General features: G+C 44.5%; 2 protein-coding genes across 3 annotated transcripts in view; both read left to right on the top strand.

Annotated features, from left to right (window-relative positions):
* The first annotated feature begins 7,126 nt into the window (after window positions 1-7,126).
* LOC139559908 (collagen alpha-1(III) chain-like) lies at window positions 7,127-93,606 on the top strand. The gene is made up of 9 exons (XM_071376355.1): window positions 7,127-7,529; window positions 55,599-55,766; window positions 58,719-58,776; window positions 59,321-59,408; window positions 59,534-59,925; window positions 60,110-60,259; window positions 60,353-60,520; window positions 72,484-72,615; window positions 82,871-93,606. Exons 2-9 carry the CDS (start codon window positions 55,651-55,653, stop codon window positions 83,456-83,458), a joined length of 1,692 nt encoding a protein of 563 aa, XP_071232456.1. The 5' UTR covers window positions 7,127-7,529; window positions 55,599-55,650; the 3' UTR covers window positions 83,459-93,606.
* A 23,516-nt stretch (window positions 93,607-117,122) lies between these two features.
* The window catches only part of LOC139560285 (zinc finger protein 704-like), an 81,613-nt gene continuing 76,839 nt past the window's right edge, over window positions 117,123-121,896 (top strand). The window contains exons 1-2 of one of the 2 annotated variants that reach the window (XM_071376922.1): window positions 117,123-117,682; window positions 120,426-120,658. In XM_071376922.1, coding sequence (XP_071233023.1) covers window positions 117,389-117,682; window positions 120,426-120,658 — 527 coding nt within the window. In that variant the 5' untranslated portion in view covers window positions 117,123-117,388. The remainder of the gene's footprint in view (window positions 117,683-120,425; window positions 120,659-121,896) is intronic. The other variant, XM_071376923.1, reaches the window with a different exon arrangement.

The following is a 121,896-nucleotide window of genomic DNA, read 5'->3' as shown; positions in this document are numbered from 1 at the left end:
ACTGAGAGAGGGAACATTTCACTTCTCATTTCATCACACACTCATTCCCTCAAATCATTAAAAGCTCTCTCTCTCTCTCTCTCTCTCTCTCTCTCTCTCTCTCTCTCTCTCTCTCTCTCTCTCTCTCTCTCTCTCTCTCTCTCTCTCTCTCTCTCTCTCTCTCTCTCTCTCTCTCTCTCTCTCTCTCTCTCTCTCTCTCTCTCTCTCTCTCTCTCTCTCTCTCTCTCTCTCTCTCTCTCTCTCTCTCTCTCTCTCTCTCTCTCTCTCTCTCTCTCTCTCTCTCTCTCTCTCTCTCTCTCTCTCTCTCTCTCTCTCTTCTCTCTCTATTCATGCTGTTTAACATTGCCAAAGCAAGTGAGGTAGGTCATATACAAAAGTCAAATAAACAATAAAAATGAACAGTAAACATTACACATACAGAAGTTTCAAAACAATAAAGACATTACAAATGTCATATTATATATATGCAGTGTTGTAACAATGTACAAATGGTTAAAGCACACAAGTTAAAATAAATAAACATAAATATGGGTTGTATCTCTCTCTCTCTCTCTCTCTCTCTCACCATCCCTTCGTCACTTGGCCCAGTAGCCTGCCGGTCTCTACAACTAATATATATGGTTGGTATTTTGGGGGCAGTGGGTGTTTTGTCAGAATACTGAACAATACCAACGATGGTCTATAAACATACATTACGATCCAGAACTCTGCTCATGTGCTTTTGTAGTGTAACAATAACCCACTGTTTCTTAGAACACGTTTAGTTAACAGCAAGGATGTGAAGCGTGTGATTCTTTAAAAAGTGTTTCTTTAAAAGCAGGCCTGTTGTGTGTGTGTGGTACTGGCTGCTGAGCCCAGCCTAGCATGGATAACGTCAGTGGCTGAGCTCTATTAGGACATTAAAGGGGCAGTGTAGTTAAAAACGAGATTTCCTGTTGTTTTTTTCATGATATTTCCATACCATGAGGTCAAAATAACACTGAAATTGTGAAAATGAGGATAATGCCCTTTTTGAATAAGAGCTGTTTGAAAGAAAAGCCTGGAATTTCAGCCTATTCAGGTGGGATGGAACTTTTGGCCCACATCAGGACATGTGATCTGATTATAATAGACCAATAACTGTTCATCTGTGTGTGGGTGTGGGCTCTACACCATCCTATCAGCCAATCTGGCTTTACGACAACTAATAGAGCTTCTCTTTCTACTATTCCTTTCAACATCTCACTGTGGGATTTATCGGAATCTCTAAGTAGCTCGAAGGACCAATCATACTCGTCTGTCAGACAGACAGGTCGAGTGGTGAATGATGAAGCCCCTCCCCTCATACTAAAGAGCCACTCACCTGCCCTCTGATCATTCTCCTTCTCTTCCTCACAGAAGAGTTCTACTCAGCTCTCCTCAGCAACGTCATCTGTTTTCCTGTTTACCTGTTCACATCACAGATGTGCTGTTGAGGTTACGACGCCGAGCGCAGGGTTATCAGCTCTTGTCTGTGTTGGGTGACTAGTTTTTGCTTTGGGTAAGAATTTGCTTCACACTTTTCTTGATTCGTCTCCTGTTGTAGCTAGCTGCAGAGACTTTCCTATCTTAGCTGCGCGGCTTAGCTAACCTGGCTAGTTCGCCGCAAGGCAAGCTATCCTACTGACTACTTTTTCTACCTGGAAGGTTAGAATTACTAGTTCGCTCTCCCGTTTAGTTCAACCCTATACAGGCTTGACTAGACTGACCGGCCCCTGGTCATGCATCCATTGTGGGTTTTTGTTGTTAACACCCTCCACCAGAGAGTGCACAGAGCATCCCAAAGTGGTTTGTCTCCCATTCTTAACTCGTGGGCTAACATCATGGATGACTACCCGAGGACCTTCACTCACTTTTCCAGGGCTTGGCCCCGGAGAAGGGGGAAAGGGAAGGGGACCTCGTCATCAACGAGGACGATGCGAGGGTATGAACGACCTCATCCAGGCAGCGGAGAAGGAAGATGACAAGGAAGTGCAAGCCGCTCGGCCCTCTTCCGCCCTTAGCGGGGCATCAATGGCAGATCGCAGATATTCGCTCATTGATGTCTGCAAACAGGCAGAAAAAACATACAGGCAAACAACTCCTCCCAGCTGTTCCAGCTTGCGTGGCGGAAGCCAAACGCAATTGGGATAAACCTTTGACTGGCAAGGTCCAAACCAAACTTTTTGCCAACACGAATTCCAAGGACACGGAAGACCTCGACAAGCCACCGGGGGTCGAGCTGTTACTGGCCAACCACCTCAACATCAAAGCCTTGTCATGGCAGGGAGAGGGCAATTCACTGGCACCAGGGCTTTCCACTTGAAGCCCCCAGCGACACAGCAGGCATCGAAATCACAGAGCCCTAACAGGGGCTGACAGTGGGGAAAACGGTCCTTCGCTGCAGCCGCATCGAGGTCACGCCCGTTTGATCCCCCTGCAAGGAAGAAGGGGTGCCCGACCTAGGGGCACGCCCACTGCGGCAGGGAGGGGCAGTCAACAGTTCACCACGTGTTCTGGCCTGCCTCCTCTTGGGTAGAGCACAGACCCCCCCCCCCCCCATCCCACCACTGTCGGGGAGAGGCTCCAAAAAACCTTCCCTTTGTGTAGCAACCCACTTTCATGCGTTCACTCTTATGGAAGACAGAGGGAATCCACTCTACCCTCGAGAGTCACGGCTCTCCCCGCAGTTCTAGTTCAAGCAGCCGGACGGGCAGGAAGACTAATTGTCAGTCACCATGAAGCAATGGCCCCATGTTCCAGTGTGTCAACACTGCCCTTTTCAATAAAAAAGCCTCTGCTGTATCCAGGCCTCATGCCAAGGACTGAGAGCAAAAATACAATTAAAAGGAGACTCGCTCCATCACCACCAGACGGCGCTATAGTTGTCTATCGACTCACCAGCAGAGTAGGGAACAGGCGCACATCCACAGTATCGAAGGGGTACAGACTGAAGATCGCTCTAAAATCACCCGTTTTAAACAGAATTTTGGAATCAGTAGCAACTGGCAACTTGGCATGCGTACTAGAGCAGGAAATCTCCTCTCTGTTAAGCAAAGGGCCTATCAGGCTGATACCAGCGGCAAAGAGCCACCTCAGCTTCTACTCCCGGTACTTCCTGGTTCCCGAAAAAAGGGGGAAAGGTTCGCTCCATTCTGGCCCTATTGGTCCTCACAGCTTTCTGACGAAGTTCACGTTCATATGCTTACGTTCAACGTGCTGTCTCGCTCTACTCGTCAAGGCCACTGGTTCGCCTCAGTCAACCTGCAAGATGCTTATTTTCACATAAACATCCTGCCAGCACACAGGAGGTTTCTGAGGTTTGCTTTTCAAGGCACAGCCTACGAAACAACGGGCTGAGAGTCTCTGCCCACATAGACAATTACCTGCTTTGCTCTCCACCCCAGGAGCAAGCGGTAGGAGACACAACTTCCCTTGTAACCCACCTCTCCGAGCTAGGGTTTAATCTCAATCAGAAAAAGAGCTGTTTGGTGCCGACACAGAAAACAGAATACCAAGGTGTAATGCTGGATTTTCTCTCTCTAATCAAGCAAGCACTTTTGGGAAGACTGCATCGCGCCGTTCTAGCAGTGCCTCTCCCTGGTCCACAGGGCACGCTCGGTCAATTTCAAGACGTGCCTCCAAGTGCGGGGGTTGATGGCGTCCACCATCTCAGTACCTCTCGGCCTACTGAGGATGAGAGGCTTCCAGCACTGGATTTTTTGCACCACGTCTGTGTACACGGCATCCCCTTAATTGCCAGATAGAGGTGACTTCCGCTTTCAATCGGGTCTCCGTCGCTGGAAGATCCCCTCGATCTTTATTTCTGGCTCTAGGGAGAGTGGCACCAAGGAAAGTGGTGACGACAGATGCGCCTCTCGCGGGCTGGGGCGCAGTTCGCGAGGGAGATGCAGTAAACGGAGCGTGGGACCCCACAACTCTGCATTTCTCACATAAATTGCGTTAAACTGCTGACAGTGTTTCTTCCACTAAAACACGTTCTACCCTCCATTCGGAATTGTCACAGCTTGATCAGAATGGACGATACGACTGTAGTGGGGCGTACATCAACCGCCGGGGTGGCACTCGCTTCCTGCTCTTACACCGACTATCTGTCGGGATTATTCTGTGGAGCAGAGAAAACCTCCTGATCCAGGGCCTGTTGAATGTAGGAGCTGACTTATCGTTCAGAGGGAATCGCCATCTAGGGGACAGGAGACTCCTTCCCCAGGTGATGGAACAGATCTGGGAGAGATCAGGTCATTGCAAGAAAACGTGGACTGCCCGTTGATCTTCATGCTAGCAGGAGAAGCACCACTGAGGGTTGAGTCCCTGGCACACCCTTGGCATTTACGATTTTCCTTCCCTCAGCCTCATACTCTCCACTCTGGCCTCATCTTGGTAGCCCGTCCATGGCAAGGCAAGCTCTGGATATTGGAGATCATTCTTGCAAAATTATGTGTAATTCTTAAAGGAATCCGGCCAGAGTTAGGACATCAAAGAGTTGACATTTTTATTCACCTGCAACCTGCATTCATATTGATTGCCAGGGTTGGTAACAGTGTGAGGAGACTACCTAAGCCATTTAAACTGGAGCAACCGTTTCAGTAAGGGGTGCAAAAAATCTAACTAAATGATTGGATTAGTTTAGAAAAATTCATGTTATTTACCTTTGTGTAGCATAAAATTAATCAATCAATCACTCACTCAATGTACATGCAAAAATACAGATATTAAAAACAATGAATTTGTTAGCATAACTTGAAACAATAGAGTTGGTGACATCTCATTTAGTTTTGAGTCAGTGCCACAAACATTTGAAGTAATAATGACTTTTCATTGACTTACTTCAACTTACTAGAAGTATTTGAGTTAAAAATGGCTTGGGGTTTACAGTGTACTGTCCTCAGTGTCAGAGCTTCTGAGGGTTGATATTGAGACTGCTTGGCTTCAGAGAGCATGTGCGATACGGGAGTTGGACACATCCCACCGTGAGATGTCGAAACAGATAAGTGAAAGACAACTTAAGGTTACTGGTGTAACCCCAGTTCTCTAACACCACAGAGTGTGAGGAAGTTTGGCATGCTTGCGAATGATCAGAGGGTAGGTGAGTCACTCTTTAGTATGATGGGGAGGGCCTCCCTCATTCGCCACTCGACCTGTCTGTCTCCTTCAAAGCTACTTTGCGATTCTGGTGAATTCCGCTGTGAGATGTCTCACTCATAATGTCAGAGAACCGGGGTTACGGCTCTATCCGCTGACACCTTCTTGTAGCCACAGTATACTTGTGTGTGTGTGTGTGTGTGTGTGTGTGTGACTGGCCCTATAGGCCCTGGGGGACTGTTGCTCCCACATCCCCACAGACACTAACAAAAAGTGACAGGTCAGTCAGGACCATGGTGCTCTGAGGAGACCTGCATTGTAGCAGAAACCCAAGAGTCTGGTTCACAGCCAAAAACAACACAGAGAGCTCTGAAAAGCAGAATGGGATGCGGCTTTTCTCTCCTTGAGACTCTCTCTTTCTCTTTCTTTCTCTCTCTCACACACACACACACACACACACACACACACACACACACACACACACACACACACACACACACACACACACACACACACACACACACACACACACACACACACACACACACACACACACACACACACACACACACACACACACACACACACACACACACACACACACATACTCATACATGCATGCACAGATCACTGACAACCAGTTCATCACGTGACTGTGAGGCCATTCAAGCTTCAGGAGCAGCATATATTTTCACCCATGTGTTAACAGTCTTCATCCATCAGGGTTTTTCCAACTGTCCTCTACATCACTGCTTTGCCAATCAACAGCTATATTCAGCTATATTGTGTGCATGTTTGTCCTTGTTGATGCATGCTTCAATTAGATTTTTTATTTTATTTCACCTTTATTTAACCAGGCTAGTTGAGAACAAGTTCTCATTTACAACTGCGACCTGGCCAAGATACAGCAAAGCAGTGCGACACCAACAACAACAGAGTTACACAATGAATGAACTGAGCCTTCAGATGAATTATTAGTTTTCCATATAGGACAGCATGGAATACTCTTTCCCTCCTCTCTTATGTTAGATATCTGGGTTAACAGAGACAGGCATACGCTCTCTCTCTTCCTCTCTGTCCCTTCATCGCCATCTCTACCGCTCTCTCTCTCTATCTCTCTCTTCATCTCTGTCTCTACCGCTCTCTCTATCTATCTCTCTCTTCCTCTCTGTCCCTTCATCTCTGTCTCTACCGCTCTCTCTATCTATCTCTCTCCTACTCTCTGTCCCTTCATCTCTGTCTCTACCGCTCTCTCTCTCTATCTCTCTCTTCATCTCTGTCTCTACCGCTCTCTCTATCTATCTCTCTCTTCCTCTCTGTCCCTTCATCTCTGTCTCTACCGCTCTCTCTATCTATCTCTCTCCTACTCTCTGTCCCTTCATCTCTATCTCTACCGCTCTCTCTATCTATCTCTCTCCTACTCTCTGTCCCTTCATCTCTGTCTCTACCGCTCTCTCTATCTATCTCTCTCGTCCTCTCTGTCTCTACCGCTCTCTCTATCTCTCTCTCTCGTCCTCTCTGTCCCTTCATCTCTGTCTCTACCGCTCTCTCTATCTATCTCTCTCTTCCTCTCTGTCCCTTCATCTCCATCTCTACCACTCTTTCTATCTATCTTTCTCTCTCTTTCTCTCACTGCACATCCCCCATAAAGGCCAAGTATAAAGGGAAACTACCAGTAACTTGCTGTGGGCTGCAAGCAATGTGAATGGTTTCCTTATATAGACCTACGCTCATAAATGTTTCACAGCATGCACTTTTATGTATTATGTAGCCCAGGCAGCAGTGCCTCTCTTATGGTTATTTCTCCAATGTTTTACAATTATAATATTCTAGACTTGATGAGGAATAAATACCGAGGCTATTATGATGAGTATATTAATAATTTATGCCATCATCTCGCAAGAAACACGTGTCCCCACATCCTCAAAATTATTTATTTAGATCTCTTTTTGTTATTTCTTAGGCTGTCCGTTGGTGGGCGCTAAGTGGAGGAGGCCGTTGGTTGCGAATGGGTAGGACGCCTGCCTCCTGCCTCCATCACATGGTCCCGCTTAACCGAGAAACCTCGAGCACAGATGGAGCAGGACGGGAAACTGAGAGACAGACGAGCCCCTCTGGTAGCGGCGGGAAGCATCCTCTGAAATAGAAACATAAGCTGCCCCTTCTGCAGCAGAAACGGAAAAACGGACGCAAGAAAAAAAGCAACAACAAAACCGAGAGTTTTGCACAGTGTCGTGCTGCTTTCGCGTTTAATATCACGGAAGAGTCGGGGAAGGTTGTGAGTGAGTGAGTGAGTGAGGGGGTGGATCTTTGCAGAGAATGAAATCCAAGGCGCTTGTTGTCCCAAGTGAATTCATTTGAAGAGCTTGCAGAGACACAGAGCGACCGGGATGCCGCGCAACATCGCTCCTATTCATCCGCGAGGTTAAGTGAGTATAATCGTTGGGGGGAATATACTTTTACCGGTTGACACCGCTTTCATTTGTGGGTTACTTTTGATCAACATTGTCTGCGTTCCGTCAGTGATGTGACGGGCCACTATGAGAGCGGCCAGAGTATTCTAGGCGATTCCACCTGTCTGATCAATGATTCATACTCAGTAAAGTGCTCGAGCCAATCGGTCAGTGATGTGAGAAACTTGTTTCTTTCCATTGGGAATTGCGCGCGTCCCCTGATTATGGTCGAAATGTAATGTGTTAACACTTAATTCATTCATACACCGTGCACAATAATTCTGATTTAGAGGTCAGGCCAGTGCACTTTGAAGTTCTGAACATGTGTCGTAGGGCTACTTAACATTTCAAACCAGGAAGATTAATTATAATTGATGAATGAATAGATGCCCCGGTTAGTGGAGCGCCCATCAGTTCTGAACCATTAATGGTCTGAAAGACAGCAGGGGAGAGAGGTGCAGATCAAGATGTTATTATTTAATGGTCTGAAAGACAGCAGGGGAGAGAGGTGCAGATCAAGATGTTATTATTTAATGGTCTGAAAGACAGCAGGGTAGAGAGGTGCAGATCAAGATGTTATTATTTAATGGTCTGAAAGACAGCAGGGTAGAGAGGTGCAGATCAAGATGTTATTATTTAATGGTCTGAAAGACAGCAGGGTAGAGAGGTGCAGATCAAGATGTTATTATTTAATGGTCTGAAAGACAGCAGGGTAGAGAGGTGCAGATCAAGATGTTATTATTTAATGGTCTGAAAGACAGCAGGGTAGAGAGGTGCAGATCAAGATGTTATTATTTAATGGTCTGAAAGACAGCAGGGTAGAGAGGTGCAGATCAAGATGTTATTATTTAATGGTCTGAAAGACAGCAGGGGAGAGAGGTGCAGATCAAGATGTTATTATTTAATGGTCTGAAAGACAGCAGGGTAGAGAGGTGCAGATCAAGATGTTATTATTTAATGGTCTGAAAGACAGCAGGGTAGAGAGGTGCAGATCAAGATGTTATTATTTAATGGTCTGAAAGACAGCAGGGGAGAGAGGTGCAGATCAAGATGTTATTATTTAATGGTCTGAAAGACAGCAGGGTAGAGAGGTGCAGACCAAGATGTTTATTGTTTGAGTCATGACCTCATCATCCTGTCCATGCGTGATGTAGCCTATCTGTTCTAGATGTAGATGTCGAAGAGATGGTGCTGTGTTTATTAGACTGGCTGGAAGAGGGTGTGAAGGGACTGGGTCTCCCTTTTAAAACATAATGGACAAATTATGCATATTTACAGTCATCAACTGGAGAGAATTAATGATTCCCAGCTATTCTCAGAGTAATGTTGAGTGTGCGCGCGCGTGTGTGTGTGTGTGTGTGTGTGTGTGTGTGTGTGTGTGTGTGTGTGTGTGTGTGTGTGTGTGTGTGTGTGTGTGTGTGTGTGTGTGTGTGTGTGTGTGTGTGTGTGTGTGTGTGTGTGTGTGTGTGTGTGTGTGTGTGTGTGTGTGAGCGAGCGAGCGAGCGAGGGATGCACAGCGGGTTCCACGGTGCATATCGATGAATGGATTCCTCTTACTATGCAGCACTGGTTCCCAGCTTGTCAAGTGTGTGTGTGTGCGCGCTTCACCTCATTACACTCGTTGTGTTGATTGAAGCAGGAGAGTCAACCCAGAGAGCTGTGCTCCTGTTTCTCTCATTATGAAGTGATGCATCACTTGTACACTGACAATCACACCAGGAGAAAGATGGATCAGGCATTGTCACCTGTGCACTCTGTTTCCAGTCTTTCCTGTGGAGTTTTCACTAAGACTTTAGTTGAAGCAGCTACTTTTGAAGGGTTGTGGTATGAATATGAATAATGCCATATGGATGTAGCATTATTAGGGACATAATAAGGATTTGATATTGTGAATATTATCTACGTCATCACATAGAATGGGCCCCTCATCCCGTATTACTCTATTATACTGTTGCATGATGCTCTGTTAGTGCATTAGTGATATGAATATCAAATCAAATCAAATGTTATTGGTCACATGCACACGGTTAGCAGATGTTAATGCGAGTGTAGTGAAATGCTTGTGCTTCTAGTTCCGACAGTGCAGTAATATCTAACAAGTAGTCTAACAACTACTACCTTATACACACAAGTGTAAAGGAATGATTAAGAATATGTGCATATAAATACATGGATGAGCGATGGCCGAATGGCATAGGCAAGGTGCAGTAGATGGTATAGAGTACAGTATATACATATGAGATGAGTATGTAAACATTATATAAAGTTGCATTGTTTAAAATGGCTAGAGATTTGAGTCAGTATGTTGGCAGCAGCCACTCAATGTTCGTGATGGATGTTTAACAGTCTGATGGCCTTGAGATAGAAATATGGCAATTGACAAATGCAACAGAACACTACATAAAAGGGCCCTTCAAGTAAAGTATTTTTATGTACAGGCGAGCCACAATTCAGTTGTACTATGAAGCTAACAGAGCTATACTCAGCAAAATTACCAATACCAACTGAAACAAATGCAGTCTTCTTTCCAGACAGGAGGTTGTTTGATACCCTAGTGACATTGGTCCCTTGACTTGGATTACACTATTGGGGGGGGGGGGGGGTCAAATAATTAGTTCCCTTGTCTGATGCATGAGGAGTCACAGAGACACTTAGACTTTATTTCAAAGTCCTAATTTGGTCTTAAATCCTGCATACAACACAGGTTCTATCCCCAGGCTATTATCTCCACCCACGTAATGACACGCACACATGCACCGACACACACACACACACACACACACACACACACACACACACACACACACACACACACACACACACACACACACACACACACACACACACACACACACACACACACACACACACACACACACACACACACACACACACACACACACACACACACACACACACACACACACACACACACACTAAAATGTACTGATCTACTGCGTAGTTACACTGTAGCATTTCTAAGAACTGACAAACCTCTCTTGGTTCCATAGCATGTCTCTCCAGAGCCCTTCTCCAGGTATGATATCTTAAAGATTAAGCCTTTCTCTTCTGCAGGCAGAACAAGAGTCCCCTCTACGGGGTGACAGAACAGTCAGCCAGCCCCCACTGGGCCTGGGGACAATTTCAGAGACCGCAGAACATCTCTCTGTCTCTCTTTTTTTAGATTGGATTGGCACCCTGGCAAATTAAAGTGTGTGTGTGTGTGTGACAGGGCTCCACACTAGTGACACAAACTTTTTCAGTTGGTTCAGTTGGCACCAGCCCATGATTTGTTTGCACATTTGTAATCATTTTATCAAGTCATTCACAGTGCTTTATTAGGAGGTGTAACTGAAATGGTATTCAATAGATAAGTTGTTTCATCTAACATGTCCATGCAGGAATGGATGATTCAAGATATTTTGATGGGCAACGTAATCCAGTGATCGTCATAAACTTTGGCCAGACATTAGTGTCACGAACGTCGTAATCCTCCTCGTCTGAGGAGGAGTAAGGATCGGACCAAAGCGCAGCGTGGTTTGATGAATACATGCTTGATTTATTTAACGAAGACAAAAACAACTAAACAAACTTACAAAAACAACAAAACGAACGTGACGCTATATAACGAAAGTGCAGACACAGGCAACCAACGTATAGACATAGACAATAACCCACAATACAAAACAGGCTATCTAAATATGGTTCCCAATCAGAGACAACGCAAAACACCTGCCTCTGATTGAGAACCATATCAGGCCAAACACAGAAATAGACAAACCAGACATACAACATAGAATGCCCACACAGATCACACCCTGACCAACCAAAACATAAAACATACAAAGCAAACTATGGTCAGGGTGTGACAATTAGGCTATTGTTTTTATATTTTACTGTTCAAATAGGGCTCCAGAATTTTCAGAATTTGCTTTTGTTCAATAGAGATTAATTTGTCAATTTATTTGGGAAAGATTCACTACCTGAGTAAGTGGAAACTCTAAACACAGCTACCATCGCTAACTCAAAACATAGTACCCACTGCTGGTAGCCATGTACACTATTAATCTAATAGTAAATTCAATGTCCCATAGAAACTTTGCAGTTGTAGCCTAGGCTACTACCCATTGAAGCCTGCACTCACAATGGCTGATGCAAATTTTGCATGCTTCGTATCTCAAAGCCAAGAGTAGTTGTTTCCAAAGCTACTTTTTCCCCGCAATTGGATTTTGAAATATTACAGCCTACAATCAGATGTAGAAATAATAAACCCGGAGGGGAAGAGTGAGTGGCTCGCTCATCACAGCAGTAGGACCCAGCGAAACAGGCACAGGTCAGGGCGTGAGTTGGGGTGGGCATTCTATGTTTTTGTTCTATGTTTTCTATTTCTATGTGTTTGGCCGGGTGTGGTTCTCAATCAGAGGCAGCTGTCTATCGTTGTCTCTGATTGAGAACCATACTTAGGTAGCCTTTTCCCGCCTGTGTTTTGTGGGTAGTTGTTTTCTGTTTTTGTGTCTGCACCACACAGAACTGTTTCGCTTTCATTCTCCTGTTTGCTGTTTTTGTTCAATTTGTTTTTTTTGATTAAATTATGAACACTTTAAACGCTGCACCTTGGTCCACTCTTTCTTCAGCCCACGAGAATCGTGACTCACAGGGACAGGGCAACAACGTTAATAATGCGAATCATGAGGCTAATGCACATTACTGTTTCACAAAATCATGGTTTTAGTAGGCAAAAATAAAAAAAACTATTGTTCGGAGTGAGGTGAGCATGTAGAATGTGTTGCTCACACCGATGTGACCAATTAAAATGTAACTCACAGATCCAAGGCAAAGGGTCGCAAAATGCGACTAAAAGTGACCAGTTTCAGGAAACTAGGCATATGTTACGCGTCACTACTTCACAGGAGAGGCATTTGTAAACATTTTTTTTTTTAATCAAAATGCGCTTTTTGGCAGAAATGCCTTCTGGAACATGTGAACTTTCATGTGCCTTAATAACAAACTTGTAAATACAAATACAATTGTTAAATTACTAGTCTAGTTGGTTTAGCCATGGAAAAAGTCAGGAACCTTCCCGCTAGCCATGATTGGCTAAGATAATAGATGGGCTGGACATGACAAGAGATGAGTTTGGATTGGTCTGCCATGTAGCCCACTTCTGTCTATAACATGAGCTGCTCAGTATGTGTAGATAATCCTTTCTAATGTGGCTTTTTTGAAATATGCTCTCAACTTCCTGGAGGACCGAGTTTTGAAATCAGTGGAATGCCCGGTGGAAGCAGAGTATGATAGCTAAGGAGATGGAGAAAATTCTGCCGCTTGATTGCAAATATGTGGAGGGAGTCAAAAAAGAGAACGCACAGAAGGCTGCTTTATAAAATATCTGTCTCGGGATTACATCTTCAAATTAAGGTCAACCGTGGCATCTGTAACAGATAGGGGAAGCGTTCATCCATGTATTCGGGTAAGAGAGTCTAGCTAGCTACATTTTCAGATATTACACATTTCTAATTTTGTCAGAAAGTCGTTTTCATTGCAAGTTAACGCATACTTTTAGCTAGCTAGCTAACGTTAACTGTCTGTCTCGCTAGCTAGCTAATGTTAAGTGTATGATCTGTTTAAGAATGTTATTCATATCTCAGAGCCATTTGCATTGCTAGTTATAGCTTAATGTTAGCTAACATCCGTCTTTCGGATGGGACGTTAAACGGGTGTCCTGACTCTCTGAGGTCATTAAAGATCCCATGGCACTTATCGTAAGAGTAGGGGTGTTAACCCCGGTGTCCTGGCTAAATTCCCAATCTGGCCCTCAACCATCACGGTCACCTAATAATCCCCAGTTTACAATTGGCTCATTCATCCCCCTCCTCTCCCCTGTAACTATTCCCCAGGTCGTTGCTGCAAATGAGAACGTGTTCTCAGTCAACTTACCTGGTAAAATAACGGTAAAATAAATAAATAAAATAAAAAACATAAATGGCTTGAACCTAGTTGGTTAGTTTCAGCTACCAGCAGATTCATGCAGGGTAGTAATTTAGGAGTTGGGATTATGTTTAGTGCTTGCTAGCTAGCTACATGTCTGAACAAAAGAAGAAAAAAAACATTTCACTGAACCATTTTTATTTAACTAGGCAAGTCAGTTCAGAAGAAATTCTTATTTAACTCCCTGAGTTAACTGCCTTGTTCAGGGGCAGAAGGACAAATGTTTACCTTTACAGCTCAGGGATATGATCTAGCGACCATTTGGTTACTGGCCCAATGCTCTAACCACTTGGCTACCTGCTGCCCCATTTAGACCTTCTGTATCCTGTGCATGTGACAAATAAACTTTGATTGTATTTAATGTGTGAAGAACAACATGACCTGCACCAAAGTCAAATTAGGATATAACGTGACAGTGTCCAAGTTCTAAAATTCTCCAGTAGAAAGCCCTGTTTTATTTCGTCACACTCACAACCGTACACTATTTTCTGCTTGCCATTAACTTGTAAATAATGATCTTGTTGTGAGTTTATTTTCCTGTAATAATGAATACAAATTAGCTAAAGTTAAGACGTTGTCAGCTATATGATATGGCCATTATTTGTACTGGCTAGCCTGCTAACTTAATGTAAGCTAGCTAGCTAACAAGCTAAAAAAAAACGAACCAAAACAGTGTTTATTGGTGTTAAAATACACCAGTTATGTTGTTTTGGATCTCCTGATGTCATGCAGCCTGTTGTTTTTGTGTTTATACTTTTTCATAATGACAACAACAAGTTTGATGCCGGACGACAATAGAATGTTCATGATGCCATTGCAACAACTGTCTACAGACATAGTATAAACCAGCCTTTAGTTTTGAAATTTTTGGTTGTTTAGTACCCTACCGTATTCACTCTGTTTAGCACATGGCCTCACATGTGAATCCTTAAAGAGATGGGTGGGGCTAAGGCTTAAGAGGGTGTGAACGATGCTGAATGGGTGTAGACAAAGAAGAGCTCTCCAGTAGATGTTCCAAAACATTCAAGGGCCATTTTCTCAAAAATGGGGTTCCAAGTTTATCAACTTTCAAAGCAGAATTACTTTCCCATTGTTCCTCAACTGTAGTGTATGATATACCATTTTCTAGCTCTGAGACTCTACTTTAAAAAAACAAACACAATTCCACATTTTGCTATATAAGACCGAATGGAGCCGGTCGGTCACAAATGATTGGAGTCTGGAGCCCTGGACTGTGGTGCGTGTGTATGTGTGTGTGTGTCTGTCTGTCTATTTGCACATGCATGCATGTGTGTGTGTGTGTGTGTGTGTGTGTGTGTGTGTGTCTGTGTGTCTGTGTCTGTGTCTGTCTGTGTCTGTGTCTGTGTCTGTGTCTGTGTGCTTGTGCGTGGATGGAGGGTCGGTGGGCGTAGAGTGGCCAGTTACCCAGACAAATTAGCCCTGGCCTGGGCAGAGAGACCAGGACCTCAGCCTGCCACCCATCATTAGTACCACAGATCCATGACTGGGAGGTTCAGGGCACCAAAACCCACTGACTGTATAAATCCTCTTAAATGATTCATTCTGTGCACAGGGCAAGACAAGGTTCACAGGCCGAGAGGAGTAGGAGAGGAAAGGAAGAGAGGAAAGAGGGAAGAGGATGTATTAGGGCAGAAGCGATGATAGGGGGAGATGATATGATGAGATAAGAGGGGAGGAGAAGAAGGATGGAGAGTAGGGGAGATGACAGTTTGACTTATCCCCTGGGGCTATATACCATAGCAAAAGTAAGATTAAGGGTTTGCAAATAAACTTTTAACTCCTGGAGACACATCTCGAAAGAAGCAACCGAAACACCGTTTGACAATGTAACGTCTCCCTTCTACTGTATCCCCATCTATGTAACAGGACAGTGGGTGACACAGAGTGCGATTCGCATCAGTTGTCACCTATAACCTTAGCGGTAGGTCACGTGCACACTCTGTCTTTTCATGCATTTATCATCATTATCACATGCTCTGGAGAAGATAAGAGCATGGTGCACTTAGGGGTGTTCCTCTGCTGCTTATCACATGATATGATAGCGTGTGCAACTAGGAGAACTAATCCATAACACTGTATTGATTCATGTCCAACATGGGAGACTCAGATCCTGACACTGGCATGGTAATGTCAGCCTCTTTATGATAGTGTAGTTGAGTAAAAGAGGAGTGTAGTTGAGTGATAGTGTAGTTGAGTAAAAGATTTCTATCTATAAAGCACGTCTTTATAGATAGAAATGGAAATGTGATGGTTTTCTATTCGACACGATAGACCTCCTAGTTGTGTCCATTCTTTCATGACATTTCTATACGCGGTGACTATTAGCCAAAAAAAGGCGAAACAGACTAGCATCCATGCTTGTGCACGTCGCGCCTCATTGAACATTATCATCGACTACCATTCATTCTGAGAGAGTGACACACATTTCAGCAGGCAAGTAACTTTACTGTACAAAATGTAAAGAGTATTTAGTCGTTTACGACAGTGCTAATTATCATGAAGGGTAAAAGGTTGAATTATTAGGTGTTAGTAAATTGTGTGGAAGGGAATATCCCTTTAATGGTTTATTTTGTGACACCCATAATCTGGATTGAATCAGTGTTTTAATCTGTTGAGATTGGGTTAATTTGGTAATAGGTTCAGAGATCCAGAGAGGGACATATTTACAGGTCTGGTGTCAGTCCCATGGCAGTCATAGGATTAAAAAAGCTTTCATTATGTGATTCAATGCTGTATGGAAACAGTCTGACTTTGTTTGTGCATGTATATGGGGTGGCAGGTAGCCTAGTGGTTAGAGCGTTGGGCCAGTAACAGAAAGATTGCTAGATTGAATCCCCGAGCTGAAAAGGTACAAATCTGTCGTTCTTCCCCTGAACACGGCAGTTAACCCACTGTTCCTGGGCTGTCATTGTAAATATGAATTTGTTCTTAACTGACTTGCCTAGTTAAATAAATATGGTTATGGTTCTTTTAAATTGTATCATAATGTGTAAATACGAGGACACACACTTGTGGGATCAACGTTGTTTCCACGTCATCTAAATGAAATGATGTTGGGGCACAGACATGATGTTGGGGCACAGTGGAGTTTGGAGTGAGACTGTTTGAGGTTGTGGACAGGTGTCTTTTATACTGATAACAAGTGGAGGACAGAGGAGCCTCTTAAAGAAGAAGTTACAAGTCTGTGAGAGCCAGAAATCTTGCTTGTTTGTAGGTGACCAAATACTTATTTTCCACCATAATTTGCAAATATATTCATAAAAAATCCTACAATGTGATTTTCTGGATTTTTTTTCTCATTTTGTCTGTCATAGTTGAAGTGTACCTATGATGAAAATTACAGGCCTCTCTCATCCTTTTAAGTGGGAGAACTTGCACAATTGGTGGCTGACTAAATACTTTTTTGCCCCACTGTATACTTAAAGACTGCAAATCAAGGAATTTAAAGTACACTTTTAATAAGTGTATTGAAGGTTGATGAGAGTATATTTATAGCATACTTAAGATATACTAGAAAAGTACATCTCGTGTTTGAAGTACTGTATATTATGTATTTTTTTGTATATTTAAGTATACTTTAGCATGCTTCGGATTTTTGTGCTGGACGATAACTTTTCAGGTTTTAACATTGAAAGTCGAAGTAACGCCAACACATTCTGAATACGGGAGATGTGGGAGACGAGGTTGTTTATTTTGCTTCATAGCTTCTTTTCAATTTCCATTTCGCTTTATCTCATTCCACTTTTGTGGTTGTGCTTGCGTGCATGTGTGTGTGTATGTGTGTGTGTGTGATGCCGAGGGTATTTCTTTTCTTTACTGACGTGTGTGCTCCTTGTAGCGAGTACCTGTCTATCTGGGTCTTGATCAATTCAAGAGCAGCAACTCTGAGAAACAGCTATTTCTGGAGCCAGGGTGTGAAATGCAGAGTAAAGAGGTGACATAACCAGAGTTGTGATTTAGCAGCATGGAAACACGACAGGAAATCAGATTCAGTTGGACTCTTGTAGAGTTGATCCTCTGCAAATTTGCGTCCAATGAGGACGAGTGTTATTACCAGCAGTCAGAGTTGTAAAAAAAACTCCAGAGTTGATGTCTGTGCCCCACGGAAATCCAATGAACATAATACAAAAATCCCCTTAAAAATCTGTCTGTTTAAGATAGAGATGTGTTTTTTTTGCGTGGACTGCGTCTCAATCCACCGCATCCACCAATGGCGGCATTCCGCATCTGTGGTTAAAAGTGCCCGAGCTTCAGCGGTGTTTGTCAGACCATGAGACGTCCCGAAAGTCGGTCTTCTCACGAAAATGTCTGCAGCATTCAAACGGGTTTGCAAACTAATATGACCACTCTATGGAAAGAAGAGACTCTCTGAAACACAATGGTGTTCCCAGTTTTGCTTTAGGACCCCCACAAGTGTCACAGGACTCGTTTGAAGTCGGTACCGCCAACTTCTGTCTGTAGCGTCCGGACAGTTTGGTCTACACACTAATATGACCCCTCTGTGGAAAAGTGAGACTCTCATGAACACGTACATGTTATTTTTCTCTATGGCCACAAGAGACCTTCCTAATATTGATTTTCACCCCTCCATTTTGCCCTTCACAGCCTCAATTCGACGTGGCATGGACTCTACAAGGTGTCGAAAGTGTTCCACAGTGATGCGGGCCCATGTTGACTCCAATGCTTATCCACAGTTGTGTCAAGTTGGCTGGATGTCCTTTGGGTGGTGGACCATTCTTGACACACACAGGAAACTGTTTACGCAGCAGCGTTACAGTTCTTGACACACTTAAACCGGTGTGTCTGGCACCTACTACCATACCCCTATCAAAGGCACTTAAATCTTTTGTCTTGCCCATTCACCCTCTGAATGGCACACATACACAATCCATGTCTCAATTGTCTGAAGGCTTAAAAATCCTTCTTTAACCTGTCTCCTCCCCTTCATCTACACTGATTGAAGTGGTTTTAACAAGTGACATCAATAAGGGATCATAGCTTTCACCTGGATCCACCTGGTCAGTCTACAGTATGTCATGGAAATACATATTTATTTTTGGGCTATGTTTTTCAATGTATGAGTCTGTTATGCAATGCTTTTCCATGGGCTAATAGCAGTAAGGCCAAATTCAATGTTTCATCAAATAATTTGTTCTAAATATTGTTTAGAATCCTGAAGGAGTCCTAAAATTGTAAATCAAATAGTCGCACCAAGGATCATTTAGCTATCTCAAAACAATTCCATATGTTGGCTTAGACTCTTAAGGATTAAGGACTGTGTAGTGATCCTGGATGTAGTCAGATGTACTGTGCATTTCTCACTCTCAGAATGAAAGTGAATCAGTCTTGCAGTGGGTTCCATAAGCGCCAGCTGCCAGCCAATCAGCTGACTATTAACCCTCATTTGGCCGACTACTTTTTTTACTTAAAGAGCGACTGCCGATAAAAAGCAAAGAATCCCTTTGAAAGCGGCCAATGTGGCACATATCCTGAGGCTGCATTCATTGTAGCTGGGGATTTTAACAAGGCTAATCTGAAAACAAGACTCCCTAAATTCTATCAGCATATCGATTGCGCAACCAGGGCTGGTAAAACCCTGGATCATTGTTATTCTAACTTCCGCAACGCATATAAGGACCTCCCCCGCCCTCCTTTCGGAAAAGCTGACCACGACTCCATTTTGTTGCTTCCAGCCTACAGACAGAAACTAAAACAAGAAGCTCCCGCACTCAGGTCTGTTCAACGCTGGTCCGACCAATCTGATTCCACGTTTCAAGACTGCTTCGATCACGTGGATTGGGATATGTTCCGCATTGCGTCCAACAACAACATTGACGAATACGCTGATTCGGTGAGCGAGTTCATTAGAAAGTGCATCGGCGATGTCGTACCCACAGCAACTATTAAAACATTCCCAAACCAGAAACCGTGGATTAATGGCAGCATTCGAGCGAAACTGAAAGCGCGAACCACTGCTTTTAACCAGGGCAAGGTGACCGGAAACATGACTGAATACAAACAGTGTAGCTATTCCCTCCGCAAGGCAATCAAACAAGCTAAGCGTCAGTATAGAGACAAAGTAGAGTTGCAATTCAACGGCTCAGACACAAGAGGTATGTGGCAGGGTCTACAGTCAATCACGGATTACAAAAAGAAAACCAGCCCCATCACGGACCAGGATGTCTTGCTCCCAGACAGACTAAATAACTTCTTTGCTCGCTTTGAGGACAATACAGTGCCACTGACACGGCCCGCTACCAAAACCTGCGGACTCTCCTTCACTGCAGCCGACGTGAGTAAAACATTTAAATGTGTTAACCCTCGCAAGGCTGCAGGCCCATACGGCATCCCCAGCCGCGTCCTCAGAGCATGCGCAGACCAGCTGGCTGGTGTGTTTACGGACATATTCAATCAATCCTTATCCCAGTCTGCTGTTCCCACATGCTTCAAGAGGGCCACCATTGTTCCTGTTCCCAAGAAAGCTAAGGTAACTGAGCTAAACGACTACCGCCCCGTAGCACTCACTTCCGTCATCATGAAGTGCTTTGAGAGACTAGTCAAGGACCATATCACCTCCACCCTACCTGACACCCTAGACCCACTCCAATTTGCTTACCGCCCCAATAGGTACACAGACGACGCAATCGCAACCACACTGCACACTGCCCTAACCCATCTGGACAAGAGGAATACCTACAGTGGGGCAAAACAGTATTTAGTCAGCCACCAATTGTGCAAGTTCTCCCACTTAAAAAGATGAGAGAGGCCTGTAATTTTCATCATAGGTACACTTCAACTATGACAGACAAAATGAGAAAAAAAATCCAGAAAATCACATTGTAGGATTTTTTATGAATTTATTTGCAAAATATGGTGGAAAATAAGTATTTGGTCAATAACAAAAGTTTATCTCAATACTTTGTTATATACCCTTTGTTGGCAATGACAGAGGTCAAACGTTTTCTGTAAGTCTTCACAAGGTTTTCACACACTGTTGCTGGTATTTTGGCCCATTCCTCCATGCAGATCTCCTCTAGAGCAGTGATGTTTTGGGGCTGTTGCTGGGCAACACGGACTTTCAACTCCCTCCAAAGATTTTCTATGGGGTTGAGATCTGGAGACTGGCTAGGCCACTCCAGGACCTTGAAATGCTTCTTACGAAGCCACTCCTTCGTTTCCCGGGCGGTGTGTTTGGGATCATTGTCATGCTGAAAGACCCAGCCACATTTCATCTTCAATGCCCTTGCTGATGGAAGGAGGTTTTCACTCAAAATCTCACGATACATGGCCCCATTCATTCTGTCCTTTACACGGATCAGTCGTCCTGGTCCCTTTGCAGAAAAACAGCCCCAAAGCATGATGTTTCCACCCCCATGCTTCACAGTAGGTATGGTGTTCTTTGGATGCAACTCAGCATTCTTTGTCCTCGAGTTGAGTTTTTACCAAAAAGTTATATTTTGGTTTCATCTGACCATATGACATTCTCCCAATCTTCTTCTGGATCATCCAAATGCTCTCTAGCAAACTTCAGACGGGCCTGGACATGTACTGGCTTAACCAGGGGGACACGTCTGGCACTGCAGGATTTGAGTCCCTGGCGGCGTAGTGTGTTACTGATGGTAGGCTTTGTTACTTTGGTCCCAGCTCTCTGCAGGTCATTCACTAGGTCCCCCCGTGTGGTTCTGGGATTTTTGCTCACCGTTCTTGTGATCATTTTGACCCCACGGGGTGAGATCTTGCGTGGAGCCCCAGATCGAGGGAGATTATCAGTGGTCTTGTATGTCTTCCATTTCCTAATAATTGCTCCCACAGTTGATTTCTTCAAACCAAGCTGCTTACCTATTTCAGATTCAGTCTTCCCAGCCTGGTGCAGGTCTACAATTTTGTTTCTGGTGTCCTTTGACAGCTCTTTGGTCTTGGTCATAGTGGAGTTTGGAGTGTGACTGTTTGAGGTTGTGGACAGGTGTCTTTTATACTGATAACAAGTTCAAACAGGTGCCATTAATACAGGTAACGAGTGGAGGACAGAGGAGCCTCTTAAAGAAGAAGTTACAGGTCTGAGAGCCAGAAATCTTGCTTGTTTGTAGGTGACCAAATACTTATTTTCCACCATAATTTGCAAATAAATTCATTAAAAATCCTACAATGTGATTTTCTGGATTTTTTTTTCTCATTTTGTCTGTCATAGTTGAAGTGTACCTCTGATGAAAATTACAGGCCTCTCTCGTCTTTTTAAGTGGGAGAACTTGCACAATTGGTGGCTGACTAAATACTTTTTTGCCCCACTGTATGTGAGAATGCTGTTCATCGACTACAGCTCAGCATTTAACACCATAGTACCCTCCAAACTCGTCATCAAGCTCGAGACCCTGGGTACTGGACTTCCTGACGGGCCGCCCCCAGGTGGTGAGGGTAAGTAACAACATCTCCACCCCGCTGATCCTCAACACTGGGGCCCCACAAGGGTGCGTTCTGAGCCTTCTCCTGTACTCCCTGTTCACCCATGACTGCGTGGCCATGCACGCCTCCAACTCAATCATCAAGTTTGCAGACGACACTACAGTGGTAGGCTTGATTACCAACAATGACGAGACGGCCTACAGGGAGGAGGTTAGGGCCCTCGGAGTGTGGTGTCAGGAAAATAACCTCACACTCAACGTCAACAAAACAAAGGAGATGATTGTGGACTTCAGGAAAAAGCAGAGGGAGCACCCCCCTATCCACATCGACGGGACAGTAGTGGAGAGGGTAGTAAGTTTTAAGGGTAGTAAGTTCCTCGGCGTACACATCACGGACAAACTGAATTGGTCCACCCACACAGATAGCGTGGTGAAGAAGGCGCAGCAGTGCCTCTTCAACCTCAGGAGGCTGAAGAAATTCGGCTTGTCACCAAAAGCACTCACAAACTTCTACAGATGCACAATCGAGAGCATTCTGTCGGGCTGTATCACCGCCTGGTACGGCAACTGCTCCGCCCACAACCGTAAGGCTCTCCAGAGGGTAGTGAGGTCTGCACAACGCATCACCGGGGGCAAACTACCTTCCCTCCAGGACACCTACACCATCCGATGTCACAGGAAGGCCATAAAGATCATCAAGGACAACAACCACCCGAGACACTGCCTGTTCACCCCACTATCATCCAGAAGGCGAGGTCAGTACAGGTGCATCAAAGCAGGGACCGAAAGACTGAAAAACAGCTTCTATCTCAAGGCCATCAGACTGTTAAACAGCCAGCACTAACATCGAGTGGCTGCTGCCAACATACTGACTCAACTCCAGCTCACTTTAATAATGGAAATTGATGGAAATGGATCAAACATGTATCACTAGCCACTTCAAACAATGCCACTTAATATAATGTATGTGTATATACTGTATTCTATATCATCTACTGCATCTTGCCATCTTTATGTCACTAGCCACTTTAAACTATGCACTTTTATGTTTACATACCCTACATTACTCATCTCATATGTATATACTGTACTCGATACCATCTACTGCATCTTGCCTATGCCGTTCTGTACCATCACTCATTCATATATCTTTATGTACATATTCTTTATCCCTTTACACTTGTGTGTATAAGGTAGTAGTTGTGGAATTGTTAGGTTAGATTACTCGTTGGTTATTACTGCATTGTCGGAACTAGAAGCACAAGCATTTCGCTACACTCGCATTAGCATCTGCTTAACCATGTGTATGTGACAAATACAATTTGATTTGATTTGATTTGATATGCGTCAGAAACAGTTATTCTAATGTCAAAATTGACTTCAACTTGTAAATAGGATCATTTTGATCATAAAGTCAGTCCCATCTAAAATGGAGTTGGGAACATCCGTGCGTCACAACGGGTAAATGAAGGTTGGGTTTTAATTTGACGACGTACCTTTGCCCACTAACAGGGCACGAACAGCTGCGGTGATTTCTCTCTATACGATGGCATAGCCATAGACAGTGAGACAGATCTACGCAGCAGCCCAACTTTGTTTATATAAGACAACAAGTCATACATTTTTTTACTTGAGAAATACTGAACCAAACACATTAATTAGATGTAAAATTGCGCCGCTAAAAAAACTTTGGACCAAAAGAATGTTAAATTTACTGTAATTACATATTTCTCGAGTTATCTTAGAATTATTCTGGGGATTTTGAGGAAGTGAAATTGGCTTCCGCGTCTACAGTGTCTCATAGGGGACAAACATCATTAACCAAACGTGGAATCGGTCAGGAAACACACCTCCAAGACTGAAATCTAGTTTTTCTAATGAGCAACAGAAAACACACGTGACAATCGGTGTGTTCAGTGGCTCTGTAAACAAATTGGGGTGCATCAGATTTTTTGTTGGCTACTTTTTATATTATGCTGGCTACTTACATTTTTGAGCTAAAACACGGCTCACGTGTCTGTCTCTCACTGTCTGTCTCTGGTGTCTCTGATCACATAATAAGAAATTGGATCCTTGGAGAAAATTGATTGAGAGCCTTAACTGTTGTTTCTTCAACACATTTGTTGAAATGGGTAGTATATTGTCCTTTCCTCCCTGGTGTGGTGATGTTGTGTTGGGTCAAGTAGGTGTGTCAGAAACCTGGATGAAGTGTGTATAGTATGGAGGGATGGAAAAGTACCCAATTGTCATACTTGGGTAAAAGTAAAGATACATTCATAGAAAATGACTCAAGCAAAAGTTAACATTACCCAGTAAAACATTACTTGAGTAAAAGCGTCTAAACGTTTTTGGCTTTAAATGTACCTAAGTATCAAAAGTAAATGTAATTGCTAAATATACTTAAGTATCAAAAGTAAAAGTATAAATAATTTCAAATTCCTTATATTAAGCAAACCAGACAGCACGATTTTTTATTTTTTTTATTTTTTATTTATTTATGGATAACCAGGGGCACACTCCAACACTCAGGCATAATTTACAAACAAAGCATGTGTGTTTACTAGTGAGTCCGCCAGATCAGAGGCAGTAGGGATGACCAAGGATGTTCTCTTGATAAGTGTGTGAATTGGACCATTTTCCTGTCCTGCTAAGCAATCAAGATGTAACAAGTACCTTTGGGTGTCAGGGGAAATGTATGGAGTAAAAAGTACATTCTTTTATTTAGGAACATAGTGAAGAAAAAGTAAAAGTTGTCAAAAATATAAATAGTAAAGTACAGATACCTTAAAAAGCTACTTAAGTAGTACTTTAAAGGATTTTTACTTAAGTACTTTACACCACTGATAGTATATAGGGATGGGCTGAGACTATTTTGGTCTCTTTTGGAGTAATTCATGCAGTTATTTATTTATGCATTCACCTCCACATGAAAGAAAGACTGGGTCCCAGGCGGTGTTCTCATAGCAAAGAGAGACGGAGAACACAAGCACACCTCTTCCTCTTTCTCCTCTCTTCCTCTCGCCTCTCTCTCTCTTTCACTGCCATCTTCGATGCCTTGCTTGTCTACTTTCTCCCTCTCTTCCTCTCGCCTCTCTCTCTCTCTTTCACTGCCATCTCCGATGCCTTGCTTGTCTACTTTCTCCCTCTCTTCCTCTCGCCTCTCTCTCTCTTTCACTGCCATCTTCGATGCCTTGCTTGTCTACTCTCTGTCTCTCTCGTCCTTTCACTTATCTCCTGTCGTTCTCTCTTTCCCCATCACTCTTAATTATTCCCTATTACTCCACTGTCGCTCGCCCCACTCTCTCTCCCTCTCTCTCTCTTTTACTGCCATCTCCGATGCCTTGCTTGTCTACTTTCTCCCTCTCTTCCTCTCGCCTCTCCCTCTCTTTCACTGCCATCTCCGATGCCTTGCTTGTCTACTTTCTCTCTCCTCCTTTCACTTATCTCCTGTCGTTTTCTCTTTCCATCACTCTTAATTATTCCCTATTGCCCCACTCTCTCGCCCGCTCTCCTTCCCCCCCCCCTCTCTTTCCCTCTCTGATGTGCTAGTTCCTGTGTAATCCGAGGCTGTGTATGTGTGTGTGTGTGTATTTAGTGAAAGTATCTGCTGTGTGCCCTCCATACATCCGTCTGATCGATAGAGCCAGAGTGTAGGAGTCCACGTGGTCATGGAATCTCTGATAACACAATGTCAGGCCAAATCACACTACCCTACAATGATCAATCTGGCCTACAGTGAAAACAAATACTTTAGTTTGCCCTGACCTTCACCAACATAGACAGAAGTTCATTTGCATGCATTTGTGGCTTACATCATGTATGTGATATGCAATCCTTGTGCCATGATCTCGTCAAGCTCCTCAATGTCAGGGGCTATGTCAATAGTCTATGACCAGGCATAACAAGGCCTAACAGCTTATTACCTTTGTCTAATAAGTTTGCAGGTGTAAAGCACAATGCCTTGAGCGCTTGTGTGTGTTTGTGTGTGTGTGTGTGAGTGTTTGTGCATGAGCCAGTATATATACTCCTATGAGAAACACCCACAAGGCATTCTCGACTCCATCTGTCTTGCTGTTTTTACTTACTGTGGAGGAGAGAAAGAGAGAGAGAGAGCAGCTCTGTGTGCAGAATAGAAAAAGGGTGGATAATAATGGCATCCTCCCCTGAACGTTAAGACTGTTGATGAGTTGGCCTAGCTTTGCCCTTCCTGCACCAGGGCAGAGCGTAATGCGCTCTCTGGTGTATGTGCAAGACGTAGGCCTGAAACCACAGTGACGCCTGCTCCAGAGACTCTCACACACACCTGAGATGTTGGGTTGCTTATCAGAGCATCAGAGATTGCCTGCACCCTGCAACTGCAGTGGGAGTGACTCACCCCAAAAACACAGGGTCGGAGGTCTGTTACAGAACCACTCCACTCCAATCACACACAACCACTTGGAGGGAGCAGGGCTTACATGAAACACATACACATGAACACACACGAATATGAACAGAAACATCTTGAATTTATACTGTAAATGACTGACCCATAGAGTGGATGCCATTGTCCGATTGAGTAGCAGCCCAATCCAGTGGAGCCCCAGAGGAATGGTCTAAATCACACGGACACACACGGCCCGTCCTGCAGATCGAAACGGAAGCAACCCAAGTAGCACGTACTTGATACCCAGCTAACACATGTTCTCAGAACGTTGAGAACACGTTCCATAAAAACCACGAGAAAACGTTAGTGACGTTCAAAGAATGTTGTAAGAATGTTATTTACAACCAAATACGTTCCTTTCTCAGCATCAATAAAACTCTCTCTATCCTCTGTCTTGTTAAGTGTGTTCAGGTGTGTTGGCCACACCTGAGTGCTTGTTTGCTTTGCGCTGGGGTCTGTTTGAATAGACTAAAATGAACATCTTTGTATTAAAAACTTTGAGTTAAAAAAACATAGGACACTAACTTCATCCTGGTGGTGCAGTGGACTAATTCCATGGATAGAAAGCAATACATTATAGGTTCAAATCTCACTGATCATAGGTTCAAATCTCACCGATCATAGGTTCAAATCTCACTGATCATAGGTTCAAATCTCACTGATCATAGGTTCAAATCTCCCTGATCATAGGTTCAAATCTCACTGATCATAGGTTCAAATCTCACTGATCATAGGTTCAAATCTCACTGATCATAGGTTCAAATCTCCCTGATCATAGGTTCAAATCTCACTGATCATAGTTTCAAATCTCCCTGATCATAGGTTCAAATCTCCCTGATCATAGGTTCAAATCTCACTGATCATAGGTTCAAATCTCCCTGATCATAGGTTCAAATCTCACTGATCATAGGTTCAAATCTCACTGATCATAGGTTCAAATCTCACTGATCATAGGTTCAAATCTCCCTGATCATAGGTTCAAATCTCACTGATCATAGGTTCAAATCTCACCGATCATAGGTTCAAATCTCACTGATGCCATTATAAAATAAGAAATGTGTTTGCATGATTAATGCCTAACCAAATTAATTTCCCTGTGTCCTGTCTGTGCTTAGAGTTTGAAACAGTACACTTACGTTAGCAGTGTTATTGTTCTCAGTAATTATCTTCAAATAACCTATAATTTCCGTTCTCAGAACGTTTATGAAACCTCCCAGGAAAACATTCAGGATCCTCCCTGCAACCTACACATTTATAGTTGAAGTTGGAAGTTTACATACACTTAGGTTGGAGTCATTAAAAGTCGTTTTTAAACCACTCCACACATTTCTTGTTAACAAACTATACTTTTGGCAAGTCGGTTAGGACATCTACTTTGTGCATGACACAAATAATTTTTCCAACAATTGTTTACAGACAGGTTATTTCACTTATAATTCACTGTATCACAATTCCAGTGGGTCAGAAGTTTACATACACTAAGTTGACTGTGCCTTTAAACAGCTTGTAAAATTCCTGAAAATTATCTCATGGCTTTAGAATCTTCTGATAGGCTAATTGACATAATTTGAGTCAATTGGAGGTGTACCTGTGGATGTATTTCAAGGCCTACCTTCAAACTCAGTGCCTCTTTGCTTGACATCATGGGGAAATCCAAAGAAATCAGCCAAGACCTCAGAAAAAAATTGTAGACCTCCAAAAGTCTACAATTTCATCCTTGGGAGCAATTTCCAAATGCCTGAAGGTACCACGTTCATCTGTATAAACAATAGTACGCAAGTATAAACACCATGGGACCACGCAGCCATCATACCGCTCAGGAAGGAGACGCATTCTGTCTCCTAGAGATGAACGTACTTTGGTGCGAAAACTGCAAATCAATGCCAGAACAGCAGCAAAGGACGTTGTGAAGATGCTGGAGGAAACAGGTACAAAAGTATCTATATCCACAGTAAAATGAGTCCTATATCGACATAACCTGAAATGCCGCTCAGCAAGGAAGAAGCCACTGCTCCAAAACCGCCATAAAAAAAGCCAGACTACGGTTTGCAACTGCACATGGGGATAAAGATCGTACTTTTTGGAGAATTTTCCTCTGGTCTGATGAAACAAAAATAGAACTGTTTGGCCATAATGACCATCGTTATGTTTGGATGAAAAGGGGGATGCTTGCAAGCTGAGAACACCATCCCAGGCATGAAGCATGGGGGTGGCAGCGTCATGTTGTGGGGGTGCTTTGCTGCAGGAGGGACTGGTGCACTTCACAAAATAGATGGCATCATGAGGGAGGAAAATTATGTGGATATATTGAAGCAACATCTCAAGACATCAGTCAGGAAGTTAAAGCTTGGTCGCAAATGGGTCTTCCAAATGGACAATGACCCAAAGCATACTTCCAAAGTTGTTGCAAATGGCTTAAGGACAACAAAGTCAAGGAATTGGAGTGGCCATCACAAAGCCCTGACCTCAATCCTATAGAAAATGTGTGGGCAGAGCTGAAAAAGCGTGTGCAAGCAAGGAGGCCTGCAAACCTGACTCAGTTACTCCAGCTCTGTCAGGAGGAATGGGCCACAATTCACCCAACTTATTTTGGGAAGCTTGTGGAAGGCTACCCAAAATGTTATACCCAAGTTAAACAATTTAAAGGCAATGCTACCAAATACTAATTGAGTGTATGTAAACTTCTGACCCACTGTTTATGTGATGAAAGAAATAAAAGCTGAAATAAATCATTCTCTCTGCTATTATTCTGACATAAACACATTCTTAAAATAAAGTGGTGATCCTAACTGACCTAAGACAGGGAATTCTTACTAGGATTAAATGTCAGGAATTGTGAAAAAGGTGTATGTAAACTTCTGACTTCAACTGTATGTTCCCAGAACAGGCAAAATTCTCAGAACATTTAAAAAACGTTCCGTACTTACTGGTCAGGACAAGTATGGCTTCGTTACCGGAACCAATGGGAAACCGAAAACAATCGTTCCCGCAACTTCCACGGAACAAAATGTGCTAGCTGGGAAGTGTTGCATCTGTAAGTGTGAAATGGAAGTATGTGTGTGTGTGTGTGTGTGTGTGTCTGGGGGAAAGGCTGATATGGAAAGAGATGTTCTTGTGCTTGAGCAGTAAATAGAAGTGGAGGGGTTTCTGTTCCAATCTCCTACGATAGCAGGAGCTCTCCTTAGGGAAATATGGTCACCGTTACAATCATGTCTCTTCTGGACATGTGTGTCTGTGTGTGTATGTGTTCTGTATGTGTGTTGTGTCTGTGTTAACTTACTCTATATGGCAGTGGGTGTGTCAGGGGTGATGGTGATAGACTCTAAAGGCACCAATCTTTAGTGCAGGACACGTTGCTTTGGTGCGGCAGGTATCCTAGTGGTTAGAGCGTTGGACTTGTAACCGGAAGGTTGCAAGATCGAATCCCTGAGCTGACAAGGTAATAATCTGCCGTGCTGCCCCTGAACAAGGCAGTTAACCCACTGTTCCTAGGCCGTCATTAAAAATAAGAATTTGTTCTTAACTGACTTGCCTAGTTAAATAAAGGTAAAAAAAAATAAAAAATCACACAGGAAGTGTCTCAGAGGTGCAGAACAGTAGCCCTGTGGATGACAGGACTGTGTGTGACTCACCTGTGGTCCGATCGGAGGGGGGCAGGCAATTCAACACTAGGTCAGGGTCAGAGGCCTTTAGACCCACACCCACACCTTGGACCATGACAGCAGATATGTGGTCTTAGTACAAGCACCATGAGACAGAGCCTTGCTGTTGCTTGGAGGTGAAGGCAGGACATAATGGCATTATGATATAAATGTTGGTGATGCTCTCTCACATACAGTGATCACTTACTACAGGTACATTTGTATATGGCCCATAAGACCAACTGTGTGTCAGATATTCAAATAAATATACCATCAAAGGATCAGCAGAACCAAAGTAGAGCTTTGCTCCCAATGACAGAAGGCGATGGACAAGATGGAGGAAGCTATACGTGCATCCTCTCCTCTCCGGTGCCCCTCTCCTGTTCTCCTTCATGCCTCCTCTCCTCCTCTCCTTCCCTCCACGTATAGTCACGTGCCAGCAGCTCTCTCTTGTTCTTAGAGGCCCATACACACTCACTCACTCTCTCACTCTCTCACTCACTCAGTCACTCAGTCACTCAGTCACTCAGTCACTCAGTCACTCAGTCACACACACACACACACACACACACACACACACACACACACACACACACACACACACACACACACACACACACACACACACACACACACACACACACACACACACACACACACACACACACACAGCTCTTAGAGATCCTGTGAGTGCAGCAGGCACAGGCAGCCATGATGAATTATTGAGTCATCTGGCTTTAAGCAGAAATAGACATCTCCCTGCATAAGTGTGAAAACATCACTCACCACCTGAGACCTGGGGTATGGCACTGCCATGTGTGTGTGTGTGTGCGTGCGTGTGTGCGTGCATACATGCATACTTGCATGCATACTTGCATTGTATACCACATGACTGTGTTTGTCATTGTGTCCTATAATTTATCCCAAAATCCTTTCAGAACACCTGACTCGGTCAACTTGCCCATAGTGAAAGCTGACAGGCAAGATCATGTGGACCTGCAGGATTTATCACCCAGTTCATATTAGTGATACATGAGGTTCCCCCAACAAGGAAAACCACCCCATTGACTTTGCACGAGAAAGCTGGATATAACAGAAATACAGAAAACTGACTAACAAGGTCAAACCTGACAGCTGATTGCTTGGAGCAGCTCCACATTTTGATATAGAGAGGAATTAATGCCTGTTCCTTTCACAACATGCTCATTCAGGGGACATTGTTTACATTTTACAGTGCAACTTTTAAAAAAAAAAGTCATTCATTCTGGTGCAGTGTGTGCCGTTCATCATTATTCAATTGTGTGTGATTGGGATTGGGCAGTGTCAGTAAAATAGAGTACAGTGCTCTGTGTTATTGGGATTGGGTCAATGTTAGTACAGTACAGTGCGTTACTCTGTGTGTTACTGGGTCAGTATTATAATGTACAGTAGAGCGCTGTGTGTGTGTGATTGGCATTAGCTCATCCAGCCGTTGAATGAGTCTGCAGCAGGACAGCGCAGGGCAGAGTAGGGCTGAAGGCAAGCTCTCAGCTGTACGGGACACACACAGAGATTAACCAGAAATCCCACTGATCGCAGCCTACGCCCTGCCCCCTCACACACACCAGGGCAGGAGGCACTGACCACTAGTCTATCACAGACTGTGGTTAAAATGCTTTGGTCGAACCAAGCTGTCAGAAGAGATGAGAAGGAATGAGGAGGCTAGTGTGTGCGTGTGAATGACAAGCTTTAAATAAGAGTTTAAATCTGAGTCAGGTTAGAGCAACATGTTAAATACTGTGTGTTGTATATTGTGTGTGATGGTGAAATCCTGGATTTTGGCATTGCGGTGTGTGTTTGGCTGTGTGTGAGACCTAGTTGAAGGTTGGTAGTTGGCTAGTTGAAGTAGACAGAGGCATCAGATGAGACACTGTGAGGTGTGATTCTATAATGTATGTAACAGAGGAAGCCGAGGGGTTGAATGGGGCCTGGGTCACCTTTGCCTGCTCCTCATTGTCCCTTTCCTGTGTCCTCTCCGTGAGTTAAAGCTCTTTATCAGACGATAAGCAGTCAAATCATCATTAATCTGCTCACAGCCCACCCAGCATTAGCTAGCTTTGGAGGGGAAGAGAGAAACCTGGATTGCTCTGAAATCCTGTTTGGATGTTTCAGTACATTGCAGCCGGAGTATTGCTGAGCCTCTCTTTGTCTCCCCAATTGGGATGGCTTTTCAAATGCACAGGAATGAATTATGCATTTAAAGCGGGGCTGAACTTCCTGATTTGGCTTTGTTTTTTAGCTTGTTTATTAAGAAACGCTAGCGGCCACGACTGAAGCCAAAACGAGAGTTGTCTTGGGGGTGTGGTTTGATGTGGGTGTTTCTTGGGTGTGTCTTTGCCATTCAATCACAACAAACAAGGTTAGTGGTGAGAATACAGCGAGGCAAACTTAAACTAAGCTAGCTTTGTTATTGAGAGAACAATGTTTTGAAGTTCAGGACTTCTCCTTTCATGACTGACTCGCCTCAAGATGGTCAGCTAATTCAGATCTATGTGTAGGCTAAAGCCTGCCCTGACCTTGTGGCCAAGCTGAGCAGCTAACTAGCATAACTTGGTGATAGCTGCATCTGGCTAATGGCTTGCCTATCTAGCTGATATTTCTCTGCGAAATCACAGTTAGGCAAAGACAGCAATATCCAGTGTCTGGAATGTGTTTCATGAAACACTCATTCTTCAACACCTTGCTACAAAAGTAACTTGCACCTTACATGCTGACCACCCCGCTCATGTCGCATGCTCGAGCATTGCAAAATAAATGTACACATACATGTTATTCAATCATTGCACCCACACTGCTCACACACGTCAAGAGCATCTGCGTAGCCAGTCGCTAAAATAGAATTTGGTTCTGTTTGTGACCCTTGAAGTGTCCCGCCTCTCCCATGTCCCTCATTGGTTTTTAGGAGTATATACCCACGGTGGGGGGATTGAAAGAGGAACTGAGGTCCACACTCCAGTCCAGTTGGTGGTGGTAATGCACCTTAAAGTTGGTTGCCACCCGCCATATAAAGTTCAAAGTAGAAGAAGAAGCCTGAAGGAGGAGAGATTACTAGAAACTAAGTTGGTTTACACTTTTATCTTATAACCCTTTTGTCTATTAACCCAATGTTTATATCCCAGGAGAAATTAGCTAGCCGCAGCAAGCTAGCTAGCTAAATTGCCATAAATGTTTAATGGTTTCGACCTGTCCCCAAATGAATATAGTTGGTTCAGAGTTCGTTTTGATATTTCAACCTGCGTGTCCTGATCGCGTCTGGTCTGGGTGGACAAAATCAACATGTGCGCAAAGGCGCACGCGGACCCACGCGCGTGAGCGATCTGATCAGCATGTTAGTTTCAAAGCGTCATAATGTCATGTCAAGACATGTTACCGTGGAAAGGGTACTAATCTGCAAGTTGAGTGCCTGGTCTTCAGTCAGCTGTCCGACAACACAATATTCTATAGCTAACAGTAGCAGTGTGTGGGTAGAATCACTGGGGAAGCCAGAAAAAAGACACATTACAACCTATGTGTTGTGATAATTGCGTTGTTTGCTCTATAACTCATTAATTCATACCCACCGTGATAGGCAGAGACGACAGGAAGACAACAGTCGCACAGTGTCCGAATACATTTTCAGACCGCCAGTGGCGTGTCCAGAACATTTTGAATGGTGTGACCACAGTGGGGCGCAGACCCAGTTTGGGGGACCATAACATTTTGAACCTTAATCGATGCAAGCTGGATTTTTTCAATATACAGTATATATCCCGCATCAGCACTGCCTGGCTGAGGAGCTGTGCGCCCCGTGATTGAAGTGAAGATACATTTTTAGAAGTGCTGTGAACACGCATAAAAGTTGGTCTAATTTACTCAAAATTCTACTAATGTGAGCCTTTGTCCTTGTGATTCTTGGCTAGTTACATTGTCTTGTTCACAAGCTAGGTTGTTTTTCAATGTTTGAGCATGCTTCAGCAAAGACACATCGGCTACTAGTCAGATTCTCTTCTCTCACAGGCAGGCACACTGTAATTGACGACTCCAGCGAGTGCCATCATCATACTCTTTTTGACCAGACAGCATTTTTTATTTAACCTTTAATTAACTAGGCAAGTCAGTTAACCTCTCTGGGATCGCGGGACGCTTGCGTCCCAACAGCCTGTTAAAATGTAGAGCGCCAGATTCAAAAAAAGAAAATCTATAAAATCAAACTTTATAATTACACATATAAGATACCAAATTAAAGCTACACTCGTTGTGAATCCAGCCAACATGTCAGATTTCAAAAAGGCTTTTCGGCGAAAGCATAAGATGCTATTATCTGATGATAGCACAATGTCAACAAAGAGAGTAGCATATTTCAACCATGCCGGCGCTACTCAAAACGCAGAAATAAAATATAAAACATGCATTACCTTTGACGAGATTCTTTTGTTGGCACTCCAATATGTCCCATAAACATCACAAATGGTCCTTTAGTTCGATTAATTCCGTCCATATATATCCAAATTGTCCATTTATTTGGCGCCGTTGTACCAGGAAAAACAGCCTTCAATTTGCGCAAAATCACGACAAAATATCTAAAAAATTACCTCTAAACTTTGCCAAAACATTTCAAAGTACTTTTGTAATACAACTTAAGGTATTTGTAAACGTTAATAATCGATCAAATTGAAGACGGGTCAATCTGTTTTCAATACAGGATATCAACAAACTCACGGTACTTTTCAAGTCTTGCTCAACTCTCAAACATAAACACACGACGTCACTCCACTTCCGGGTCAATATCTTCCTCATTTTACTAATGAAAAACCTTAACCTTTTTCCATACAATGGCGACATCCAGTGGAAGCAGTAGAAACTGCGTGGAGAGTGATTAGAATTCTGGTTTGCCCATGAATACCCATTGAACATACAGGAACTTAACAATAAAAAAGTTAGTCCTCAGGGTTTTGACTGCTATATAAGTTCTGTTATACTTACAGATATGATTCAAACAGTTTTAGAAACTTCAGAGTGTTTTCTATCCAAATCTACTAATAATATGCATATCTTATATTCTGGGGATGAGTAGCACGAAGTTGAAATTGCGCATGCTATTTTTCCCTAAGTGAAAACTCTGCACCCTATCCTCAAGAAGTTTAAGAACAAATTCTCATTTTCAATGACAGCCTACCACAAGGCAAAAGGCCTCCTGCGGGGACGGGGGCTGGGATTAAAAATAAAACTATAGGACTAAACACACGTCACAACAAGAGAGGCGCCACAACACGACATAAAGAGAGACCTAAGACAACAACATAGCAACACATGACAACACAGCATGGTAGCAACACAACATGACAACAATATGGTAGCAACACAACATGGTAGCAGCACAAAACATGGTACAAACATTATTGGGCACAGACAACAGCACAAAGGGCAAGAAGGTAGAGACAACAATACATCACACAAAGCAGCTACACCTGTCAGTAAGAGTGTGCATGATTGAGTCTTTGAATGAAGAGATGGAGATATACTGTCCAGTTTGAGTGTTTTTTTGCAGCTCGTTCCAGTCGCTAGCTGCAGTAAACTGAAAAGAGGAGCGACCCAGGGATGTGTGTGCTTTGGAGACCTTTAACAGAATGTGACTAGCAGAACGGGTGTTGTATGTGGAGGATGAGGGCTGCTGTAGGTATCTCAGATGGGGGGAGTGAGGCCTAAGAGGGTTTTATAAATAAGCATGAACCAGTGGGTCTTGCGACGGGTATACAGAGATGACCTGTTTACAGAGGTGTATTGAGTGCAGTGATATGTCTTATAAGGAGCATTTGTGGCCAATCTGATGGCCGAATGTTAAAGAACATCTAGACAGTCAAGAGCACCCTTACCTGCCGATCTATAAATTACGTCTCCGTAATCTAGCATGGGTAGGATGGTCATCTGAATCAGGGTTAGTTTGGCAGCTGGGGTGAAAGAGGAGTGATTACGATAGAGGAAACCAAGTCTTAACCTTAGCCTGTAGCTTTGATATGTGCTGAGAGAAGGACAGTGTACCTTCTAGCCATACTCCCAAGTATTTGTATGAGGTGACTACCTCAAGCTCTAAACCCTCAGAGGTAGTAATCGCAGCGGTGGGGAGAGGGGCATTCTTCTTACCACATGACCTTTGTTTTGGAGGTTAAGGTTAAGGGCAGATACATCTTGTTGGACGCTAAGAAAGCTTTGTTGTAAAGCATTTAACACAAAATCCGGGGAGGGGCCAGTTGAGTATAAGACTGTATCATGTGCATAAACATGTATGAGAGAGCTTCCTACTGCATGAGCTATGTTGTTGATGTAAATTGAGAAGAGTATAGGGCCTAGGATCGAGTCTTGGCGTTGTCCCTTGGTGACAGGCAGTGGCTGAGACAGCAGATGTTCTGACTTTATACACTGCACTCCTTGAGGTAGTTAGCAATCCAGGCCAAAGAACCCTCAGAGACACCAATAATCCTTTGCCGGCCCACAAGAATGGAATGTTCTACCATATCAAAAGCTTTGGCCAAGTCTAATAAAAATAGAAGCACAAATTTGCTTAGAATCAAGGGCAATGGTGACATCATTTAGGACCTTTAACCTCTCTAGGGTAGGTGGGACGTTAGCGTCTCATCAACAGCCAGTGAAACTGCAGGGCGCCATATTCAAAACAACAGAAATCCCATTATTTAAATTCCTCAAACATACAAGTATTTTACACCATTTTAAAGCTACACTTGTTGTAAATCCAGCCAAAGTGTCCGATTTCAAAAAAGTTTTACGATGAAAGCACACCAAATGATTATGTTAGGTATGAGCCAAGTCACAGAAAAAGACAGCCATGTTTCCAGCTAAAGAGAGCATTAACAAAAAGCAGAAATAGAGATAAAATTAATCACTAACCTTTGATCATCTTCATCAGATGACACTTATAGGACTTCATGTTACACAATAGATGTATTTTATGTTCGGTAAAGTTCATATTTATATCCAAAAATATGAGTTTAGGCAAGATGCTACTGTATCACTTGACAAAAAGCCTGAGAAAATGCATAGCGCCAGATTAAAATTAATGACTATGAAAATTACTATAAAATCAAACTTTCATTAAATCACACATGAAAGATATCAAATTAAAGCTACACTGGTTGTGAATCCAGCCGACATGTCAGAATTCAAATAGGCTTTTCAGCGAAAGCATACGATGCTATTATCTGAGCATAGCACCATTGTAAACAAAAGAGAGAAAACATTTCAACCCTGCAGGAGCGACACAAAACGCAGAGCCATGACTACATGGAACTCTATTCCACATCAAGTAACCGATGCAAGCAGTAAAATTTGATTTAAAAAACAGATAAAAAAACACCTTATGGAACAGCGGGGACTGTGAAGCAACACAAACATAGGCACAGACACATGCATACACACACACACACACACACGATAACATACGCACTCTACACACACACACAGATGGATTTAGTTCTGTAGACATGTGGTAGTGGTGATGTAGGGGCCTGAGGATGTGAATGTATTGTAATGTTTTTAAAATTGTATAAACTGCCTTCATTTTGCTGGATGGACCCCAGGAACAGCTAATGGGGATCCATAATAAATACAATACACATACTGAGACAGGGGGGGCGCTGTTTCGCTCACTCAAATGCTTTCTCTGGTCATATACATTCAGCCACTTGTGAATGGAAGGACAATTCTGAAACAGAGAGACGAAAGATACATTATTTTCTAATTGTTTTTATTTTTGGGGAAGCCTGGCTTCCCTTGGCATCCATCAATACACACCACTTTTTATTTTTGGGGAAGCCTGGCTTCCCTTGGCATCCATCAATACACACCACTGCTAGCTAACTGGCTACTTTTGTATTGTCTCGTCTCTCCTTATGTCCACTGAACGTTCCCAGGTGAGAAACCCTAGAACTACTAATACCCTTACAGGTGTAGGATACATGTGGACATTGCACAAACATGGCTCAGTTTGAGTGTAGATACATGTATCAGCTAAACATGTTTTTTCTTCTGTAAGTATCACGTGCTTATGAAGACAGCATGCCTACACTTTACCTAGAACATCAAAATAGGTGGTGAGTACAACTTCAGCTTTCTAAGCAGAACTAGAATGGGATTATAGTTCTATGGTCTATTTGGCCAAACCGAAGGATTTGGCTGTCCAAACACACACTGACATCCACAGGTCTCTGGGTGATGGGTGTCTGTCTGGGTGTATTCACGTCTCCAGTGGGTGACGAAGTCCCTTCCATCTATATAAAGTATCACAGGTTATGGCAAGGTGCAGTCAGGTGGCAGGAGAGGTGGAGTGCATGACTCTCTGTCGTGGATATGAGAGAGTGTGCCTCAACCCATGGGGTCCAGCAGGCAGAGATCAATAACTAAAGCCAGATACAGGAGGATTGCAGTACCGACCAATTCAACGTGTCCTCCAGGAGAGAAGAACGCATTTGCTGGACTTGTGTAGATATTCTAAACAAAGTGTTTTGGTAACTTTCAAGTGTAAACCATCCATAATACTGTCGAAGCAGTGTTCTACTAATATAACAATGTGCAAATATTACACTTGCCTTTCATCTTCTGTCGCCATTCACAGCCGATACAGATACTGTACAGCATTTTGTCCGGTGCATGCCGGGGCTACCTTGCCAAACATGTCAGTCGTCATTCCTTCCTGTATGGTGTCCCATATGAAACAGTTCCCTGACATGTCCCACCCACCCATTGATAGCACCATTTGATAATAAGAAAAGACAATAAAAAGTAATAGATGTGTCTTGTATAATTTTAGTGCTGAGTACAATGTCTCTCCCAATTCAGACAGTCGCCCTCCTGTCCTCCATCTGTAGGAAATAAGTAGAGTTGTTGAGTGACACGTATTGAAAGGCTGGTATTACCTTGTCTGTATATTCTGTTTATTGTCTGTCTGTACATTCTGTTTATTGTGGCAGCACCATTTCACAGAGTCAAATTCCTGTACATGCAAATGCATTTGGCGAATATTACTAAACACTTGTGATGCACTGTCTTATTAGTAATCACCTTTTGCCCCTTCTGAGGTGTTTTCCAGTGCCAATAGATCAGCTCCAGGCCCCTCTCGTCCAAATGCCTGCCCCGTATTGACCCTAAACGCCAATGGGCTACCGTTTAACTGTTGTTATCAAGGTAGCTAGCTAGCTAACGTGAGCTATGCACATCTTCCTAAGACATGCTACATCACATTACACGTTAACTTGATGTATTTAGCTAGCTGGAGTATCATTCCCCTTCCGTCTGTGGTATCATAGCTAGCCTGGTTCACTTGCGTTATCAAATAACGTTGTATAACCAAAAGTAGCTACTAGCTAGCTAGTACCAGCTATCTACTTAGCTACTCATCAACACCAGTCACATGTTTGATTGTTGACAACCAGCAGAAGTGGTAGTGTCTCATGTAATCCATTCCTGGCCATCTGGTAATATTGTTGAAATGCATTGGAGGTTTTTACCAACTTTATGGAAGCCCATTTCCCCTCCTATTTGAGGAGCGAAATGGCAGCTGGGGGTGGACCGCACCATGTTGTCTCTGGATTCATATGCAGACTGGACAACATGTCCACATGGCAGCTGGGGGTGGACCGCACCATGTTGTCTCTGGATTCATATGCAGACTGGACAACATGTCCACATGGCAGCTGGGGGTGGACCGCACCATGTTGTCTCTGGATTCATATGCAGACTGGACAACATGTCCACATGGCAGCTGGGGGCGGACCGCGCCATGTTGTCTCTGGATTCATATGCAGACTGGACAACATGTCCACATGGCACCTGGGGGCGGACCGCACCATGTTGTCTCTGGATTCATATGCAGACTGGACAACATGTCCACATGGCAGCTGGGGGTGGACCGCACCATGTTGTCTCTGGATTCATATGCAGACTGGACAACATGTCCACACGGCAGCTGGGGGCGGACCGCACCATGTTGTCTCTGGATTCATATGCAGACTGGACAACATGTCCACATGGCAGCTGGGGGTGGACCGCGCCATGTTGTCTCTGGATTCATATGCAGACTGGACAACATGTCCACATGGCAGCTGGGGGCGGACCGCACCATGTTGTCTCTGGATTCATATGCAGACTGGACAACATGTCCACATGGCAGCTGGGGGTGGACCGCGCCATGTTGTCTCTGGATTCATATGCAGACTGGACAACATGTCCACATGGCAGCTGGGGGTGGACCGCGCCATGTTGTCTCTGGATTCACATGCAGACTGGACAACATGTCCACATGGCAGCTGGGGGTGGACCGCGCCATGTTGTCTCTGGATTCGTATGCAGACTGGACAACATGTCCACACGGCAGCTGGGGGTGGACCGCACCATGTTGTCTCTGGATTCATATGCAGACTGGACAACATGTCCACATGGCAGCTGGGGGCGGACCGCGCCATGTTGTCTCTGGATTCATATGCAGACTGGACAACATGTCCACACGGCAGCTGGGGGTGGACCGCGCCATGTTGTCTCTGGATTCATATGCAGACTGGACAACATGTTCACATGGCAGCTGGGGGTGGACCGCACCATGTTGTCTCTGGATTCATATGCAGACTGGACAACATGTCCACATGGCAGCTGGGGGTGGACCGCACCATGTTGTCTCTGGATTCATATGCAGACTGGACAACATGTCCACATGGCAGCTGGGGGTGGACCGCACCATGTTGTCTCTGGATTCATATGCAGACTGGACAACATGTCCACATGGCAGCTGGGGGTGGACCGCGCCATGTTGTCTCTGGATTCATATGCAGACTGGACAACATGTCCACATGGCACCTGGGGGCGGACCGCACCATGTTGTCTCTGGATTCATATGCAGACTGGACAACATGTCCACATGGCAGCTGGGGGTGGACCGCACCATGTTGTCTCTGGATTCATATGCAGACTGGACAACATGTCCACACGGCAGCTGGGGGCGGACCGCACCATGTTGTCTCTGGATTCATATGCAGACTGGACAACATGTCCACATGGCAGCTGGGGGTGGACCGCACCATGTTGTCTCTGGATTCATATGCAGACTGGACAACATGTCCACATGGCAGCTGGGGGCGGACCGCGCCATGTTGTCTCTGGATTCATATGCAGACTGGACAACATGTCCACATGGCAGCTGGGGGTGGACCGCGCCATGTTGTCTCTGGATTCACATGCAGACTGGACAACATGTCCACATGGCAGCTGGGGGTGGACCGCGCCATGTTGTCTCTGGATTCGTATGCAGACTGGACAACATGTCCACACGGCAGCTGGGGGTGGACCGCACCATGTTGTCTCTGGATTCATATGCAGACTGGACAACATGTCCACATGGCAGCTGGGGGCGGACCGCGCCATGTTGTCTCTGGATTCATATGCAGACTGGACAACATGTCCACACGGCAGCTGGGGGTGGACCGCGCCATGTTGTCTCTGGATTCACATGCAGACTGGACAACATGTCCACACGGCAGCTGGGGGCGGACCGCACCATGTTGTCTCTGGATTCATATGCAGACTGGACAACATGTTCACATGGCAGCTGGGGGTGGACCGCACCATGTTGTCTCTGGATTCATATGCAGACTGGACAACATGTCCACATGGCAGCTGGGGGTGGACCGCGCCATGTTGTCTCTGGATTCACATGCAGACTGGACAACATGTCCACACGGCAGCTGGGGGTGGACCGCGCCATGTTGTCTCTGGATTCACATGCAGACTGGACAACATGTCCACATGGCAGCTGGGGGCGGACTGCGCCATGTTGTCTCTGGATTCACATGCAGACTGGACAACATGTCCACACGGCAGCTGGGGGTGGACCGCGCCATGTTGTCTCTGGATTCACATGCAGACTGGACAACATGTCCACACGGCAGCTGGGGGTGGACCGGGCCATGTTGTCTCTGGATTCATATGCAGACTGGACAACATGTCCACACGGCAGCTGGGGGTGGACCGCGCCATGTTGTCTCTGGATTCATATGCAGACTGGACAACATGTCCACATGGCAGCTGGGGGTGGACCGCGCCATGTTGTCTCTGGATTCATATGCAGACTGGACAACATGTCCACACGGCAGCTGGGGGTGGACCGCACCATGTTGTCTCTGGATTCATATGCAGACTGGACAACATGTCCACATGGCAGCTGGGGGCAGACCGCGCCATGTTGTCTCTGGATTCATATGCAGACTGGACAACATGTCCACACGGCAGCTGGGGGTGGACCGCGCCATGTTGTCTCTGGATTCATATGCAGACTGGACAACATGTCCACATGGCAGCTGGTGGTGGACCGCGCCATGTTGTCTCTGGATTCATATGCAGACTGGACAACATGTCCACATGGCAGCTGGGGGTGGACCGCACCATGTTGTCTCTGGATTCATATGCAGACTGGACAACATGTCCACATGGCAGCTGGGGGTGGACCGCGCCATGTTGTCTCTGGATTCATATGCAGACTGGACAACATGTCCACATGGCAGCTGGGGGTGGACCGCGTCATGTTGTCTCTGGATTCATATGCAGACTGGACAACATGTCCACATGGCAGCGGGGGGCGGACCGCGTCATGTTGTCTCTGGATTCATATGCAGACTGGACAACATGTCCACACGGCAGCTGGGGTCGGACCGCACCATGTTGTCTCTGGATTCATATGCAGACTGGACAACATGTCCACATGGCAGCTGGGGGCGGACCGCGCCATGTTGTCTCTGGATTCATATGCAGACTGGACAACATGTCCACATGGCAGCTGGGGGCGGACCGCGCCATGTTGTCTCTGGATTCATATGCAGACTGGACAACATGTCCACATGGCAGCTGGGGGCGGACCGCGCCATGTTGTCTCTGGATTCATATGCAGACTGGACAACATGTCCACATGGCAGCTGGGGGCGGACCGCGCCATGTTGTCTCTGGATTCATATGCAGACTGGACAACATGTCCACACGGCAGCTGGGGGTGGACCGCGCCATGTTGTCTCTGGATTCATATGCAGACTGGACAACATGTCCACATGGCAGCTTGGGGTGGACCGCGCCATGTTGTCTCTGGATTCATATGCAGACTGGACAACATGTCCACATGGCAGCTGGGGGTGGACCGCGCCATGTTGTCTCTGGATTCATATGCAGACTGGACAACATGTCCACATGGCAGCTGGGGGTGGACCGCGCCATGTTGTCTCTGGATTCATATGCAGACTGGACAACATGTCCACATGGCAGCTGGGGGTGGACCGCGCCATGTTGTCTCTGGATTCATATGCAGACTGGACAACATGTCCACATGGCAGCTGGGGGCGGACCGCGCCATGTTGTCTCTGGATTCACATGCAGACTGGACAACATGTCCACATGGCAGCTGGGGGTGGACCGCGTCATGTTGTCTCTGGATTCATATGCAGACTGGACAACATGTCCACATGGCAGCTGGGGGCGGACCGCGTCATGTTGTCTCTGGATTCATATGCAGACTGGACAACATGTCCACATGGCAGCTGGGGGCGGACCGCGCCATGTTGTCTCTGGATTCATATGCAGACTGGACAACATGTCCACATGGCAGCGGGGGGCGGACCGCACCATGTTGTCTCTGGATTCATATGCAGACTGGACAACATGTCCACATGGCAGCTGGGGGCGGACCGCGCCATGTTGTCTCTGGATTCATATGCAGACTGGACAACATGTCCACATGGCAGCTGGGGGCGGACCGCGCCATGTTGTCTCTGGATTCATATGCAGACTGGACAACATGTCCACATGGCAGCTGGGGGCGGACCGCGCCATGTTGTCTCTGGATTTATATGCAGACTGGACAACATGTCCACACGGCAGCTGGGGGTGGACCGCGCCATGTTGTCTCTGGATTCATATGCAGACTGGACAACATGTCCACACGGCAGCTGGGGGTGGACCGCGCCATGTTGTCTCTGGATTCATATGCAGACTGGACAACATGTCCACATGGCAGCTGGGGGTGGACCGCGCCATGTTGTCTCTGGATTCATATGCAGACTGGACAACATGCCCACATGGCAGCTGGGGGTGGACCGCGCCATGTTGTCTCTGGATTCATATGCAGACTGGACAACATGTCCACATGGCAGCTGGGGGTGGACCGCGCCATGTTGTCTCTGGATTCATATGCAGACTGGACAACATGTCCACATGGCAGCTGGGGGCGGACCGCGCCATGTTGTCTCTGGATTCATATGCAGACTGGACAACATGTCCACATGGCAGCTGGGGGCGGACCGCGTCATGTTGTCTCTGGATTCATATGCAGACTGGACAACATGTCCACATGGCAGCTGGGGGCGGACCGCGCCATGTTGTCTCTGGATTCATATGCAGACTGGACAACATGTCCACATGGCAGCGGGGGGCGGACCGCACCATGTTGTCTCTGGATTCATATGCAGACTGGACAACATGTCCACATGGCAGCTGGGGGCGGACCGCACCATGTTGTCTCTGGATTCATATGCAGACTGGACAACATGTCCACATGGCAGCTGGGGGCGGACCGCGCCATGTTGTCTCTGGATTCATATGCAGACTGGACAACATGTTCACATGGCAGCTGGGGGTGGACCGCACCATGTTGTCTCTGGATTCATATGCAGACTGGACAACATGTCCACATGGCAGCTGGGGGTGGACCGCACCATGTTGTCTCTGGATTCATATGCAGACTGGACAACATGTCCACATGGCAGCTGGGGGTGGACCGCACCATGTTGTCTCTGGATTCATATGCAGACTGGACAACATGTCCACATGGCAGCTGGGGGCGGACCGCACCATGTTGTCTCTGGATTCACATGCAGACTGGACAACATGTTCACATGGCAGCTGGGGGTGGACCGCGCCATGTTGTCTCTGGATTCACATGCAGACTGGACAACATGTCCACATGGCAGCTGGGGGTGGACCGCGTCATTGTTGTCTCTGGATTCATATGCAGACTGGACAACATGTCCACATGGCAGCTGGGGGTGGACCGCACCATGTTGTCTCTGGATTCACATGCAGACTGGACAACATGTCCACACGGCAGCTGGGGGTGGACCGCGCCATGTTGTCTCTGGATTCATATGCAGACTGGACAACATGCCCACACGGCAGCTGGGGGTGGACCGCGCCATGTTGTCTCTGGATTCATATGCAGACTGGACAACATGTCCACATGGCAGCTGGGGGTGGACCGCGCCATGTTGTCTCTGGATTCATATGCAGACTGGACAACATGTCCACACGGCAGCTGGGGGTGGACCGCGCCATGTTGTCTCTGGATTCATATGCAGACTGGACAACATGTCCACACGGCAGCTGGGGGCGGACCGCGCCATGTTGTCTCTGGATTCATATGCAGACTGGACAACATGTCCACATGGCAGCTGGGGGTGGACCGCACCATGTTGTCTCTGGATTCATATGCAGACTGGACAACATGTCCACATGGCAGCTGGGGGTGGACCGCGCCATGTTGTCTCTGGATTCATATGCAGACTGGACAACATGTCCACATGGCAGCTGGGGGCGGACCGCGCCATGTTGTCTCTGGATTCATATGCAGACTGGACAACATGTCCACATGGCAGCTGGGGGTGGACCGCGCCATGTTGTCTCTGGATTCATATGCAGACTGGACAACATGTCCACATGGCAGCTGGGGGCGGACCGCGCCATGTTGTCTCTGGATTCATATGCAGACTGGACAACATGTCCACATGGCAGCTGGGGGTGGACCGCGCCATGTTGTCTCTGGACAGTTGGGCATCATTGACAGAAGTGGGCGTGTAAGTTATCAATTCCCAACCCTCAGAAAACTGTGGCATACCCTTAAATCTTGTCTTTTTTATCATCTCCCAAATCTCTGTTTTGTACGAGACTGACTTTATAACCAAAATGATCCCATTTACACTTTGTAGTAAGTTTCGACACAAGAGGAAATCACAAGAGGAAATCAGTCTGAATAATATTAATACCACAGAGGCCATTTTCTACCAGAGAAGTTGTTTATTGCCTTCAGTTGCTCTTTAAACAATATGCAGAGAGAGAAAGACAGAGACAGAGAGAGAGAGAGAGCTGGGGAGGAATATCTGTGTCTGTTAGGCTCTGTCAAAGGCAGGTGGGGGGCTGGTACTTGAGATGAGCGAACAGAGAGATGTTTCCTGTTCAGCAGAGTAGCAGACAAGCGAGTTTGAAGTCTGTCTGCTAGGCTGGGGATAAGGAGGTTTCAGAAGGTCCAGCTGTTATACATAGTGTTCTGAAAGAGATACACACGCAGGTGGACACAAGAATACACCTACCCATTTGAGTTGACCAGCGGTGTTGCACATTATTTCTAATTACTTTTACTGTAGTATTTGTACTAAGCTGCGATACACAAAAATGTGCTATAGGAGACCCCATAGGAGAACCCTTTGAAGAACCGTGTTTGGTTCCAGGTAACCCTGCCCTTTTGGTTCTAGGTAAAACCCTTTTTTTCCAGGTAAAACCCTTTTGAGTTCCATGTAGAACCCTTTCCACCAAAAAGGGTTCTACCTGGAACCAAAAGGGTTCTCCTATGGAGACAGCTGAAGAACCCTTTCCACCAAAACGGGTTCTACCTGAAACCAAAAGGGTTATCCTATGGAGACAGCTGAATAACCCTTTCCACCAAGAAGGGTTCTACCTGGAACCAAAAGGGTTCTCCTATGGAGACAGCTGAAGAACCCTTTCCACCAAAAAGGGTTCTACCTAGAACCAAAAGGGTTCCCCTACGGAGACAGCTGAAGAACCCTTTCCACCAGAACCAAAAAGGGTTATCCTACGGAGACCGCTGAAGAACCCTTTCCACCAAGAAAGGGTTCTACCTGGAACCAAAAGGGTTCTCCTACGGAGACAGCTGAAGAACCCTTTAGGAACCTTTTTTTCTAAGAGTGTATGAAAACACTAAACTTACTTAAAAAGTAGAAAAGATTTTCTCGTAGACGGTGTGTCAAGGGACCAATTATTGATCATAATGAGACTGACACCTTCACAAAAGGTAGACAACTGTTACGAAGACTCTCTCCCCGACATGGGTTGGAAATGTAGAGTTGCTTGTTGTTTTGATACCACGTGAATTTGTTACTGTATAAAACATCAGTGTGATTTTCAGCTTGTTGATGATCCACTAGCTACACTTTGGGTTTTGCGCTCAGTTCCCAAACTGCTCTGTCTGTTGTTGAAAGTAAACTGCGTGGGCGAGCAGAAAACTTCCTTTACCAGCATCATTAAAATAAGGAGGAACTATTGGACTGAAATGAGCTGAAGGAGAGAGAGGGAGAGAGATTGAGAGAGAGAGCAGGCAAGAGAGCGAAAGATTCCCAATCCCGTGAGACTATCTAAGTCTAAAAATCGAAATGTTTGCATCTGACGCAGACTGGTTAATTAAGCTAAAGCTAAGAGAGGGGCTTGCCTTGCCTTGCCTGAGTCTCTGGGATCTGCATAGTTTAGTATTTCAGCCCTACTCAGCCTCCCATTGGCATTGGACCATCCACACTACTTAAGCAGTGGAAAATGGAGATAAACTGTCAAGTGAATCAACTGTCATATTGTGAAAGGCGATATCTTAGCAGTGGTATATTTGGGATCAGGCCATGATAAGGATTTTAATCTTACACCGCTTCTCTGTGCTAGCCTGGTCATCGATCTGTTTGGGATTTTAGACAAATCGAGTCTATTCACTTCCATCGACCATGGCAGAGGAGGTGGATAAAACACAAACAGATCTGCTACCAGGCTACGGCAGAGGAGGTGGATAAAACACAAACAGATCTGCTACCAGGCTATGGCAGAGGAGGTGGATAAAACACAAACAGATCTTCTACCAGGCTATGGCACAACAAGAAACAAAGAAGGTCATTCAGCAGATGCTTTTATACAAAGTAGTAGTAGTTACTTATTATCTAAATATCCCCTGGTACTGCATAACATTTACATAGTAGATAACTGGGATAAACACATTCATTCACAAGTTGGCTGTAAGCTACGTTCATCGTGATGGTACAGTATATTTATAGCCCCTGTTATTTCCTTCTTTAGTAAAAACACAGCACCCATTTACTGTATCTCCCCTCCCTCCCACCTTAAACTGAACCCGAAGATAACAACAGCTAGGTGACTTCATGGCCGGTGCACGTCAGTGATAGTAGCTACAGTATGTATACTATGCACATATACAAGGGCAGATATACAGTTGCTTAATGGTTGTATATAACGAGTTAGACAGGGTCACAGTGCAACCATGTCCAGAATATTGCAGTGTTAATTAGATGACATTAGGACGTGTGTGTGTCTGTTTAGACTGTGGATTAGAGACGGACATGGCATACCCCCCCACCCCCCTCCTCTTCTCGCTCTGTGTTGTTATGGTGGTGTCTCACGGGGGCAGAGATTGCTGAGGACATAATGTGATTTCTCCTCTGCTGTAATGTGTAATGTGATGCTCTGGGGGCAAGGCCTCTGTTGAACCAAGCCCACTATGCTGTGATGTTTCCTGGCTTCCCCTCTTTCTCTCTCTCTCCCTCCTCTCTATATCCTCCCACTCTCTCTCTCTCTCTCTCTCTCCACCGCTCTCTCACTCTTTAATCCTCCTCTCCCATCTCTCTCTGTCTCTCTCCATCTTGCTCTCTCCCACAATCTATCTTTCCCTCTCTCTCTTTCTCCACACCCATACTCCCTCTCCCCCTTCTCTCCCCCCCCTCCCTCTGCTGTTTCTATGATCTGTCATAGATTATGTTAGAGTCACTGACCAATCTCCAAAAACCTTGATTACAGATTGATTTAGAGGTTGAGCGTTTAAGAATGAACTACAATGCGGTTCTCATTTCAGACTGAAGGGGGTGCTACACAAACACACACGCACACACACACACACGCACACACGCACGCACGCACGCACACACGCACGCACACACACACACACACACACACACACACACACACACACACACACACACACACACACACACACACACACACACACACACACACACACACACACACACACACACACACACACACTGATGATCTATGCTGATGCTCTATGCTGATGCTCGAATAATCACTTAGTGTGATGTGTGCTGATGTGTTGACAGAGTGAGAGCAGTCGAAGAGGACAGGGTAGCCTACACATCTCCACCCTGCCTGTGAAGCTCTGGCAACAATTAGGCAAATTGCGTCGGCGGGCATTTGACCCCTTAATCCAACAGGGAGAGGAAAGGGAAAATAGGCTTTTGGGGAGTTTGCAGAGACCATTAAAGCATAACAAGAGGCTGTGCGGCTGGGCTGGGCTGTGGTAGACAGCGGGCTGGGGTGGTGGAGATGGGGCTGAAACCCTCCCTTCCGTTTCCAGGGGTTAGCACAGAGCTCAACAGAAATATTGATAATCCTGCTCCATGACAAGAATGCGGATGATGTGAAAGGGTTTTTACAGGTACTCACAGGAATCACACGTTAAGATTCAGACCTTTGTGTTCCAAAGTTAATTCCCATTGACCTAAAATAATACAGGTTCACTTTCAAGGTCTGGGCAAAATGGACTGACGAAATCGTTTTGTATGGAGCAGTGACTGCTACACCATTGAAATTTACACCGAGGCTGTCACTCTCCTTGAACTCTCCCTCGCCCCCTGCTGTTTTAAAGTGGTCATTGACCTGGCAACATTACAGCTACATTTAGAACAGGGCTGTCAAACTCATTCCACGGAGGGTCGAGTGTCTGCTGATTTTGGGGTTTTCCTTTCATTTAAGACCTAGACAACCAGGTGAGGGGACTCCTTACTAAGTAGTGACCTTAATTCATCAAGTGCAAGGTTGGAGCAAAAACCCGCAGACACTCGGCCCTCCGGGAAATGAGTTTGACACGTGATTCAGATCATCAGACACGGCTGTGGACATTACAGAATAACACCTGAAAATGTGTTTTCTGTTCAACACTCATCGGTCACTGTCCTGTCGTATAAGAACTACATAGAGAAATCACAATAACTTCCTACAGGACTAAGAGGCAATTCATACAGGTATCATAAGCTCTGTGTGTCATCTTGAGTGGTGTTGTGTTCTAGCTCTGCTCTTGTTTGTCCAAGGAAGTCCTGACTTCTAACTGTGGTTGTTCTGCTATACTGCTTCTCTCTCTCTCTCTCTCTCTCTCTCTCTCTCTCTCTCTCTCTCTCTCTCTCTCTCTCTCTCTCTCAATTCAATTCAATTCAAGGGGCTTTATTAGCATGGGAAACATATGTAAACATTGTCAAAGCAAGTGAAGTAGATAATAAACAAAAGTGAAATAAACAATAAAAGTGAACAGTAAACATTACACTCACAGAAGTTCCAAAAGAGTAAAGGCATCACAAATGTCATATTATGTATATATACAGTGTTGTAACGATGTGCAAATAGTTAAAGTACAAAAGGGAAAATAAATAAACACAAATATGGGTTGTATGGTGTTTGTTCTTCACTGGTTGACCTTATCTTGTGGCAACAGGCCACAAATCCTGCTGCTGTGATTGCACACTGTGGTATTTTACCCAGTAGAAATGGGAGTTTATCGAAATCGGGTTTGTTTTCTAGTTCTTTGTGAATCTGTGTAATCTGAGGGAAATATGTGTCTCTAATATGGTCATACATTTGGCAGGAGGTTAGGAAGTGCAGCTCAGTTTCCACCTCATTTTGTGGGCAGTGTGCACATAGCCTGTCTTCTCTTGAGAGCCAGGTCTGCCTACGGCAGCCTTTCTCAATAGCAAGACTATGCTCACTGTGTCTGTACATAGTCAAAGCTTTCCTTAGGTTTGGGTCAGTCACAGGGGTCAGGTATTCTGACACTGTGTACTCTCTGTTCAGGGTCAAATAGCATTCTAGTTTGCTCAGTTTTTTTGTTAATTATTTCTGATGTGTCAAGTAATTATCTTTTTGTTTTCTCGTGATTTGGTTCGGTCTAATTGTGTTCTCTCTCTCTCACACGTCTCAGTTCTTATCTCTCTGGTTTCACATCTCTCTATCACATCTCTGCTCTCTGCTTTTGCATTTCTGCTGTTCTGAGTTTCCAGAGAAACGCTTCCTCTCAAGGTGTTATCAGCACTAGGTCTGAGTCATAATCTTCATCATTATCATCACCACCATCATCTGCAGTGACAGAAGCATCGTTTGTATCATCTTCACAATTATCCTCTTCCTCCCCTCCTCTTCCACCTAATCATAATCATTGTTAAAGCTAAATATGAAATGTTTAAATATAGTGTGTGCTTAGCATGTGGAAACATTCTGAGGTGCTTTGTGTTGTTCGGATGGACGCAATCGTGGGGAAGCTGAAATGATATCTGTGTTTCTCCATTGAATTTTTGGAGGAGGAGGAAGAGGAGACAGGGGGAAACAGTCTGCCAATGACCTCTCTCTCCCCTCATCTCTCCTCCCTCTCTGCCACCCTGTCTGGCAATTTCCCTGGCTGTCGTGGTCGAATCTCACTCCCTGTCTTCTTCTTCTTCTACATCTCCCTCTTTATCTCCCCCCATATCTCTTTATCCCCCCCCCCCATATCTCCCTATCTCTCTCGACAGCTGTTGTCAGCAGCTTCTCCAGCATTGGGCCTGTCTGTCTATCTGTCTGTGTCTGTCTGTTCCATAGGGGGCTGTCTGTCTGTTCCCATACACAGCAAATATGGGTGCTAATTCATCTGCTGTGGATCACTCCACATCTCTGCATGGTCCTGCAGAAAGAGAGGAAGGAAGAAGGAAGGCAAATAGACGCATATATCCTATTGTGTATTCTGGAATTTCTCTCTCTCAATTCAATTTCAATTGCTTTATTGCTTTATTGGCACGACGTAATACTGTGCATGCTTTGAACATGTACATCTCTCTCCTTCTGTCTCCCTGACCTCGTTTTGCTGACTGCTCTTTTGTTATTCATGTCCCTTGTGTTCAGCTTTCTTCCTAATCCAGTGGATTGGTCACGTCTCTTTCACTGACTGTGTGTGAGCTTGTGTGTGTGTGTGTGTGTGTGTGTGTGTGTGTGTGTGTGTGTGTGTGTGTGTGTGTGTGTGTGTGTGTGTGTGTGTGTGTGTGTGTGTGTGTGTGTGTGTGTGTGTGTGTGTGTGTGTGTGTGTGTGTGTGTGTGTATCAAATCAAATGTTATTGGTCGCATACACGTTTAGCAGATGTTATTGCGGGTGTAGGTAAATACTTGTGTTCCTAGTTCCAACAGTGCAGTAATATCTAACAATACACAACAATACACACACATCTAAAAGTAATAGAATAGAATTAAGAAATATAGAAATATTAGTACGATCAATGTCGGAGTCTGGAGTATAAATATATGTATATATATGTGATGGGATGTATAGACATTAGACAGTATGTGGATAGAATATGTACTGTATGTCTGAAGAATACATTGGATAGAAAAGTATATGTACATCAATAGTTGAATAGGACGGCCTCGACTATAATACAGTTTACACATATGAAATGTGTTAAACATTATGTAAACATGATTCAAATGACCAGTGTTCCATGTCTATGTACATAGGGCAGCAGCCTCTAAGGTGCAGGGATGAGTATCCGGGTGGTAGCCGGCTAGTGACTGAGGGCAGGGTACTGTGTGGAGGTCGCCTAGTGATGGCTGTTTAACAGTCTGATGGTCTTGAGTTAGAAGCTATTTTTCAGTCTCTCGGTCCCAGTTTTGAGGCACCTGTACTGACCTCGCCTTCTGGATGATAGCGGGGTGAACAGGCAGTGGCTCGAGTAGCTGAGGTACTTGATGCTCTTCTTGGCCTTCCTGTGACACTGGGTGCTGTAGATATCCTGGAAGGCAGGTAGTGTTCTCCCAGGGATGCGTTGGGCAGACCGCACCCCCCTCTGGAGAGCCCTGAGGTTGCGGACGGTGCAGTTGCCGTTCCAGGCAGGGACACAGCCGACAGGATGCTGTCAATTGCACGCCTGTAAAAGTCTGTGAGGGTCTTAGGTGACAAGCCACATTTCTTCAACTTCCTGAGGTTGAAGAGGCCCTGTTCCGCCTTCTTCACCACACTGTCTGTGTGGGTGGACCATTTCAGTTTGTCAGTGATGTGTATTCCGAGGAACTTGAAGCTTTTCACCTTCTCCACTGCGGTCCCGTCGATGTGGATAGGGGGGGTGCTCCCTCTGCTGTTTCCTGAAGTCCACGATCAGCTCCTTTGTTTTGTTGACGTTGAGTGAGAGGTTATTTTCCTGGCACCACACTCCCAGAGCCCTGACCTCCTTCCTGTAGGCTGTCTCAACGTTGTTGGTAATCAAGCCTACCACTGTTGTGTCGTCTGGAAACTTCATGATTGAGTTGGAGGTGTGCATGGCCACGCAGTCATGGGTGAACAGGTAGTACAGGAGAGGGCTGAGCACGCACCCTTGTGGGGCCCCTGCGTTGAGGATCAGCGTAGTGGAGGTGTTGTTTCCTACCTTCACCACCTGGGAGTGGCCGGCCAGGAAGTCCAGGACCCAGTTGCACAGGGTGGGGTACAGACCCAGGGCTTAAGGATGAGCTTGGAGGGTACTATGGTAATGAAGGCTGAGCTGTAGTCAATGAACAGCATTCTTAAATAGGTCTTCCTCTTGTCCAGATGGAATAGGGCAGTGTGCAGCGTGATGGCGATTCCATCATCCGTGGATCTATTGATGCGGAATGCAAATTGTAGTGGGTCTAGTGTGCGGGTAAGGTGGAGAGATATGATCCTTAACTAACCTCTCAAAGCACTTCATGATGACAGAAGTGAGTGCTACCGGGGCATGTGTGCATGAGTGTGTGTGTGTGTACTGTGTGTGTTTCTGTATGAACGTGTAGTGCAGTCTAGTGCAGCGTGCGCGTGTGTACTTGTATGTGTGTGTTTGTTTTTTCGTGTGTTTATAGTGTGTGCATCATAAATAACATGGATGAAATCCTACACATGTCTGTGGGATGTGAGCCGGCTTCATGTATCCACTTCGGATTATCGAGAGAGGGAGTGTAGTGTAGATGGGGAATATGTCATTTCAGAAAATATCTTATCTCCTTCAACGACCTCATGCCCAGAAATTATTTTTTACCATTCTAGCTCCATGTAGCGTACAAGCTAGCATGTTTCTCCGTTTTCTCTTTGTGCTACGTACACTTGTGGTAACGAGCCCAAAATAGAAACTTAGATAGATGCTCAAGCACAAGCACACACACCCCTCTGCTCACCTAATGTAGCTCTTTGCATTCCCCGCTCCCCTCTTTGTAACACCTTCCTTTCTGTTTCCGTGCACCACTGTAGATCCAGTATTACTCTCCAACTCTCTTACTCTTTTACATGTTTCCGTGGTGTACACTATCTTATCACACTTTAAAAAACCTGTTATCAAACCCTTTTTGATAAAAAAAAAACTGTTATCAAAAAATAAAATGGTGAAAACAAATTTGACCCTAACGATGGCCAATAGCAGCAATGAGTGTACTTCTGTAAATGACGGATTTCTATGGCAAGACACATCGTTCACCCAAGTTTTGTCTAAATCGGGCCAGTGGTGTCTGAGATATCGCGTGGGTTAGATAGACTCATATACCTGAGCATGTGTGCCAAATTTCAGAGATTAAAAGATAAAAACATGTGCCCATTATAACGCCACCGTGTGGCCGGAATGAATTGTCTTGCAAATGTTGAGTCTTGACAGTGTTTGCAACATGTGTACCAAATTGTGTTTCAATACGAATATCCTTGACTGATTTATATGCATTTATATGCCAGACCACGCCCACGTGAATGTTTATTGGTCAATAGCGGCCATGTAGATTTAGGTACTAGTCTGGACTGTATTGGTTAGTGACATGGTTGTTGAATTTGTTCATTTTCAGTCCCTGTGGCCTTCAACAAGTGAGTTCCTAGGCAAATGTTATCATTATTAAACTCTTTATGACAATACATTACATATCTCCTAAATTCTTATTTTGAGGCATAGCTTCATTCTAATACAGTGGCCAGAACTCATGGTTTACAGGCCACATTAGGTCTACAAGTAGGCCTGTATGTTATTTATCTTTGTGTAGCATAACATTGATAAATCAGTCACTCATGCAAAATTATCGATATTATAAACAATTACAAAGAATTAACCTGCAGTAGCGCATACTGGGAAAAAAGTTCATTTGTTGTCATAACTTCAAAAATAGAGTTGATTTGAAATAGAGTCAGTATCACACCCCTCTGCTCACCTAATGTAGCTCTTTGCATTCCCCCCTCCCCTCTTTGTAACACCTTCCTCTCTGTTTCCGTGCACCACTGTCGATCCAGTATTACTCTCCAACTCTTTTATATGTTTCCGTGGTGTACACTATCTTATCACACTTTAAAAAACCTCCTCATATCAAACCCTGTCAAAAACAAAATGGTGAAAACAAAGTTAACACTAACCATCTTATTTTGTGAATTTTTTTAACTCCTCTGCAGGTTTTCCTGAGCACCCTCCTTCCGTGTGAGTGTGTGTCTGAGTGTGTGTGTTATGGCGTCTGTGATGGACGATTCCTACCGTAAGGTGCTGTTGCTAGGGGCCATCGCTGCAGCGTCAGCCTTTGTGGTCACCATCGTCATCGTGGTGGTTTGTGTGGGCTGCCAAAGGTGAGGTCACAGCCAACACATTTGACACTTTCTCTATCTATCTTTCTCTCTCTCTCTGTCTCAATTCAATTACATTAATATATAATAATATGAATAGATAATTTACAAAAGTGAAATAAATAATAAAACAAATTAAGAGTAAACATTACACTCACAAAAGTTCCAAAAGAATAAAGACATTTCAAATGTCATATTATGTGCAAATAGTTAAAGTACAAAAGGGAAAATAAATAAACATAAATATGGGTTATATTTTCAATGGTGTTTTTTCTTCACTGGTTGCCCTTTTCTTGTTGCTGAGATGTGATGTCACATGTGATGCAACAAATCTTGCTGCTGTGATGTCACACTGTGGTATTTCACCCAATTCTTTGTGGGTCTAGCCAAGCTCGTCTCTGTCTCTGTCTCTGTCTCTGTCTCTGTCTCTGTCTCTGTCTCTGTCTCTGTCTCTCTCAATTCAATTCAATTCAATTCAATTCAAGGGGCTTTATTGGCATGGGAAACATGTGTTAACATTGCCAAAGCAAGTGAGGTAGGTAATATACAAAAGTCAAATAAACAATAAAAATGAACAGTAAACATTACACATACAGAAGTTTCAAAACAATAAAGACATTACAAATGTCATATTATATATATGCAGTGTTGTAACAATGTACAAATGGTTAAAGCACACAAGTTAAAATAAATAAACATAAATATATAATAATATGAATAGATAATTTACAAAAGTGAAATAAATAATAAAACAAATTAAGAGTAAACATTACACTCACAAAAGTTCCAAAAGAATAAAGACATTTCAAATGTCATATTATGTGCAAATAGTTAAAGTACAAAAGGGAAAATAAATTAACATAAATATGGGTTATATTTTCAATGGTGTTTTTTCTTCACTGGTTGCCCTTTTCTTGTTGCTGAGATGTGATGTCACATGTGATGCAACAAATCTTGCTGCTGTGATGTCACACTGTGGTATTTCACCCAATTCTTTGTGGGTCTAGCCAAGCTCTTCTCTGTCTCTGTCTCTGTCTCTGTCTCTGTCTCTGTCTCTGTCTCTGTCTCTGTCTCTGTCTCTGTCTCTGTTTCTGTCTCTGTCTCCTCTGTCTCTCTCTCTCTGTCTCTCTCTCTCTCTCTGTCTCTCTCTCTCTCTCTCTCTCTCTCTCTCTCTCTCTCTCTCTCTCTCTCTCTCTCTCTGTCTCTCTCTCTCTCTCTCTCTCTCTCTCTCTCTCTACTGTCCAAACTTTGGGATATCAGAAAGCCACACCCGACCAAGCCACGCCTTCAGTATTCAAAGAAAACAATCAACTAAGTGAGCCAACTGGCTGGGTACAAAAAAACAAACATTAAAAACAAAAAACAATTATTTAACTAGGTAAGTTGACTGACAACACATTCTCATTTACAGCAACAACCTGGGGAATAATTACAGGGGAGAGGAGGGGGGGTGAATGAGCCAATTGTAAACTGGGAATGATTAGGTGACCGTGATGGTACAGTATGAAGGCCAGAGTGGGATTTAGCCAGGACACCAGGGTAAACACTCTAAACACACTTTAGTGACTACAGAGTCAGGACATCTGTTTAACGTCTCATCCAAAAGATGGCAGCCTACACAGGGCAATGTCCCCAATCACTGCCCTGGGATATTTCTTTTTTAGACCAGAGGAAAGGGTGCCTCCTACTGGCCATCCAACACCACTTCCAGCAGTCCTGGTCTCCCATCGAGGACCAACCCTGCTTAGCTTCAGAAGCAAGCCAGCAGTGGGATGCATGGTGGTATACTGCTGGCCTAGTACAACCCAATGTGTTTTCTGTCATTTATTTACCCTGCACTGGGTTGTTTTTCACCCAGCATTTCTTTAGAGTGACTAACTCATAGATCAGGATTCTCAGTAGACTAAAGCAATAGAACACAGTATGCTCTGGTTCTTACGGAACCCTCAGGGACCAATCAGACTCAACCCTCAGTGGCTTCGTTGCGTTTGATATCCTCTTCAACCGGACATAGAGATACTCTGTAGCTTAAAGTAAAGCTTCATGCAAAGGCATCTGTAAACGGAACCAATAAAGAACAAATAGATTGATGTTGCCACAAACTGTATGAAAAAAAGGCTACTCGTTTCTCTTTAGTTTGGTAAGCCATGGATTGTTCTGGTGCTGAATTCCTGCCTCCAGTGTGTTGTTATGGTGTGACAGTCCTGTGGGATGTGGATGCTTAGACACCTGCTCATGGCTCCCCAGGGGCAGACAGAGCTGCGAGGTGCATAGAGAGATGTGTCCTGGGCTGGAGAGAGAGACAGAGTCCCCGGGGCATCTCAATGGTACTAAGTGGCCTCTGCGTGTGTAGGTGCACAGATGCATCTCTTCTCCTTTATCTTCACTGAACTGAAAAACACAGGCTAGGTGAAAGCAACATGTATGGATGGCCTCCGGGAATCTACTTTCATATGAGTATTGAGATCAGATCGGTGCAGGTGAAGAGCAGTAGATGAGGAGAGGAAGCCACATAAGAGTATTGAGATCAGATCGGTGCAGATGAAGAGCAGTAGATGAGGAGAGGAAGCCACATATGAGTATTGAGATCAGATCGGTGCAGGTGAAGAGCAGTAGATGAGGAGAGGAAGCCACATATGAGTATTTAGATCAGATCGGTGCAGGTGAAGAGCAGTAGATGAGGAGAGGAAGCCACATATGAGTATTGAGATCTGTTTCACCTATAGTCAGCTAAACCTTCACACCTCCTCTCCCACCTCTCTCTCTACTGCTGCCTTCAGCACACCTGCATCACACGGCTCGCCCTATCAACAGTCCCCCGTGGATACAATGTTCCCAAAGGGCCCCTAGTGACGTGTGGAAATGTTAGCAACCATGGAGGAATATTTACTTCTCTCTTGAGTGAAACTCAACAGCGACATGGTTAATAATAACTGCTCCGTCATGTGTCCTCAGGAAAAACAAGACCAAGCATCCTCCGGCCGATGGAGAGAAGGGCTCCTCAGCAGACACGGTGAGTGATTTATATTAAACCCCTTCTTTATCCTCATACATTTTTTAGTCTTTATGTTGTACATTTCAGACCTATCATCCATTGCACCCCATCCACCGTCCCTTTACCGTCATTTGTTATCGGCCCACCCAATAAATTGCCTAGTACTACCTTACACAAGACTTTGAGCGCTCATTCCACCACCTAGCATAAATCTACTATATTATCCCCTCATTTATAGCAGCAGAAATGTGAAACATATCTACACTCTTACAAAAAAAGTGCTGTCTAAACCCTTTTTTGGTTCCATGTAGAACCCTTTCTATAGAGGCCCTTACAAGCATTTCGCTACACCCGCAATAACACCTGCTAAACATGTGTATGTGACCAATACAATTTGATTTGAAGGGTTCTACCTGGAACCAAAAAGGGTTCTACCGGGAACCAAACAGGGTTCTCCTATGGGGTCAGCCGAAGAACCCTTTTGGAAGCCTTTTTTTCTCAGAGTTCAGCAGCACCCGGATACTGTACATCAGCCTGAGCAGTTTATATGCTCTCTGTATAGGGTGCTCTCCGTCAGCCCAAGAACAGCTCCATGAGTAAATCTGACACTAGGCTGCATGAGATCAACCGCTTGCCCCGCAACGGCAACAGTGAGTAACAATACCAACAACCAATAGACTGCCAACAACTAGAAAACAACCGGTACATTGGTGAAATGGAAACCATGTAACAATGACCTGATAATAAAAGTCTCCCTCTTTCTCTCTTTCTCAAGGTGGGGGTAAGAACCGTCCTGCCAGTATGGACCTTCTCCTCCTCCACAGCCATCGCTCCACCTCTGACCTCCGCCCCCCACTTGTCCGCCAGCTCCCCCAGATCCCCACCAGCCCCGAGGGGGAGGGAGACCCAGTGGGGGGAGACATCCAGAAGGGAGGAGAAGAGGGGGTCAGAGACCACACCTACACTGAGGTGGGGATCCGGAACTCGCCCGTCCGTTGCTTAAACGATGGGCTGTACGAGAGTGTAGGGATCAGAGAGGTGGACACGGTGCCCCCAGTTCCCCCACCCACATCAGCCAACACCCCAGCAACACTCACGACCTCACAGAGCCCCAATGGGACCCGCACTGACGATGTCCGCAATGGGAACAGAAACAGGAATGGGAATGTGCGTATTTATGCTATGAAAGCAACGCGTTGACATCGCGTCATCATTGGAGACACTTTATATTGTGACCACCTACCCGTAAAAATGTTAGTTGTTCATTTTGTTATTCTGCTTTTCTTTTGTTGGCCCAATGGAAGGACAAGTACCTTCCAACTTTGTGTGTTTGTGTGTCTGTATACCTCAGGGAAATGCCAGAGGAGCTGTTAATGGGAGTAGCAGAGGAGGAGGGAAGGGGCCCAACGGTGCTAACGGATCGGCCCTGGCCTCCCTCCCCTCCCTGGCCCCCCAGGACCCCGTAACGGCAGAGTATGCCTCCATACGGAAGGTCAAGAAGGTAAACAGTGTTTTTACAACCGCTTTCCAATGGAGTCATGGAACAGCATTATACTGTTTGAATTCGTAGTCTAATGAAATACAATTGATTAAGGTGGACAAGGCAACCAAGAAGGAGAACGGGAACGCAGAGTCAGATGACCAATCAAGTGTCCAATCAAATGTGGGAGAGTCACCCTCTGCCCCGCCCCCTCCACCCCCCCGCAGCCAGGAGTTTCTACAGAAACAGCTGGAACCATTCCACCTGCACGTCTTCCCTAAGGTACACCCCCTGTAGGACACTCATGGACAGAGACTGAGTATATTTGTTGTAATTCTTCACCAGCTTGTGTACACCGCTAACCCCACACTGTAAACGCCGATGCATTTTTTTACTCAAATACTTCTAGTTAGTTGAACTCAAAGTCAATGAAAAGTCATTATTATTATTATTAAGGTTTATGTGGTACTGACTCAAAACTAAACAGGGCAAACGTAAACATGTCGCCCCCCATGAATGATGCAGCGCCAATCGAGATATTACGTGTGAGTAACACATTTCAGTTAAATACTACAAGCTCCCGCCTTGGACCAATCAATAATATTTTGTAAATGCCGGATCTCTATGGCATTCACCCAAGTTTTTGTCAAAATTGGGATAGTGCTGTCTGAGATATTGCATGTGAAGAACATACAAACGAAGACAGATCCACAGTTCATTCCCCGATTTCATTGTGGGGCACAGTAAAATACACAAGAGAGCTATATACAGGGAGTACCAGTATCAAATCAATGTGAAGGAGTATGAGGTATTTGAGGTACAGTTGAAGTCGGAAGTTTACATACACCTCGGCCCAATACATTTAAACTCAGTTCTTCACAATTCCTTGTCTTAGGTCAGTTAGGATCACCACTTTATTTTAAGAATGTGAAATGTCAGAATAATAGTAGAGAGAATAATTTATTTCAGCTTTTATTTCTTTCATCACATTCACAGTGGGTCAGAAGTTTACATACACTCAATTAGTATTCGGTACCATTGCCTTTAAATTGTTTAACTTGAGTCAAACGTTTCGGGTAGCCTTACACAAGCTTCCCACAATAAGTTGGGTCAATTTTGGCCCATTGCTCCTGACAGAGCTGGTGTAACTGAGTCAGGTTTGTAGGCCTCCTTGCTCGAACACGCTTTTTCAGTTCTGCCCACACATTTTCTATAGTATTGAGGTCAGGGCTTTGTGATGGTCATTCCAATACCTTGACTTTGTTGTCCTTAAGCCATTTTGTCAGCCTTAAGTCATTGTCCATTTGGAAGACTCATTTGCGACAAAGCTTTAACTTCCTGATGTCTTGAGATGTTGCTTCAATATATCCACATAATTTTCCTCCCTCATGATGCCATCTGTTTTGTGAAGTGCACCAGTCCCCCCTGCAGCAAAGCACCCCCACAACATGATGCTGCCACCCCCCGTGCTTCACGGTTGGGATGGTGTTCTTCGGTTTGCAAGCGTCCCCCCTTTTCATCCCAACATAACGATGGTCATTATGGCCAAGCAGTTCTATTTTTGCTTCATCAGACCAGAGGACATTTCTCCAAAAAGTACAATCTTTGTCCCCATGTGCAGTTGCAAACCGTAGTCTGGCTTTTTTATGGCAGTTTTGGAGCAGTGGCTTCCTCCTTGCTGAGCGGCCTTTCAGGTTATGTCGATATAGGACTCATTTTACTTTGGATATAGATACTTTTGTACCTGCTTCCTCCAGCATCTTCACAAGGTCCTTTGCTGTTGTTCTGGGATTGATTGGCACTTTTCGCACCAAAGTACGTTCATCTCTAGGAGAAGGAACGCGTCTCCTTCCTGAGCGGTATGACGGCTGCGTGGTCCCATGGTGTTTATACTTGCTTGCTTTTGTTTGTACAGATGAACGTGGTACCTTCAGGCATTTGGAAATTGCTCCCAAGGATGAACCAGACTTGTGGATGTCTACAATTTTCTTTCTGAGGTCTTGGCTGATTTATTTAGATTTTCACATGATGTCAAGCAAAGAGGCACTGAGTTTGAAGGTAGGCCTTGAAATACATCCACAGGTACACCTCCAATTTACTCAAATGATGTCAATTAGCCTATCAGAAGCTTCTAACGCCATGACATCATTTTCGGGAATTATCCAAGCTGTTTAAAGGCACAGCCAACTTAGTGTATGTAAACTTCTGACCCACTGGAATTGTGATACAGTGAATTATAAGTGAAATAATCTGTCTGTAAACAATTGTTGGAAAAATTACTTGTGTCATGCAGTTTATAGTTTGTTAACAAGAAATGTGTGGAGTGGTTGAAAAACAAGTTTTAATGACTCCAACCTAAGTGTATGTAAACTTCCGACATCAACTGCTGATATGTACATGAAGGTAGGGTGTGGCATTAAAGTGATTAGGCATTACGATAGATAATAATAAGAGTTAAAAAAGGCAACAGTAAACATATAGTAACCCACGAATGATGCAGCGCCACCCTTGGGCCAATCAATGTAATTTTGTTAATTGACGGATCTCTGTAGCATGACACATCGTTCACCCAAGTTTCGTCATAATCGGGCCTGTAGTGTCTGAGATATTGCTTGTGACTAAAGTGCGTACAGTTGTTTACTATACCGCCCACCCTGGGGCCAATGAGTGTACTTCTGTAAATGCCAGATTTCTATGGCAAGACACATCATTTACCCAATAATTGTCTATATTGGGCCAGTGGTGTCTGAGATATCGCGTGGGTTAGCTGGACTCATTTACCTGAGCATGTGTGCCAAATTTCAGAGATTAAAAGAGATAAAAGCATGTGCCCATCATAGCGCCACCGTGTGGCCGGAATGAATTGTTTTGCAAATGTTGAGTCTTGACAGCGTTTGCAACATGTGTACCAAATTGTGTTACAATACGAATGTCCTTGACTGGTTTATATGCCAGATCACGCCCGCGTTCATTTTTATTGGTAGATTTAGGTACTAGTCTGGACTGTATTGGTTAGTGACAGGGACATGGTTGTTGAATTTGTTCATTTTCAGTCCCTGTGGCCTTCAACAAGTGAATTCCTAGGCAAATGTTATCATTATTAAACTCTTTATGACAATACATTACATATCTCCTAAATTCTTATTTTGAGGCATAGCTTCATTCTAATACAGTGGCCAGAACTCATGGTTTACAGGCCACATTAGCTCTACAAGTATTTATCTTTGTGTAGCATAACATTGATAAATCAGTCACTAATGCAACATTAGCGATATTATAAACAATTACAAAGAATTAACCTGCAGTAGCGCATACTGGGAAAAAAGTTCATTTGTTGTCATAACTTAAAAAATAGAGTTGATTTGACTTCTCATTTAGTTCTGAGTCAGTATCACATACACATTTTAAGTAATAATGACTTTTCATTGACTTTGTGTTTATTTTACTAGAAGTTTTTGAGTTAAAAATGCCTTTTGGGGTTTACGGTCTACATGCTGTAGGGCAGAAATATTAACCTGTCAGTTCCTTCATTTACCCACCAGAGGGAACTATTCCTTCTGCTCAGTGCTCAGTGTTCAATGTCAGCAGAAGAGTAGATTTGTAACGCTCCGGGTTGAAGTCCCTCCTTAAACACAGGTCTACGATCAGATCACCCTAACCTCAATACTAATCTTAACCATGAAACTGATCTTAGATTAGTGTGTAGGGAGCAATTTGAGCCTGATCTTTATCACTATTTCCAGCCCCATGTGCTCTACTGACCTTACCTGTCCACATGACTAGAATGTCAGATCTTCAAAGACGATGTCTAGGAGAGAAGCAGAATTGATCAGAGTATGACACATATCTTCCTTTTGCAACTTTGCTCTGCTATCATCCTTTAGTTGTTAGAATATGTCCCACAGACATTATTAAATCTCATTGTTGAAAGTATACCATATGTGCCCAGGGTCTGATATCATTTTGTAACCAGATGGAAATAGTGTGTATAGTGTGGGCAGCACTGAAAGAGGGTAATGGAGGGACAATGATAAAGATCAAACCTTCCTGTGTGTTTGGCGGTCCTACCTGTTTTCTCTTACTGTGTGTGTGTGTATTTTGTGCCTGTCTGTCTGTCTGAGTGTGTGTGTGTGTGTGTGTGTGTGTGTGTGTGTGTGTGTGTGTGTGTGTGTGTGTGTGTGTGTGTGTGTGTGTGTGTGTGTGTGTGTGTGTGTGTGTGTGTGTAGGTAAATGTGTGTGTTTATTTAACCTTTATTTAACTAGGCAAGTCAATTATGAACAAATTGTTATTTACAATGACGGCCTACCAAAGGCACAAGGCCTCCTGCGGGGACGAGAGCTGGGATTGAAAATAAAATAAAAATATAGGACAAAACACACATCACGACAAGAGAGACACCACAACACTACATAAAGAGAGACCTAAGACAACAACATGGCAGCAACACATGACAACACAGCATGGTAGCAACACAACTTGACAACAACATGGTAGCAACACAACATTGCAGCAGCACAAAACATGGTACAAACATTATTGGGCACAGACAACAGGACAAGGGCAAGAAGGTAGAGACAACAATACATCACGCGAAGCAGCCACAACTGTCAGTAAGAGTGTCCATGGATGAGTCTTTGAATGAAGAGATGGAGATAAAACTATCCAGTTTGAGTGTTTTTTGCGGATCGTTCCAGTCGCTAGCTGCAGCAAACTGAAAAGAGGAGCGACCCAGGGATGTGTGTGCTTTGGGGACCTTTAACAGAATATGACTGGCAGAACGGGTGTTGTATGTGGAGGATGAGGGCTGCTGTAGGTATCTCAGATAGGGGGGAGTGAGGCCTAAGAGGGTTTTATAAATAAGCATCAACCAGTGGGTCTTGCGACGGGTATACAGAGATGACCAGTTTACAGAGGAGTATAGAGTGCAGTGACGTGTCCTATAAGGAGCATTAGTGGCAAATCTGATGGACGAATGGTAAAGAACATCTAGCCGCTTGAGAGCACCCTTACCTGCCGATCTATCAATTTCGTCTCCGTAATCTAGCATGGGTAGGATGGTCATCTGAATCAGGGTTAGTTTGGCAGCTGCGGTGAAAGAGAAGCGATTACGATAGAGGAAACCAAGTCTAGATTTAACCTTAGCCTGGAGCTTTGATATGTGCTGAGAGAAACAGAAACAGGAAGAAGCCACTGACAGAGATGCTCGCCTCGCTCCGCGTTCTTAGGAAACTATGCAGTAATTCGTTTTTTATGTATTATTTATTACATTCTTAGCCCAGGAAATCTTAAGTATTATTACATACAGCCGGGAAGAACTATTGGATATAAGATCGACGTCAACTTACCAACATTACGACCAGGAATACGACTTTCCTGAAGTGGATCCTTTGTTCGGACCTCCACCCTGGACATCTCAGAGGCTGACCCAAAACAACGTCGTCGCCGCAGGAGAGGCAGACGGAGCGGCCTCCTGGTCAGACTTAGAAGGCGAGCACACCATCCACCCATTCCGAGCATATTACTCGCCAATGTCCAGTCTTTAGACAACAAGGTGGACAAAATTCGGACACGAGTTGCCTTCCAGAGAGACATCCGAGATTGTAACATTCTCTGTTTCAGGGAAACATGGCTCTCTCGGGATATGTTGTCAGAGTCGGTACAGCCACCGGGTTTCTTCATGCGTCGCGCCGACAGAAACAGCCATCTCTCTGGTAAGAAGAAGGGCGGGGGTGTATGCTTCATGATTAATGACTCATGGTGTAATCATAACAACATACAGGAACACAAGTCCTTTTGTTCACCTGACCTAGAATTCCTTACAATCAAATGCCGACCGCATTATAGCCCAAGAGAATTTTCTTTGATTATAGTCACAGCCATGTATATCCCCCCCAAGCTGATACCTCGACGGCCCTGAAAGAACTTCACTGGACTCTATGTAAACTTGAAACCATATGTCCTGAGGCTGCATTTATTGTAGCTGGGGATTTTAACAAAGCTAATTTGAGAACAAGAGTACCTAAATTCTGCCAGCACATTGATTGTTGTACCCTCTTGTGCAAAACAATTGACCACTGCTACTCTAACTTCTGCGATGTATACAAGGCCCTCCCCCGCCCTCCCTTCAGCAAGTCTGACCATGACTCCATCTTGTTGCTCGCCTCCTATAGGCAGAAACTAAAACAGGAAGGCCCGTGTTTAGGTCGAACCAACGCTGGTCTGACCAGCTGGATTCCACGATTCAAGATTGCTTCGATCACGTGGACTAGGATATGTTCTGGCTAGCCTCAGACAATAACGTCGTATACGCTGACTCGGTGCGTGAGTTTATTAGGAAGTGCATTGGAGATGTTGTACCTTCTGTGACTATTAAAACCTTCCCTAACCAGAAACCATGGATTGATGGCAGCATTCGAGCAAAACTGAAAGCGCGAACCACCGCATTTAATAATGGCAAGGCGACTGGAAACATGACCGAATACAAACGGTGTAGTGTCCGTGTAGAGACAAAGTACAGTCGCAATTCGACGGTTCCAACATCAGACGTATGTGGCAGTGTCTACAGACAATAATGGATTCCAAAAAGAAAACCAGAGCCGTCGTGGACATCGACGTCTTGCTCCCAGACAAATTAAACAACTTCTTTGCGCGCTTTGAGGACTATACAAAGACTGTGGGCTCTCCTTCTCCGTGGCCAACGTGAGTAAAATATTTCAACGCGTTAACCCTCGCAAGGCTGCAGGCCCAGACATGTTTCAAGATGGCCAGCATTGTTCCTGTTCCCAAGAAAGCTAAAGTAACTGAACTAAATGACTATCGCCCCGTAGCACTCACTTCTGTAATCATGAAGTGCTTTGAGAGACTAGTCAAGGATCATATCACCTCCACCCTACCTGTTACCCTAGACCCACTACAATTTACTTACCACCCCAATAGTTCCACAGACGATGCAATCGCCATCACACTGCACACTGCCCTATCCCATCTGGACAAGAGGAATACCTATGTAAGAATGCTGTTCATTGACTACAGCTAAGCATTCAACACCATAGTACCTTCCAAACTCATCATTAAGCTTGAGACCCTGGGTCTACACCCCGCCCTATGCAACTGGGTCCTGGACTTTCTGACGGGCCGCCCCCAGGTGGTGAAGGAAGGAAACAACATCTCCACCCCGATGATCCTCAACACTCGGGCCCCACAAGGGTGGGATCTCAGCCCTCTCCTGTACGCCCTGTTCACCCATGACTGCATGGCAATGTACGCCTCAAACTCAATCATCAAGTTTGCAGACAACACTACAGTGGCAGGCTTGATTACCAACAACGATGAGACAGGCTGCAAGGAGGAGGTGAGGGCCCTCGGAATATGGTGTCAGGAAAATAACTTCTAACTCAACGTCAACAAAACAAAAGAGATGATCGTGGACTTCAGGAAACAGCAGAGGGAGCACCCCCCTATCCACATCGACGGAACAGTAGTGGAGAAGGTGGAAAGTTTCAAGTTCCTCGGCGTACACATCGCCGCCTGGTATGGCAACTGCACCGCCCTAAACCACAAGGCTCTCCAGAGGGTAGTGAGGTCTGCACAACGCATCACCGGAGGCAAACTACCTGCCCTCCAGAACACCTACAGCACCCAATGTCACAGGAAGGCCAATAAGATAATCAAGGACAACAACCACCTGAGCCACTGCCTGTTCACCCTGCTATCATTCAGAAGGCGAGGTCAGTACAGGTGCATCAAAGCAGGGACCGAGAGACTGAAAAAAAGCTTCTATCTCAAGGCCATCAGACTGTTAAACAGCCAACACTAACATTGAGAGGCTGCTGCCAACATACAGACTCAAATCACTGGCCACTTTCATAAATGGATTTAATAATTGTATCACTAGTCACTTTAAATAATGCCACTTGAATAATGTTTACATATCCTACATTACTCATCTCTGTCAGATGTGTGCATACTGGAAGTCAGGTGCAGGAGAGCAGAGATTTGGGAACAGGCGCACACTTTATTTAGGCAAAAGTGCAAAATGCGCAAAACAGTCACAAGAATTATGTTTAACAATAAACATCTTTGTGAAACAATTACATGGAAAAAACAAGCCAGTCTGTCACGTCAACAACACAAACAATCTAACACAAAGACATGATGGGGAACAAGGGAATAAATACATGTAGATTGATTGGGGAATGTGGTGTGCAGACATAATTTCTCCTTAACGTCCACTGAGCGTCCAGAGACACCATGTGCAGACTCGTTACAACTTCAGCTTTAAGCACAAAGTGATTTTGTCCGTCTGTGACCAAGAAAAAGTGGTCTTGTAGTTCAATTCTATGAAGATATTTTGTAGTTTCTCATGTTGAGAGCTCTAAAATCCGTCTGAGAATATCACAGCGAGATGAAACTAGTACGAAACCGCTCAAAGTACCCCAAAAAGGGCTCTTACCATCTAAAAGGATGTTATGTTTATGCGTGTGTACTGTAGCCTATATGTGTGTATGTGCTTCATAGCTCGAGTGTGTGTGTTTGCGAGCCTGCGTCCCTGCCCTTCTCCTGCTCTGTGGAGCACATGTTGTGTGCTTGGCCAGCGGAGCGGAGGGGACGATTACGCAAGAGCCTGTATGGCTGCCAAGCCGTGTGTGAGTGAGTGTGTGTGTGTGTGAGTGTGTGCGCTTGCGTGTGTGTTGAGGGAAGAAACAGCAGAACAGGTAGCCGTCCAGCCAGAGGAATAAACAGAACACACACCCAATCCCTCAGATATAAAGATTTCATCACTGGCTCTGGAGAGTGCATCTTCATTTACACAACATAAACTATTGTGCTTTGTAACTATTGAGTTAGATTTTTGTTAGAAAGTCAATTAAACCTGTAACCATCAGATTGTATATACAGCACAATCAACAAACTACTCCTGCACTTCAATTCACTTTAATTGCGTTTGCAGTGGTTCTGTAGTGTAGATATGACGGTGGGGGCAATGGAGGGTCTCTGTGTGTGATAGAGAGCAATACACATCTGGATGTTGGTAGCACTCACTCCTCTCTCACTCAAACCTCTCGATCGACCAAGAGTTAAAAAGATCCACCGACGAAGAAGAGCAGCTCATTTGACGGCAACATCTGATTCTGTTTATGATTTGCTGTCTGATTTCTGGGCAGCTGTGCACTGAGTGGGCTGTCTTTTTACACACACACACACGAACACACACACAAACGTGGGGAGCATCTTTGATCTGGGGGCCGTGTATATGCAACACAACACACGTGATTCTTTAACCATTGAAATTTCCTCAAAAACATTTGACCCTCTATCTGACAGTACTGTTTTGTTCAGTTATATGAAGAAAAAAACAAAAGGACAAGAGACAGCAGTACGGTGGAGGGGAGACGTTCATTGAACCTGTCAGCATAGTGAAGCTGCATACAGATGATTTGCTGTAAATGGGGAGATATTTGACTCCTTATGGCTGGGGGCAGTATTGAGTAGCTTGGATGAATAAGGTGCCCAGAGGTGCCCAGAGTAAACTGCCTGCTACTCAGTTCCAGAAGCTAAGATATGCATATTATTAGTATATTTTGATAGAAAACACTCTGAAGTTTCTAAAACTGTTTGAATGATGTCTGTGAGTATAACAGAACTAATATGGCAGGCAAAAACCTGAGAAGAAATCCAACCAGGAAGTGGGAAATCTGAGGTTGGTCGTTTTTCAACTCATTCCCTATTGAAGATACAGTGGGATATTGGTCATGTTGCACTTCCTACGGCTTCCACTAGATGTCAACAGTCTTTAGAACCTTGTGTGATGCTTCTACTGTGAATTGAGGGCTCATAAGGGCTGTTTGAGCCAGGTGTCTGGCAGAGTGCCATGAGCTCGTGATGCTCGTTCACGTGAGAGCGAGCTCTGTTCCATTGCATTTCTACAGACAAAGGAATTCTCCGGTTGGAACATTATTGAAGATTTATGTTAAAAACATCCTAAAGATTGATTCTATACTTCGTTTGACATGTTTCTACGGACTGTAACAGAACTTTTTGACTTTTTGTCTGCTCCTAGTGTATGCGCGTCATGAATTTTGATTTGTGAACTGAACGCGCTAACAAAAGGAGCTTTTTGGACATATATGATGAACTTTATCGAACAAAACAAACATTTATTGTGGAACTGGAATTCCTGGGAGTGCATTCTGATGAAGATCATCAAAGGTAAGTGAATATTTATAATGTTATTTCTGACTTCTGTTGAATCCAACATGGCGGATATCTTTATGGTTGTTTTGGGCTCTGAGCGCCGTACTCAGATTATTGCATGGTTTGCTTTTTCCGTAGTTTAAAAAAAATCTGACACAGCGGTTGCATTAAGGAGAAGTGTATCTAAAGTACCATGTATAACACTATATGTGTATAACACAAAATTACCGGATGTTTTTGGAACTACTGAACATAACGCGCCAATATATACTGAGATTTTTTTATATAAATATGAACTTTATCGAACAAAACATACATGTATTGTGTAACATGAAGTCCTATGAGTGTCATCTCATGAAGATCATCAAAGGTTAGTGATTAATTCTCTCTATTTCTGATTTTTGTGACTCCTCTCTTTGGCTGGAAAAATGGCTGTGTTTTTCTGTGACTTGGCTCTGACCTAACATTATCGTTTGTGGTGCTTTCGCCGAAAGCCTATTTGAAATCGGACACTGTGACTGGATTAACAAGAAGTCTATCTTTAAAATGGTGTGAAATACTTGTATGTTTGAGGAATTTTAATTATGAGATTTCTGTTGTTTTGAATTTGGCGCCCTGCACTTTCACTGGCTGTTGTCATATTGATCCCAGCCCTAAGAAGTTTTTAATAGCATTACAAAATGTACACTTACAAATGTGTGAACAGAGATGATCTGATTCCAGCAGATAATTTATTCCATATGCACAACCATTTCAACAACCATGTCATTCCTCAAGCAAACATCCTACCACTAGTCTCTTACTAGACTAGTGGTAGGATGGTTGGGTAGACAGTCACAGACAGTCACATGAGATCCACTCACACCCACACACACCTACACACCCACACACCTACACACACACACACGCACACACACACACACACACACACACACACACACACACACACACACACACACACACACACACACACACACACACACACACACACACACACACACACACACACACACACACACTTGCTGTTCAGTGTGGACTGTGTTTACATCAATTTCCCTGGATAAACATTTTCTAGAGAACTCACACACACACACAAACATACAGGTGTCCTGTCACGTATGTCCATGTCCTGTACATGCAGGCCTGACATAACGCCGAGGTGACCTACCAGAGATGATATACTGTGTCTGTGTCTGTGTGTGAGTATGCAGAATGGCTGTCTCATTGAGTTGTTTTGCTGGGATTTATACAGTATATTGGTCAGATTTGTGTATTGCTTACATAACATATGGTTTGTATGTACAGTATTTTTGAGGCTTTGTTATTGAGGCTTACGTGTTTTTTTTGTCGAGCAAAACTTTTTGTGGAAGGTACTACGCCCCTTGCGCAGTCAATGTCGCCGAGATAAGTCGAGTTTCCTTGTAGGCCTATTCGGCGGGGAAACTGTGGAGCCAGCTGTACAGACTATTGCATGTCTTTTATTAAAGAATGTGAAACGATGTTGTCTTTTTTGCAGATTTTCCTTCAATCATGCAGAGCTGTTATTTTTGGGGCCTAAAATACATGTGTTCATATGGGCAGAATATTATCTGTAGGCCCAAAAATATTTTTCTGGTAAAAGACTGACAGTTGGACATTTCAATTAGAAAATACTCTGGAAACATAGTTATTTTAGAGACACAAAGTAACAATAACATTGTTATTATTATTCACATCATTCACATTCAATCAAGTCACAATTATCAGCTTTGATATTGACATCAGTGAGCTTTCTGAATGAGGAGAGACACATTGGTAGGCCTACCAACGGAAAACGACTGAAAATGATTGTGAAACCAATAGGCTACAGCTCGCTTCACAGCTTCCCCGGGAAACTCAACGTATTGTAGCCTCACGTAGATGAAAGAGTAGCAGAGGAAGGAGTTTGCTTCTGCTGCAGTGTTCGCCTTAATATATGACGTGTTGCGGTGGTGCTTCGAGTAGGGATTATGGGCCCTGGCTACCAGGCTGACAGCAGAGCCCTCACCTCTGTTCTCTGTGTGTCCACCAGGAGGCAGTGTTCATGGGAAACGGGGAGCAGTACATCTGGAAGCCCCCGGAGGACAATGACATCGTCACCTTGCACCCAGCGCCTATACCCCCGGGGGAGAACGGACAGGGACACACACCCACAGCCATGGAGGTGAGGGATATGTCTGTGTGTGTATGTATGTGGGTGGTGGAGTGGAGTGGGCGGGATGAGGTAAGTGTGTCATGGGGACATTCGTGTATTGCTTACGTAACATATGGTTTGTATGTACAGTAAATTTGTGTTAACTCAATGGTCAAATTGTGAAAGAGAGGTCCTGTTTACCTAGAGAGCTCCTCTTTGATTGGCTCTACCACCGTAACACAGACCTCCATGCCTTCCTGAGTCAAACTTGGTCCGGGGCCTGGTATCTGGTTACACTGCAGGGTGGGATTACAGCCATGTGGAAGCGCAACATGTGGGTGGACCCTAACCCTAAACTCTGACACGTCAGTCACACTACGGGACAAAGTGACATCCCATTTCTCACGTAGTGCACTACTTCTGGACAGTTTCACTGTTGGCTCGGGTTGCAGACCACCAGGGGACTCTGTATCGGGCGTTTTTCGAGTTATTTCCAGATCATTTATTTTTCCTTTTTTAAAGTTTCCACATACAGTATTTATATAGACCCTATTGACATTGCACATCACCTTGCCTCCGTTACACTGAATGTAACAATGCGACACTGATGCATCCTCTGTGCATACATACAGTATATGATGTTGCAATGAAATAGTTTATACTTCTATAGTTTTCTGATGAGGGAAAAACAGCTTTCTCCTGCTGCACTTTCCTCATGAGGAAACCATATAAGTATGAACAAGCTGTAGTTTAGCTCCCGACTCAGCAAGATGCAGCTCAGTCTCTGGGTATAAAACAGGTTTGAGCCCTTGGCTGTGGCTGTGAGCAGAGCTTAAGGGGTTAAGTCCCTGCTGTTTGGCTCCTCATTTAGAATGCAGAGAGATCAGACTACTACACAGATTTCTCTCCCTCCCTCTATCTCTTTCTCTGTCTTCCTCTCCCGCTCTCTCAACCGCTAATTCTTTCACTCTCTTTGTCTTACTCTTTGTCTCAGAGATGGCAAAAACAATCTCCTCTTTCTCTTCTCTTTCCCCCCTTATTCCCTCTTTCTCTTTAGGATTTTATCTTTCTCTCTTTCTGAGCTCCTAGTGTACTCTGGAGTGTGTCAGTTGCACCCGTCAAAAGGTGTTCCACTCCTCTCCTCCTCCGCCCCTCTCTTCTCGTCCACTCCTTACTTGCCTTTTGTAGGCGCTGGCCTGCTCTCAACCAATCAGATCTCCCAAACCGGGTCTTACCCACTAACGCGCATAATGCACACAAGCCATTCTAAATTCACGACTTATTTTCTGATATCTACAAAATAACAGAAAATAAGATTTTGTTGCCAGGTTTATAATCCCGTCGCACACAGAGAGCAGAAATACGAACGGTACTGTATCTTAGAGTAGACGAGAAGGAGAAGGGGAGAATGAAAAAAATAAAAGATACAGTACAGGCTTCTTATGCTTCTTCAACAGCTGCAGTTTTGAAACCCCCATCGTCTTGTGACTTCCTTCCTCTGCTGCAAACACGCTCACACACAAATACACACACACACAAACACACACACACACACACACATAATGGCTGCACAGATCACACACACAGCGCAGGGCACGGTCTTTGTTTATCAAAAAAGACCCATCACAGATTTGTGGGGGGCAGGGTTTAAGTCTTGCTAGAGATCTGTTCCGGAAGAGAGAGACACAGAGAGGGGGGGGGGGGGGGAGATTGCTGAATCTAATGAAAAGAGGAACTCTTATTGCTTATGTTCTCCTGTATGAGTATGTGTTAGTATCTGCAGAGTATAAAACATATACTTTGTAGATAGATACTCAGTGTCAGGTCCAACCCCATCAGTTACCCCCTACAGACCATTGTGCATTTTTTTTGAAACTATGAAAATCCCTTGGGGTCTGACAGAGATAGTGACAGAGAGCGGCGTGGAGAATGATAGATAAAGAGAGCTATTTGCTCATGAAGCGTTTCTCAGGAGCAGTAGATCAGAGGTGCAGTCTGGGTGTGAACGCGGAAGACAAACGTGACCGTATGCCACAATACTTTGGTGCACCTCTCTATGAACTGTGAAACATAAATGCCATAGAGGTCACAATGTCGCTTCGATGGAATGCCTCTGCAAGATTTTACACATGCCATTTGGTTGCAAGTAGTAAATGTCAAAGACTTGACAGGAGCGAGTGTTCACACGCACATTATTATTTCTTATTGTTGTTGCATTGTCCAGAAGGACCCTGTCAGTAAGTATTTGGTTGGACGTGTATACCATGTGTATCCTGTAGTACTAATAAAACATGGAACTTGGTATGGTCCATTAATACTTGCCATGTGTATCCTGTAGTAAAACATGGAACTTGGTATGGTCCATTAATACTTGCCATGTGTATCCTGTAGTAAAACATGGAACTTGGTATGGTCCATTAATACTTGTCATGTGTATCCTGTAGTACTAGTAAAACATGGAACTTGGTATGATCCATTAATACTTGCCATGTGTATCCTGTAGTAAAACATGGAACTTGATATGGTCCATTAACACGTGCCATGTGTATCCTGTAGTACTAATAAAACATGGAACTTGATATGGTCCATTAACACGTGCCATGTGTATCCTGTAGTACTAATAAAACATGGAACTTGATATGGTTCATTAATACTTGCCATGTGTATCCTGTAGTACTAATAAAACATGGAAGTTGATATGGTCCATTAATACTTGCCATGTGTATCCTGTAGTACTAATAAAACATGGAACTTGATATGGTCCATTAATACTTGCCATGTGTATCCTGTAGTAAAACATGGAACTTGATATGGTTCATTAATACTTGCCATGTGTATCTTGTAGTAAAACATGGAACTTGGTATGGTTCATTAATACTTGCCATGTGTATCCTGTAGTTAAACATGGAACTTGATATGGTCCATTAATACTTGCCATGTGTATCCTGTAGTTAAACATGGAACTTGGTATGGTTCATTAATACTTGCCATGTGTGTCCTGTAGTAAAACATGGAACTTGGTATGGTCCATTAATACTTGCCATGTGTATCCTGTAGTAAAACATGGAACTTGATATGGTTCATTAATACTTGCTATGTGTATCCTGTAGTACTAATAAAACATGGAACTTGGTATGGTTCATTAATACTTGCCATGTGTATCCTGTAGTAAAACATGGAACTTGGTATGGTCCATTAATACTTGCCATGTGTATCCTGTAGTAAAACATGGAACTTGGTATGGTCCATTAATACTTGCCATGTGTATCCTGTAGTAAAACATGGAACTTGGTATGGTCCATTAATACTTGCCATGTGTATCCTGTAGTAAAACATGGAACTTGGTATGGTCCATTAATACTTGTCATGTGTATCCTGTAGTACTAGTAAAACATGGAACTTGGTATGGTCCATTAATACTTGCCATGTGTATCCTGTAGTAAAACATGGAACTTGATATGGTCCATTAACACGTGCCATGTGTATCCTGTAGTACTAATAAAACATGGAACTTGATATGGTCCATTAACACGTGCCATGTGTATCCTGTAGTACTAATAAAACATGGAACTTGATATGGTCCATTAACACGTGCCATGTGTATCCTGTAGTACTAATAAAACATGGAACTTGATATGGTTCATTAATACTTGCCATGTGTATCCTGTAGTACTAATAAAACATGGAACTTGATATGGTCCATTAATACTTGCCATGTGTATCCTGTAGTACTAATAAAACATGGAACTTGATATGGTCCATTAATACTTGCCATGTGTATCCTGTAGTAAAACATGGAACTTGATATGGTTCATTAATACTTGCCATGTGTATCTTGTAGTAAAACATGGAACTTGGTATGGTTCATTAATACTTGCCATGTGTATCCTGTAGTTAAACATGGAACTTGATATGGTCCATTAATACTTGCCATGTGTATCCTGTAGTTAAACATGGAACTTGGTATGGTTCATTAATACTTGCCATGTGTATCCTGTAGTAAAACATGGAACTTGGTATGGTCCATTAATACTTGCCATGTGTATCCTGTAGTAAAACATGGAACTTGATATGGTTCATTAATACTTGCTATGTGTATCCTGTAGTACTAATAAAACATGGAACTTGGTATGGTTCATTAATACTTGCCATGTGTATCCTGTAGTAAAACATGGAACTTGGTATGGTCCATTAATACTTGCCATGTGTATCCTGTAGTAAAACATGGAACTTGGTATGGTCCATTAATACTTGCCATGTGTATCCTGTAGTAAAAAATGGAACTTGATATGGTTCATTAATACTTGCCATGTGTATCCTGTAGTAAAACATGGAACTTGGTATGGTCCATTAATACTTGCCATGTGTATCCTGTAGTAAAACATGGAACTTGGTATGGTCCATTAATACTTGTCATGTGTATCCTGTAGTACTAGTAAAACATGGAACTTGGTATGGTCCATTAATACTTGCCATGTGTATCCTGTAGTAAAACATGGAACTTGATATGGTCCATTAACACGTGCCATGTGTATCCTGTAGTACTAATAAAACATGGAACTTGATATGGTCCATTAACACGTGCCATGTGTATCCTGTAGTACTAATAAAACATGGAACTTGATATGGTCCATTAACACGTGCCATGTGTATCCTGTAGTACTAATAAAACATGGAACTTGATATGGTCCATTAATACTTGCCATGTGTATCCTGTAGTAAAAAATGGAACTTGATATGGTTCATTAATACTTGCCATGTGTATCCTGTAGTAAAACATAGAACTTGGTATGGTCCATTAATACTTGCCATGTGTATCCTGTAGTAAAACATGGAACTTGGTATGGTCCATTAATACTTGTCATGTGTATCCTGTAGTACTAGTAAAACATGGAACTTGGTATGGTCCATTAATACTTGCCATGTGTATCCTGTAGTAAAACATGGAACTTGATATGGTCCATTAACACGTGCCATGTGTATCCTGTAGTACTAATAAAACATGGAACTTGATATGGTCCATTAACACGTGCCATGTGTATCCTGTAGTACTAATAAAACATGGAACTTGATATGGTCCATTAACACGTGCCATGTGTATCCTGTAGTACTAATAAAACATGTAACTTGATATGGTTCATTAATACTTGCCATGTGTATCCTGTAGTACTAATAAAACATGGAACTTGATATGGTTCATTAATACTTGCCATGTGTATCCTGTAGTACTAATAAAACATGGAACTTGATATGGTTCATTAATACTTGCCATGTGTATCCTGTAGTACTAATAAAACATGTAACTTGATATGGTCCATTAATACTTGCCATGTGTATCCTGTAGTACTAATAAAACATGTAACTTGATATGGTCCATTAATACTTGCCATGTGTATCCTGTAGTAAAACATGGAACTTGATATGGTTCATTAATACTTGCCATGTGTATCCTGTAGTAAAACATGGAACTTGGTATGGTTCATTAATACTTGCCATGTGTATCCTGTAGTAAAACATGGAACTTGATATGGTTCATTAATACTTGCCATGTGTATCCTGTAGTAAAACATGGAACTTGGTATGGTCCATTAATACTTGCCATGTGAAAGCATTATTTACACACATGTTCCTTCTTGAATAGCAGATGTGTCATAAATGCATCTAAAAACATGGCTGTTATCCAAGTCCCTGCCACAGACCATTCTATTTTCTCCACTACTTGTTTGGGCTGACTGTGATGAAATGTAACTGGTTTATCCAGTGGTTAGGTAACTCTGCAACACAGCAGGCTGATAACACAGTTTACTCTGCCTGAGCATAAAGGGTCAGGTTACTGCACTGTTTCAACACACACACACACACACACACACACACACACACACACACACACACACACACACACACACACACACACACACACACACACACACACACACACACACACACACACACACACACACACACACACACACAGATTCATGTTTGCTCATACATACACATACTCTTGCATACATGCAGTCTTTGCCTACTGTACGTGCAGGCTGACACAGAGACAGTCTGTACACAATTATACAGTCATGAGGGCAATAAAAACCACTCACTATATCATCAAAGGCCTCACAGGTCTACTGTACTTGACATATGCTACACTGTAAAGGGGTTAGCGAGATTTTGACAGGCAGCTTATGGCAAGTATAATTCTGTATTTCATATTACAGTACACATACTGTAATATAAATATAAATAAAGTAAACAATACCATATCATTGACTTATACTGTAAAAAAGTAAATGCTACTGTAAACAGAATTAATTTATAAATGAATGGATGAATGAATGAATGTATAACATTTGTTTTCAAAGTATTTCTACTTCAATTACAAGGGATTGCCTGCTATGTAAAGTGTTTACAAACTTTACAGCATATTAATGAATATTTGGTGTTTTATACACTATATATACACAAAAGTATCTTTGACACCCCTTCAAATGAGTGGATTCGGCTATTTCAGCCACACCCGCTGCTGACAAGTGTATACAATAGAGCACACAGCAATGTAATGTCCACAGACAAACATTGGCAGTAGAATGGCCTTACTGAAGAGCTCAGTGACTTAACGTGAACCGTCATAGAATGCCACCTTTCCAACAAGTCAGTTTGTCAAATTTCTGCACTGCTAGAGCTGCCCCGGTCATCTTTTAGAGCTTCCCCGGTCAACTGTTAGAGCTGCCCCGGTCAGCTGCCCCGGTCAACTGTTAGAGCTGCCCCGGTCAACTGTTAGAGCTGCCCCAGTCAACTGTTAGAGCTGCCCCGGTCAGCTGCCCCGGTCAACTGTTAGAGCTGCCCCGGTCATCTTTTAGAGCTTCCCCGGTCAACTGTTAGAGCTGCCCCGGTCAGCTGCCCCGGTCAACTGTTAGAGCTGCCCCGGTCAACTGTTAGAGCTGCCCCAGTCAACTGTTAGAGCTTCCCCGGTCAACTGTTAGAGCTGCCCCGGTCAGCTGCCCCGGTCAACTGTTAGAGCTTCCCCGGTCAACTGTTAGAGCTTCCCCGGTCAACTGTAAGTGCTGTTATTGTGAAGTGGAAATGTCTAGGAGCAACAACGGCTCAGCCACGAAGTGGTAGGTCACACAAGCTTACAGAACGGGACCACCAAGTGCTGAAGCGCAAAAAATGGTCTGTCCTCGGTTGCAACACCAAGTTCCAAACTGGCTCTGGAAAAAACATTAGCGCAATAACTGTAAGTCGGGAGTTTCATGAAATGGGTTTCCATGGCCGAGCAGCCGCACACAAGCCTAAGATCACCATGCGCAATGCCAAGCGCCAGCTGGAGTGGTGTAAAGCTCGCTGCCATTGGACTCTGGAGCAGTGGAATTGCGTTCTCTGGAGTGATGAATCACGCTTCACCATCTGGTGGTCCGACAGACAAATCTGGGTTTGGCAGATGCCAGGAGAACGCTATCTGCCCAAATGCAGAGTGCCAACTGTAAAGTTTGGTGGAGGAATAATGGTCTTGGGCTGTTTTTCATTGTTCAGGCCCCTTAATTCCAGTGAACGGAAATCTTAACGCATACAATGACATTCTAGACGATTCTGTGCTTCCAAATTCGTGGCAACAGTTTGGCGAAGGCCTTTTCCTGTTTCAGCATGACAATGCCCCTGTGCACAAAGCGAGGTCCATACAGAAATGGTTTGTCAGGATCGGTGTGGAAGAACTTGACTGGCCTGCACAAAGTGCTGACCACAACCCAATCAAACACCTTTGTGATGAATTTGAACTGCGACTGCGAGCCAGGCCTAATCGCCCAACATCAGTGCCTGACCTCCCTAAAACTCTTGTGGATGAATGGAAGCAAGTCCACACAGCAAAGTTCCAACATCTAGTGGAAAGTCTTCCCAGAAGAGTGGAGGCTGTTATAGCAGCAAAGGGGAGACCAACTCCATATTAATGCCCATGATTTTGGAATGAGATGTTCGACTATCAGGTGTCCACATCCTTTTGGTCATGTAGTGTATAACGTTCACTTCTAGAGGCTTCGAAAACTGGCAGCAAAGGCTTCGAAACTGGCAGCGACTCAACGGCAAAACATACCATAAGGATATGCCAAAATTCTCAGACATTTATGTAATGAACACGAGGGAGACAGAGAGCTGGTTTGAAGCGCAAGGCACAGCAGGTATTTAATGTAAAAGACCACAGGAGGAGGCAGGTAGCTGGGTACAGGGGCAGGTCATACACAGGGGGTCCAAAAAGGCAACAGGACAGGCTGGGATAAGGCTAGTAATGTCATCCGGGAGATCAGGCAATAGGTTAATAACAGGAAATCCGATAGGTTAAGGTACAGACAGGGAATGGGCAAAAGGTGTCGTTAGTGAGGTAGGCAAAAACTATCATACACGGGAGGAGTAAATCACAGGAAAAACAGAGCTCTGCGTAGAAGTGTGTCAAAAACAAACAATACCTCACAATGATGAGGACTGGACTAAATAGTGTGTGATAATGACATACAGGTGTGTGATCAGGTGATCAGAATTCGGGTGATTCAGATCTGGAGAGTGAGCTGCGTTCAGGGGATCTATGTGTTTGAGAGTGTGAGCTGGACAGTGAGCTGCATTCAGGGGATCTACGTGTATGAGAGTGTGAGTTGGAAGCAGATGATACAATTTAAGGTTTAAGGTCAATCTATTTGGTTTCTCCAAAATTCATTACAGTTTAAAATGTTCCATAAGTTCAAATTCAGTCCATCATTAATTTAAAATTCCAAATAATAAACAATTAAAATTTGGCAAAACAAATCAATCAATCCAAAAAACAAAAACAAAACAACCAATCAATCAATCAATCAAAAATAATCAGAAATAATCTGTCAGTCCATTTAGTCATTCAATCTGTCCACAATGTGTCTGTCTTTGTGTTGGGGGAGGGGAAGGGTGGGGTCTGGGTTGGCAATTGCTGAAGGGAATTGGCAGTTGGGGTTGGTCGGTGCTGTGTCCAGGGTTAGTGCTGGTGTTGTGGCTTAGACTGGGAAAGCCTCGGTTTATACTGGTGTTGGGGCCAGGACTGGATGTCATGCTTGGACTGGGACTAGAGGCCAAGGGTTGGTGCTGGGTCTGGTGCTGGAGACTGGGAAAAAAACAGGAACCAGGAGCTGGGGCTGCTGCAGGTGCTGGGTCGGGGTCTGGGTCTGTAGCGGGGAGGAAGGACAATCTGACGAGCAGACACACTGGGAGCCCTAGACCAGAGGTCAATGGTGGTACTTCCATGTTGTCCGCTCGCACCAGGTGAAGGTTTGGTGTTTGGTCCCTCCTCCACCCCTCTTCTGGTGTTCTGGTGCTGTGACTGGGTCTGGTACTGCGTCTGGTGCTGGATCTGCAGAGGGGAAGAAGGACAACCTGAGGAGCAAGCAGACACACCTGGGAGCACAAGATCCGGAGGTCAGGGATGATACTCCCTTGTGGCCTGCTCGCTCCGGGCATAGGTCCAGCGCTTTGGTCCTTCCTCGCGCCTCTGCTGGTGTGTTGATGGATGTTTCCTGGTTCTGGTCTGGTTCTGTGAGAGGGATAAGTATAGAGGGAGGAAGGGGGAAAGGGTGCAAGGGTTAGGTGTGGTGAAGGTTGATGTCCATCGGCCTGGGCTGGTGTTGGAGGAGGAGTGATGCGGCAGCAAGGTTGGACACTGGAGGCTGGACGAGAGAGGGAGAAAACCCGGCCCAGACCCACCTTGCCACGGAGCACTCACAAAGAGTTGGTAGGTGTGTTTAGTGCGAGTGCCACCGTGGGGGCAGCTCTCTGTACGTACCTTGTGATATGGTACTGTACTGTATACTGTGGGGTGGAATAACAGTACCATTCGAAATGCAGCAATTCTTTCCCCGCCCACAACAATATCCCACAATGCCAGACCATAATATACTGTATGCTGCAGTAAAAGGTTTCCAAGTATTTTACTGTTGATTAAACAAGGAATTATCGTATAATTTACAGTTTTCCGTGACAGTGTACCCTGTAAAATACAGGTGTTGAATTGAGCATTGTGTATAATAAAAATACAATTTAGTACAATACATTTTTAGTAGACCAAAATCATTGTGGTCAAATATTGTAATATTTTGTAATCCTCTATTTCCATGTACAGTAAGTGATATTCTCATGTGTTATATCCTTCTCGCCATTGAACAAAAGACTGCATGTATAAGATGTGTGTAACCACAGTTATACTGTATGTGGTTCTGAAAGCACAGTGTTTCAGTGTGTCTTCTCCTTCTCTCTGTCTCTGTCTTGACTTCAGATTTCTGACACCTACTCCACTGTGTGTAAAAGCCAGAAGAAGAAACCTCCCCCAGACAACAACGGAGCCAAGACCCTCCCCCACAACCAGTGCTCTGTGGAGGAGAATGGAGGAGGTGGGGGAGGAGGAGCAGGAGGGAATGGGACGTGGGTCGGTCCCGGGGGAGGGGTGAGGAGTCGTGGCCGGGGGGTCCAGGGTGGTCAGGCCCGATCCCACGAGGAGCCCTGCTACGCGCCAGTTGGCGACAGGTCCTGGCCCGCCTGTGTGGTAGCCAAGTCTGACCCGGCGTACGCCACTATAGACTCCCACCGGAAACGTGCGCAGGCAGGTACCAATATCGGTGTACTGGGGTCAAACGCCACACTGAAGCCCAAGAAGAAGCCTCCTCAGCAGGAAGCACCGTCTCCCGGGGCCCCGGGCCCCCAGGGACCTCCAGCAGGTCCCCCGGCCCCTCTAACCAAGGCCCTGCCTGGGGGGGAGAACTTCTATGAGAGCATCAGTGATGTGAAACAGGGTGCTAACACCGCCAGCACCACCACCATCTTCACCTTCAACGACGGGATGGAGATGTACGTCACTGGCCTGTAGCTGAGAGACACTGGCTCACACACTGTGTGGTTCAGACCTGTTTGGGTTCTTCTGACCCTGTCTACACCTGGTATGAGCTATGAAAGGGACTGTAACAATGTATATAGCAATGAGACCCACTGGTGAAACCAAGCATCGGAAGTCACTTTCATAATACAATGTCTCCAGTGATAGGATTATGGCCACATCCAGTGATAAAAGAAGAAGACAATGTTTGGAGGCATTCACCAGGTTTAGACAAGGTCTCTGACACCAGACCCAACCAGTGGTGGAAATTGACTTTTTGGTTCACTGACTGGGGGATTCCAGATAGGGGTTCCAGTGCCAGTCGTAGCTTTGAAAGGAACCCAGTTTCTGGGGTTCCTCCTCATTTACACCACTGGACCAACAGAACCAGAACTACTGTACGTCTTTGAGATGTATCACAGAGCCAGTCTGGCTAACCCGAGCCTGAATCATTCGAGCCAGACTCCCAACAACATGTCCAACAAGACCAGACTGAGCATCACGTTTTGCACTGGATAACAGTGTCACTATTCACTTTACCTTACCTTACACACCCATTTGTGTGACATTTTACATATATATTTATTTTTGTATAAAGATGGTACCCTTAATAAAGCATGCCCTGTACAGAACACACGACATGATAACACACAATCACAGATACACGTGCAAACACACACACACACACACTGTAGCGCAAACATTGTTGTGCATGAAAACACACATTCTCACAAAGAGGACAGAGGAAAGAAGTGTGGAGACACCAGGGTGGCTTCACTTAGAAGTCCCAACCCCCTGATGACACTATCGGTGGTGTCACTGGTTGCGTCACTCAAAAGACTACTGACTAACTACATTAGGAGTATTTTTCTACGGCAATACAGTGGTAATACAGGCCTAGTTCACACATTTTTTTTAATATTTTTTTGTTAATAATTATTATTAAATACATTTCGATTGATCAGGTAGCACCCCTACTTCCCTCGGCTATGTTTATATCATTCCTTTCTGTTCCTTTTTAAACCTCTGAAATATATATCTTTAAAAAAAATTTTGCTCAACATTAAATGACTTCGCCAATCAGTGCGGATGGAGCAGATTGCTATGGAGCGGGCAAGCTATTTACATGCATCGGACAGACAAGTGTAGTGCACAATATGGACTGAAATTTGGCCGGTGGGGAGTGAAGCGAGAGAGGGTGGAGAAGGATTGGCTTGATGCGCTGGGCATCTTGTTGTTATGATATGCATTATCGGAATTAGGGCCACAGAATTTGACCTACGGAGGAGTGGCTTCTATGAAGGAACTTAGAATGTTTTTGAACTTCAGAGAGTTGGCTTAACATTGGACCAGAACTAGCTAGCTAGCTAGCTAACACGCTAACACGCTTCGTATCTGCAGAGTGGCACCAGAATGAAAAGAAAAACATGTCTGACCTTTTTGTCGTTAATAAATGTGAAAAGTGATAATTATAGTATCCTTAACTATCATTGAAAAGGTTAATCTATTCTTCTCTAATAAAAACATCTCTCTCTAATTTCTGAATCACACTTGTAACATCAGTACTAGACTACTAGACTATACTTCGGAGGGGGAAGGACAGGTTGCCTACACATGCACACACACTGACAAAGATTTTCAGCTGGCAGGAATACGTTTCTGAGTGACATAGTGAGGGCTTTGCGTTTTTTGTGGGACTGGGAAAAAATGCCCGGAACGTAAGATAACATTATTAACCGGTTCCCATGCTTTTAAAATAACAGTTCTGTTCCGGAATAGTATATATTAGTTTCATTTGCGGTTCTGATTCTGTTCCTCTAAATGTTTTGTTATTTTCCAGTTTTTCGGTTCTGTTCTCTGAATCGGTTCCAACCCCTGACGGTAAAATGCTCTAACCTGGAGGAGGCGCTCTTGTCTCGAACCCAACACTTTCCTGTACAACCTTTACTTTTTGGTGTTCAAGGTAGAATTTGCCCCGAGCCACAGATCTACAGCACATACATACAGTACACTGAAGATGTCTTGTAACTGTAAGTGGCTTTGGATGAAAACGTTATGGTAGTAAGGGAGTATACTGTATAGGTCTACATAGAGCAATCACTATAGATCTGAAATACATCTATCAGACTTACATGCAGGGATTTTGAGCAACTTTATTTTAATCTTGTAGATATTAGTCTTGTAGAGTTGTATTGAGCTCATCCGGGTTGATAGGTCAGGGTAAAATGGCCACCGTTGTTCTTGTTGTCAGTGGTGACAGAGTTCAAGCAAAGCAGTGGTCCACCTCAAGTTGCCTCACAATGTTAATTCCATCCAGAACTACTGAGCTTTGACCACAGTGACTGACCACAGAGCAACAACTGACAAACTTATAGGGATAGTTCAACCCCACACCTAAGTCTTCCCTTTTCACATCTCAAAAGTGGTCTAATGTTGAGTTGAATTCATATACCACAAGGTCTGTGGTGTAGAGCCTTCAAGAGAAATTCACAGGACTTATGGTACAGACAGACAGAGAAATCGGACTGCCGATAGGTACTTAGCACAGTCGAAGGCTGCAAGGGCATAACATTTACAACCTTAATCGATGTGCTTGCTCGTGCTCAAACATTTTTGATGGGCTTCATAGTAAAGACACTGTGCACCCGTCATTTGAATGAAAAGGGACATTTACAAACACCATAAGTGTAATGACATTCGGCCTACAAGTGGTGTGTATTCATGGATGCCAAGAGAAGCCAGGCTTCCCTCTGGAATATAAAAATTAATACAATGATTTCTCATTAGTCTATTCGTGTTTAATAATTTTCCGTAAATTCTCAAGAGGCTGAATCTATTTCACCGGAGCGAGGGAAACAGCGCCTCTCTGGGCCATCCCCTGGACACGCCACTAGGAGGCCATTCCTTCTCTTTCTAGAACAAAAGATGTCCCTGCTGTGTGCCGACCTGGTGCTGACAAACTTGCGGTTTCTACTTGTAGAATCTCAATGCTCGTCAGTGGCCTTGAACTTAACTTTGACCCAATCAGAGAGCACAAACCTCCACATGGGGGAGCCGACAAAAGTGACAAGAAATAGGAAAAAAATAGGGACATTTCCCGGTGTAATCTTCCACCTTTTCATCAGAATTGTCCTAACTAAAAGAATAAAGCTGCAAAATGCATATTTTTTTCTTGAGCAAGTCTTGACATCTTTTATGTCTAGGAGTTTTAGTTAGGTTCAGTTTGATAATGTGCACCTGCTCAATAGTTAGCTGCCTAGCTAACATTAGGAGTTTTGTGCTTGAAGAAGGATTTTTAGTTAAGTTCAGTTTGATAATGTGCACCTGCTCAATAGTTAGCTAGCTAGCTAAGTAGTTTTGTGCTTGAAGAAGGATTTTTAGTTCGGTTCAGTTTGATAATGTGCACCTGCTCAATAGTTAGCTAGCTAGCTAAGGAGTTTTGGCTTGAATAAGGATTTTTTGTTAGGTTCAGTTTGATAATGTGCACCTGCTCAATAGTTAGCTAGCTAGCTAACATTAGCTTGCTAACTGAGCCAGGCACTCACACACACTTCATTTGAAACGAATAGGGTTGGTAAGTACATATGGTGACAACATTTAATATACCCAAATGAGGGACAACAAGATGATTTTTGCAGGACATTTGCGGGACAGTGTATAGCCTACATGGAACTTTTGTGGGCAGGGCAGCACAAAACCCACCCCCCAAAAATACCCTCAAACACCAAGTTAGGCATACCATATTTAAAAATAGACCATCACTGTCAATTGTGACTGATAAATCTTCACGGTTTACCAGTGAAATGTCCAAACTGCATCTGTATGCCAATAATTTAATCTCAATCAGTTTCATGGGAATATGCATTAAGATCTTGAATTACTGTTTCGTGACTAAATTAGAGCTGATGGTGTTAACAAACTATATAGCCTTCCTGTATTTTGACTTTTAGACACATTATCTTTTTTTTGTTACTATTCAGCTGACCATCCTAAAATCGCATAAGAAATGAGATGGTGTTTTTGGTGTAACAATAACTTTATGATATTATATTTGGGTCTGTTATGTAGAACACAAATGATCATTATGTGATCTTCCAAGACATTGATTGAGCTTTGATCTAACTTTACTACAGAGCCGGCGCCAGAACGAATCAGTTGGACGGGCATTTGATTTCCATAAGGGGGCATGTTTTTTCACAGGAATTATGTGCTTTTTTTAATGGGTTTTATAGTAAAGACATGTAATTTAACCATTTAATGTGGCATGAACACAACTTGTCTTCATCTGCTTGTCAAACAAATCACTTCAAAAAGTAGGTTACCTTCACACGTTCGTCCAAAATCAGTGGTGTAAAGTAAAAATACTTTAAAGTACTACTTAAGTTTTTTTTTTGTGATCTGTACTTTGCTTTACTATTCATATGTTTACCTACTTTTACTTTCACTTCACTACATTCCTAAAGAAAATAATGTACGTTTTACTCCATACATTTTCCTTGACACCCAAAAGTACTCGTTACATTTTCAATGCTTAGCAGGATACGAAAGTGGTCCAATTCACTCACTTATCAAGAGAACATCCCTGGTCATCCGTACTGCCTCTGATCTGGAGGACTCACTAAACACAAATACTTTGTTTGTAAATTATGTCTGCATGTTATAGTGTGCCCCTAGCTATCTGTAAATAAAAAAAGCAATACAAATGTGCCATCTGATTTTCTTATTATAAGCTATTTTAAATTATTTAACTTTTGATACTAAAGTATATTTTGCAATTCGATTTTCTTTTGATATTTAAGTATATTTAAAACCAAATACTTTTAGACTTTTACTCAAATAGTATTTTTCTGGGTGACTTTCACTTTTACTTGAGTCATTTTCTATGAAGGTATCTTTACTTTTACTCAAGTATGAAAGTTGGGTACTTTTTCCACCACTGTCCAAAATAATTCCAGCGTCTGAGCAGTGGCTGAAACGATCTCACCGGAGAAATCATCCGAGCCAGCGAAACAGCACCCCTCTGCCTTGCTATGTGTAGCCCACGTATCTGATCTGTCTGGATAAAAAGAGTATGACATGCTGTTTCTGGCCAGATGGTATCAGATACATGGACTATATACTGTATATACTAAGACAGTAGGGCACTGTTTCACTCAATCGGATGCTTTATCTGAGATTGATGCGTCTTTCTGACGGGTCTCGGTCAAATAGATTATCAATATTTAAATATTTTATTTGGGAGGGCAAGGAGGTACGGTAGGGCGGGCCAGGCCCCCTGCTTTACTAAGCGAGCACCATTGTGAAGACTACACCCCTGCACAGAACAAGCTAATTGCAACGCACCTAGCCTACTGTTTTGCCTACTGTTTAATTGACTTACGCTACTTTTGTAGCACCTCATCAGCACATTTGTTGTAAGTAGTTAGTCCTAAGGCTAGCTTTTTTCAAAAAGAAATTTGCTTCCTGTAGCACTAATTCCAAAAAGTTTTGGGACACTGTAAAGTCCATGGAGAAAAAGAGCGCCTCTTCCCAGCTACCCACTGCACTGAGGATAGGAAACACTGTCACCACAGACAATCTGGACCCTCTCTTTCTAAAATTATTCGTTGAAACTGTTGCAACCTCTATTACTAGCCTATTCAAACTCTTTTCTATCGTGAGATCCCCAAAGATTGGAAAGCTGCCGCGGTCATCCCCCTCTTCAAAGGGGGAGACACTCTAGACCCAAACTGTTATAGACCTATATCCACCCTGCCCTGCCTTTCTAAAATCTTCGAAAGCCAAGTTAATAAACAGATCACCATTTTGAATCCCACCGTACCTTCTCCACTATGCAATCTGGTTTCTGAGCTGGTCATGGGTGCACCTCAGCCACGCTCAAGGTCCTAAACGATATCATAACCGCCATCGATAAAAGACTGTACTGTGCAGCCGTCTTCATCGACCTGGCCAAGGCTTTACACCACTGTCAATCACCGCATTTTTATCGGCAGACTCAATAGCCTTGGCTTCTCTAATGCCTGTCTGGCCGCCTGGTTCACCACTACTTCTCAGATAGAGTTCAGTGTGTCAAAACGGAGGGCCTGTTGTCCGGACCTCTGGCAGTCTCTATTGGGGTGCCACAGAGTTCAATTCTCGGGCCGACTCTCTTCTCTGTATACATCAATGATGTCGCTCTTGCTGTTGGTGATTCTCAGATCCACCTCTATGCAGACGACACCATTCTGTATACAATTGGCCCTTCTTTGGACACTGTGCTAACAAACCTCCAAACGAGCTTCAACGCCATACAACACTCCTTCCGTGGCTTCCAACTGCTTTTAAATGCTAGTAAAACTAAGTGCATCCTCTTCAACATATTGCTGCCCTCAACCTCCCGCCCGACTAGCATCACTACTCTGGAAGGTTCTGACCTAGAATATGTGGACAACTACAAAACCTAGGTATCTGGTTAGACTGTAAACTCTCCTACCAGACTCACATTAAGCATCTCCAATCCAAAATTAAATCTAGACTCGGCTTCCTATTTTGCAACAAAGCCTCCTTCACTCATGCCGCCAAACATACCCTCGTAAAACTGACTATCCTACAAATCCTTGACCTCGACGATGTCATTTACAAAATAGCCCCCTACTCAGAAAACTGGATGTAGTCTATCACAGTGCCATCCATTTTATCACCAAAGCCCCATATACTACCCACCACTGCGACCTGTATGTTCTCGTTGGATGGCCCTCACTACATATCCGTCGCCAAACCCACTGGCTCCAGGTCATCTATAAGTCTTTGCTAGGTAAAGCTCCACCTTATCTCAGCTCACTGGTCACCATAGCAACACCCACCCGTAGCATACGCTCCAGCAGGTATATTGCACTGGTCACCCCCAAAGCCAAGACTTACTTTGGCCGCCTTTCCTTCCAGTTCTCTGCTGCCAATGACTGGAACAAATTGCAAAATTCTCTGAAGCTGGAGTCTTATATATCCCTCCTTAACTTTAAGCATCAGCTGTCTGAGCAGCTTATCGATCACTGCCAATCTGTAAATAGCACACCCGACTACATCATCCCCATATTATTACTTACCCTCTTGCTCTTTTTCATCCCAGTATCTCTACTTGCACATTCATCATCTGCACATCTATTACTCCAGTATTAATGCTAAATTGTAATTATTTTCACCTCTAGGGCCTATTTATTGCCTACCTCCGTACTCTTCTACATTTGCACACACTGTACATCGATTTTTCTATTTTTCTTTTCTTTTGTGTTATTGACTGTACGTTTGTTTATGTGTAACCATGTGTTGTTGTTTTTGTCGCACTGCTTTGCTTTATCTTGGTCACCACACCCTTATGATACTGTATATATTTGAATAAACTCAATGTGACTGCAAGAGACAGGTTGGAATGTCTGACTTAAATACGGAAGAAATCAACTTTTTTTTCTAAATTAGGGGTGTTTGAATTTGTTGAACAATTGCGGGACATGATTGTTTGGGGATGCATGCGGAACAAAGCCAAAGGGCAAAAATGCGGGACTGTCCCACACAATCCGGGACATGTGGTAGCCCAGCACAATCTAGAAGATAACTGAATTTCCTCATTATCCAATACTGCCAGTGCCAGTTTGCTTTCTTGCTAACGTTAGCTAAACAGTTAGCATCGCCATTTAGCACAACATAACTAGCTAGCTACTTCTAGACAGCTAACATGTAGTTGCTTCATTCAAAAACGAATCAATTTAAATATAATGTTGCTAGTTATGCTAGTTACCTAGTTGTGGCCATCTGGTTAGTATCAACAAGGGCTTACTACAAATTCTAACAAGCTAGCAACAACATTAGCACAGCTTGCTAGTTAGCTTACATTAGCTACACTACAGCATGCACAAGCCAAACAAGCTACTGCACCTTGTGGCCTGTAGAATTTAAACGGAGCAAATCAAAGATGAAACTGTTCTATGGGAAAAGCAAAAAGTTAACTGCAGACACTCTGCTAAGTACCTATCAGCAGTCAGATTTCTCTGTGTTTCTGAGCCTTTAGTCTCAAATTAATGGGGATGATTTGCACCGTCTAAGTGTATGTGTGTGTCCCAAAGAGTGCCGTTTTGGCTATACGTTAGACAGGTTTTATTTATTGTCGATTTTTATTCAAGTTCTTTGTTTGCAAAACTCCTGGAGCTAGACACAATTTTCTTTGCATGGCAGAATACACACACACCCTCGGCAAAGCCATCAGGTCGGGGAAACGGCGTGGGCTGGGTAGATTTTTCCCAGAACAAGAAGGGCAACAGATGTCACAATCTCTACACTGGACCTTTAGTTAGCTTATCCCTGAGAGATAGAACGAAAGAAAGGTATGAGATGCATCAGCATTGGCAGTTAATGTGTCTTTTCTATTGGCCGTTGTTAACATGACATTTTATGGCCAGGATAATGGAGTATTGGAGGGCTGCAGGGCTATTGGCTGTATTGTGCAGTAAGTGTAGCGAAGGGCGTTTGTGATTCGCTCCCCAGGCAGAAGTCAATGCCAGGACTCTACTGCTGCTTTCTGTCAGTTGGAACAGCATAACATTACCAGTGAGCGTCTTTTGGAAAGCCCCCCTCTCTAGCCTGTGCTGAAAGTTGTGTTCGATAGTAAACCATCTCTTTCCCATGTAGCTCTTTGGGAAATGTGATGTTGGAACTTAGAAAGAAAAACTGTGACACTAGGGGTTTAATAGGGGGGTGTAATCAAGTCAAGAGGTAAAGAGGGACACAAACTGATCAGGGACCGAGAGACGTAGATATATGAGGGATGAATAATAACAGTATGCGTTATAACAAGCCCTCGAAAGTTAGGAGAGTGTGTGGAAAATGGAGTTCTACAATGGGAAAACGTTAGGTTAACGTGTATAGGTTTACTATAAAATACATCTTATGAAATGCGCTCTGTATTTTCTTAATGCATTGTTTATGTTCTGTTTTTACCTATTGACCATGATACGTGTTTAAATAGCGTATGCCACCGCCATGAAGACGCCAGTTGTTTCTTTTATGCTGTTGGTGCATTTTTTTTTCTGCTTGAAACAAAATGCATGTTTTTGACCAGATGAAAATGAAAAAAGTAACAAAATATTGTGCTACCTAATTTATTTCCTGATGTTGGTTTTTTGTTTTCCTGTTTTGTAATGGGAGAAAAAATGAGCTATGGTTAACATGAGAGAGAGAGAGAGACACACACACACCCTTCTCTCTCCATACACCAAATAATAAAAATGGCTCTAGAGCTGCCGGGAGGTTGCCAGTAGGAGGGAGGAAGCACAGGCCTCTCTATCCCTCCTCTCCCGTCTCTTTTCCTTCTCTACTCTCCTCTCTCTGTGCTGAGGATATAGAACCTTTGATGTTGCTTCTTCTGAGGGACCCGTGGAGACCTACGGGGTTAGAGCAGAACAGGGGCTGGGGGTCATGCCGACCCTGCATGCTTTCAACATCAATAGTGAAACATACGTCTGAAATGACCAATGACTAACAGCTGAGATGATTTAAGCAGCTTTTGGGCACAGATCTAGCATCATCTAGCACTGCTACTGCTAGTTGCCTGAGGAAATTCACTGGCCTTTCATTCAACCCGTTTAGCACAGACTGAATCTACAAAGACATGGCAGGACCAAGACCAAATAAAGGCTAAACAGTACTTACTGAGACATCTTTCGCTACTGCATATTTTGGCAAATAATGTACTGTGCATCAATTTATATTTCCTGTTGCCTTTCAGTTGAGCGCAAACATAACTGACGAGGACATGTTGAGGCAAATGGTGTAATGTGAAATATCATTGTTTTGGTGTTATACAGAACTATTTCACTTGTTATTGGTTGTACGCTGAAAGACTTGGTGTTGGTGGAAATATGAATGGTTATCACAGATGTGGTTGGGAGCAAAGACAGGGTAGCCTACTTATCTCCTACATTTGAAGGCCCAATGGCTTGTGATTGCTAGCTTCTGTGGTCTATGTTGTTTTAATGACACAGGGTTTTAACGTGGGAAAAAATATTGAAAAAACATAATAGTAAACATGTCCAAAAGATTGTAAATGTTTTATAATAATTAATAAAATATCAGTCTCAAGTTTTTACTTTTATAATAAAGTAGCACCTTTAAAACATGTCTGTCTATGTGTGCATGACAATGTTCTATTTTATGGTGTTTCATGTGTGCTATTTTTTACCACATGAGTCTTTTTCTGGGTTGCTTGACGGTCGTGGATTTTCACGTGATCACATGACCTTTCACATGTGAAATCATGTGAAACCACGTGGTTTTGGAAGACTTCACATGTGATGATATTTCACATGAAGTTTCGTGTTGATTTTCACGTGATCACATAACCTTTCACATGTTTCACGTTTTCACGCGATGCCCTGCAAACAAAAATGTGTCGTTAGGATGTCCCCAGAACGTCATGAAATAGCTGCAGCTTTTTCATGACATACATGATTACATTCATGTCGTCACCTGTGATTTGAACTCACAACCTCTTGGTTCGCAGCATTCTGATCTTCCTGCCACCATGTCTTTGTCAATGACTGATTTCACCTGTATTCCTACACTTTGGACTTCAAAGGAAATCTCAGCTCTGTTAAAAGTACACTCAATAAAAACTATTATATTGATCGTAGTGATTCAGGAGTAACATTAAAAAAGAACAATATGTCCCACCAACATTAGACAACTATACAGAAAACCCTCAATATGCTGGAGGGAAAATTTGATCAATGATGAGAAAAGATTAACTGATAACTAAAATAGAAGTGCAAATTACACTATTTTGCTAAGTGCAGAGCTGCATTATAGGTAATGAATGTGTAGGGGACTTCTGAGAATGCTGCAGACTTCATGGTGCAGCAGATCAGCATACCCCAAATCCCAGGTGGGATCCTATTGAAAAGTCAGTACTGAAGTAATCATGCCAAATGTAATCATATGGCCAATGACTAAACATACTAACAACAATTTTGCTGAACAGCATACCACTTACCTTAAAACCCCCATACCATTTAATGACTTCCCTTACACTTTTAGTTAAAAATGTTCACCTGAAAACAGAAGAGACACGAGGTCAGTTGTTCACGTGGGAAAGCATATGTATTCAATATAGAGTTCACATTGTCATGCCACCTTTTCGTGCGAGGGGAATTGCAGATTCACATGCGGAAACCTGACTGTCACATGTCGAATTTGTGTTGTTTCTTGGTCGGCCGATTAGATGTTGAAGTTCCGCATCCCACGTTGCGGCATTTATTTCACATGAGATCGAGTTTGTAGCTTCACATGATTATTTTGCAGAGAGAGAGAAGCTAGCGTGGAAGGAGCGCGTCGCTTTTACGTCTTGTCACGTGTTATCACATTAACTTCACATGAGGAGATCTTAAGCCTGTGTCGCACGAAGCAATTTGGATACAATTGCTGTTGCAGACGCAAGTTGCAAATGATATCTTCTCAAGCAACCTTGTTGATACGCAAAGCAGTTCAAACGCAATTGAAATGGCATGCAACGTCCAATCCTGTCATATGTCACATCATGGTTTCATAAACTATTTGTTTATCAAACCAATTGGTAATTGTAACAGTATCGATTCAGACAAAATGCTGGATGTACAATTTACCTAGCTAGCCAAAATGTTGCATATGTGCCAACCATGTTTTACCAAGCTAGCTAGCTAACCAAGCAAGCAACAAGCTACGCTAGCTAGTGCAGTTCATGTTGGACAATGCTGCAGCAGCATACCACCCTGCATCCCACTACTGGCTTGCCTCTGAAGCTAAGCGGGGTTAGTCCTGGTTGTTCAAAATTATACAATTCATATTTTTTCAACCTGAGACTCAATGACATTGCCTCATTTTCTGTGAAGAACATGTAAAATAACACATTTTCATTGAGTGCACACTGTACACCCCCTACATATTTATATTACATATGTGGTGTTCGGGTCCACTTGACCCGAGGGTAATAAAAGTTTGAAAAAGTGTGTGTCAAATCAAATACCATACCACGTGTTTAGCAGATGTTATTGCAGGTGTAGCGAAATGCTTGTGTTTCTAGCTCCAACAGTGAAAACAAGTTAAAATGAATCAAAAAGGTTTGCTGTGAGTCTTCACTCTGTCTTCCTCCTCCCTGGGCCTACTGTTTCAACACCAAGAACCTGTCTGTCTCCCTGCCTGTCTGTCTGTAGTGTGTGAAACTACACCATGTCTTCACTCTGTCTTCCTGCTCCCTGGGCCTGCTGTTTCAACATAGCACCAAGAACCTGTCTGCCTCCCTGCCTGTCTGTCTGTAGTGTGTGAAACTACACCATGTCTTCACTCTGTCTTCCTGTCCCTGGGCCTGTTGTTTCAACACCAAGCACCAACAACCTGTCTGTCTCCCTGCCTGTCTGACTGTAGTGTGTGAAACTACACCATGTCTTCACTCTGTCTTCCTCTTCCCTGGGCCTGCTGTTTCAACACTAACAACCTGTCTGTCTCCTTGCCTGTCTGACTGTAGTGGGTGAAACTACACCATGTCTTCACTCTGTCTTCCTCCTCCCTGGGCCTGCTGTTTCAACACCAAGGACCTGTCTGTCTCCCTGCCTGTCTGTCTGTAGTGTGTGAAACTACACAATGTCTTCACTCTGTCTTCCTCCTCCCTGGGCCTGCTGTTTCAACATAGCAGCAAGAACCTGTCTGTCTCCCTGCCTGTCGTTCTGTAGTTTGCGAAACTACACCATGTCTTCACTCTGACTTCCTCCTCCCTGGGCCTGCTGTTTAAACACCAAGAACCTGTCTGTCTCCCTGCCTGTCTGTCTGTAGTGTGTGAAACTACACCATGTCTTCACTCTGTCTTCCTCCTCCCTGGACCTGCTGTTTCAACACCAAGAACCTGTCTGTCTCCCTGCCTGTCTGTCTGTAGTGTGTGAAACTACACAATGTCTTCACTCTGTCTTCCTCCTCCCTGGGCCTGCTGTTTCAACATAGCATCAAAAACCTGTCTGTCTGTCTTCCTGCCTGTCTGACTGTAGTGTGTGAAACTACACCATGTCTTCACTATGTCTTCCTCCTCCCTGGGCCTGCTCTTTCAACACCAATAACCTGTCTGTCTCCCTGCCTGTCTGTCTGTAGTGTGTGAAACTACACCATGTCTTCACTCTGTCCTCCTCCCTGGGCCTACTGTTTCAACATAGTACCAAGAACCTGTCTGTCTCACTGCCTGTCTGTCTGTAGTGTGTGAAACTACACCATGTCTTCACTCTGTCTTCCTCTTCCCTGGGCCTGCTGTTTCAACACCAATAACCCGTCTGTCTGTAGTGTGTGAAACTACACCATGTCTTCACTCTGTCTTCCTCTTCCCTGGGCCTGCTGTTTCAACACCAATAACCTGTCTGTCTGTATTGTGTGAAACTACACCATGTCTTCACTCTGTCTTCCTCCTCCCTGGGCCTGCTTTTTCAACACCAAGAACCTGTCTGTCTCCCTGCCTGTCTGTCTGTGGTGTGTGAAACTACACCATGTCTTCACTGTCGTCCTCCTTCCTGGGCCTGCTGTTTCAACACCAAGAACCTGTCTGTCTCCCTGCCTGTCTGTCTGTAGTGTGTGAAACTACACCATGTCTTCACTCTGTCGTCCTCCTCCCTGGGCCTGCTGTTTCAACACCAAGAACCTGTCTGTCTCCCTGCCTGTCTGACTGTAGTGTGTGAAACTACACCATGTCTTCACTCTGTCGTCCTCCTCCCTGGGCCTGCTGTTTCAACACCAAGAACCTGTCTGTCTCCCTGCCTGTCTGACTGTAGTGTGTGAAACTACACCATGTCTTCACTCTGTCTTCCTCTTCCCTGGGCCTGCTGTTTCAACATAGCAGCAATAACCTGTCTGTCTCCCTGCCTGTCTGTCTGTAGTGTGTGAATCTACACCATGTCTTCACTCTGTCTTCCTCCTCCCTGGGCCTGCTGTTTCAACATAGCATCAAAAACCTGTCTGTCTGTCTTCCTGCCTGTCTGACTGTAGTGTGTGAAACTACACCATGTCTTCACTCTGTCTTCCTCCTCCCTGGGCCTGCTCTTTCAACACCAATAACCTGTCTGTCTGTCTCCCTGCCTGTCTGTCTGTAGTGTGTGAAACTACACCATGTCTTCACTCTGTCCTCTTCCCTGGGCCTGCTGTTTCAACATAGTACCAAGAACCTATCTGTCTCACTGCCTGTCTGTCTGTAGTGTGTGAAACTACACCATGTCTTCACTCTGTCTTCCTCTTCCCTGGGCCTGCTGTTTCAACACCAATAACCTGTCTGTCTGTATTGTGTGAAACTACACCATGTCTTCACTCTGTCTTCCTCCTCCCTGGGCCTGCTTTTTCAACACCAAGAACCTGTCTGTCTCCCTGCCTGTCTGTCTGTGGTGTGTGAAACTACACCATGTCTTCACTGTCGTCCTCCTTCCTGGGCCTGCTGTTTCTACACCAAGAACCTGTCTGTCTCCCTGCCTGTCTGTCTGTAGTGTGTGAAACTACACCATGTCTTCACTCTGTCTTCCTCTTCCCTGGGCCTGCTGTTTCAACATAGCACCAAGAACCTGTCTGTCTCCCTGCCTGTCGTTCTGTAGTGTGCGAAACTACACCATGTCTTCACTCTGTCTTCCTCCTCCCTTGGCCTGCTGTTTCAACACTTAGAACTTGTCTGTCTCCCTGCCTGTCTGTCTGTACTGTGTGAAACTACACCATGTCTTCACTCTGTCTTCCTCTTCCCTGGGCCTGCTGTTTCAACACCAATAAACTGTCTGTCTCCTGCCTGTCTGTCTGTCGTGTGTGAAACTACACTATGTCTTCACTCTGTCTTCCTCCTCCCTGGGCCTGCTGTTTCACCACCAATAACCTGTCTGTCTCCCTGCCTGTCTGTCTGTAGTGTGTGAAACTACACCATGTCTTCACTCTGTCTTCCTCCTCCCTGTGCCTGCTGTTTCAACATAGCACAAAGAACCTGTCTGTCTCTTTGCCTGTCTGACTGTAGTGGGTGAAACTACACCATGTCTTCAGTCTGTCTTCCTCCTCCCTGGGCCTGCTGTTTCAACATAGCACAATTAACCTGTCTGTCTCCCTGCCTGTCTGTCTGTAGTGTGTGAAACTACACCATGTCTTCACTCTGTCTTCCTCCTCCCTGGACCTGCTGTTTCAACACCAATAACCTGTCTGTCTCCCTGCTTGTCTGTCTGTAGTGTGTGAAACTACACAATGTCTTCACTCTGTCTTCCTCCTCCCTGGGCCTGCTGTTTCAACATAGCATCAAAAACCTGTCTGTCTGTCTGTCTTCCTGCCTGTCTGACTGTAGTGTGTGAAACTACACCATGTCTTCACTCTGTCTTCCTCCTCCCTGGGCCTGCTCTTTCAACACCAATAACCTGTCTGTCTCCCTGCCTGTCTGTATGTAGTGTGTGAAACTACACCATGTCTTCACTCTGTCCTCCTCCCTGGGCCTACTGTTTCAACATAGTACCAAGAACCTGTCTGTCTCACTGCCTGTCTGTCTGTAGTGTGTGAAACTACACCATGTCTTCACTCTGTCTTCCTCTTCCCTGGGCCTGCTGTTTCAACACCAATAACCCGTCTGTCTGTAGAGTGTGAAACTACACCATGTCTTCACTCTGTCTTCCTCCTCCCTGGGCCTGCTTTTTCAACACCAAGAACCTGTCTGTCTCCCTGCCTGTCTGTCTGTAGTGTGTGAAACTACACCATGTCTTCACTCTGTCGTCCTCCTCCCTGGGCCTGCTGTTTCAACACCAATAACCTGTCTGTCTGTAGTGTGTGAAACTACACCATGTCTTCACTCTGTAGTCCTCCTCCCTGGGCCTGCTGTTTCAACACCAAGAACCTGTCTGTCTCCCTGCCTGTCTGACTGTAGTGTGTGAAACTACACCATGTCTTCACTCTGTCTTCCTCTTCCCTGGGCCTGCTGTTTCAACATAGCAGCAAGAACCTGTCTGTCTCCCTGCCTGTCTGTCTGTAGTGTGTGAAACTACACCATGTCTTCACTCTGTCTTCCTCCTCCCTGGGCCTGCTGTTTCAACACCAAGAACCTGTCTGTCTCCCTGCCTGTCTGTCTGTGGTGTGTGAAACTACACAATGTCTTCACTCTGTCTTCCTCCTCCCTGGGCCTGCTGTTTCAACATAGCATCAAAAACCTGTCTGTCTGTCTTCCTGCCTGTCTGACTGTAGTGTGTGAAACTACACCATGTCTTCACTCTGTCTTCCTCCTCCCTGGGCCTGCTCTTTCAACACCAATAACCTGTCTGTCTGTCTCCCTGCCTGTCTGTCTGTAGTGTGTGAAACTACACCATGTCTTCACTCTGTCCTCCTCCCTAAGCCTGCTGTTTCAACATAGTACCAAGAACCTGTCTGTCTCACTGCCTGTCTGTCTGTAGTGTGTGAAACTACACCATGTCTTCACTCTGTCGTCCTCTTCCCTGGGCCTGCTGTTTCAACACCAATAACCTGTCTGTCTGTATTGTGTGAAACTACACCATGTCTTCACTCTGTCTTCCTCCCCTGGGCCTGCTTTTTCAACACCAAGAACCTGTCTGTCTCCCTGCCTGTCTGTCTGTGGTGTGTGAAACTACACCATGTCTTCACTGTCGTCCTCCTTCCTGGGCCTGCTGTTTCAACACCAAGAACCTGTCTGTCTCCCTGCCTGTCTGTCTGTAGTGTGTGAAACTACACCATGTCTTCACTCTGTCTTCCTCTTCCCTGGGCCTGCTGTTTCAACATAGCACCAAGAACCTGTCTGTCTCCCTGCCTGTCGTTCTGTAGTGTGCGAAACTACACCATGTCTTCACTCTGTCTTCCTCCTCCCTTGGCCTGCTGTTTCAACACTTAGAACTTGTCTGTCTCCCTGCCTGTCTGTCTGTACTGTGTGAAACTACACCATGTCTTCACTCTGTCTTCCTCTTCCCTGGGCCTGCTGTTTCAACACCAATAAACTGTCTGTCTCCTGCCTGTCTGTCTGTCGTGTGTGAAACTACACTATGTCTTCACTCTGTCTTCCTCCTCCCTGGGCCTGCTGTTTCACCACCAATAACCTGTCTGTCTCCCTGCCTGTCTGTCTGTAGTGTGTGAAACTACACCATGTCTTCACTCTGTCTTCCTCCTCCCTGTGCCTGCTGTATCAACATAGCACAAAGAACCTGTCTGTCTCTTTGCCTGTCTGACTGTAGTGGGTGAAACTACACCATTTCTTCAGTCTGTCTTCCTCCTCCCTGGGCCTGCTGTTTCAACATAGCACAATTAACCTGTCTGTCTCCCTGCCTGTCTGTCTGTAGTGTGTGAAACTACACCATGTCTTCACTCTGTCTTCCTCCTCCCTGGACCTGCGGTTTCAACACCAATAACCTGTCTGTCTCCCTGCTTGTCTGTCTATAGTGTGTGAAACTACACAATGTCTTCACTCTGTCTTCCTCCTCCCTGGGCCTGCTGTTTCAACATAGCATCAAAAACCTGTCTGTCTGTCTTCCTGCCTGTCTGACTGTAGTGTGTGAAACTACACCATGTCTTCACTCTGTCTTCCTCCTCCCTGGGCCTGCTCTTTCAACACCAATAACCTGTCTGTCTCCCTGCCTGTCTGTATGTAGTGTGTGAAACTACACCATGTCTTCACTCTGTCCTCCTCCCTGGGCCTACTGTTTCAACATAGTACCAAGAACCTGTCTGTCTCACTGCCTGTCTGTCTGTAGTGTGTGAAACTACACCATGTCTTCACTCTGTCTTCCTCTTCCCTGGGCCTGCTGTTTCAACACCAATAACCCGTCTGTCTGTAGAGTGTGAAACTACACCATGTCTTCACTCTGTCTTCCTCCTCCCTGGGCCTGCTTTTTCAACACCAAGAACCTGTCTGTCTCCCTGCCTGTCTGTCTGTAGTGTGTGAAACTACACCATGTCTTCACTCTGTCGTCCTCCTCCCTGGGCCTGCTGTTTCAACACCAATAACCTGTCTGTCTGTAGTGTGTGAAACTACACCATGTCTTCACTCTGTAGTCCTCCTCCCTGGGCCTGCTGTTTCAACACCAAGAACCTGTCTGTCTCCCTGCCTGTCTGTCTGTAGTGTGTGAAACTACACCATGTCTTCACTCTGTCTTCCTCCTCCCTGGGCCTGCTGTTTCAACACCAAGAACCTGTCTGTCTCCCTGCCTGTCTGTCTGTGGTGTGTGAAACTACACAATGTCTTCACTCTGTCTTCCTCCTCCCTGGGCCTGCTGTTTCAACATAGCATCAAAAACCTGTCTGTCTGTCTTCCTGCCTGTCTGACTGTAGTGTGTGAAACTACACCATGTCTTCACTCTGTCTTCCTCCTCCCTGGGCCTGCTCTTTCAACACCAATAACCTGTCTGTCTGTCTCCCTGCCTGTCTGTCTGTAGTGTGTGAAACTACACCATGTCTTCACTCTGTCCTCCTCCCTGGGCCTGCTGTTTCAACATAGTACCAAGAACCTGTCTGTCTCACTGCCTGTCTGTCTGTAGTGTGTGAAACTACACCATGTCTTCACTCTGTCTTCCTCTTCCCTGGGCCTGCTGTTTCAACACCAATAACCTGTCTGTCTGTATTGTGTGAAACTACACCATGTCTTCACTCTGTCTTCCTCCTCCCTGGGCCTGCTTTTTCAACACCAAGAACCTGTCTGTCTCCCTGCCTGTCTGTCTGTAGTGTGTGAAACTACACCATGTCTTCACTGTCGTCCTCCTTCCTGGGCCTGCTGTTTCAACACCAAGAACCTGTCTGTCTCCCTGCCTGTCTGTCTGTAGTGTGTGAAACTACACCATGTCTTCACTCTGTCTTCCTCTTCCCTGGGCCTGCTGTTTCAACATAGCACCAAGAACCTGTCTGTCTCCCTGCCTGTCGTTCTGTAGTGTGCGAAACTACACCATGTCTTCACTCTGTCCACCTCTTCCCTGGGCCTGCTGTTTCAACACCAATAACCTGTCTGTCACCCTGCCTGTCTGTCTGTAGTGTGTGAAACTACACCATGTCTTCACTCTGTCTTCCTCTTCCCTGGGCCTGCTGTTTCAACACCAATAACCTGTCTGTCTGTAGTGTGTGAAACTACACCATGTCTTCACTCTGTCTTCCTCTTCCCTGGGCCTGCTGTTTCAACACCAATAACCTGTCTGTCTGTAGTGTGTGAAACTACACCATGTCTTCACTCTGTCGTCCTCCTCCCTGGGCCTGCTGTTTCAACACCAAGAACCTGTCTGTCTCCCTGCCTGTCTGACTGTAGTGTGTGAAACTACACCATGTCTTCACTCTGTCTTCCTCCTACCTGGGCCTGCTGTTTCAACATAGCAGCAAGAACCTGTCTGTCTCCCTGCCTGTCGTTCTATAGTATGCGAAACTACACCATGTCTTCACTCTGTCTTCCTCCTCTCTCGGCCTGCTATTTCAACACTTAGAACCTGTCTGTCTCCCTGCCTGTCTGTCTGTAGTGTGTCAAACTACACAATGTCTTCACTCTGTCTTCCTCCTCCCTGGGCCTGCTGTTTCAACACCAAGGACCTGTCTGTCTCCCTGTCTGTCTGTCTGTAGTGTGCGAAACTACACCATGTCTTCACTCTGTCTTCCTCCTCCCTGGGCCTGCTGTTTCAACACCAAGAACCTGTCTGTCTCCCTGCCTGTCTGTCTGTAGTGTGTGAAACTACACCATGTCTTCACTCTGTCTTCCTCCTCCCTGGGCCTGCTTTTTCAACACCAAGAACCTGTCTGTCTCCCTGCCTGTCTGTCTGTAGTGTGTGAAACTACACCATGTCTTCACTCTGTCTTCCTCCTCCCTGGGCCTGCTTTTTCAACACCAAGAACCTGTCTGTCTCCCTGCCTGTCTGTCTGTGGTGTGTGAAACTACACCATGTCTTCACTGTCGTCCTCCTTCCCGGGCCTGCTGTTTCAACACCAAGAACCTGTCTGTCTCCCTGCCTGTCTGTCTGTAGTGTGTGAAACTACACCATGTCTTCACTCTGTCTTCCTCCTCCCTGGGCCTGCTGTTTCAACACCAATAACATGTCTGTCTCCCTCCCTGCCTGTCTGTCTGTAGTGTGTGAAACTACACCATGTCTTCACTCTGTCTTCCTCTTCCCTGGGCCTGCTGTTTCAACATAGCACCAAGAACCTGTCTGTCTCCCTGCCTGTCGTTCTGTAGTGTGCGAAACTACACCATGTCTTCACTCTGTCTTCCTCCTCCCTTGGCCTGCTGTTTCAACACTTAGAACTTGTCTGTCTCCCTGCCTGTCTGTCTGTAGTGTGTGAAACTACATCATGTCTTCACTCTGTCTTCCTCCTCCTTGGGCCTGCTCTTTCAACACCAAGAACCTGTCTGTCTCCCTGCCTGTCTGTCTGTAGTGTTTGAAACTCCACCATGTCTTCACTGTCTTCCTCCTCCCTGGGCCTGCTGTTTCAACAAAGCACCAACAACCTGTCTGTCTCCCTGCCTGTCTGTCTATAGTGTGTGAAACTACACCATGTCTTCACTCTGTCTCCCTCCTCCCTGGGCCTGCTGTTTCAACATAGCACCAAGAACCCTTCTGTCTCCCTGCCTGTCTGTCTGTATTGTGTGAAACTGCACCATGTCTTCACTCTGTCTTCCTCCTCCCTGGGCCTGCTGTTTAAACACCAAGAACCTGTCTGTCTCCCTGCCTGTATGTCTGTAGTGTGTGAAACTGCACCATGTCTTCACTCTGTCTTCCTCCTCCCTGGGCCTGCTGTTTAAACACCAAGAACCTATCTTTCTCCCTGCCTGTCTGTCTCTAGTTTGTGTTACTACACCATGTCTTCACTCTGTTTTCCTCCTCCCTGGGCCTGCTGTTTAAACACCAATAACCTGTTTGTCTCCTGCCTGTCTGTCTGTCTGTCGTGTGTGAAACTACACCATGTCTTCACTCTGTCTTCCTCTTCCCTGGGCCTGCTGTTTAAACACCAATAACCTGTTTGTCTCCTGCCTGTCTGTCTGTCTGTCGTGTGTGAAACTACACCATGTCTTCACTCTGTCGTTCCTCCTCCCTGGGCCTGCTGTTTCAACATAACACAAATAACCTGTCTGTCTCCCTGCCTGTCTGCCTGGAGTGTGTGAAACTACACCATGTCTTCACTCTGTCTTCCTTCTCCCTGGGCCTGCTGTTTCACCTCCAATAGCCTGTCTGTCTCCCTGCCTGTCTGTCTGTAGTGTGTGAAACTACATCATGTCTTCACTCTGTCTTCCTCTTCCCTGGTTCTGCTGTTTCACATCCAAGAACCTGTCCGTCTCCCTGCCTGTCTGTCTGTAGTGTGTGAAACTCCACCATGTCTTCACTCTGTCTTCCTCTTCCCTGGTTCTGCTGTTTCACATCCAAGAACCTGTCCGTCTCCCTGCCTGTCTGTCTGTAGTGTGTGAAACTACACCATGTCTTCACTCTGTCTTCCTCTTCCCTGGTTCTGCTGTTTCACATCCAAGAACCTGTCCGTCTCCCTGCCTGTCTGTCTGTAGTGTGTGAAACTACACCATGTCTTCACTCTGTCTTCCTCCTCCCCGGGCCTGCTGTTTCAAGTCTCCCTGCCCGTCTGTCTGTAGTGTGTGAAACTACACCATGTCTTCACTGTCTTCCTCCTCCCTGGGCCTGCTGTTTCAACAAAGCACCAACAACCTGTCTGTCTCCCTGCCTGTCTGTCTATAGTGTGTGAAACTACACCATGTCTTCACTCTGTCTCCCTCCTCCCTGGGCCTGCTGTTTCAACATAGCACCAAGAACCCTTCTGTCTCCCTGCCTGTCTGTCTGTATTGTGTGAAACTGCACCATGTCTTCACTCTGTCTTCCTCCTCCCTGGGCCTGCTGTTTAAACACCAAGAACCTGTCTGTCTCCCTGCCTGTATGTCTGTAGTGTGTGAAACTGCACCATGTCTTCACTCTGTCTTCCTCCTCCCTGGGCCTGCTGTTTCACATCCAAGAACCTGTCTGTCTCCCTGCCTGTCTGTCTGTAGTGTGTGAAACTACACCATGTCTTCACTCTGTCTTCCTCCTCCCTGGGCCTGCTTTTTCAACACCAAGAACCTGTCTGTCTCCCTGCCTGTCTGTCTGTGGTGTGTGAAACTACACCATGTCTTCACTGTCGTCCTCCTTCCCTGGGCCTGCTGTTTCAACACCAAGAACCTGTCTGTCTCCCTGCCTGTCTGTCTGTAGTGTGTGAAACTACACCATGTCTTCACTCTGTCTTCCTCCTCCCTGGGCCTGCTTTTTCAACACCAAGAACCTGTCTGTCTCCCTGCCTGTCTGTCTGTGGTGTGTGAAACTACACCATGTCTTCACTGTCGTCCTCCTTCCCGGGCCTGCTGTTTCAACACCAAGAACCTGTCTGTCTCCCTGCCTGTCTGTCTGTAGTGTGTGAAACTACACCATGTCTTCACTCTGTCTTCCTCTTCCCTGGGCCTGCTGTTTCAACATAGCACCAAGAACCTGTCTGTCTCCATGCCTGTCGTTCTGTAGTGTGCGAAACTACACCATGTCTTCACTCTGTCTTCCTCCTCCCTTGGCCTGCTGTTTCAACACTTAGAACTTGTCTGTCTCCCTGCCTGTCTGTCTGTAGTGTGTGAAACTACACCATGTCTTCACTCTGTCTTCCTCCTCCCTGGGCCTGCTGTTTCAACATAGCACCAAGAACCTGTCTGTCTCCATGCCTGTCGTTCTGTAGTGTGCGAAACTACACCATGTCTTCACTCTGTCTTCCTCCTCCCTTGGCCTGCTGTTTCAACACTTAGAACTTGTCTGTCTCCCTGCCTGTCTGTCTGTGGTGTGTGAAACTACACCATGTCTTCACTGTCGTCCTCCTTCCCGGGCCTGCTGTTTCAACACCTGTAACCTGTCTGTCTCCCTGCCTGTCTGTCTGTAGTGTGTGAAACTACACCATGTCTTCACTCTGTCTTCCTCCTCCCTGGGCCTGCTGTTTCAACATAGCACCAATAACCTGTCTGTCTGTCTCCCTGCCTGTCTGTCTGTAGTGTGTGAAACTACACCATGTCTTCACTGTCGTCCTCCTTCCCGGGCCTGCTTTTTCAACACCAAGAACCTGTCTGTCTCCCTGCCTGTCTGTCTGTGGTGTGTGAAACTACACCATGTCTTCACTGTCGTCCTCCTTCCCTGGGCCTGCTGTTTCAACACCAAGAACCTGTCTGGCTCCCTGCCTGTCTGTCTGTAGTGTGTGAAACTACACCATGTCTTCACTCTGTCTTCCTCCTCCTTGGGCCTGCTCTTTCAACACCAAGAACCTGTCTGTCTCCCTGCCTGTCTGTCTGTAGTGTTTGAAACTCCACCATGTCTTCACTCTGTCTTCCTCCTCCCTGGGCCTGCTGTTTCAACATAGCAGCAAGAACCTGTCTGTCTCCCTGCCCGTCTGTCTGTAGTGTGTGAAACTACACCATGTCTTCACTGTCTTCCTCCTCCCTGGGCCTGCTGTTTCAACAAAGCACCAACAACCTGTCTGTCTCCCTGCCTGTCTGTCTATAGTGTGTGAAACTACACCATGTCTCCACTCTGTCTTCCTCCTCCCTGGGCCTGCTGTTTCAACATAGCACCAAGAACCCTTCTGTCTCCCTGCCTGTCTGTCTGTATTGTGTGAAACTGCACCATGTCTTCACTCTGTCTTCCTCCTCCCTGGGCCTGCTGTTTAAACACCAAGAACCTGTCTGTCTCCCTGCCTGTATGTCTGTAGTGTGTGAAACTGCACCATGTCTTCACTCTGTCTTCCTCCTCCCTGGGCCTGCTGTTTAAACACCAAGAACCTGTCTTTCTCCCTGCCTGTCTGTCTGTAGTTTGTGTTACTACACCATGTCTTCACTCTGTTTTCCTCCTCCCTGGGCCTGCTGTTTCACATCCAAGAACCTGTCTGTCTCCCTGCCTGTCTGTCTGTAGTGTTTGTAACTACACCATGTCTTCACTGTCTTCCTCCTCCCTGGGCCTGCTGTTTCAACAAAGCACCAATAACCTGTCTGTCTCCCTGCCTGTCTGTCTGTAGTGTGTGAAACTACACCATGTCTTCACTGTCTTCCTCCTCCCTGGGCCTGCTGTTTCAACACCAAGAACCTGTCTGTCTCCCTGCCTGTCTGTCTGTAGTGTGTGAAACTACACCATGTCTTCACTCTGTCTTCCTCTTCCCTGGGCCTGCTGTTTAAACACCAATAACCTGTTTGTCTCTTGCCTGTCTGTCTGTCTGTCGTGTGTGAAACTACACCATGTCTTCACTGTCGTTCTCCTCCCTGGGCCTGCTGTTTCAACATAACACAAATAACCTGTCTGTCTCCCTGCCTGTCTGCCTGGAGTGTGTGAAACTACACCATGTCTTCACTCTGTCTTCCTTCTCCCTGGGCCTGCTGTTTCACCTCCAATAGCCTGTCTGTCTCCCTGCCTGTCTGTCTGTAGTGTGTGAAACTACATCATGTCTTCACTCTGTCTTCCTCTTCCCTGGTTCTGCTGTTTCACATCCAAGAACCTGTCCGTCTCCCTGCCTGTCTGTCTGTAGTGTGTGAAACTCCACCATGTCTTCACTCTGTCTTCCTCTTCCCTGGTTCTGCTGTTTCACATCCAAGAACCTGTCCGTCTCCCTGCCTGTCTGTCTGTAGTGTGTGAAACTACACCATGTCTTCACTCTGTCTTCCTCTTCCCTGGTTCTGCTGTTTCACATCCAAGAACCTGTCCGTCTCCCTGCCTGTCTGTCTGTAGTGTGTGAAACTACACCATGTCTTCACTCTGTCTTCCTCCTCCCTGGTTCTGCTGTTTCAACATAGCAGCAAGAACCTGTCTGTCTCCCTGCCTGTCTGTCTGTAGTGTTTGAAACTACACAATGTCTTCACTCTGTCTTCCTCCTCCCTGGGCCTGCTGTTTCAACATAGCACCAAGAACCTGTCTGTCTCCCTGCCTGTCTGTCTGTAGTGTGTGAAACTACATCATGTCTTCACTCTGTCTTCCTCATCCCTGGGCCTGCTGTTTCAACACTTAGAACCTGTCTGTCTCTCTGCCTGTCTCTCTGTAGTGTGTGAAACTACACCATGTCTTCACTCTGTCTTCCTGCTCCCTGGGCCTGTTGTTTCAACATAGCACCAAGAACCCTTCTGTCTCCCTGCCTGTCTGTCTGGAGTGTGTGAAACTACACCATGTCTTCACTGTCTTCCTCCTCCCTGGGCCTGCTGTTTCAACAAAGCACCAACAACCTGTCTGTCTCCCTGCCTGTCTGTCTATAGTGTGTGAAACTCCACCATGTCTTCACTCTGTCTTCATCCTCCCTGGGCCTGCTGTTTAAACATAGCACCAAGAACCTGTCTGTCTCCCTGCCTGTCTGTCTGTAGTGTGTGAAACTACACCATGTCTTCACTCTGTCTTCCTCCTCCCTGTGCCTGCTGTTTCAACACCAAGAACCTGTCTGTCTCCCTGCCTGTCTGTCTGTAGTGTTTGAAACTACACCATGTCTTCACTGTCTTCCTCCTCCCTTGGCCTGCTGTTTCAACAAAGCACCAATAACCTGTCTGTCTCCCTGCCTGTCTGTCTGTAGTGTGTGAAACTACACCATGTCTTCACTGTCTTCCTCTTCCCTGGGCCTGCTGTTTCAACACCAATAACCTGTCTGTCTCCTGCCTGTCTGTCTGTCGTGTGTGAAACTACACCATGTCTTCACTGTCTTCCTCCTCCCTGGGCCTGCTGTTTCAACACCAAGAACCTGTCTGTCTCCTTGCCTGTCTGTCTGTAGTGTGTGAAACTACACCATGTCTTCACTCTGTCTTCCTCTTCCCTGGGCCTGCTGTTTAAACACCAATAACCTGTTTGTCTCCTGCCTGTCTGTCTGTCTGTCATTTGTGAAACTACACCATGTCTTCACTCTGTCTTCCTCCTCCCTGGGCCTGCTGTTTCAACATAGCACCAAGAACCTGTCTGTCTCCCTGCCTGTCTGTCTGTATTGTGTGAAACTGCACCATGTCTTCACTGTCTTCCTCCTCCCTTGGCCTGCTGTTTCAACACCAAGAACCTGTCTGTCTCCCTGCCTGTCTGTCTGTAGTGTGTGTTACTACACCATGTCTGCACTCTGTCTTCCTCCTCCCTGGGCCTGCTGTTTAAACACCAAGAACCTGTCTGTCTCCCTGCCTGTCTGTTTGTAGTGTGTGAAACTACACCATGTCTTCACTGTCTTCCTCCTCCCTGGGCCTGCTGTTTCAACAAAGCACCAAGAACCTGTCTATCTCCCTGCCTGTCTGTCTGTAGTGTGTGTTACTACACCATGTCTTCACTCTGTCTTCCTCCTCCCTGGGCCTGCTGTTTCAACACCAAGAACCTGTCTGTCTCCCTGCTTGTCTGTCTGTAGTGTGTGTTACTACACCATGTCTTCACTCTGTCTTCCTCCTCCCTGGGCCTGCTGTTTCAACACCAATAACCTGTCTGTCTCCCTGCCTGTCTGTCTGTAGTGTGTGAAACTACACCATGTCTTCACTCTGTCTTCCTCCTCCCTGGGCCTGCTGTTTCACATCCAAGAACCTGTCTGTCTCCCTGCCTGTCTGTCTGTAGTGTGTGAAACTACACCATGTCTTCACTCTGTCTTCCTGCTCCCTGGGCCTGTTGTTTCAACATAGCACAAAGAACCTGTCTGTCTCCCTGCCTGTCTGTCTGTAGTGTGTGAAACTACACCATGTCTTCACTCTGTCTTCCTCCTCCCTGGGCCTGCTGTTTCACATTCAAGAACCTGTCTGTCTCCCTGCCTGTCTGTCTGTAGTGTGTGAAACTACACAACGTCTTGCAGGAACCTGCACAATGTAATTACAATACATTATTTCGATACATTATTTAGACACGTTGTCTTTATTGCTTGTAATTGATATAACTCAACATCTATGTATGAAGTATTTTTACATAAATTGTTATGGCTGTATTGTTTTAAAAACCCAATAATGTTGTGGGTCCATCAGACCCGTGAACATTGGGTGAATAACATAAACATGAAGACAAGGGTTAAGATTTATAAAGCCTGTACGTTTATCCAAAAACCTTACTAAACACCCATTCTTTTCCTCATAGGCGTTGGCCAACGAGCCGTTGCGGAATTCGACACCATTACTACTGCTCTCTGTTGAACTCGCCAGCTTGTAATCGTAAAAAACAGAAATGAGTTACCTCTGGTTCGTTCAGTCCGATTTTTGGGGATAAACGCCGAAAATAAAGTCTGAGATTAACAAAGGTTTAGGAAATCTTAGACGTTTTGTCCTGTGACATAATATCAGTCAGTCAACAGGACCTTTATAAATTATGAAGCCTTTATGTGCTTGTTTTGATTAAATAAATGCTTCGAAATTCACAAAAACGTATATTAGTTGATGTAGGTTTTCTCATAGAACAAAACATTAAACCTGTGTTTACCACAGACCTTATTTTTGGTGTTTATCTGTGTTTATCCAACTTCCCCATAGGCTTTGGCCAACGAGCCATAACAACGTTATGGTGCGTTTTCCACTGCAGGACCGTGCCGTGCCGTGAATATCTGGTATATTCAGCCTCGTTTGATATCTGGTACTGACCTCGCACCAAGTAGGTGGGTGGGATTACAAATGGCCGTACTCAATGATTGGTCTAGTCTCTCACAGTGATGTCACAGTGTCGCGTCTGTTATGAACACTCATGCGCGAGTCACTGTTGCCATTTTTAGAAGAGAAGGTAAATCTGACTACGAATGGTACAGCTACAGTAATGAATAACGCTAAAGCTGAAAACAAATAATGGAAGCTGTAAATTGGTCAGTTGGAGATGTCCAAACACGTTTGAGCATCTGGGCAGACTCCAGCATCCAGAGACAATTGGGTTCTTCCACCAGGAATGAAAAGGTCTTCCAAAACATATTGGATATACGTTATCTGAAATGGAAACCATTGGTCAGTAAAACACTGCAGCGAAAAAAGTTAAGAAACTTCAACAAGAATATAAAAAGATAAAAGGCCACAATAACAAAAGTGGATCAGACAGCGATATTTGAAGCCGTGATGACGACGAGCAGCAAGGACCAGCGCGGTAATACATTGTTTTTAGTCAAAGTACTATCTAGCTAGCTAGCTACCAAAGATCTTCAGCGTAACTAGCTGTAGCGTGTGAGAGTGAGAACTGTGAAGAGACCCCTGGTGGAATGTCTTGTGGGGTATGTACACAACAACTTTTTCAATATGACTTGATAATTAACCATCCATTATACCTAGGAGTTTAGCGTCCTCAACATGCTTAATGGTCACACCCTTTATGTACAACTCCAGTTGAGGTTTAGGTCTTAGAGAATGTTTTACAATGCTTTTAGTTTTAGATGTGTTTAAGACCGGTTTATTATTAATCACCCATTCAAAGCTGGCTGTAGATCCTTCTTTAGAATTTCAGTGAGCTCACTGGCTTTGGGTGCATGCTGGCATGCAGAGTGTGGAATCGTCTGCATACATAGTCATTCTACCTTTGTGTAAGGTACCAGTGGCAAATAATTTGTAAAAATAGAGACAAGTAACAGCCCAAGGCAACTGCCCTGAGGGACACCGCACTGTACATATCTGACGTTAGAGAAGCTTCAATTGAAGAACACTGTCTGGGTTCTATTGGATAAACTCTCCAACCATGTGATTGATATCAGGTGATGTAAAGCCATAGCAAGTGTGTTTTTTGAATGACAATAATTTGATCAATAACATCAAAGGCTGCACTGAAATCTAACAATACAGCAACAACTATCATGTTTTTATCCATTTATTTTAACCAATCATCAGTCATCTGAGTCAGTGCAGTACAAGTTGAGTGGCCTTCTTTAACTGTGTAACGATCCTCTTCGTCTGATGAAGAGTAGTCAAGATCGGCCCAAAATGCAGCGTGGTAAGTGTCCATGTTAATATTTATTTTAACTCAGAACACTAAGACAAAATAACAAAAATAGACCAACACGAAACAGTTCTGTCTGTAGCAGACACAGAGACAGAAAACAACTACCCACAAACACAGGTGGGAACAGGCTACCTAAGTATGGTCTCAATCAGAGACAACGATTGACAGCTGCTTCTGATTGGGAACCATACCAGGCCAAACACATAGAAAAGGACAACATAGAACAAAACATAGAATGCCCACCCCAACTCACGCCCTGACCAAACCAAAATAGAGACATAAAAAGGATCTCTAAGGTCAGGGCGTGAAAAACTGCATGCTGAAAGTCAGTAGTTAATTTGTTCTCTGAAAAATAGCATCGTATTTGGTCAAACACAATCCTCTCCATCAGTTTACAAAGAACATGCAGCAAACTAATTGGGCATCTGTTAGAGCCAGCAAAGGGTGCTTTACTATTTTTAGGCAATGTAATTACATTAGCTTTACATTAGCTTTCTTCCACGCCCGTGGACACACACACTTAGGCTTTGATTAAAGATAATAGGGGTGGCAGTACAGTTTACTACCATTGTCAATAGTTTCCCATCAAGTTTGTCTATACCTGATAGCTTGTCATTATTGATGTATAACAACAAAAAATGCAACCTCTTCCACACTAACTTGACCAAATTCAAAACAGCAATCCTCGTCTTTCATTATTAGATATTTTATAGAAAAACCTGATGGTTCACTGTTCAATGTTGTAATTTCACTTCTGGGTTTTCCCACTTTATTAGTGAAATAGTCATTGAAATGATTGCCAATACTGAAAGGTTTTGTTATAAATGACCCATCAACGTTAATGAACAATGGAGATGAATTGGGATTTATGCCCATGATATCATTTAAGGTACACCAAAGTATTTTTCCATTGTGTTTTATGTAATTTATCTTTGTTTGGTAATATAGTCACAACATTTCTCTATTTACAGGCGGAAGTTTGCCAACTCTTTTGCATAATTTATTTTAATCATACAATTTTTCAATTCATCATTAATCCAGGGGGATTTAACAGTTCTCACAGTTAGTTTCTTAACAGTACATGTACATAAGTATATGTAATTATTTCTGCCTATATATTTTCCCAGGGAAGGGAAAACACACTGCGAGCATAACCAGTGAATACCTGAATTTCAGGAGGGAGAGCGAGGCCTCATACCTGGAGACACTTGAGGCCCAGCATAAGGATCAGCACTTTAATCAGCTGTGAGAAGATGAGGCAGCAGCCAGTGCAGCAGACAGGGCATCCAGGGTGGCTGAGATGGCCCAGATCGCCTTGTTTAACAACAGCTTCGTAGCGGTCTGTATTTCGACAGTTTGTCCAAGCCATAAAAGGACGCCAGACACCAACAGCAGTCATGTCACTAGACTAAACTGGCTTATGTAAAATACTTGTTTTTATTCACTTAAATGTGCAGTACACCAAACGCATTGTGAATGTGGCTTTCAATAACTGTTAATTGAATTTAGCCTACTGTTAAACAATAAAAAAGAATGTACATTTAACAGATTTTGGAACAATACACTTCTTAAACATGCTTAGGTAAAAATACAAAACTTATAAGAACATACACTACGTGCCACGCCCTGATCTGTTTCACCTGTCTTTGTGATTGTCTCCACCCACCTCCAGGTGTCACCTGTTTTCCCCATCAGTCCCCGGTGTATTTATCCCTGTGTTTCCTGTCTCTCTGTGCCAGTTCCTCTTGTTTTTCCAAGTCAACCAACATTTTTCCTAGATCCTATTTTTCCCGGCCTTTGTTTTCTCCTAGCCCTCCTGGTTTTTGATTCTTGTCTGTCCTGACGCCGAACCCGCCTGCCTGACCACTCTGCCTGTTCTGACCTCGAACCTGCCTATCCCCTTGTACTGTTTGGACTCAGACCTGATCATTGAACCCCTGCCTGTCCTGACCTCGAGCCTGCCTATCACCTGGTACTGTTTGGACTCTGACCTGGTTTATGAACTCTCACCTGCCGCCGATCTGCCTTTTTCCTACCTCTTTTGGTATAATAAATATCGGAGCTCAACCATATGCCTCCTGTGTCTGCATTTGGGTCTCGCCTTGTGCCCTTATACTACTGTTCAAAAGTTTTTTTGTCTATTAAAATAACATCAAATTGATCAGAAATACAGTGTGGACATTGTTAATGTTGTAAATTACTATTGTAGCTGGAAACGGCAGATTTTTTTAATGGAATATCTACATAGGCGTACAGAGGCCCATTATCAGCAACCATCACTCATGTGTTCCAATGGCACGTTGTGTTAGCTAATCCAAGTTTATCATTTTAAAAGGCTAATTAATCATTAGAAATCCCTTTTACAATTATGTTAGCACAGCTGAACACTGTTGTCCTGATTAAAGAAGCAATAAAACTGGCCTTAGACTAGTTGAGTATCTGGAGCATCATCATTTGTGGGTTCGATTACAGGCTCAAAATGGCCAGAAACAAAGAACTTTCTTCTGAAATTCATCAGTCTATTCTTGTTCTGAAAAATGAAGGCTATTCTATGTGAGAAATTGCCAAGAAACTGAAGATCTCGTACAACGCTGTGTACTACTCCCTTCACAGAACAGGCTCTAACTAAGAGGAGTGGGAGGCCCCGGTGCACAACTGAGCAAGAGGACAAGTACATTAGAGTGTCTAGTTTGATAAACAGACGTCTCACAAATCCTCAACTGGCAGCTTCATTAATAAATAGTACCCGCAAAACACCAGTCTCAACATCAACAGTGAAGAGATGACTCCGGGATGCTGGCCTTATAGGCAGAGTTCCTCTGTTCAGTGTCTGTGTTATTTTGCCCATCTAATTATTTTCTGATCAATTTGATGTTATTTTAATGGACAAAAACATTTGCTTTTCTTTCAAAAACAAGGACATTTCTAAGTGACCCCAAACTTTTGAACGGTAGTGTATATCTAATGGTAAGTATAGGGAGTATAGTAGTACTTTAATCCCCAAGGGTAAAATCATGTCAAGGCCAGTATAGTAATCAAAAAAGGGAGAGAAACACTGAGCTAAGGAACTAGCCTTGGCCTGTCATGCTACACGACTGCTTGTCGAACATCTCATTCCAAAATCATCGGCATTAATATGGCGTTTGTCCCCCCTTTGCATCTATACCAGCCTCCACTCTTCTGGGAAGGCTGCGGTTCGATGGGGTTGAGGTCAGGGCTCTGTGCAGGCCAGTCAAATTCTTCCACACCGATCTCGACAAACCATTTATGTATGCACCTCACTTTGTGCACAGTGGCATTGTCATGCTGAAACAGGAAAGGGCCTTCCCCAAACTGTTGCCATGGAGTTGGAAGCACAGCATCGTCTAGAATGTTATTGTATGTTGTAGCGTTAAGATTCCCTTTCACTGGAACTAAGGGGCCTAGCCCGAACCATGAAAACAGCCCCAGACCATTAAACTCAGTAAAATACTACATGAGTAAAAGTACATAAGTATTTGCTTTTAAAAATACTTAAGTGTCAAAAGTAAATGCAATTGCAAAAATATACTTAAGTTTTAAAAGTAAAACTATAAAATATTTCAAATTGCTTATATTAACCAAACTGCACAAATCTTTTTGGTTTTTGTTTATTTACGGACAGCCAGGGGCACACTCCAACACTCAGAAATAATTTGCAAATGAAGCATTTGTGTTTAGTGAGTCCTCCAGATCAAAGGCAGTAGGGATGACCAGGGATGTTCACTTGATAAGTGCGTGAATTGGACCATTTTCCTATCCTGCTAAGCATTCAAAATGTAATGAGTGCTTTGGGGTGTCAGGGAAAATGTATGGAGTAAAATGTACATTATTTTCTTTAGGAATGTTGTGGAGTAAAACGAAAAGTTGTCAAAAATATAAATAGTAAAGTAAAGTACAGATACCCCAAAAACGACTTAAGTAGTACTTTAAAGTTTTTTTTACTTAAGTACTTTACACCACTTTTTGTGACTAGAGCGAGTACAGCTACGACCGGAAGTGACTTTTGGTAGCAGGTTAAGAGAGCACCACCATTTTCTGATTTTCTGACAATTTACTATCTTGGTTGAAAGCAGTGTGCAACATTGTAAATTGGTGGTGGAAAATTGTGTATTATTAAGACAGTACACATATTTTTCCTTTTTTTGGGGGGGGGGGGGGGGGGCGACTCGCCATTAAAGCTGGTTAAGGAGGAAAAGGATGCTTTTGCAGCCTGCATGGAGGATGCTTTATGTACGAGCTGTCCATATATTACCGGGAATGCACATCAATCCTAGATTGTGCAGATTTAGCACCAACTATCAGCTAAGACGGAACCACTTAGAAGTTAAATGATGTTGAAAAGGCTTCTTTTACCCACTGAGCGAAAAATATACTTGAGTTACATTGTTTTTTTTCTGGGGGTGGATTCTCCCTTTAATGTAAACCCAGCCACTTAGGCTACGGAAACACTGATAAAATGGCATAGGCTTATTTTTGTTATTATCCGGTGATAAAACGAGTGATTAATTCCGCGCTTTGGGCTATTCTTTGAAGTTGTGAATAGGCTGATACACTTGATCTCCACAGACATAAGGCTACTGTTTCGACTTCAACCAAGTCTAGGCCTTGTTGTTTTCATTTCTCCCTTTTCCAACGGCCGGCCGGCATAGGGCAAACTGGAGCGACACACCCCCACAATCTTCGCTGAAAAGAAGTGACACGGTCCAAACTAGCCAATGGGCTGCAGGCTTCCGACGGCTGCGTGCCGAAGTGGAGTGTTTATGTATTCTGAGGACCAGTATGAGTGAACTGAAGGCGGTGCCCTGTGATTCTCACCAGGCTGCACCAGTGGTCTGGACATGCAGGGGAGTGGAGGCGTGGCATTTTGTTTGACTAAATAACTAAACAATCTTTAACTATACGGTAGAACAGCGGTAACAGACGGAGATCGATTCCAGACAATCCCGATAAATGTATTTTATTACAGATATCTGCACTCAAATCTATAGAAAGCGGGTCATCTTTCTCTAGTCCAACGATGAATTCTAAACGTCTGCTTGACATGTCTGCTGTTGGAATACGGGTCGGGGGCGCTTCGAAACAAGCCGGTATTGATCAGCATGCAGAGGGTTCCAAGGGACGCAAAATTACTGTCGCCGCCACTGCGGACAGCCGTGTCATTCTGGCGTGCAAGAATGGTCCCGCAGCAGGAGCAGTTTTCTACAAATTCGTGTTGGATGATGGATCTTTAAGAGAATGTACAGGACAGGACACCGTCCTCAATGTGAATGACCTGTCATCAGGGAGAGAACAATACCACCTCTTGAATAAAGTAGGTTGTATTACACGGTCAAAACCATTGCATGCCGGACGTAATATTTTTGGGTCTAACAGTGAGTTGGTTAGTTATTCATTTCCACCCTATTAAATGATTCACGTTGAGTTACATTGTTGCCGAAAAACCTACTTTTGCAATCACCCGTAATACAGAACCAGTCCGCTCATACTTTTCTGTAGCCTCTTCGCTCCGGAAGACCTGTAGCCCATACATTGTGCGCCCAATAAGGTTACAGGTCTCCCGGAGCGAAGAGGCTAACTTTGCTGACGACGTGAACCGGTTATGTTTTCAAGTGACAAATATAGGTCAGGCATGCGACTAACCCAAGTTAGTTAGATTATTAATTACAACTAGTAGGCTATATATGACGAATTTTAATTTGTTAAGATGGCGGCCCATTGCATGTTCAAAGTTTAAAAGTCCAGATCAGTCCAAATCATGTTTTCATGAAATTGGGTCATATGGATGAAACCATATCAAAGTAGGACTACCGAAGTATGAACATATCTGTTGCTTCTACATTCATAAAGTTTGATCATAAATGTACAGGTCCCCTCCACCCATGTCAAACACTTATTCAGGAGGCAGGATTATTAAAAAGCCACATTTGGTAATGTTTTATTCTCTTACCTAATTCAAAATAAATTCGGCCTTTTAGCCAACAAACCAGAAGGTGTGTTTGCAGAGGGGCGTGGTTTACATAGCTAGCTAGTCTACTGGTGCCAAAAATTGACTTCAGCACGTCAACAAATATAATAAAAGCTTTCACCTACTTGTCTAAGACACTTAACCCCTTTCCTCTGTGTCTGGTGTTCGCTAGTAACAGGCTAACACGGTCGTCAGCCAGCATGTAACAAAAGCGGGGGAAGGATTGCCCAAAACCGCTACACAGTTGTCATATCATTACACCGAGACATGCCAAATGGAACATTCATAGAAACGTTTTGATATTGTTGATATGCATGCTATATGAATGCTGTCTCTTTCAATGACATAGACTGACTGGGGTAAAATCTATGATCCCTTTTTTGATGTCACTTGTTAAATCCACGTCAGTCAGTGTAGGTGAAGGGGAGAAAAGGGTTAAACTAATATTTGTAAGCCCTGAGGCAATTGAGACATGGATTGTGTGTGTGTGCCATTCAGAAGGTGAATGGGCAAGAGAAAATATTTAAGTGCCTTTTGAAAGGAGTTTGGTAGTAGGTGCCAGACACACTGGTTTGTGTCAAGAATTGCAACACACCTGGGTTTTTCATGCTCAACAGTTTCCCATGTGAATCAAGAATGGTCCACCACCCAAAGGACATCCAGCCAACTTGACACAACTGTGGGAAGCATTGGTGTCAACATGGGCCAGCATCCCTGTGGAATGCTTTCGACACTTTGAACATGAGGTGATTACAGCAGATAAATGGCATGACAATGGGCCTCAGGATCCTGTCACGGTATTTCTGTGCATTCAAATGACCAGCGATTAAAATTTAATTATGTTCATTATCTGTAGCTTATGCCTGCCCATACCATAACCCCACCGCCACCACCGCCCACCGCCACATTGTTCACAACGTTGACATCAGCAAACTGGTCACTCACACGACTCCATACACGTGGTCTGCGGTTGTGAGGCCGGTTGGACGTACTGCAAATTTCTCTAAAATGACGTTGGAGGTGGTTTATGGTAGAGAAATTAACATTAAATTATCTGGCAACAACTCTGGTGGACATCCCTGCAGTTAGCATGACAATTGCGCGGTTCCTCAAAACTTGTGACATCTATGGCATTGTGTTGTGTGACAAAACTGCACATTTTAGAGTGGCCTTTTATTGTCCCCAGCTCAAGGTGCACCTGTGTAATGATCATGCTGTTTAAGGTGGATGAATTATCTTGGCAAATGAGAAGTGCTCACTAACAGGGATGTAAATAAATGTGTGCACAAAGTTTGAGAGAAGTAAAATTTTTGTGCATATGGAACATTTCTGGGATCTTTTATTTCAGCTCATGAAACATGGGACCAACATGTTTAGTCTGTCTTTTCAGACTTCCTGGTAGTTTCACATTAGAGAGATATTAATTATTCACTTTTTTCCCCTCCCATTTTTATCACGATACATTTGATGGGTTATGGTTTAGTCACACTAGAGGCTACTTTACATGGAAATCCCCCAGTAATGGAAAGCGCCCACTAGTGGTTAAAAGGTTTTTGGCAATCCAAAGATACGGTACTGTACTAGAGCACACATTACACCGGTTTTAAAGTCTGCACTGGCTGCCTTTGAATTTTAGAATTCATTTAAAATAAATCCATGATTGTGCACACCAATACATGTCAGACATGCTTTTAAGTTATGTACCCAGTAGGTCCCTCAGGTCCTCTGGCACTGGCCTTTTAACTATCCCAAAGCCTAGGACCAAGAGGCATGGAGAGGCTGCCTTTAGTTACTATGCCCCCAGCCTCTGGAATATCCTGCTAGAGAACCTGAGGGGGGCCAAAACTGTGAACATATTTAAAGAAGATCTTAAAACACACCTTTTTGACTGCTTTTTAGTCGTTCAGATTCAGTGACACAGCTTCTATATTTCCTTACACACAAAATCTCCAGCACATGTCCCCTTCCTAACAATCTAGCCAAAGACATCTGTTAAACGGTGCCTAAAACGATCATGCAGATAGTATCAGTTCTGAGACCTCAACATTTAGATCCTTTCTCTGTGTGTGTATTGTTCTTCATCCTTCAGGCAGGTTGTGGCGGGGAGGCAGATGAAAGAAACAGTGGTCTGACTGGGATCCTTACTAACGGCAGTCCCACACACTGCCTGATCCGGAAAGGGCAGAAGGCGGACAGACACATGCACTCGGAGGCGAGGACCCCGCTGGTGCCCAGCGGTTGCCAGGCAACAAATGGACAGCAAGTTCCACCTGAGGAGAGAGACCCTCATCCTTCCTCCCAAATACCTGTCCCCCGACGCAGGTAGGGACCACATGGCTAATAACAGTTATTACCTAGTAAGGCATGGATAACGTTATGGTTATTACCTGTAGCATGGTTGCTGCCTTACCCATAGTTGGGTCTATACCATTCCAGGTCTGGATGATACAGTCATTGAATGGGGCATAGAATTTCAGAAAGTTAAAATAGCTCTAAGAATTGGCATAGAATTTCAAAAAGTGGAAACAGAATTGGGTGTTTTCACCTCAAATCCCAAAACAGTCCTGAATAAACTGGAGTTTAAATGGAATTGACTCTAACCTTGTAGTGGTTCAAGCTCTCCTATGGTTTCGGGTATAAATGTTGTGGGGGAGGCTTGGTCAGATGACCGCTGTTGGATTCTTAGAATGCTTTTCAGTGTTCCAGAATACTTCTGGAATGTTCTCAAGACTTTAGAAAATACCTCAGAGTGTCAACGTTCTATAATAAGGCCAAGATTGCCCAATCATGTGAGTGAAAATGGGATGTATGACGGTCATGATGCTGTTGACTGATAAACCTAAACCGAAACGGCTCTTACTGTAATAGTGCACCACTAGCCAATGAACCAATTGCTAGATTAGTCAATGCACAAGATGTCAATGGCTTCTGTCACTGCCTTGCACACCATGGCCAACCACACAAATGTACATTTTTTTTACCTTAACATTGAGATTCAAGTATCTCACACATTTAACGCTGCAGAAGAATACCTATGTTCCACATTGTTGAGCGTGTGATCTTTCACACTAGATGACATTGTGTTGAAGCATCTGTCATGGGATTGGACATGCAATGCTGTGGAATTATCGACCCCCCCTAAGATCCCCATCCCCTTCTAATCTGAAAAATCATTATTATGCCCAGGCGAGATTGACTCCTGCGACTTAATCCATGTCTCATATTCAGATGAAAGTGTTCCCGCTTTCCCTTTTTCTTTCTATAATCTCTCTGTGTCTATCCAGACTCGGTATCATTAAGCGTGTGTCTGTGTTTGTTTATATGTTATTCTGTCAGTGGTTTGTACTGTTGTGTGTGTGTGTGTGACTCAGTGGCTAGCAGAGCGAGAGAAGCTCAAGGCTGTTTTCCCTGTGAATCACATACACACGCACACACACACACACACGCGCGCGCGTGCACTGGTGTGTTGTGCAGGACACTCTCTCTGATAGGGATCGACTGAAGCACAAACACAGCGGTCCAGACACAGGCAGCAGTCAGAGGGAGAGCTGTGTCTGTCC

Source organism: Salvelinus alpinus, chromosome 30 (genome assembly GCF_045679555.1).
Source record: "Salvelinus alpinus chromosome 30, SLU_Salpinus.1, whole genome shotgun sequence".
Taxonomy (NCBI): Eukaryota; Metazoa; Chordata; class Actinopteri; order Salmoniformes; family Salmonidae; genus Salvelinus; species Salvelinus alpinus.
Note: the sequence above shows the minus strand (reverse complement) of the source record. Positions and strands in the feature narration are given on the sequence as shown.

Bases quoted from the DNA above. Each gene is read 5' to 3' on its own strand.
- LOC139559908 (XM_071376355.1), top strand. From the start codon at position 55,651: ATGGCGTCTGTGATGGACGATTCCTACCGTAAGGTGCTGTTGCTAGGG. The intron at 60,260-60,352 runs GTAAACAGTGTT...CAATTGATTAAG, and splicing joins CCATACGGAAGGTCAAGAAG to GTGGACAAGGCAACCAAGAA. The intron at 60,521-72,483 runs GTACACCCCCTG...TGTGTCCACCAG, and splicing joins ACCTGCACGTCTTCCCTAAG to GAGGCAGTGTTCATGGGAAA.